Source organism: Mustela putorius, unplaced genomic scaffold (assembly GCF_011764305.1).
Source record: "Mustela putorius furo isolate JIRA1106 unplaced genomic scaffold, ASM1176430v1.1 tig00000095_pilon_pilon_pilon, whole genome shotgun sequence".
NCBI lineage: Eukaryota > Metazoa > Chordata > Mammalia > Carnivora > Mustelidae > Mustela > Mustela putorius.
This window is the reverse complement of record NW_025421280.1, coordinates 36,363,184-36,507,002: the sequence shown is the minus strand read 5'-3', so window position 1 is coordinate 36,507,002 and position 143,819 is coordinate 36,363,184. Positions and strand designations below refer to the sequence as shown.

The following is a 143,819-nucleotide window of genomic DNA, read 5'->3' as shown; positions in this document are numbered from 1 at the left end:
CCTGCTGGGTTGTAGGGAAGGGACTGTTCCCCTTATACTGACTGTGGAGTTAATATTGGTTCACAACCCTTTTGGGAGGTTCTTGGGCATCTTCTGAAACCGGCCCCATTACTTCAGGGTAGAGAGACTGAAGGAGGAGATTGGCCAGTCCACGTTGGGAGGTGGCAGTTTCAATAAGCAAAGGGAACTTACATAGGGGGTTTGTCTTGCAACAGCAAGACAAATGGACCCCCACATCCATCCACCAAATCTTGTAAGTCTACATATAGAGAGAGGGGCCTTAACAGGGTCAGTCATGCATACACCACATCACTATCCAAGGAGATGTCCTTAGAGCAGCCTCTGAAAGCAGGAAAGGTAAGGAGAACCCACTTTCCAAGGATGGGGAGGGGGGCCAGGAGCCTCTGAGTGTCCAGCTCATAGGTCAGTTGGCGGTCATGTCTTTTTGATGAACTTCCTCGGCACTTGGGTTGGCAGACCTGGGAAATAGGAACACTCTCTGAGTCTAACAGTTTCATCAGAACAACCAGAATGACTCATACAAGAAAGATAAGGTGGAGTTTTCACTGCTAGGGCAATCAAGCTCTTTGCTTAAAAAGCAGAACTTCAGGGCACCTGGGTGGCTCAGTGGGTTAAAGCCTCTAATTTGGCTCAGGTCATGATTCCAGGGTCCTGGGATTGAGCCCCACATTGGGCTCTCTGCTCAGCAAGGAGCCTGTTTCCCCTCTCTCTGCCTGCCTCTCTGCCTATTTGTGACCTCTCTCCTCTCTCTCTCTGTCAAATAAATAAAAAGTATCTTGAAAAGAAAAAAAAAAGCAGAACTTCGCTTTCAAAATAATCAGGCAGTCACCCTGGCTAAAATTCATGAGTATCACCAAAAAGGCAGGATTTCTGTATTGATGGGGCTGGTGGTGATGGTGGTGATGCATATGATGTTTTTCTCAAAAGGTGAATACTCTCACAGCTTCTATTCTCCAATATCATTTTATATTCCCTGAAAGGAGAATATAAGTCGCTATGTAAGTAACCCATATTTACTCTAGGAAAAGTTAGAAAATGCCCAGGAGCAAAATTGAAAACTACCTAGAAATGACCACTCTTCACATCCTGGTCTATATTTCCCCACACCTTTTCTCTCCAGTATTTATGAGTAGTAAACATTTATTTTGTGTTGGTCTTTTTATTTTTTAAAAATTATTTATTCATTTATTTGACAGACAGAGATCACAAGTAGGCAGAGAGGCAGGCAGAGAGAGAGAGGGGAAAGCAGGCTCCCTGCCGAGCAGAGAGTCCGATGCGGGGCTCGATCCCAAGACCCTGAGATCTTGACCTGAGCCACCCATGAGTCCCTGTGTTGGTCTTTTTAAATTGGCCTCCAGCCACAGCAGCTTAAACCTGATATAACTGTTGAGCAGCTTCCGAACAAGAGACCATTTTCTTAAGTTTGCGAGCATTTGTCAGCGTTGTAAAATTGATTAAAACCCTTAATGAAATGTATCCACATATTGTTAGGAAAGAGGGAACTGAATCTATTTAAATGAATAAAACATTCTGCCTGGTATGAGTGGGGTATATGGTATATGGTAGGTGATGATGATAAATTTACCTCTATTTAACATGCTGCCCTTCGTTATAGTCAAGACAATAAGTTCTGTGTTGTAAATCAAGTACTAGCCCTGGAAGAAACAGGTGGGTGGCCAGGAGTATTCAGAAGGATTTAAGGAAGATTCCTGAAATGTTAATTCCTTCCTTTTATTTTTCTTAGGCCTTTCCTGCTTGGTCCTTGTTGTGAGGACATACAATGGTATGTTGGCACTTGAAACCAAAAACAAGCTCTTTTTATTACTTTTTATTGTTATCTTAGTCACCATACAGTACATCATTAGTTTTTGATGCAGTGTTCCAAGATTCATTGCTTAATACCCAGTGCTCCATGCAATACGTGCCCTCCTTAAATCGGTATATTTGGATGGGAATGCCCAGTGCATCAGGGCACAGTCCTTCAGGATGTGGTCTTTCCCCATGGCCTCAACAACAAATGCAAAATCAACCGTCATTTCTAAAAGCTCTGCGACTCTTGGTTAATTAGGATGGGCTACATTGATTGCGATTTTGTAGGTCCAGAGTGGCCAATACTGACACTTTTGTGCAGTTCCATTGATATTATTCCACAATTTCTATACTGTGTTCATATGAAAGACTATGCCCAGATTCATACAAGGATGGAATGAGAAGACAGTTTTCCATTTTGCCTGACATTTTCTTTTTTTTTTTTTTTAATTTTTAAAAATCAATATTATTGGGGCGCCTGGGTGGCTCAGTGGGTTGAGCTGCTGCCTTCGGCTCGGGTCATGATTTCAGGGTCCTGGGATCGAGTCCCGCATCGGGCTCTCTGCTCGGCAGGGAGCCTGCTTCCCTCTCTCTCTCTGCCTGCCTCTCTGCCTACTTGTGATCTCTCTCAGTCAAATAAATAAAATCTTTTAAAAAAAATCAATATTATAGTGGCGCCTGGGTGGCTCAGTGGGTTAAGCCGCTGCCTTCGGCTGAGGTCATGATCTCAGAGTCCTGGGATCGAGTCCCGCATCGGGCTCTCTGCTCAGCGGGGAGCCTGCTTCCCTCTCTCTCTCTCTGCCTGCCTCTCCATCTACTTGTGATTTCTCTCTGTCAAATAAATAAATAAAATCTTTAAAAAAAATCAATATTATTAAATAGATACAACAGCCATAATTTTTTTAATATAATTTTTTATTTTTTATAAACATATATTTTTATCCCCAGGGGTACAGGTCTGTGAATCGCCAGGTTTACACACTTCACAGCACTCACCAAAACACATACCCTCCCCAATGTCCATAATACCACCCCCTTCTCCCAAACCCCCTCCCCCCAACAACCCTCAGTTTGTTTTGTGAGATTAAGAGTCACTTATGGTTTGTCTCCCTCCCAATCCCATCTTCTTTCATTTATTCTTCTCGTACCCACTTAAGCCCCTATGTTGCATCACCACTTCCTCATATCAGGGAGATCATATGATAGTTGTCTTTCTCCACTTGACTTATTTCGCTAAGCATGATTTTATCCGTGTCAAAAGATTGCCAGTTAGATATGAACAGAAACATACACATAATAATGATCTTCCTATGATGTAATTGAAATACAGTAAACATTTTAATAACATTTACACAATCTCTTAGGAGTCCAGAATACCCCTTTTGATCATTTGATAATCTTAGCACTTTAATATTGTAATTACAGCATGTCAGTACTCTATTTAAATTGTAACTATCAAAGCTCAGAGGAAACTGATCCTTGTGTATCTGTAATTTCCTACAATATAATTTTAAAGCTTAAGCTATTTTTCTGTTATCATTTCAGTCATAGAAGCATACTTGGAAGTCTAGAGACTTGTAGTTTTCATGCTTCAAAGGCTATTAAAAAAATTTTTTATGTTCAGTTTGCCAGCATATCATTAGTTTTTGATGTAGCATTTAATGATTCATTAGTTGCATGTAACACCCAGTGCGCATCACAACACATGCCCTCCATATACCCATCACCTGGTTACCCCATCCCTCCCCTTCTGTAACCCTCAGTTTGTTTCTGAGTCCAGAGTCTCTCATGGTTTGTCTCCCTCTCTGATTTCCTCCCAGTTTTCCCTCCTTCCCCTATGGTCTTCTGAGTTATCGTTCATATTCCACATATGAGTGAAACCATATGATAATTGTCTTTCTCTGCTTGGCTTATTTCATTTAGCATAATCCCCTCCAGTTTCATCCATGTTGATGCAAATGATAGGTATTCATCCTTTCTGATGGCTGAGTAATATTTCTTTGTATATATGAACCACATCTTCTTTACCCATTCATCTGTTGAAGGACACCTCAGCTCCTTCCACAGTTTGGCTGTTGTGGACATTGCTTCTGTAAACATTGGGCTTCCTTCTTTTCACTACATCTGTATCTTTGGAGTAAATACCTAGTAGTGCAATAGCTGGGTTACAGGATAGCTCTATTTTTAACTTCTTGAGGAACATCCCTGCTGTTTTCCAGAGTGGCTGCACCAACTTGCATTCCCACTAACAGTGTAAGATGTTTTCCCTTTTTCCACAACTTCTCCAGCAATTGTTGTTTCCTGTTTTGTTAAAGTTTTTTAATATTTTATTTTTTATGAACATATAATATATTATTAGCCCCAGGGGTACAGGTTTGTGAATCGCCAGGTTTACACATTTCACAGCACTCACCATATCATGCATCCTCCCCAATGTCCATAACCCCACCACCCTCTCCCTACCTGCCCCCCGCCACCCTCAGTTTGTTTTGTGACATAAAGAATCTCTTATGGTTTGTATCCCTCCCGATCCCATCTTGTTTCATTTATTCCTTTCCTACACCCTAAGAACCCCACATTGCCTCTCAACTTCCTCATATCAGGGAGATCATATGATTATTGTCTTTCTCTGATAGACTTATTTCGCTAAGCATAATACCCTCTAGTTCCATCCATGTTGTCACAAATGGCAAGGTTTGTTTTGTTAATTTTTGCCATTTTGACTGGTGTGTGGTGGTATCTCATTGTGGTTTTGATTTCTTTTTCCATGATTTCTAGTGATGTTGAACATTTTTTCATGTGTCCATTAGCCATTTGTATGTCTTCTTTGGAGAAATGTCTGTTCATGTCTTCTACCCAGTTTTTGACTGGATTCTCTGTTTTTTTTTTTTAAGGGTGTTGAGTTTGAGTTCTTTATAGATCTTGGATACCAGCACTTTATCTGTAATGTCATTTGCAAATATCTTCTCCCATTCTGTGGGTTGCCTCTTAGTTTTGTTGACTGTTCCTTTGCTCTATAGAAGTTTTTATCATGATGAAGTCTCAAAAGTTCCTTTTCCTGGTATTTGGAGACAAGGGGTTTTTTTGTTTTGTTTTGTTTTTAAAGAATTTATTTATTTGACAGAGAAAGATCACAAGTAGGCAGAGAGGCAGGCAGAGAGAGAGAGAGAGGAGGAAGCAGGCTCTGCCGAGCAGAGAGCCCGATGTGGGACTCGATCCCAGGACTCTGAGATCATAACCTGAGCCGAAGGCAATGGCTTAACCCACCGAGCCACCCAGGTGCCCTGGAGACATGTTTTGAAAGAATACATAAACAGAGGACCTACATACATTTGTATACTCCGTGTATGATATATGGTATAATAATTTCATATATGCACTGTATATATGTATAGATAGATGTATAGACAAACACATAATTTTTTTTCTAAACTACTTGAGAAGAAGCTACATACACCATAATCCTGCACTCCTTAATACTTCAGTATGCATATTCTAAGACCATGGGCATGCTCTCAAATAATCACAGACCAATTAACAAAATCGATGCAACTGTCCCATTAGTTATGGGGCAGGTACTTAGCCTAATCTTTCGCTACATTGTTCCATTCTCACTTTAAAGATGAGGACAAGGAGGCTTGGAGATATTTCAGAAATCAACTGAGGTCCCAGCTATGTCAATGGTACAGCCATAAGGGCACTTCATTCCCCCATAGTGCAAAGGTTAATGGGAAGGGACAAACAATTTCAATGTATTAATGTCATCACCTTAGTTTGAGCTGCAAACACTTATTGGTAGGGGCCAAAACAGGAGAATGTGGAATTTGGACAGAATAATGTCTCCTAATTAAACATGGCACAACAGTTTTCTTTAGTTGCCTTTTTATTTTGGACATTTAAATCTATAGAACTATTGTAATGATAGTAAAAATGATCACCCTATACTTTTCACCTGGATTCATCAACTGCTAACATACAGCTACATTTCCTTCTGGTTTCCTAGCTACCTCTCTAAACACTAAGTATCTATTAGCAAAAATAATTTTATATATATATTTTTTTTTCACTGATTATATATAAATATGTATATATATATATAATCAGTGAAAATTAATTAAAAGGAAACCTCACTAACATGGAGTCTGGAGGTTCAACAGGAGTTCTGCCCTGCCACTTGCGGTCAATTACAAACCCAACAAGAAGAGACCGACCTTGTGAGCCAATACGAGTCCACTCAGCCAGTAGGAGGAAGAAAGTCTCCTCTAACCTGCTCTCCTCCTTCACCTCCCCCCAGCAGACTAACCAATGAGAGGTAGTCACAGCCCAGCCAATGAAAGACAGCCACAGCTCAACCAATGGGAGACAGTCACAGCTCAGCCAATGAGAAGCCACTGTACTTCAAACTCCCTGTTTAGTCCAGTGGACTTTTTGCGTAGAATAGCCCTGCCCAACTTCCTCTTTCCTCTCTCAAACAGAAGTCTCCTTTGTTTGGTGGGCAGGGGATTTGCCTTTGCCCTGTGGGCTGCCTTGTGTTTCCCACTTCGCAATTCTCTTCCATCCCAAATAAACCCATTTTTCCCAAGAAAAAACTGGCTCTTTTACTTTTCAGGTTAACATACCTATATACAATATAGATATATCTTCAACCTAGTTTTGTGTCACATTGAGATTATGTAATGGTTCATGTACATATCTGTGTGTATTTATTTTTCACTAATCCATTGGAAAATAAATTGCGGATATCTTGCCCCTAAATCCCTTAGCATCTATCTACTAAGAATATGGACATACTCTTACATAACACAGGGTCAATTTAGGAAATTTGTCATTGATACAATTCTATAATTTAAGCCTATTGTCAAAATTTTTTCAGTTGTTCCAGTAATACATTTTTTTTCAAGTTTGGGATTTATTCTTCAATCACATAGGCATTATATTTAGTTACTATGTTTCTTTCATCTCCTCTAGTCTAGGACAATTGCTTTCAGCCTTTCTTCTTCTTTCATGACGTTGACATTTTTGTTGAGGCAAGGTAGTTAGATTACAGCATGTGCACCAGTTGCATTTGTCTGAGATTTCCCCATCATTAGGTCTGGTTATGCGTGTGGGGCAGGGAAATGGCACATATGCTGTTCTGTCTTTCTTTGTGTATGATATTGGAAGTAGCGCATGACAGAGATGTTTTTTTTTTTAATTTTTTATTTTTTATAAACATATATTTTTATCCCCAGGGGTACAGGTCTGTGAATCACCAGGTTTACACACTTCACAGCACTCACCAAAGCACATACCCTCCCCAATGTCCATAACCCCACCCCCCTTCTCCCAACCCCCCTCCCCCCAGCAACCCTCAGTTTGTTTTGTGAGATTAAGAGTTACTTATGGTTTGTCTCCCTCCCAATCCCATCTTGTTTCATTGATTCTTCTCCTACCCACTTAAGCCCCCATGTTGCATCACCACTTCCTCATATCAGGGAGATCATATGATAGTTGTCTTTCTATGCTTGACTTATTTCGCTAAGCATGATACACTCTAGTTCCATCCATGTTGTCGCAAATGGCAAGATTTCATTTCTTTTGATGGCTGCATAGTATTCCATTGTGTATATATACCACATCTTCCTTATCCATTCATCTGTTGATGGACATCTAGGTTCTTTCCATAGTTTGGCTATTGTGGACATTGCTGCTATAAACATTCGGGTGCACGTGCCCCTTCGGATCACTACGTTTGTATCTTTAGGGTAAATACCCAGTAGTGCAATTGCTGGGTCATAGGGCAGTTCTATTTTCAACATTTTGAGGAACCTCCATGCTGTTTTCCAGAGTGGCTGCACCAGCTTGCATTCCCACCAACAGTGTAGGAGGGTTCCCCTTTCTCTGCATCCTCGCCAGCATCTGTCATTTCCTGACTTATTGATTTTAGCTATTCTGACTGGTGTGAGGTGATATCTCATTGTGGTTTTGATTTGTATTTCCCTGATGCCAAGTGATATGGAGCACTTTTTCATGTGTCTGTTGGCCATCTGGATGTCTTCTTTGCAGAAATGTCTGTTCATGTCCTCTGCCCATTTCTTGATTGGATTACTTGTTCTTTGGGTGTTGAGTTTGCTAAGTTCTTTATAGATTTTGGACACTAGTCCTTTATCTGATATGTCGTTTGCAAATATCTTCTCCCATTCTGAATGCGAAAGGAATCCATCAAAATCCTTGAGGAGAACACAGGCAGCAACCTCTTCGACCTCAGCCGCAGCAACATCTTCCTAGGAACATCGCCAAAGGGAAGGGAAGCAAGGGCAAAAATGAACTATTGGGATTTCATCAAGATCAAAAGCTTTTGCACAGCAAAGGAAACAGTTAACAAAATCAAAAGACAACTGACAGGACAGAGATGGTTTTAAGTTGTTCGTCTAATATATCAACAACAGAATTACACTGATTTAACTAGCTTATTACCTAAATCCTGGTGGTGGGCATTAAGGAGGGCACGTATTGCGTGAAGCACTGGTTGTGGTGCATAAACAATGAATCTTGGAACACTGAAAAAATAAGATGAAATTTTTTAAAAACCCAAGAAACTTTTAAAGTGCATCTGGGAAGAGTCCTAGAGGAAAGAATTATTTTTAACTCACGAGTGAGTCAAGTCATTTGTTGACATTTTAAGAGACAGGACTTCAAGTGGGGATTAGATTGATTAAATATTGAATCAAATAGAGAATGCACAGTGCTGCCTTCTGCTCTCTCTCTTTCTCTCTACAGATCCATGTGTAAGCCATCCCTGCCCTGCTAAATCTTACTGTGTCTCCAAGGAACAAAAATACTTCTGTTATTGCATAGATGGATACGCTTCGAACACAGGAGAAAGAAATTTCAAAGACCGGAACGTCGTTTGCAGAGGTGATTCTGGGCTTGTAGAAAGAGTGGTATTACTGCAAGAGTATGCAAATCTTGGAAGGAAAGCTGGCCATAGGATTCTGAGGGGAAAGGCTTCAGTGTCCTGCCTGAAGGTCATGTCCCTTTACTCTGTAGCATCATTCATGTGAGAGTAAGAATTTGAGGTCCAGGTGAAATTGACTTGTGTTCCATCTCAACTCTAACTAAGCAGCTGTGCGACTTTTGGGGCAATTGCTTGAATCCTCCATCTCAAGTGTATAGCCTGTAAAATAGGAATAATCATCCTACCTTCTGCAGATCAGAGAACTTAGGTCAGAGGAATATGTGTTTGTTTAAAGGAGTCAATCCCAAAGTTAATGAAATGCCCGGTTTAAAAAATAAGTCCTCCTATGCATCCAATGTCATGCTGGGCATTTTTCTTATTTAAACCACACTCCAACTCCCCATGACATGGATGTCTCTCTTTCTCTTTTTTTAAGATTTTATTTATTTATTTGACAGAGATCACAAGTAGGCAGAGAGGCAGGCAGAGAGAGAGAGAGGAAGGGAAGCAGGACCCTGGGATCATGATCTGAGCGAAAGCAGAGGCTTTAACCCACTGAGCCACCCAGGCACCCTCTCTTTTAAGATGGAAGTTAGCAAACTTTTTCTGTACAGGGCTGTCTAGTAAATATTTCAGGCTTTGCAGGCCATATGGTCTCTGCTGCAACTATTCAGCCCTGTCTTTGTATGTCTGTAGTCACAGACATAAATGAATGGATGTGGCTGTGTACCAATAAAATTTTATTTACAAAAACAGGCAGTGGGCCAGCCCAGGGCCACAGTTTGCAACCTTGGCCTAAGTAATGAGAATACTTGCTATCCCCCCTATTCCCCAGTACTTATAGTAGGATATAGTCATATTTATTTGAAAAGGAAAATAATTTGTTTTGCTGAGTGTATCTCAATATGTTTTCTAATGGAATAGTTTCTAATAGAAATCTAACAGAAACCACTTATGGGAGTCACATAAGTAATTTTAAATTTTATGGTAGCTACATTTAAAATGTAAAAAGAGGAAATTATTTTTAATAATATACATTTTTCAAATTTTATTTTATTTCTTCAGTGTTCCAAGATTCATTGTTTATGCACCACACCCAGTGCTCCATGCAATGCTGGTCCTCCTTAATACCCACAACCAGGTTCACCCATTCCCCTACTCCCCTCCCTTCCAAAACCCTCAGTTTGTTTCTCAGAGTCCACAGTCTCTCATGGTTCATCTCCGCCTCTGATTTTCCCCAATTTACTTTTCCTTTCCTTCCCCTAATGTCCCTCAAGCTAGTCCCTTTACTCCAGAAGTAAGTGAAACCATATGATAATTGACTTTCTCTACTTGACTTATTTCACTCAGCATAATCTCCTCCAGTCCCATCCATGTTGACAGAAAAGTTGAGGATTCATCCTTTCTGATGGAGGCATATTCCATTGTATATATGGACTATATCTTCTAGTAATATACTTTAACTCAGCATATCAAAAGTATCATTTCAAGCTGTAATAAATATGAAAAGCACTAATGAGACCACTTACATATTTTTTTCATATTGTCTTTGATTTCTGGAATGCATTTTATGCTTACAGTACATTTCAGTTCAGACTAGCCATAGATTCAGGTACCTTGTGGCTCCTGTTTTGGACAATGGACTTCTTGGACCTGACTCTCAGTTGTTGTGACATTTTTTTTCATTTTTTATATTGTTTTTTAATTTTTTCAATTTTTTCAATTTATTTATTTTCAGAAAAACAGTATTCATTATTTTTTCACCACACCCAGTGCTCCATGCAATCCGTGCCCTCTATAATACCCACCACCTGGTACCCCAACCTCCCACACCCCCGCCACTTCAATCCCCTCAGATTGTTTTTCAGAGTCCATAGTCTCTCATGATTCACCTCCCCTTCCAATTTACCCCAACTCCCTTCTCCTCTCTAACTCCCCTTGTCCTCCATGCTATTTGTTATGCTCCGCAAATAAGTGAAACCATATGATAATTGACTCTCTGCTTGACTGATTTCACTCAGCATAATCTCTTCCAGTCCTGTCCATGTTGCTACAAAAGTTGGGTATTCATCCTTTCTGACATTTTTAAAAAATCCAGCTCTTTACATTTTGGAATCCAGAATGAGATGGAAGTAAAACTCTTGATTTACAATCATTTTCTCTCGGGAATTCATAGATATTTCTTCCTTATTTTTAATAGCTAACATTCTCAATTTGAATCTTGTTTTCTTTATAATAACAGTTTTTTCCCTCTTTCTGGTAGCTTGTAAAATTTCCTCTTTTTCCTTGGAGGTAGGACATTTCATTTTGTTTTTAGTATATTTTTATATATTTTTCTTACATAGATACATATATCTAATATTGATATAGAGATTTATTCTCTTCTCCCTTACAAAATCTCTTCTTGGAGTTATCTTTTTCAGTATTCTTTTTTTTTTTTTTTTCAGTGTTCCAAGATTCATTGTTTATGCACCACACCCAGTGCTCCATGCAATCCATGCCCTCCTTAATACTCACCACCAGGCTCAGCATGTTCTAGCTTCTGTTGATCTAAAAGTTGTTCCTTTTCACTGTAGGGAAATAGTTGATTGGATTGCATTTCTTCTTGTCATCTTGACAAAATTCCTTTTGGGTGGGTACTGGCCTTCTTGGATAACTCCTTCCTCTTTACTCTTCCCTCTAAATCCTAGAAGAGTTCCTCAACTTTCTTTTCCTGACTAATTGGCCTTTTGCATATTCATTCTGTTACTGAACATTGTCATTAAAATTTCAGAAACCACAGCTTTAATTTCTCAGGAACTTTTTTGGTGATTGTTCTTTCGTTGTGCCATTTCCATAACAGCTTCTTCTTTCTTTTAGTTGTTACAAGATATTTGTTGAGATGAAGAGCTTTGTCAAAAGCAAAGACAGTTGTTAGATATAGCACATGTATCAACACACAATATACATAAGCAAAATTTAAAAAGCAAAATATGAAAATATCTAAGATTAAAACTCTCTGTAGCTACACAATATTATTTATTTGGTATGATTCCTACTCATCTTTTCAAATCAATACACAAAGTCATAACTTACATAAGTATTACTCAAATTCAGTGTTATAACCTCTTTTTGTGTCTCAGACAAAAGATTGAAATATTCCATGATAACAGACAATTCCTATAATATATTGCTACCCATGACATAATAATAATGAAAAATATATGTAATATACATAATAATATAATATAGTAATAATATCTTCATGTATTTTCTATATAATAATTAATAGTGTTATAATATTAAAATATGAAGTGTTTGATAATAATTAAAAGCCAAATCATTTGCCTTAATTAAAATGTAAAATGAGAACTAGGAAGAGAAAGGCTACATTTTTGTTGTTGTTTTAATACTAAAAAAATAATTTACCTCCAGTCATAGACAGGTATAATCGACATATAGTTCCGTATAAGTTTAAATTGTAGAATAACTTGAAGAAAGCCTATTCTTTTATTATCAAACAAATGAATTCTTGAGACTTTTTGGAGATCCTTTCTGAGGATTTTAACTTCTCTCCTGTTTCCTGTATTAACTGTGTACTTAAGTCCAGATTTTCCTAGAAAACAACCTGAGGCACAACATGTATCCAAGTTTTAAAGGGTTGTGTGTGCAATCTTAGGCCAGCAAGGGTGAGGAAGGAAAGGGACATGAAACAGGGAAGAAAGAAAAACAAATTAAAGATGGTGCATCCCTTTGCTGGGTACTGCCTTGTAAGACAATGCGGATGGCGGTGTGGCCATGCAAGACTTTCCAGAAAGGCCACTTATAACTGTTTCTTGGGACAGGTCAGACTCTTGGCAGGAGGATAAAGGGAGAAAGAGAGAGAGGCCAGCTCCTTCTCATCTTGTCTCTCTCCTTGGTCAAGCTTTGCCTCACCAGACTTTTCCTGACTTCTGGATTGATCTGACTGTCTGGGGAAACCAGATTCTATATCCCACAGCAGATCAGTTCATCTGAGTCCAGGTGGGAGATCCCAGAGCCTCCATGTGTATGATGAGATCAGACCTGGTGCTGGAGCTGCTATGATGCCCACACCAGGGGAACCTCATCTGGGAGAGGTCAAGTCAATCTGTGCTATCAGGAGACAAGGCACCTGAGGTAATCTCAGGAAGCTGTGGGTGGGCAAAGATAATGTTGGTTATAAACTGGGTCAAATATAATTTACTGTCATTGCTTTCTGTCTTGCTTTTCCTTCAAGCTGTAACATTCTAGTAGATAGATAGATAGATAGATAGATAGATAGATAGATATAGATAGGTATAGATATATCTATATCTCACTACATCTTCTTTATCCATTCATCTATCAATGCACATCTGGGCTCTTTCCACAGTTGGCTATTGTGGACATTGCTACTATGAACAATAGGGTGCAGGTGCCCCTTCAGACCACTACATTTGTGACTTTGGGGTAAATACCCAGAAGTGCAATTGATGGGTCATAGAGTAGCTCTATTTTTAACTTCTTGAGGAACCTTCATATTGTTTCCCAGAGTGGCTGTACCAGCCTGCATTCCCACTAACAGTGTAAGAGGTTTCCCTTTTCTCCACATCATTGCCAACATTTGTTGTTTTCTTAACTTGTAATTTTGACTGGTATGAGGTGGTACCTCATTGTGGTTTTATTTGTATTTCCCTGATGGCAAGGGGTATGGAGCATGTTTTCATCTGTCTGTTGACCATTTGTATGTCTCCTTCAGAGAAATGGCTGTTTATGTCTTCTGCCCATTTCTTGACTGGACTATTTGTTTTTTTGGATGTTGAGTTTCTTAAGTTCCTTACAGATCTTAGATACAAATCCTTTATCTGATCTGATGTCATTTGCAAATATCTTTTCCCATTTCATAGGTTGCCTTTTAGTTTTGTTGACTGTTTCTTTGCCATGCAGGACCTTTTATCTTGATGAAGTCCTGAAAGTTCATTTTTCCTTTGGTCCCCTTGCCTTTGGAGACATCTCTAGCAAGAAGTTGTTGTGGTTGAGGTCAAAAACATTGATACCTATGTTCTCCTCCAGGATTTTGATGGATTCTTCTTTTTTAAAAAATTATTTATTTATTGACAGAGAGTTCACAAATAGGTAGAGAGGCAGGCAGAGAGAGATGGGGAAACAGGCTCCCTGCTGAGCAGAGAGGCCAATATGGGCCTCGATCCCAGGACCCTGGGATCATGACCTGAGCAGAAGGCAGAGGCTTAACCCACTGAGCCACCCAGGCACCCCCTCTTTTTTTTAAAGAATCATTTATTTATTTGAGAAATCACAATTAGGTAGAAAGGCAGGCAGAGGGAGATGGATTTTGATGGATTCTTATCTCACATTTAGGTTTTTCATCCATTTTGAGTTTATCTTTGATATATGGTGTAAGAGAATGGATCAGTTTCATTCTGAATGTGGCTGTCCATTTTTCCCAACACCATTTGTTGAAGAGACTGTCCTTTTTCCATTGGATATTCTTTCCTGCTTTGCTAAAGATTTGTTGACCATAGAGTTGAGGGTCCATTTCTGGGGTCTTTATTCTGTGCCATCAATCTGTGTCTGTTTTTGTGTCAGTACCATACTGTATTGATGATTACATCTTTGTAACATAATTTGAAGTCAGGTATGGTGATGCCACCTGCTTTGGTTTTCTTTTTCAACATTCCTCTGGCTATTCAGAGCCCTTTCTGGTTCCACACAAATTTTAGAATTCTTTGTTCCAGCTCTGTGAAAAATGTCAATGGTATTTTGATAGGAATTGCATTGAATATTTATAATATTTTGGGTACCATAGACATTTTAACAATATTTATTCTTCCATTCTATCAGCATGCAATGTCTTCCCATTGCTTTGTGTTTTTTTCAATTTCTTTAATAAGTGTTCCATGGTTTTTAGAGTACAGAACCTTTACCTCTTTGGTTAGGATTATTCCTAGATATCTTATGGTATTCGGTGCAATTGTAAATGGGATTGATTCTCTTTTAAAGATTTTATTTACTCATTTGTCAGAGAGAGAGCATAAGCAGGGGAACAAGAGGCAGAGGGAGAAGAAAACTCCCCACTGAGCAGGGAGCCTGATCCGGGACTCGGTCCCAGGTCTCTGGAATCATGACCTGACATGAAGGCAGAAACTTAACCAACTGAGCCACCCATGCATCCCAATGGGATTGAGTCTTTAATTTCTTTTTCGTCTGTCTCATTGTTAGTGTATAGAAGTGCTACTAATTTCTGTGCATTTATTTTGTATCCTGCCACATTCCTGAATCACTCTGTGAGTTCTAGCAATTTGGGGATGGGGTCTTTCGGGTTTTCCATATAGAGTATCATATCATCTGTGAAGAGTGAGACTTTGAGTTCTTCTTTGCCCATTTGAATGCTTTTTATTTCTTTTTGTTGTCTGATTGCTGAGGCTGGGACTTCTGGTACTATGTTGAACAACAGTGGTGCGAGTGAAAATCCTTGTCATGTTACCCAGCCTTAAGGGAAAGGCTCTCAGTGTTTCCTCACTGAGAATGATATTCACTGTGGGCTTTTCAAAGATGGCTTTTATGACATTGAGTTATGTTTCCTCCATCCCTACACTGTGGAGAGTTTCAATTGAGAAAGGATGCTGTATTCTGTCAAATGCTTTTTCTGCATCAATTGAGAGAATCATATGAATTTTGTCCTTTCTTTTATTAATGAGATGTATCATGTATCATGTTGATTGATTTGCAAATGCTGAACCATGTTTGCATTCCAGTAATAAATCCCACTTAGCCTTGGTGATTCATCCTTTAAATATACTATGGAATCCTATTGGCTAATATCTTGGTGAGTATTTTTGGCATTCATGTTTATCAGGGATATTGGTCTGTAATTCTCCTTTGTCTTTGTCTAGTTTGGGGCTCAGAGTAATGCTGACTTCATAGAAAGAGTTTGGAAGTTTTCCTTCCATTTCTATTTTTTGAAACAGCTTCCAAAGAGTAGGTATTAGTTCTTCTTTAAATCTTTGGTAGACTACATCAAAAACCAATGATTTATTTTTTTAATTTTTTAAATTTATTTTCAGTGTAGCAGTATTCATTGTTTTTGCACCAAACCTAGTGCTCCATGCAATCCATGCCCTCTCCAATACCCAACACCTTGTTACCCCAACCTCCCACCCCCCACCCCTTCAAAACCCTCAGATTGTTTTTCAGAGTCCATAGTCTCCCATGGTTCACCTCCCTTTCCAATTTCTCTCAACTCCCTTCTCCTCTCTAACTCCCCTTGTCCTCCGTGCTATTTGTTATGCTCCATAAATAAGTGAAACCATATGATAATTGACTCTCTCTGCTTGACTGATTTCACTCAGCATAATCTCTTCCAGTCCCATCCATGTTGCTACAAAAGTTGGGTATTCATCCTTTCTGATGGAGGCATAATATTCCATAGTGTATATGGACCACATCTTCCTTATCCATTCGTCCTTTGAAGGGCATCTTGGTTCTTTCCACGGTTTGGCAACCGTGGCCATTGCTGCTATAAACATTGGGGTACAGATGGCCCTTCTTTTCACTACATCTGTATCTTTGGGGTAAATACCCAGGAGTGCAATGGCAGGGTCATAGGGAAGCTCTATTTTTAATTTCTTGAGGAATCTCCACACTGTTCTCCAAAGATGCTGCACCAACTTGCATTCCCACCAACAGTTTAAGAGGGTTCCCCTTTCTCCACATCCCCTCCAACACATGTTGTTTCCTGTCTTGCTAATTTTGGCCTTTCTAACTGGTGTAAGGTGGTATCTCAATGTGGTTTTAATTTGAATCTCCCTGAGGGCTAGTGATGATGAACATTTTTTCATGTGTCTGATAGCCATTTGTATGTCTTCATTGGAGAAGTGTCTGTTCATATCTTCTGCCCATTTTTTGATATGATTGTCTGTTTTGTGTGTGTTGAGTTTGAGGAGTTCTTTATAGATCCTGGATATCAACCTTTTGTCTGTACTGTCATTTGCAAATATCTCCTCCCATTCTGTAGGTTGCCTCTTTGTTTTCATGACTGTTTCCTTTGCTGTGCAGAAGCTTTTGATTTTGATGAAGTCCCAAAAGTTCATTTTCATTTTGTTTCCTTTGCCTTTGGAGACTTATCTTGAAAGAAGTTGCTGTGGCTGATATCGAAGAGGTTACTGCCTATATTCTCCTCTAGGATTCTGATGGATTCCTGTCTCATGTTGAGGTCTTTAATCCATTTTGAGTTTATCTTTGTGTATGGTTTAAGAGAATGGTCGAGTTTCATTCTTCTACATATAGCTGCCCAGTTTTCCCAGCACCATTTATTGAAGAGGCTGTCTTTTTTCCACTGTATATTTTTTCCTGTTTTGTCGAAGATTATTTGCCCATAGAGTTGAGGGTCCATATCTGGGCTCTCTACTCTGTTCTATTGGTCTATGTGTCTGTTTTTATGCCAGTACCATGCTGTCTTGGTGATCACAGCTTTGTAGTAAAGCTTGAAATCAGGTAACATGATGCCCCCAGTTTTATTTTTGTTTTTCAACATTTCCTTAGAGATTTGGGGTGTCTTCTGATTCCATACAAATTTTTGGATGATTTGCTCCAGCTCTTTGAAAAATACCGGTGGAATTTTGATCAGAATGGCATTAAAAGTATAGATTGCTCTAGGCAGTATAGACATCTTAACAATGTTTATTCTTCTGATCCAAGAGCATGGAATGGTCTTCAATCTTTTTGTGTCTTCTTCAATTTCTTTTATGAGTGTTCTGTAGTTCCTTGAGTACAGATCCTTTACCTCTTTGGTTAGGTTTATTCCCAGGTATCTTATGGTTCTTGGTGCTAGAGTAAATGGAATCAATTCTCTAATTTCTCTTTCTGTATTTTCATTGTTAGTGTATAAGAAAGCCACTGATTTCTGTACATTGACTTTGTATCCTGCCACGTTGCTGAATTGTTGTATTTTATGGTGACTAACATAACACAGTAAAAAAATTAAAAATTAAAAAATGTTTGGTAGAATTCTCTTGAGAAGCCATCTGGCCCTGGATTCTTGTTTGTTGGATGATCTTTAATTACTGCTTCAGTTTCTTTGATGGTTATGGTTCTGTTCAGATTTTCTATTTCTTCCTGCTTCAGTTTTTTTTTTTAATGATTGATTGATTGATTGATTGATTGATTTGACAGACATAGATCACAAGTAGGCAGAGAGGAAGGCAGAAAGAGAGAAAGGAAGGGAAGCAGGCTCCCTGCTGAGCAGAGATCCCAGGACCCTAGGATTATGACCTGACTCAAAGACAGAGGCTTTATCCCACTGAGCCACCCAGGTACCCCTGTTTCCGTTTTATAAGTTTCCAGGAATGCATCCATTTCTTTCTGATTGCCTAATTGGGACAGAATTGCTCAGAATTGCTCATAATACATTCTTAAAATTGTTTGTATTTCCTGGTACTGGTCATGATCTCTCCTCTTTCATTCATGATTTTACTAATTTGGGTCCTTTCTCTTGTCTTTTGGATAAGTCTGGCAAGGGGTTTATTCATCTTATTTATTAATTCTTTCAAAGAACAAGCTGCTGGTTTCATTGATCTATTGTTTTGGTTTCTGCTTCATTGATTTCTGTTCTTATCTTTATTATTTCTCCTCTCCTACTTGGTTTAGGCTTTATTTGCTGTTCTTTCTCCAGCTCCTTTAGGTGTAAGGTTAACGTGTATATTTGAAACTTTTCTCCAAAATTTTGAGAACTTTTCAAGAAAGACTTTTACTGCTATGTACTTCCTTCTTATGACTGCATTTGTTATATCCCAAAGGTTTTGAAAAGTTGTCTTTTCATTTTCATTTGTTTCCAAGAATTTTTAAAATTCTTTAATTTTCTGGTTGACCCATTCATTCTTCAGGATGCTATTTAACTTCCAAGTATTTGAGTTTCTTAGAAATTTCCCATTGCTGTTGAGTTCAAGTTTCAAAACTGTGACCTGAAAATATGCAGGTAATAATCCCAATCTTTTGGTAATGGTTGAGACCTAATTTGTGACCCAGTATGTGATCTATTCTGAAGAAAGCTCCATATGTACTTGAGAAGAATTTGTATTCTTTGTTTTAAGATGGAAAACTCTTTATATATCTCTGAAGTCCATCTAGCCAGTGTGTCCTTGAAAGCTCTTATTTCCTTTTTTTTTAATTTTATTTTTTTCAGTGTTCCAAGATTCACTGTTTATGCACCACACCCAGTGCTCCATGCAATATGTGCCCTCCTTAATACCCACCACCAGGCTCACCTATCCCCTCAACCTCCTCCCTTCCAAAACCCCCAGTTTGTTTCTCAGAGTCCACAGTCTCTCATGGTTCATCGCCTCCTCTGGTTTCCCCCAATTCACTTTTTCTTTCCTTCTCCTAATGTCCTCCTTGTTATTCCTTATGCTCCACAAGTAAGTGAAATCATATGATAATTGACTTTCTCTGCTTGACTTATTTCACTCAGCATAATCTCCTCCAGTTCTGTCCATGTTGATAGAAAAGTTGGGTATTCATCCTTTCTGAAGGAGGCATAATATTCCATTGGATATATAAACCATATCTTTTTTATTTATTCTGAAGGGCATCTTGGCTCTTCCCACAGTTTGGTGATTGAAGCCATTGCTGCTATGAACATTGGGGTACAGATGGCCCTTCTTTTCACTACATCTGTATCTTTGGGGTAAATACTCAGTAGTGCAGTTGCAGGGTCATAGGGTAGCTCTATTTTTAATTTCTTAAGGAATCTCCACACTGTTTTCCAAACTGACTGCAGCAACTTGCATTCCCACCAACAGTGTAAGAGTGTTCCCCTTTCTCCACATCATCTCCAACACTTGTTGTTTCTTGTCTTGTTTCCTTTTTTTTAAGATTTTTATTTAATTATTTGACATTGCTGTGAGGGGGGGTTTGAAGTACCCTATTCTTTTTGTACTGATATCAATGTATTTCTTTAATTTGGTTATTAATTGGTTGATATAATTGGCTGCTCCCAATTTAGGGGCATAAATATTTACAATTGTAAATAGGTCTTCTTGTTGTATAGACACATTAACTATGGTATAAAGTCCCTCTTTATCCCTTACTACAGTCTTGGTTTAAAATCTACTTTGATATGAGGATTGCTAACTCAGCTTTCTTTTGAAATCTGTTAGCATTATAAATGGTTTTCCACTTCCTCACTTTCAGTCTGGAGGTGTCTTTAGGTCTAAAATGAGTCCCTTGTAGACAGCATGTGGATGGGTCTTGCTTTTTTTTTTTTTTAAGATTTTATTTATTTATTTGATAGACAGAGAGAGATCACAAGTAGGCAGAGAGGCAGGCAGAGAGAGGGGGGGAAGCAGGCTCCCCGCTGAGCAGAGAGCCCAATGTGGGGCTCGATCCCAGGACCCTGAGATCATGACCTGAGCTGAAGGCAGAGGCTTAAACCACTGAGCCACCCAGGCGCCCCAGTCTTGCTTTTTTTATCCAATCTGATACTCCGTGTCTTTTGATTGGAGCATATAGCCCATTTATTTTCAGAGAGACTACTGAAAGATATGAACATAGTACCATTGTATTACCTATAAGTGCCTGTTTCTGTAAATTGTCTCTGTTTCTTTCTATGTCACTCCTGGGCTATCTCTTTGCTTACAGGATCCCCTTAATATTTCTTACTGGGCTAGCCTAGTAGTCACATATTCATTTAATCTGTCTGTCCTGGAAGCTCTTTATCTCTCCTTCCATTCTGAATGAAAGCCTTTCTGGATAAAGTATTCTTGGCTGAATATTCATCTCATTTAGCACCCTGAATATATTATGCCAGCTCTTTCTGGCCTGCCAGGTTTCTGTGGATAATTCCTTTTTTTTTTTTTTTTTTTTTTTTTTTTTTTTTTGAAGTTATGTTGTTAGTCACATATATATCAATAGTTTTTGATGTAGTGTTTCATGATTCATTCTTTGCATATAAAACTCAGTGCTCAATGCACTACTGTGTATTTACCCAAAGTTAAAGATGTAATAAAAAGAAGGGTCATATGCACCCCAAGGCTCATAGCAGCAATGTCCACAACAGCCAAACTGTGGAAGGAGCTGAGATGCCCTTCAACAGATGAATGGATAAAGATGTATTCCATATATACAATGAAATATTACTCAGCTATCAGAAAGGATGAATACCTAACATTTGCATCAACATGGATGGATCTGGAGGAGATTATGCTAAGTGAAATAAGTCAAACAGAGAAAGACAATTATCTGTGGATAGTTCTGATGTTAAGTCTGACATTCCTCCCTCTAAAAATAAGGAGCCTCTTGTCTTGAGCTACTCTCAGGATTCTCTCTTTTTCTCTAAAATGTGCAAGCTTCACCATTATATGTTGGGGTGTTGAACTATTTTTATTGATTTCAGGAGACATTGTATCTTTCTCTTGGACATGAATGCTTGTTTCCGTCCCCAGATTATGGAAGTTCTCAGTGATGATTTGCTCAAATATACTTTCTGGCCCCTCTATCTCTCCACCCTCAGGCACCCCAATAATTCTGACATTGGCTGGCTTCATGGCCTCATTAATTTCTCAAAGCCTTTCTTCATGGGCTGTTAGCTGTCTTTCTCTCTTTTCCTCAACTTCCTTCCTTTCCATCACCCTGTCTTCTAGATCACTTATTCTCTTCTGCCTCATTCACCCTGGCTGTTTGAGCATCCAATTTAGGCTTCATCTCCAGTATAGCATTTTAAAGTTTGGCATGATTAGATCTCATTTATGATAAGAGATTCTAAGAGATTCTCTGCTGTCTTTTAATGTTTTCACAAGCCCAGCTATTAGCTTTATAATTGCTATCCTGAATCCATCACTGATATCTTACTTATATTCATATCAGTTAGGTCTGTGGCAGAGAACATTGCTTCTGGTTCTTTCTTTTGTTTTGAGTTCCTCCTTCTAGTCATTTTGTACAGAGAAGAATGGGTGAACAAGTGAACAGAATAAAAAAATATCAATCACCAGCCAAGCAAAATACACAGTAGACAAATCCAAAGTGGTCAAAAAACAAAATAGAAAAGCAAACAAAAACAAGAGAAAGCAAAATAAAAAGAGAAAAAAAGGGGGAGGAAGAGATTAGTCTCACAGGGTGAATAAAGAATTGTGATCCACTTGTTCCTGGGTGAATTTTGGTCTTTAAATGTTCAAAGACACTAAATCCCAAAATTGCAAAGAAAGCAAAACTTGTATATATAAAAAATTAAAATTATATAGAGTACAAAAAGGCCAAAAATGAAGTGAATCTCTATAAAATATAGATGTAAAAAATAAAAGTTAAAAAATGAATTAAAAATATAGAGTTGGTAAAATAAGAAACTAGTTGAAATGGGAAAAAAAGAAAAGAAAACAAAACAAAACAAAAAACAGAAAATTTTAGATGTAAAGATAAATGGATTATGAGAAAATCCTCAAGTTCTATATAATATTTTCTCCTAGCACTGGAGTTTTACAATATTGTGGGATCCCTAAGCTAGTTGAGCACCTGTTCCTCTAGTTTGTCTTCTGGGGGAGGGGCCTGCTGTGCTGCTTCTCAGGTGTCTTTTTCTGGGCTGAGTTGTTCCTCCCTTTGCCAGGGGGCTGGTCTCAATGTAAGCTGGTCCTCTGTGTGGGTTTGTTCCCTCAGAGTTTTCCACACCTCTTTAGAGGATCAGAATAAAAATGTTAGAGAGGAGAAGGGAGTTGGGGGAAATTGGAAGGAGAGGTGAACCATGAGAGACTATGGACTCTGAAAAACAATCTGAGGGGTTTGAAGTGGCGGGGGGGGGGGGTGGGAGGTTGGGGGAACCAGGTGGTGGGTATTAGAGAGGGCACAGATTGCATGGAGCACTGGGTGTGGTACAAAAATAATGAATACTGGTATGCTGAAAATAAATAAAAAATAAATTTAAAAAGAAAAAGAATAAAAATAGCCATGCCCCAATCTCTAGCCCCAGAGCTGAAAGATCAAAGTCCACCCCCCAACTTCAGTAAACCCTCCTGGACAAACAGTTTTCACTTTTGTGTGTGTTAAACTCCGTAACTCCTGTGGTAGGTATCCATGGCAGTCTCCTAGGGGGATTCTGAGGGACTTGCATTACTGCCCTTTTTGTACCATGGGGCTGAGAGAGGTTGCAGGCTTATGCATGTACCCATTCCACCACTCCCAGGGGGATGGCTGACTGTCACCCTACTGTCATTTCTGAGGCCGCACCCAAGAGCTGTTGCTTGGTCATGGGCATACCTGTTTAACTCCTCTCAAGGGATGGCAGGCAGTGCACATGTTCCACTCTTTTTAAAGGTGCTCAGGTGGAGAGCAGTCACCCCATTAGCCTGGTTCTTGGTTTATGGCGACCTGAGTTAAGATTCCCCTCCTGGGCTCCCCAGCTATAACCAGTTTCCCCGTTCCAATGCTTGGGCACTCTCCCAGTTCAAGCACCCCGGTTAGTTTTGTGACTCCTGGGATCCCGAGACCACATTTACTCACCTGGAATTCTGCCCATTTCATCCCCTGAGTCCCTTTCAGACAGGGATGTCTTTCACTGGAGCAGATTTCTAAGGGTTCTGATTTTGCCCCCCAAGGCTCTATCACTTTCCAATAATCAGCTTATGGAGGCTCACTCCCCCTTCCGTTTATCTCTGATATCTCCCCTCCGATTTGTGTCTCCATAACTCCTACTTTGCAAAAAAGCAAGGAGAAAAAAGTTTTCTACTTGTAGAGTTCCAGATATATGTCCTTACATCTCAGGCTGAATTCATGGCTATTCAGAATGGTTTGATAGTTATTTAGCTAACTTCAAGGGACCAGATGAAACAGGGTCCCCTACTCTTCCACAACCTTGCCTCCTACCCCTCAGTGATTGTTTTTCTATTTGTAGAGTTGCAGTGATTCTTTTCTTAGATCTCAGATTTCATTCACAGTTGTTCAAAAGGATGTGATAGATAACCAGTTGAATTCAAGGACCAGATGAAACACGGGTCTCCTATTCTTTCCCCATCTTCCCTCTGACTGAAACTTTTATTTTACAAGTCCTGTTAAGGGCTAAGCTACAACCTTCCCAACTACTTAAAAACCAAAGTAGAATTGGAGACCCATTTTTTATTTGGGGAATTATGGGATCCTCCAAGATTATGGAGACAAATCTCTCCTAATTAAAGTAGACATGGCATTGTTTTCTGTGATGAATCTATGATGTTAACCCAACTTACCTATTTTCTGTCCTAGAAATCGACATTGTGAACTGCTCTAATTTCAGTAGTGATGCAACGTTTCAGAACTGTCAGAAGCAGGTAAGGTTCATCACTTCATGGGTTTGCACAAGTGTACAGAAGACCGTCCTCAGAATAGAGTGGGTGATGTAGGGAGGGATAGCTCACCATAGTGTGCAGATGTATTCAATATATATTGTCATGAAACAAGTGACCCCCAAACTTAGTGACTTAAACAACATTTACCGTGTCTCAATTCCTATGAGTCAGGAATCCAGGGAGTGCTTTGCTGGACATGTTGCCATGGGATATCTAACAAGGCTGTTAGATAGGTGTGAGAATGGAGAGTAAGCAGAAACCTCATCGTGCTGACAGGAAAGGAAAACAATGGAGCTGCTTTGGTAAATGGCCTGGCAACTCCTCAAACAGCTAAACATAGATTTATCGTATTCCCAGTAATTCTACTGCTAGGTATATAACCAAGAAAATTGAAAATACATGTCAACACAAAAACTTGTACACCAGTGTTCACAGTGGCATTATTCACAAGAGCCAGAAAGTGGAAATGACTGACATGCCCGTGAACTCCTAAGTAGACAAAAGAAATGTGGTCCATCCATACAAAGAGCTCCTCCTCCACCATAAAAATGAATGAAGCATTGACACATGCTACAACACGGATGGACCTTGAAAACACTATGCTCAGTGAAAGAAGCCAGACAAAAAATGTCACATAGAGCGTGATTCCTTTTATATGAACTGTCCAGATAGGCAAATCCTGAGACACAGAAAGTAGACTAGGGGTTGCCCTGGACTAGGATTGGGGGTGATGGCTCAAGAATGCAGATTTTAGGGGAGAGTGTTGAAAATGCTCTAAACTTTATTGTGGTTGAGGTGATGGTTGTACAAATCTGTGAATATACTAAAAGCCATTGAATTATATACTTTAAATGGATGAGTCGTATGGGTGAATTATATCTCAATGGAATTGTTAAAGAAAAAAATGTTTGTTGAGGGGTGCCTGGGTGGCTCAGTGGGTTAAAGCCTCTGCCTTCAGCTCAGGTCATGATCCCAGGGTCCTGGGATCAAGCCCCACCTGGAGCTCTCTGCTCAGCAGGGAGCCTGCTTCCCCTCCTCTCTCTCTCTGCCTGCCTCTGCCTACTTGTGATTTCTGTCTGTCAAATAAATAAATAAAATCTTTAAGAAAAAAAAAAAAGGTTAGCTGAATTGGCCAGTGTGCATAGTTGGTCTCCCAATATAATTAATCAAAGACTTTTAGTACCTACAGACCATATATTCTGAGCTCCTTTGTTTTTAATTAGGGACCCTGAGGCCCAGAGAGATTTAAGTGACTTTTTCAAGGTCACAAGTCTTGTTGATGCCAAAGCTGTTTTAGCAACCAGTTTTAAAGTATGTTTGGCAAAGCAGAGGATCATAGAGAAAGAGAGGAAAAATAAAACAAGAAGAAATCAGAGAGGCAGACAAACCATAAGAGACTCTCAACCATAGGAAACAAACTGAGGGCTGCTTGAGGGGAGGGGAGGGGAGGATCTGGGGTAACTGGGTGATGTTCACTAAGGAGGGCATGTGATGTAGTGAACACTGGATATTATATAAGACTGAAGAATCACAGACCTCTACCTCTGGGGGAAAAAAAAAACCAGTACATTATTGAATTTCAATACACAATTGAATTTAAATTTTAAAAATTAGGGAAAAAATGATATATGAAATTGGGGCTCATCTATCAAAACTACTAGACAACCAGCCCAAACTGATTAAAGGAAAAATAACAAATCCTTCTTTGCTTCTTTTCTCTTAGTTAAATTTGAGCAGTTCTATGGACAACAGCAGAGAGATCTGCACCGGTTTTGCAAAGCTGTCCCGCAGCTGTGGAGAGAGAAGAACTACTCTGTCCCTACAGGTCTGAGCTTCTTTTCCTTTGGCTCCAGGTGCAGGTGGATGCCTTCTCCACCACCACCTCCCTTTTAAGTAGACTTGTATGGTGTGTATACAATGAATCTTGGGACACTGAAAAAATAAAATAAAATTGAATCAGAAAAAAAAAAAAAACAAGTAAACTTCGTCTTTCAGAGCAGTTTTAGATTCACAGCAATGTTGAGCAGAAATAGACAGTTCCCATATATTCTCGCCCCCTTCATATGCACAGCCTGCCCTGGTATCTGGCACCAGATGGTGCTTTTCTGAACCTACAATGTCATGTCAATGTCACCCCAAGGCCAGAGTTGTTGACATTAGGCTAATGTCATACTTCATGCTGCCCATTCTGTGAGTTTTATCAAATGTATAATGACAGGTGTCCACCATTATAGTATCAAACAGAATAGTTTCGCTGCCCTAAAACTGCTCTAAAAAACTCATCTCTATGAGTTTTTATTAAGGAGGGCATGTGCTGTGATGAGCACTGGGTGTTACATGCAATTAATGAGTTATTGAACACTACATCAAAAACTGATGAGGTAGTATATGTTGGCTAACTGAACATAATAAAAAATGTATTTTAATAACAATTTTATATATCCAAGGAGTACATGATGATATTTTGATATACATATATGTAATGAAATGATTACTACAGTCAAGCTAATTAGCATATCCATTTCCTCACATTTACCTTTGTGTGTGTATGGTGAGCATTCCTGAAAGCTCTTAGCAAATGTACAGTATATTATATAGTATTCTTTTTTAAAAGATTTTATTTATTTATTTTTGGTCAGAGAGAGAGAGAACAAGCAGGGGGAGTGGCAGGCATTGGGAGAAGGAGGCTCCTCACTGAGCAAGGAGCCTGATGCAGGACTCTTAATCCCAGGACACTGGGATCATGATCTGAGCCAAAGGCAGATGTCTAACCAACTGAGCCAACCAGGCATCCCTATTATATAGTATTTTTAACTAAAGCCATCATACTGTACATGAGAGGTTGAGACTCATCCTATATAAATGCAACTTTAGAATCTTTGACCAATGCAGATGGATACTTAACCAAATCAAAACCAAACACTACTATAATACTGGAAAGTATTGAAAGACATACTAAGGAGCTGAGTCTACTGAGACTTAGCTTCTCAGGATATGACACATGTGAAGATTCTCAGGATTGGGCTCAACCAGCATTTGCCAATTCAGGAAATCTCATTTCACACAGTTCCTTTGGAGTCTGTGCATACAAGGTTGTGGGATGTTCCCAGAAAAGATTTAAGGTCCCTTGGACCTCTGTCAATGAGAGTAAATACCTCCTCTTTTGTGCTTCTTGTCAATTTTAATTTTAATTTTGAATTTATCATATGGCAAAATGTTGTGGAAAGGCAATGAAAACCAAAGTCTTCTCCCAACATAGAAAAATGCACCAATAAAGTCTAAGAGAAAGAAAATGGTTTTATTAGGGAGTAAGTATTAAACCAGCATGCTTTTGCTTTTACAGTCCCAGATCCTGGGCTCAGGGCTATTGGTAGATTTATCTGGCCCAAACACAAGCTTGAATTTGTTCAATTAAAGGACGTTGGTCTTGCAAAGCCTCCCATTCATCTAACAAGCCTTGTTTCTAACAGGACATCGGAAACTCTTACCATTTTCTCACAAACCTCACTTCCCAAATAACCCCTGGAAATCAAAAACAGAAAGCAAGGCTAGTGACAACCTACCTGCAGAGTATAGAAGCGGCCGTCCTTGCCACTGCGTCCAGAAATCCAAAGGAAACACAGAAGGAGGAAGGGCCTTTTATGGGTAAGGAATCACAAGGATGGTAAGCACAGCTCCCCTTCCCTGGTGCCAGGCTCTGTTCTACCGAGTTTGTGTTATCACCTCACAAAATCCTCCTAGTAGTGCTGGGGTAAGTGTGATTACCTCTCTCTTATAATAAGGGGGCTGAGCCCCAGAAAATGTGCCCGAGTTCCTGGCATCCTAAATGGTGTAAGAGTCCAGAGTCAGACTCTGCACCCAAGTCTGAGTCCACAGTCTTCTCTCAACCAGTACACAGTCAGTGTGCACTGCCTGGTGTAATTTTGCATTTCATGGATTGGTTTTTTTCCTACATGGACCCACCGTCAAAAGTCTGCAGGTAGCCGATTTCATAAAGTACTGACAGAGGAAATGAATAGGGTGTGGTTTTAATTTTGGATTGGACATACCTCTCTATTTCTTATAAACATTCACAGAATTACAGATCAGCAAGTAGAAGAAAGTATACACTTTAATCCTGTATACCTATAATCCTGCAGATTCAGAGAAACCTACTCTAGGTTAGCGTATTATTTAGTGATTGTGGCATAACAAGCGATCACATCTATAATTCATTGCTTCCATGGGTCAGGAGTCAGGGCATGGCTTAGCTGAAAACTCTGCTGGGGCGGGTCTTCCAAGACTGCAGTGAAGGTGTTGACTAGGGCAGGAGTCTCATCTAAAGGCTTGAACAAGGGAGAATTTATTTCCAAGCTCACACGGTTATTGACAGGATTCAGTTCAGTTCTATTGCTGATTTGGAAACGGTTCTTTCTCTCCTACCTTCCTTCCTGGCCTGTGACTCAGTGCTGGTTTGAAGAGCAAACAGTAATACCTCACATCCACTTGGAGGGCTATTAACAAAAACCAGAAAATAACAAGCATTGATGACGATAGAGAGAAAATGGAGACCTTATGCACAGCTGGTGGGAATGTAAAATGGTACAACTATGTGGAATTTCTTGGTGGTTCCTCAAAAAATTAAACATAGAATTACTATATGAATCAGCAATTCCACGTCTGGGTGTGTACCCCCAAAGAACTGAAAGCAGAAACTCAAAGAGATATTCATATATCCGTGTTCACAGCAGCTTTATTCACAGTAGCTAACAGGTGGATGCAACTCACGTGACCATTCATAGATGACTAGATAAAATGTGGTGTATCCAGACAACATAGTATTATTCAGTCTTAGAGGAAGGACATTCTAACACCCGCTACAACAGGGATGACCCATGAGAACGTTATGCTCAGTGAAATAAGCCAGACACAAAAGAACAGATTCTCTATTATCCCACTCATAGGATGTCCCTAGAGGAGTCCCATCCATGGAGACAAGAAGCAGATGGTCAGAGCCAGGGGTGGGTGAAAGCATGAGGAGTTCGTGTTTAATGGGAACAGAGTTTCAATTTGGGAAGATGAAAAAGTTCTAGAAAGGGATGGTGAGGGTGTGATTGTGCTTAACACCACTGAATTGTATGCCTAACCACGGTTAAAATGGTAAAATTTATGTTATGTGTATTTTATTCCAATAATGATAAAGAAAACAGTGAAGGTGCCTGATTAATTCCTAGTTCACTTTTTGAATTTGGCTAAGTGCCCATAGAGTTTGGCCATCTCTTTTCCACACTAATCAAGAGTTATCAGTTCAGGAGTGTGTGGGCTTTTCTTTTTGGTGTCCAGGGCAGAGGATTATCACATTGGAGCAGATGGGCAAGTGGATGTTGTTGTTGACCAAACATTCTCTGTTTTTTAGCCATCAACACACAAAGGGTTGAGAACTGCAGCCTGAAGACACTCAGTTTGAAGGCAGAAAAGCAGACCATGGATATCCACTGCAGCACCACTGAGAAAGAAATCTTGGGAGGTACTCTATATGGTGGCCCTAGAACTTAGACTATCAGTCCAAGAATTTTCCCAATGGAATTCCGTGTTGCTCCAATAAAACAATTCATAGAAGCCTTTTATTGTTACTTGAGTAAGTTCCATGAATGACACTGATAAAGCCAGAGTCTGGGAAATTCACATTGGATTCTTACAGCCAGAAAAAAGAAAAAGAAAAGAATCCTATTTTGTTTACCTTAGATGTGTTGGAGCAGGATTAGAGTTGAGATTTTTTAATGGCTTCCCCTATCTTTTCCGTGCTTAAATCACCTCCACCCTCTGCAATGCTTTAGGCTGGTTTCCTTGAACAGATGTCTTTCCCTTGCAAATGGACAATGAGTGGCTCCCCATTTCCTGGAGGAAACCAATCAGCCTTTCAGCTCTTTCTCTCTTTTTAAAGTTTCTGAATATTTGTGTTTATTTTTATTCATTTATATTTTTTTTTGCTTTAAGTTTTAAATTTTTAAAGAATTTTTACTTGAGATATAATTGACATATAACATTAGTTTCTGGTGCATGACATACTGATTTCATATTTGTCTAGCTCATTTTAAAAACTGTGCGAACTGTCTAAATTTAATCACCTTTAAGATTTTTCCTTTACTACTTTTCACATGACCTTTCCCTCCTGCAAACTTAACCTGCTAATAGTCTTTTTCTTCCTCTTTCACTTCCTTGCTCTCCCTTTCATCTCTTGCTTTCTTCTCCCCTTCTCTCTTTCCTTTGTTCTTCCCCCCTTTCTTCTTCCATCCCATTTTCTTTCCCTTCCCTTTTCTCCCTTTCTTCCTTCTCTAAATCCACCCATTCATCCACCCATTCATCCATACATCCATACAATCTACCACCATCTTTCCTTTCACCCACTCATCCATTCATCCTTCTATCCACGCAAGCATGCATGCATGCGTCCATCCATCCGTCCATCCATCCCTCCATTCTTCCATCCATCTACTCACTCACTCACCCATCGATTAAACGGCCTGCCTTCTTTCCCCTCTTCCTTGATTCCTTCCATCAATTCATTGATTTGCATTGGAATTTGGGGGGAATATAATAATGACTTCACATTTTCCTAGCTCCAACCTAAAGTTGGTTATTAAATATCTGTAATCTTTTCCTTAACTGTAAAATGCCAAAGAAAACATCCCCTAGCAAAAGTGGTAGTCATGAAGAAATTTCTATTTAAAATTTAAAATCTGTTAAAAAGAAAATGATTATGACTTATGTGAATGACTCAGCACATTGTCCCACAGTAAAGGCTCAATAAATGAGAACTAAAATCATTTTTTCCAATGATCTGTGAAAGTTAAGACAGATTACATCGCCCCCAAATGGCCATCCCTGAAACTAGGTGGGGTTTTCTTTTCATCCCAGGTATTGTCGCATTTATATCTTACGCTTCTATTGGTTCCATCATTGGTGAGAGTTTTGCATCTGAGGAAAATCTAAGGACAAAGGAAAAATTGCATAATTTCTACCTGAACTCCAAGGTAGTGAGTGGTACAGTGGGATCCAGAAAGAACATCTCACTCCCCGTGTCGGTTAATTTCACATTTCAGCATGAAAAGGTATGTGAGAACCAGGTAACTCTATTACATGTGCAGGGATTTCATCATTAAATGGGAATGTTTCCATGCTGATGAATTCACAGGTTGGAAGTCTGTAAAAATGAAATCGAATCTCACCCATCTGAGAGACGTGGTGTTGGAAAGTCCAAAATAAACCAAGGGTGTGATACGGCTTCCTGAGAAACTGGGGTATCCCTGAACTGTACTGAGGAGATAACTTCATAATCAGCCTCTCAACTCTCCCCCAGGACTCTGGACATGTCTGACTTGTCAAACCGGTCCAAATAAAACTGGTCAGGGTTTAAGAAGGCACCAATCCAGACCAGCATGTGAGATGAGTGGTAGTCCTTAGGTGTTTTTGGAGTGCTTCCTAATGGCTGTAAGGAGGCATAATACCAGGCACATTCCAATAGAAAAGTTTTCAAGGTTTTAGAACTTTGCCAAAATTAAAATTGATTTGTTTTCTTCAAAGGGGTTGTTTGCTGTGTAAACAATTACCCCAGAACTTGTCAACTTAAAGTGATATGAATGTATTATCTCACTTTGTTTCTTTAGGTCAGGAATCTGGGTGTAGCTTTGTTGGATGGCTCTAGCTCAAGGTTTCTCAAAAGTTTTCTGTCAAGATGGTGGCTGGGTGTTGTCACCAGCAGACTTCACTGAGGCTAAAGGGTTAGTTTTAAAGGTAGATCCACCCTGTGGCTGGTGACAAGAGGCTTGTTTTTTTTGCCACGTGGGGCTCTCTGAGAGCTGCTTCACTGTTCTCATGGCATGGCAGTTGGCTTCCATGAGTTCTCCAAGAGAGACTACTCCCAAGGAAGTGGAGTTAGACTTGACATTTTGAAGGGAGTGCCAAATAATTGATGGACATTTCTTAAACCAGTACACGGAGAGTTGCTGCTGAACAAACTGGGTTCAAGTCCCCGCTCCCTTCCCACTCACTAGTTAGGCAAATTACCCAGCCTTCTGTGCTGAGCACGGTCCAGATGCTGAGGTTCTGCTACTGGTAATAGTAATGTGCCTTCTTGTTGTGTGGGATAAATGAGTCCACATGTATAAAGCCCTTAAAATAGTGCCTCACATCAACAAATGGTGCTGGGAAAATTGTGTATCTGTGTGCTAAAGAGCAAATGGACTCTTACACCATACATAACATGAACACAAGATGGATCAAAGACATAAATGTAAGACCTAGAACTATCAAACTTCTAGAAGAAAACATAGTTGAAAAGCTTCATTACTTAAATTTGGCAAGAATTTCTCAGCTACGACACCAAAAGAACAAGCAACAAAAGTAGAAATAGACAAACTAAAAACTTCTGTGCATCAAAGGACACAGTCGATGGAATGAAAAGCTAACCCACGGAATGGGAGAAAATACCTGCTAAAGGATTAGTACCCAGAATACATAAAGAATGTCTACAAGTCAACAATAGCAACAAAATACCGCAATTTAAAAGAGAGAGAGAGATAGAGAAAGGATCTGAACACATTTCTCAAAAGATGATATACAAATGTTCAAGAAGCATATGCAAAGATGCTGGAAGTCACTAACTATTAGGTAAATGTAAATCAAAACTGCAATAACATATCACTTCATATCCATTAGTATGGCTACTATAAAAACAAAACAAAATAAGATGAAGAGGGAGAGAAATTGGAATCATTGTGAACTGTTGGTAGGAATATTAAATGGTGCAGCCACTATGGAAGATAGTATGGTTGTTCCTCAAATGCTTGAACCTAGTATTACTGTATGAAATAATATCGACTAGTGTTTAGCTTTTAAAAAAAAAAAATGAGCACTGGGTGTTATATGTAAGTGATAAATCACTAAATTCTATACCTGAAATCAATTTTACCATATACATTAAATAATTAGAATTTAAATAAAAACTTGAAAAATAAAGAAATACAATTTTGATATATGTTACAATAGGGATAAACCTTGAGGACATTTTGTTAAGTGAAATACACCAAACATAGAAAGAAAAATATTGTAATCTTCCATTTTGTATAAGGTCCCCAGTGTATTCAGGTTCATAGAAACAAAAAGTCGAAGAATGTTTGCCAGGAGTTGCAGAGAGAGAAATGGGAGTTATTTTTTTAATGGGCAGTGTTTCCGTTTTACAAAATGAAAAAAAGTTGTGGACAGGACACCTGGGTGGCTCATTTGATTAAGTGTCAGCCTTCTGCTCAGGTCATGATCTCAGGGTTCTGAGATCAAGTCCTACATTGGGCATTGGGCTCCTTGCTCAGTGGGGAGCCTGTTCTCCTTCTGCTTGTGCGCTCTCTTTCTCTCTCTCTCTCTCTCTCTCTCTGACAATTTTTAAAGAAAGTTCTGGAGATGGGTTGCACAAAAATGTGAATTTATTTAACATTATGGTGCTGTCCGCTCAAAAATGGCTAGGGTGAGAAATTTTTATATTATGCAATTTTTACCATAATAAAATCTTTATTTAAAAATCTGACACATAGGGGTGCCTGCGTGGCTCAGTGGGTTAAAGCCTCTGCCTACGGCTCGGGTCATGATCTCAGGGTCCTGGGATCAAGCCCCACATCAGGCTGTCTGCTCAGTAGGGAGCCTGCTTCCTCCTCTCTCTCTCTCTGCCTGCCTCTCTGCCTACTTGTGATCTGTCTGTCAAATAAATAAGTAAAATCTTTTAAAAAAAAAATCTGGCACATTGTAAGAATTCCAAAGCATTAGATACCATTACTTTCTAGGCTCAGCCTTTGTTGATTTTTTTTAAATGCAATTACATGGGAATTTCAGAACACAGGAAGTGGTGAGCACTCAGAATATTTTTTACTGCCTTTTATTCCCTGTCAAAGGAAATATTTAAAACCTCTAAATATCAAATAAGCAATATTCAGACACCATTTCCCCCTTTTCCCAGCTCTTGGCTGAACACAGGATTTTTTTTTTCTTACAAAGAGCCTTAAACCTGGATTAAGGAAAGAAACAGGTTTTTGTCTCCTTCATATAATCAAACTTTGGGCATGATTGAGTGGCCATGTGAAAGCATTCTGACCCATTTATACCTCCCACTGGGGCCCATTATACCTAAGTTGTTCACTTGTAGCAGCTTCAATGAGCAAGTCCTTTTCTGTGTCAAATCACAGAACAGTGAACCAACACTTTTGTGCATGTACTGTATTTTGGGGTATGCCCCAGCGCATGCATCTGGGACAGTAACAGTACCTACACCATAAGCTGCTATGGAGGTTAATCGAGTTATTCCATGCTGAGTCTAGAGATTGGTGCCTACATGTGTAGATATCTGTCAGTGTTGTCTCTGTTGGTGACAAGGACAATTTCAAGGGAGAAAAGAACCACTAGTTAGGAATTCAACAGATATTTTCTCTTCTTCAGGAAATCACATTGCCTTGACATCAAAAATTATCTCCTTTTTCTCTCCTCTCCTCATTTACCTTACAAATGAGAGAGACAGTAGGTAGGATGGTTAAGACTTACAGCTCTGAAGTCAGAACTCCAGGACTGGAATCCCATCTCAATTATCACCAGATTCCAACTGTCAGTTTCCCCATGTGTAAAAAGAATATATGAATACCTACCTTACAAGGATTTTGTAACAAGTAAATGAGATAATAGACACAAAATGCCTAATATATTTTGAAATATGAACAACAATCAGTAAATGTTAGTTATTCTATGACTCGGCTAAGGTAATGTTGTTATTCTCCAGATGAAGAGAGAAAATGAGCAGTCCATCTGTGTCTACTGGCAAGGGTCGTCTTGGTCTAATGAAGGCTGTCAAGTCATTTCTTCAGATGAAAATCAAACCCTTTGCAGCTGCAACCACCTCTCCAGCTTTGCCATCCTTGTGGCAACTGCCAAATTAAAGGTAATCTCTACTTTTGTAAATAAACTTACCTTTCATTGAAGTGGAACATTATCAAGTTCTAGTAAAAAGAAGATTGAATGCATTCTGACATTGAACAGAGAGCAGTTTTAAAGCAAGCCCTCTATTCATGAAAGGCTGTCAACATTTTCAGTGGAAATCACTAGAATGTTCACCTGGAAGTGTTAGCCATTAAGTGCTTCTCACAGTTTCCTGTTCCTAAGAACCATAGGGTGGGGTGTTTATTTATAATGCAGATTCTTGGCTCCATTTCCAAGAGATTTGGATTCTGAAAACGGGGTGTGGGGTCAGGGGCCTGAATTTTACAAGGGGATTCATTCCCTAGACAAATATTCCTCGAGCATCTAGGACCACTAAGTGTGTGGAAGATACCCCATGCTTCTGTGAATGGGGACATAGTAAGTAATGAACCTCAGAATAAATGAATTGTATTGTATGTTACAAACTTCTCTCTCTGATATGGGGAAGTGACAACAGGGACAACTCTGTGCTCCCTCAACACAGAGGGAAAGAATGTCAAACATCTCCTGAATAGCTCTTTACCTTTACATTGATCATACATTGAACTAATATTTGGAACCTATTGGGTTAAAGAAAAGGTACTAGAGTTCCTGGGTGGCTCAGTGGGTTAAGCAACTGCCTTTGGCTCAGGTCATGATCCTGGAGCCCCAGGATTGAGTCCCAAGTTGGGCTCCCTGCTCAGCAGGGAGTCTGCTTCTCCCTCTGACCCTCGCCCCTCTCATGCTCTCTCAATCTCTCTCTCAAATAAATAAATAAAATCTCTTGAAAAAAAGAAAACATAGTAGTAAATTATTTTATGTCTCCTTTTACATTTTTAATGGGGCTACCAGAATATGTAAAATTACCTCATAGGATATATGTTTTTTGAAAAAACCCACTTTATTGAGATTTCCTTGATATGTAAAAATTGTATATATTTAAGGTGAACAATGTGATGTTTTAGTATATGTGTATGCATTATGACAAGATCTTCATGGTCACGATACATAACTTACCCATCACCTCTATATAGGTGTCCTGTCATGTGTGTCTGTGATGAGAAGGTTTAAGATCTACCTTCTTAGCAAATTTCAAGTACACAATACAGCATTGTTATCTGTTGATACCATGCTGTGCATTGGATCCCCAGAACTCAGTGAGCTTTCATAACTGAAGCTTGATGCCACTTGGCCACAACTCCTCATTTTCCCCTACTCCCAGCCTCTGGCAACCGACATTCTACTCTCTGCTTCTGTGAATTAGACTATTTTGGAGTCTGCATATATGTGAGATCATACAATATTGGTTTTCCTGTGTCTGGCTTGCTTCATTTGGCCTGATGTTGTCAGGATTCTTCCACGTTGTCGCAAATAGCAGGATTACCTTCTTTATTAATGCTGAGTAATACTCCACTCTAGTAATGTAATGCATATACCTCAGTGTCTTTACTCATCCATCCATCAATGGGTGAGACATATCTCAACCATATCTCATAGGTTGATTCCATATCTTGGCTATTGTGAATGATGCAACTGTGATATTTCTATGGGCCATTCCAGTTTGGTGGTTTCAGTTTTCCAACAATCCTGTGTGAAAATGCTCTTAATGCCTCTATTAACTTGCCAGGACTGTGATGACAAGTTTCACAGTCTGGGTGGCTTAAACAACAGAAACTTATTTTATTACAGATCTAGAATCTGGAAGTTCAAGTTCAAGATGCTGGCAGGATTGTTTTTTTCCTGAGACATCTCTCCTTGGCTTCCATCACCCTGTGTCTTCACATGGTCCTCCCTCTCTACCTGTCTGTTTCCAAATTTCTTATAAGGGTACCAGTCTTACTGGATCAGGGCCCACCCTAATGACATCATGTAACTCAGTTAACCCTGTCTCCAAATACAGTCAGATTCAGAGGTCCTTGGGATCAGTACTTTTACATATTAATTTGTGGGTGGGGAACACAATTCAGCCTGTAATATTACCTCCATTTTAAATATGGGGACACCAGATCTCAGAGAGCTAAAGTCATTTGTTTGAGGGACAGACCTGGGACACCCATCAGGCACATAACAACATAACTGGAAACTCTAATGGATTTCTTCTTTTGCGGCTCATAGGTGGATCCTGTACTGACCATGATCACATACGTAGGGTTGAGCCTCTCTCTGCTGTGCCTCTTCCTGGCAGCCCTCACCTTCCTCCTGTGCCGAACCATCCAGAACATCAGCACCTCCCTCCACCTGCAACTCTCCATCTGCCTCTTCCTGGCTCACCTGCTCTTCCTCACTGGCATTGAGCGGACAAAGTCCAAGGTAGGAGAATTAGCTGAGACTCACTTTTCTGTGAACATTTCCAGTGGTTTGCCGCTATGCTCTTGAAGCCCAAGGAAGGGTAGCTAGATGTAGGAAAAGGGAAGGAAGGTCCAAAAATTTGGATGGACAGTTCAACTGCCATTGCCAATGGCTGCTCACCTTAGTGCTATCAATAGTGGGTCTCTGGGAATGAATATTAGAAGGGAGCTCCCTGGCTATGAAATGGTAAAAGTCGGGGTGCCTGGGTGGTTCAGTCAGTTGAGTGTTCAACTCTTGGTTTTGGCTCAAGGCATGACCTCAGCGTCATGAAATTGAGACCCGCATCACTCTCACTCCGTGGGGAGTCTGCTTCCCCTCTTCTGCTTCCTCTGTCCCTCTCCCCTTTCTCTCAAATAAATATATAAATCTCTTAAAAAAAAATAAATGGTGAGGGACGCCTGGGTGGCTCAGTTGGTTGAGCCTTCAGCTCAGGTCATGATCCCAGCATCCTGGGATTGAGTCCCACATTGGGCTCTTTGCTCAGTGGGGAGCTTGCTTCTCCCTCTGCCTCTGCCTGCTACTCCGTCCACCTGTGCTCACTCTCTCTCTCTCTCTGACAAATAAATAAATAAAATCTTTTTTAAAAAAATAAATGGTGAAAGTTGCATATCAAAATTAATTTATTTTAACTTGGCAAACCTAAAGCATGAGTAGAGGAAGTGACTTGCCTAATATCGTATAATAGGTTTTATGAGGTTTTAGTTAAGAACCTGACTGTCCTTCACTTAATTCAGGGCACACAGGTCTAGATCTGCACTTTGTAGCAGAACCTCCTATTAAGATAAAAAATATTCTATATATGAACTCTTCAATATGGGAGTGACTGGCCATATGTGGCTATTAAGCACTTGACTTTGGCTAGTGTAACTGAGGAACTGACTCTTCAATTCTGTTTTAATTTTTTTTAAGATTTTATTTATTTATTTGACAGAGAGAGACACAGTGAGAGAGGGAACACAATCTGGGGGAATGGGAGAGAGAGAAGCAGGCTTCCCACCAAGCAGAGAGCCTGACACGGGGCTCAATCCCAGGACCCTCAGATCATGACCTGAGCCAAAAGCAGACACTTAATGACTGAATCACCCCGGCACCCCTTAAATTCTGTTTAATTTTAATGAATTTAAATGCAGATAGTCCCATGAGTGTCTCCTAGCCATAAGGTAGACTGTGCAGATCTGTAGATATCAAGCTTATTCAGCAAAGAAGGACACTGAAGTGTTTATTTTGTGAATATTTGTGAAAATATAGTTCCTCTAAAGCCATTGGGTCACCTTTCAGTACTTTGCTAAATGAAAATGTTGAACATAGGATACTCAGCTCTCTCCGATAGTATTTTATGCATGAGTGAGATGAATCTAAGCCAAAGGTCAAAAAAATTGTTTCCCAGACCTAACCGTCAGCAGTTCCTTTCTGTTGAGTCTGCTTGTGGCTTTTAATTAAAAAAGAGTTGCCAGTATCTGGGTACTTACCTCAAAGAAGAAGCACTGGGTGTTATATGCAAACAATGATTCATGGAACACTACATCAAAAACTAATGAGGTACTGTATGGTGACTAATGTAACAATACAAAATTTTTTTTAAACTTAACAATGTTTTAGGGCGCCTGGGTGGCTCAGTGGGTTAAGCCGCTGCCTTTGGCTCAGGTCATGATCTCAGGGTTCTGGGATCGAGTCCCGCATTGGGCTCTCTGCTCAGCAGGGAGCCTGCTTCCTCCTCTCTCTCTCTGCCTGCCTCTCTGCCTACTTGTGATCTCTGTCTGTCAAATAAATAAATAAAATCTTAAAAAAAAAAAAAAAACAATGGTTTAAAAACTTTTGTATCAACCTGGACAGGACTGGAGGAGATTATGCTGAGTGAAATAAGTCAAGCAGAGAAAGTCAATTATCATATGGTTTCACTTACTTGTGGAACATAAAGAATAACATGGAGGACACTAGGAGAAGGAAAGGAAAAGTGAAGTGGGGGAAATCGGAGGGGGAGATGAACCATGAGAGACTGTGGACTCTGAGAAACAAACTGAGGGTTTTGGAGGGGAGGGAGATGGGGGGTTGGGTAATCCTGGTAGTGGGTATTAAGGAGGGCACATATTGCATGGAGCACTGGGTGTGGTGCATACACAATGAATCTTGGAACACTGAAAAAATAAAATTAAATTTTTAAAAAAAGACACTTCTCTAATGAAGACATACAAATGGCTATCAGACACATGAAAAAATGTTCATCATCACTAGCCATCAGGGAGATTCAAATTAAGACTACATTGAGATATCACCTTACACCAGTTAGAATGGCCAAAATTAGCAAGACAGGAAACAACATGTGTTGGAGGGGATGTGGAGAAAGGGGAACCCTCTTACACTGTTGGTGGGAATGCAAGTTGGTGCAGCCTCTTTGGAGAACAGTGTGGAGATTCCTCAAGAAATTAAAAATAGAGCTCCCTATGACCCTGCCATTGCACTCCTGGGTATTTACCCCAAAGATACAGATGTAGTGAAAAGAAAGGCCATCTGTACCCCCAATGTTTATAGCAGCAATGGCCACGGTCACCAAACTGTGGAAAGAACCAAGATGCCCTTCAACGGATGAATGGATAAGGAAGATGTGGTTCATATACAGTATGGAGTATGATGCCTCCATCAGAAAGGATGAATACCCAACTTTTGTAGCAACATGGACGGGACTGGAAGAGATTATGCTGAGTGAAATAAGTCAAGCAGAGAGAGTCACTTATCATATGGTTTCACTTATTTGTGGAGCATAACAAATAGCATGGAGGACATGGGGAGATAGAGAGGAGAAGGGAGTTGAGGGAAGTTGGAAGGGGAGGTGAACCATGAGAGACTATGGACTCTGAAAAACAATCTGAGGGTTTTGAAGGGGCTGGGGGTGAGAGGTCAGGGTACCAGGTGGTGGGTATTATAGAGGGCACAGATTGCATGGAGCACTGGGTGTGGTGCAAAAATGATGAATACTGTTATGCTGAAAATTAAAAATAAATTTTAAAATGTTTTTTAATTTTTTAAGATAATTAAAGAAAAAGAATTTGAAAATAAGTTCTGAAAGAGACATTTGCCCAACCATGTTCACGGTACCATTGTTCACAATAGCCAAAGGTAAAAACAACCCGTGTGTCTTGACAGACGGCAGGTACAAGAAGTGCTGTATATACATAGGTTGGAATATTATTCAGCCTTAAAAAGGGAAGGACATACTGACACTTGCTACAACCTGAATGGACCTTGGGGACATTGTGCTTAATGAAATAAACCAGTCACAAAAGGACACATCCTATCTGATTCCACTCACAGAGGGTCCCTGAAAGACTTACACATATTCCCAAAGACAGAGGGTCGACGGTGGGAACCTGGGGTGGGGGAGGGTCGGAAGGTCAGTGTTTCAAGGGGACAGATTTCAGTTTTGCAAAATGAAGAGTTCTGGAGATGGATGGTGGGGACGGCTGCACAACAGGGTGAACATACTTAACACTCACAGGCATTGAACTAGACCACGAACCATGCACTCATAAATGGTAAGAGGGTAACTTTTGTGTCATGTACTGTGTATTTTCCCACAGGTTTTTTTTTCTTTTTAACTGCCCACATTTGAAAACTGAGAGATTTTGCTTAACAATCCTGATTTCCAGGTGTGTGTGTGCATATGTTTTAAAGAAAGGAAACACTGGCAATATTAGGCTCACATTCTTTGATTATGGTGATGATGATGATGATGATGATGATGATGATAGTCACCATGCAGTACATCTTTGGTTTGTTTGTTTGTTTGTTTGTTTTTTACATCTTTGGTTTTGATGTGATGTTCCAAGTTCATTGTTTACATATAACAACCAGTGCTCCGTGCAATACGTGCCCTATTACTCAGCCATCAGAAATGATGAATACCCAACTTTTGCATCAACCTGGGCTCACATTCTTGAATGGAAACCATTGCTGGAGCTGAAAACAACTGCTGCTTTTCGGAAGGGTCATGTGGCACAGTTCCAACCACTACCTCTTCCCTAACACTTGCCTGCTTGACAGATACATGCTCCCTGCCTGGCCCTCCACAGCTATTTGAGTTTACCGCCATGAGTCAACCCAGAGAAGTACAGGAACTCAACCCAAGCATCTTGCTCTGCACGACTGTGTTCCATTGACCTTGTATCCCCTTTGCTCCAAGGAATGGTGAACATTGTTCTCTGTGTACCCGTAAAGTTCTCCCAACTTCTGTCTCCCCTCCAGGTGCTGTGCTCCATCATCGCTGGGGTGCTACACTACCTCTACCTGGCTTCCTTCACCTGGATGCTCCTTGAAGGGCTGCAGCTTTTCCTAACTGTCAAGAACCTCAAGGTGGCCAACTACATCAGTGCAGGGAAATTCAAGAGGAGGTTCATATATCCTTTTGGCTACGGGATCCCAGCTGTGATTGTAGCTGTGTCTGCAGGGCTTGAACACACCAGTTATGGAACAGAAACTCAGTAAGCACAGTGTCTTTGTTATGAGGAAGTAACAATACAAATATGAACTCAATGTATTAAACATCTACTACCTGTGCTATTGAAGGCTCTGTGGGCCCCCCAGGAAACAAAGCAGACAATAAGCAAATAGACATGCAATATGATGTTGGGCTGTGATAGCTACCACCACAGAAAGCAAAGTAGAGAAATGAGAATATATGTGAGGTGATATTTGAAATAGTGTGGTCAGAGGGACCCCTAAGAGGTAAACTTCCTATGACATATGTTACTTAATTTTTGAAGTGTCTTACTGTGTTTATTTCCCAGTGCTGTTTGAACAAATTAGCTCAAACTTGGTGGCTTAAAACCACGCAATCTTGTTATCTTAGAGTTCTGTAGGTCAGAAGTCTATCATGGGTCTCACTGAGCTAAAAACAAGATATCAGCATGTACATTCCATCTTGGGCCTGGAGGGGCATTTCCAGCCTTCAGGGACCACCCATATTCCTCAGCTCATGTCCCCCTTCCTCTGTCTTCAGAGCTGGCAACATTGCGCCTCTCTGACCTTTGGATCTCCTTCTGACTCTCTTCTGTCTCTCCTTTCCACTTCTAAGAACACATGTGATTCCATGGGATCCACTCAAGTAATCCAGGGTAATCTATCTCCCCATTCCAAGATACTTACACTCAATTATATCTGCAAAGTCCCTTTTGCTTTGTAAAGTATCAATTCACAAATTCTGGGCCTTGGGACTTGGACACCTTCGGAGTGGAGAGAAGCTCAAGTTATTCTATCACACCTATAAATTTATCTTCTTTCATAATTTGTTCTAACTTGGAAAATTATTTTTAGGACCAAGTGGGCAATTGTGGGTTTAGGGTGGACATAATTTTGGAAAAGAAATAACGTACAAAAAAGTGTCCTTTGAACTAAGCAGTAAACAACATACTTTTGAAATACAACTTGAGGAAAGGGCACCGTCCTTTATGAATGAAAATCAGAGTTGAAATTAAATATTTTTGTTACTAAAAGCCAAATCTCTGTTTATCCTGCTATTGGTCTATTCCAGCAGTTCTTAGGTAGGGTGAGACTCACAAGAGACTTTCAGCAGTGTCTGGAGACCTTTTCTGTTGTCACAACTTGAGGGAGAGAGGTGGCCAGAGATGCTACTGAATGTTTTGTGGTGCACAGGGGGTTGACCCATGTTGACCATGGGCCCCAAATGTCAGTAGTACCAAGACAGAGGAATTCTGGTCTATTCAAAGCCACCGCTCTGGGTCTGTAATTGAATTCTGATAGTGGAAGGATGGGTCAGCATTCACTGGGTCCTCGATGCTTAACTGAATGAGTGGTCTGGGCCACTATACCCAGAATATAAGTTTTCCATGAATGTTAATCATTGTTAATTTTTCTCCATGTTAATGGTTGTTATTGTCATATTATTATTTCGCCCTGACCCAGTTCCTGTGCCCATTTTTCTCCCTATGTTTCAGTTTAGGGAAAGGTTTATTTTTAAGATCTTATTTATTTATTTGACACTGAGAGAGAGAGAAAGAGAGAGAGAACACGGAGGGGGAGCTGCAGGCAGAGGGAGAGGGAGAAGCAGACTCCCCACTGAGCAGAGAGCCCAGGACTAGAGGGCTGAGCAGGACTAGAGCCCAAGACCCTGAGATCATGACCTGAGCTAAAGGCAGCTGCCTAACTGACTGAGCCACCCAGGTGCCCAGGAAAGATGTTTTTTTTTTTTTAATGCACACTAAAAACCTAATGATGTTACTATAGGGTGACTAACGTAACATAATGAAATAAATTTTTTTTCTTAAAATTTTTATTTTTATTATTATTCTTATTATGTTACATTAGTCACCCTACAGTACATCACTAGTTTTTGATGTACTGTTCCAAGATTTATTGTTTACATATAACATCCCAGTGCTCTATGCAATACGTGCCGTCCTTCATAATTTTTTTAACTTTTAAAAACTTTAAAAATTAAAAAAATAAAAATAAATAAATGCATTTGTTTCTTTTTATGAAGATCTGGAAAGTTGTTTGTTCTGTTTTTCAGCTGCTGGCTCAACTTCCATGGAAGATTTATTTGGAGCTTCATGGGACCTGTTTTTGTTATTATTTTGGTAGGTGTATAATTTTTGTTGTCACTTTGGATATAGAAAATACCGTGTTTTGTGATTTGACAAAGGAATCATTGGATAGAGACCTATTTAAATTTTCTTTAGAGTCTTTAGACTTAGAACAGAACATACTAAGAGACTATGTATGGACCCTTCTCTTTGTGGAAAGAGTCACATCTGAGCTGAGATGAAGACATCACATGTTGCCTCAGCGGAATCACTGATAATTTGGCTTTCTAAAAAAATATGTGGTCACTGTCAATCAGCTTTTTAAAAATTATAATAAAATCATTTAACATGAGCTGTATCCTCTTAGTAAAATTTTAGGGGTTCAATGCAGTATTGTCAAACATGGACATGATGGCGTCATACAGCAGAGTTCTAGAGCATAATCAGCTTGCATGACTGGAACATTATACCTCCTGAATCATAATTCCTTATATCCCTTTTCCAGCCCCAGACCCCAACACGACCATCCTACTCTCTGTTTCTATGAGTTTGACTATTTGGACACCTCGTGTAAGTGAAGTAATGCCGTATTAGTCCTTCTGTGACTGGCTTATTTCACCTACCATCATGTCCTAAAGGTTCATCCGTGTGGCCACATAGTGTAAGGTCTTCTTCTTTTTTAGGGCCGAGCAATATTCCACTGTGTCTGTCCATCTATTTACACAATGAGCTATTGCTATCAAATCTACTCTACCCATTCTCTTAATGGATACTTAGGTTGTTTAAGCATCTTGGCTTTTGTGAATAATGTCGCATGGAGTATGGGAGTATGAATATCTCTTCAAGATTTGAACTTCAATTCCTTTTTTATTATCTAAATTCAGTTAGCCAACATACAGTCCATTATTAGTTTCAGATGTAGTGTTCAATGATTCATCATTGCATATAACACCCAGTGCTCATCCCAACACAAACTCAATTCTTTAGGATAGATATCCAGAAGTGGGATTGCTGGATCACAAGTCAGTTATATTTTAAATACTTTGAAGAAGCTCCATACTGTTGTCTACAGCAGCTGTACCAACTTACATTCCCACCAACAGGTGTGCAAGTGTCCCAATTTCCTCACATGTTCACCAACACTAGTTATCTTTTTCATTACAAATAACTTAAAATTCACAAGAACTTGCAAAAATAGTTCAAAGAGTTCCAAGTAGCCTTCACTCAGCTTTACTCAAAGATAATATTTTACATAATCATGGTAAAATACCAAAACCAGGAAAATGACATTGGTACAGTCACATCAACTAGACTACAAGCCTCAATCAGATTTCCTCTCTGAATTAATAGAATGTGTTTTGCAAATACAATTTGACCATCAATCTTGGGTGTTTTTTAATGGTTGTGTAAAACATTTAGTGATCCTAAAATTTTGTTATGAAAAGGTCATGCTAATGGGGGGAGGGGGGAGCAAAGCTTGGAAAAGGTAAGCACCAAAATGGAAATAGTGCTTATCTCTGCCTATGAGTTTCTTCACCAGAATTCCAGGTAAGTTCTGTCTGTTTTTCTGCATTTTCCTAATTTTGGATAATGAACATATATTGCTTCTCTGGTCATAAAAAAACGGAGGCTAGGGGCACCTGGGTGGCTCAGTGGGTTAAGCCTCTGCCTTTGGCTCAGGTTATGATCTCAGGGTTCTGGGATTGAGCCCACATCGGGCTCTCTGCTCAGCAGGGAGCCTGCTTCCTCCTGTCTCTCTCTGCCTGCCTCTCTACCTACTGGTGATCTCTTATCTGTCAAATAAATAAATAAAATCTTTAAAAAAAAATGGAGGCTAATTTTTTAAAAAATCAAGGCATATGCAACTAATGGACTGTTGAGCACAACATCAAAAACTAATGATGGAGGCTGATTCAGGATGAAGCTGAACATCTCTTTCCCAGCTACTGGCTGCCAGAAACTCATTGAAGTGGACGATGAACGCAAACTTCGTATGGCCACAGAAGTTGCTGCGGACGCCCTCGGTGAAGAATGGAAGGGTTATGTGGTCCGAATCAGTGGTGGCAATGACAAACAAGGCTTCCCCATGAAGCAGGGTGTCTTGACCCATGGCCGTGTCTGCCTGCTGCTGAGTAAGGGGCATTCCTGCTACAGACCAGAGAAAGCGCAAATCTGTTCGGGGTTGCATCGTGGATGCCAATCTCAGTGTTCTCAACTTGGTCATTGTAAAGAAAGGGGAGAAGAATATTCCTGGACTCACTGATACTACTGTGCCTCGACGCCTGGGGCCCAAAAGAGCCAGCAGAATCCGCAAACTCTTCAATCTCTCTAAAGAAGATGATGTCCGCCAGTATGTTGTGAGAAAGCCCTTATACAAAGAAGGTAAGAAACCTAGAACCAAAGCGCCCAAGATACAGCGTCTTGTTACTCCACGTGTCCTCCAACACAAACGTGGGCGTATTGCTCTGAAGAAACAGCGCACTAAGAAAAAGAAAGAGGCTGCAGAATCTGCTAAACTTTTGGCCAAGAGAATGAAGGAGGCCAACGAAAAACGCCAGGAACAGATTGCCAAGAGACGGAGGCTGTCCTCTCTGAGAGCTTCTACCTCTAAGTCTGAGTCTAGTCAAAAATGAGATTTTCTAAGAGTGACAAATAAATAAGATCAGACATTTAAAAAAAAAAAAACTAATGATGTACTATATGTTGGCTAACAACATAATCATAGAAAATAATCGAGGCATATATCCAGAGAGTTTCAGAAATCCTGAACATATTTTACAAGTTTCAAGAATGAATTCCTTTTTTAAATCTCATTTTTTTATTTTAATATCAGATATTAGCCTACTTTAAACTCTGCCCTTCATGTCATTTCCACAGATCAATTTTTCCTTCTATCTGACCACCCTATGCATTTTGAAAAACCAGCTTAGCTCCCTCAATAATGAATTATCCAGGATGCACAACACAAGGTAGGTGGGCACAGCGCCAGAAAATGCAAAAGAGGTTTGGGTTTTTTCCCCCTCCAGAATTTTTCACTGTGTAAAGTGGGGGCAGTGATTCTAAAATGAGGGGTAATTTTCTGGAGACATTTTTGGTTGTCGCAAGATGGGGTGGAGGGTGAAGAGGGGAAGGCTGCTACTGGCATCTAGATGTTAGCCACCTGGGATGCCATGACATCCTATGATGCACGGGACAGCCCCCCACATACACATATATACACACAAAGGTGACCTACCCAAATGTCAGTAGTGGTGAAGTTAAGAAACCCTGAATTAAGAGAATAATATCTTTGCAGTTTCCCTTATTTTTATAATTTGGGGGAATGTATATGGTCCAGGCAAAAAGCAAAGTTTATCCAGCACATGAATCTCTAATAGGGTTGTATTTCTACAAGAAGTCCTTTTCAGTACTTAATGTTGTGAATTATAGGTTGTAATTAATATTATTGTATTAACTTGTTTTATGCACGGTGTTATTTAGGTACATAATAAGAACACTAGATCAGGAGGTAGCTGCCATTGAAAAGATAATTTGTTATACTCACAGACCCTGAGAGGAAGGGCATGCTGTGCCACAAGAAGGGGATTTTCTGGGGAAACACCGGAGTTGGCTAGCAGGCGGGGGACAGGGGAAATTGTAGGCAAGTGCCTTTATTGTGGTGTCTGTGGGAAAGAGGTATAGCAGGGTAAACAGGCTTAGGATCGACTAGTTTGAAAAATTCCAGTAAGAGACTCTTTTAAAATTGATTTTATTTAAATTCAATTAGTTAACATATAGTGTAGCATTAATTTTCAATGTAGAGTTGTTATTCATCCATTGCATGACTTAATGTTTACTAAGTGCCCATTATATCAAGTACCTCCTTCATGCCCATCACCCAGTTACCCCATCCCCCCACCCACCTCCCCTCCAGCAACCCTCAGTTTGTTTCCTAGAGTTAAGAATCTCACGGTTTGTCTCCCTCTCTGATGTCATCTTATTCTATTTTTCCCATCCTTCCCCTATGATCCTCTGTTTTGTTTCTTAAATTCCACATATGAGTGAAACCATATGATAATTGTCTTTCTCTGACTGACTTATTTCACTCAGCATAATTCCCTCCAGTTCCATCCACATCCATGTAAATGGTAAGATTTCATCTTTTTTGATGGCTGGGTAATATTCCATTGTGTGTGTGCGTATATATACATATATACCATCTCTTCTTTATCTGTCAATGGACATCTTGGCTCTCTAAATAGTTGAGTTATTGTGGATATTGCTACTATAAACATTGGGGTGCGGGTCCCCCTTCAGATCATGGTGTTTTTTTTTTTTCTTTTGGGTAAATACCTAGTATTGCAATTGCTGGGTTGTAGGGTAGCTGTATTTTTAACTTCTTTTTTTTTAATTAATTTTTTATTTTTTATAAACATATATTTTTATCCCCAGGGGTACAGGTCTGTGAATCACCAGGTTTACACACTTCACAGCACTCACCAAAGCACATACCCTCCCCAATGTCCATAATCCCACCCCCTTCTCCCAAACCCCCTCCCCCCAGCAACCCTCAGTTTGTTTTGTGAGATTAAGAGTCACTTATGGTTTGTCTCCCTCCCAATCCCATCTTGTTTCATTGATTCTTCTCCTACCCACTTAAGCCCCCATGTTGCCTCACCACTTACTCATATCAGGGAGATCATATGATAGTTGTCTTTCTCTGCTTGACTTATTTCGCTAAGCATGATACGCTCTAGTTCCATCCATGTTGTCGCAAATGGCAAGATTTCATTTCTTTTGATGGCTGCATAATATTCCATTGTGTATATATACCACATCTTCTTGATCCATTCATCTGTTGATGGACATCTAGGTTCTTTCCATAGTTTGGCTATTGTGGACATTGCTGCTATAAACATTCGGATGCACGTGCCCCTTTGGATCACTACGTTTGTATCTTAAGGGTAAATACCCAATAGTGCAATTGCTGGGTCATAGGGCAGTTCTATTTTCAACATTTTGAGGAACCTCCATGCTGTTTTCCAGAGTGGCTGCACCAGCTTGCATTCCCACCAACAGTGTAGGAGGGTCCCCCTTTCTCCGCATCCTCGCCAGCATCTGTCATTTCCTGACTTGTTGATTTTAACATTTGCAAATACCAAACCAGCTCTACAGGAAATATTGAAAGGGGTCCTCTAAGCAAAGAGAGAGCCTACAAGTGGTAGATCAGAAAGGAACAGAGACCATATACAGTAATAGTCACCTTACAGGCAATACAATGGCACTAAATTCATATCTCTCAATAGTTACCCTGAATGTTAATGGGCTAAATGTATTTTTAACTTCTTGAGGAACCTCCATACTGCTTCCCATAGTGGCTGTACCAGCTCGCATTCCCACCAACAGTGTAAGAGGGTTCCCCTTTCTCCACATCTTCACCAACATTGCTGTTTCCTGTTTTGTTAATTTTAGCCATTTTGACTGGTATGAGGTGGTATCTCATTGTGGTTTTGGCTTGTATTACCCTGATGCCGAGTAATGTGGAGTAATTTTTCATGTGTCTGTTGGCCATTTGTATGTCATCTTTGGAGAAGTATCTATTCATGTCTTCTGCCCATTTCTTTTCCAGATTCTTTGTTTTTGGGGTGTTGAGATTGATAAGTACTTTATAAATCTTAGATACTAACCCTTTATCTGGTAAGACATTTGCAAATATCTTTTCCCATTCTATAGGTTGTTTTGATTTTGTTGACTATTTCCTTTACTATGCAAAAGCTTTTATCTTGATGTAGTCCCAATAGTTCATTTTTGCTTTTGTTTCCCTTGCCTTTGGAGACATGTCTAGCAAGAACTTGCTGTGGCCAAGATTGAAAAGGTTGCTGCCTATGTTCTCCTCTAAGATTTTGATGGATTCCTGTCTCAAATTTAGGTCTTCCATCCATTTTGAGTCTATTTTTGTGTGTGGTGTAAGGAAATGGTCCAGTTTCATTCTTCTGCACATGGCTGTCCAATTGTCCCAACACCATTTGTTGAACAGACTGTCTTTTTGCCATTGGATGTTCTTTCCTGCTTTGTCAAAGATCAGTTGACCATAGGGTTGAGGGTCCATTTCTGGGTTCTCTATTTTCTTCCATTGATCTATGTGTCTGTTTTTGTGCCAGTACCATACTGTCTTGATGATGACAGATTTGTAGTAAGAGCTTGAAGTCTGGAATTGTGATCCTACCATCTTTGGTTTTCTTTTTCAACATTCCTCTGGCTGTTTGGGTTTTTTTCTTGTTCCCTATAAATTTGAGAGACTCTTGACTATAGGAAAACACACTGAGTGTTGTGGAAGGGAGGTGGTTGTAGGGATAGGGTAACTGGGTGATAGGCACTAAGAAGGGCACTTGATGTAATGAGCACTGGGTGTTGTATGCAACTGATGAATCACTGAACTCTATCTCTGAAACTAATAATACACTCTATGTTAATTAAATTTAAATAAAATTTTTTAAAAAGAAAAGAAAAATGCCAGTGTGTTTCTGGGCATAGGGACTTTCCCCAGTTGTCTAGTACCTGGCCCTGGAGTGATTAAGGCAGATGAATAGTGGCCTGGAATGTGAGAGATCCATAAAGGAGGTGGTTGAGGGTGTGAGCTTTGAGTTGGTTGGTTTGCATTTGAAAAGTATACTCTAAGAATTGGCTAACCCCAGGAAGGGCAGGCCCCGGGGTGGGGGGTGGGGGGGCGCGTGTCCGGCAAGGTTCCAGTTGTCACACCAACAGACTACAGAAAATAAAAAACATAGTTAATACACTTATGGTATATAATTCTAATAAATGTCATTATGTTACTATTATGAATACTGGAACATATGCTATTTCATTATACCAAACAAAAATGTATACTTTTTGTATATTTGTAATGTATTACTTTCTATCAATATTTACATGTGATATTTAACACTTCACAATATATTATACTAGCATTACATACCAGTCAGTCTCTATAACACTCCTGCCAGGGGTAATCATGTTGAACAGGCTGACATTCTAAGTCCTGAAGCCCTGAAGCAAGAGTAAAACCATCGCAGTATGTGAGAGAAACCATTGCCATGAGCCATGGAGCTGAGATGAATAACATCATGCTGTGTATTGGTTTTGGCAGGATGCTGGCATTCAAAGCCATTGCTCAGCTTTTCATTTTGGGCTGTTCTTGGGGCCTTGGTTTCTTTCTGGTGGAAGGAGTACTGGACCCCATCAGGTCGGTAATGGCCTATTCCTTCACCATCATCAATGTCCTACAGGGCGTCTACATCTACCTGGTCTACTGCCTTCTCAATCACAAGGTAAACCAATCTGCCCTCCACATATTCCACTGTCTCTGCGTTTCCCACGTTCTACTGCTACTTTCTGTCTCTTGGACTTCTCCATTGCTTGGGTAGTGGTTGTGTATGTGTGTTTGGGGGGTGGAAGGGTGAGGGAGGTGGGGCTCTTTCTTCCACATCTTAAGTTTTGTCCCAGGGACCACCTTTCCAGGATTTCTGTCTCTTGCTTCCAGTCATTTGAACCTGCATTGAAGTAGCAGAAACTGGGTAGAGCCATACAAGGCCCACAATCAGACGTTAAGAATCTGACAATGAGAAAAAAAAAAATGGAGAAAACACAGTAAATGCTGAGAAATCGTCGTATAGGACTTTACAAAAAATCCCTATGCTACGAAAACAATTCTGGGTTATTACATTTAAATACTGAGTTTGTAATTGTAAACGTGGGCTAATTCTTAGAATGACAAAAGAATCAAATGTTGACTTTGAAGGGGCATGATGTTATGCGTTATGGTGTGGGAGCTATAATAGAATGATTTTTATGTGATGCTCAACTTTTATAAACTGCAATTTCACACAAATAGTTTGGAATTTGTTAATTTTACAAGGACCTCTGAATCTTTTGATGGCTTAATCATTTTCTTGGGTGTGCCTATCTTGTCGTGATTCTTTTTAGAGTTTCACTTTTTTAAATTATCTGGTCCAATTTGCAAGATTTTTGTCTATTGTAAGGGTTGGTAAACTTTTCTTAAAGTATCAGGAAATATTTTTGGCTTTGCAGGCTGTAAGATTTCTGTTGTATCTATTCACCTGTGCTCTGGTACCATGAAAGTGCCCATAGACAGTATGTCAATGAATGGGCAAGGCAAAACTTTATTTACACAAATAAGTAATGGACTACATTGGGCCTGGGGGAGTAGGTTGCTGGCCCCTGGTCTATTGTGTTTTGAAAATTCTCCAACATCACAGTCACTGATTTCATGAGCTTACAGATTTTTAAATTTTTTTATTATGTTATATTAGTAACCATAAAGTACATCATTCGTTTTTTTTAATTTATTTATTTTTTATTTATTTTCAGCATAACAGTATTCATTATTTTTGCACCACACCCAGTGCTCCATGCAATCCGTGCCCTCTCTAATACCCACCATCTGGTTCCACTCCCACTCCCCCGCCACTTCAAACCCCTCAGATTATTTTTCAGAGTCCATAGTCTCTCATGGTTCACCTCCCCTTCCAATTTCCTCCAACTCCCTTCTCCTCTCTAACTCCCCATGTCCTCCATGCTATTTGTCATGCTTCACAAATAAGTGAAATCATATGAAAATTGACTCTCTCTCTTGACTGATTTGACTCAGCATAATCTCTTCCAGTCCCGTCCATGTTGCTACAAAAGTTGGGTATTCATCCTTTCTGATGGAGGCATCATACTCCATAGTGTATATGGACCACATCATTAGTTTTTGATGTAGTGTTCCAAGATTCATTGTTTGCATATAACACCCAGTGCTCCATGCAATACTTGCCCTCCTTAATAACTATCTCTGGGCTAACCCATCCTCCCACCCCCACCCCCTCTAAACCCCTCAGTCCATAGCCTCTCATGGTTTGTCTTCCCCTCCGACTCCCCCCACTTCACTTTTCCCTTCCTTCTCCTCCATGCTATTCCTTATGTTCCACAAATAAGTGAAACCATATGATAATTGTCTTTCTCTGCTTGACTTATTTCATTTTTACAAGATTTTCAATTTCACTTTGCAATCATTGCCATTGGGACTTACTAATTGGCTGTTTTACTGGCTGGTAGAATGATGGGTGTGAAAAAATACAGTAAGTACTACATGTAATGCTATTAAACACGTGATGGATATTAAGGTCACATGTTGTGATGAGCACTGGGTGTTACACGCAACTGATGAGTCATTGAACACTACATCAAGAACTGATGATGGCCTATATGTTGGCTAACTGAACATAGTAAAAAAATAAAAATAAAGGTCACTTTCAGCAAAAAAAAAAAAATTATCTTTAAGTCATCTCTATATTCAGTGTGGGGCTCAAATTTATAACCCTGAGACCAAGAGTCACATGTTCCACAGACTGAGCCAGCCAGGTGCCCCACATGTATGCAATTAATGTTCAATCATTAAATTTATATGGTAGCTAGTTAACAAAATGAAGTAAATTTTTCTCAATCATTTCATTGCAACTTAAATTTAAAATACAATAAAACGTTTAATACAATTGAACCCTTTAGAAACCAGGAAAAATAAGACAGCAGCAAAAGTACACAAATATAGGGGTGCCTGGGTGGCTCAGTGGGTTAAAGCCTCTGCTTTCGGCTCAGGTCATGATCTCAGGTCACGGTCCTGGCATCGAGCCCCACAGGGGGTTCTCCTCTCAGCAGGGAAACTGCTTCCCCCTCTCTCTGCCTGCCTCTCTGCCTACTTGTGATCTCTCTCTCTCTCTGTCAAATAAATAAATAAAATCTTTTTTAAAAAGTACACAAATACAACAGTTATAATACTTACCAAACTTCAATGCATTTTAAAATACCAGCACCAGATGTTTACTTATGTTTCCTAGTACCACTAGATTTGGCCATCACTTTCAAAAGCTACAGGAATACTGCACTATACTTATAATGATCACTTCCTAGGATTGATTACATTAATTTTATAAGACCCCAAAGATAAAGAATACTGTCTCCTACCGGCCAGCTTTACTTTTTTTTAATTTCAGTATAATTAATAGTGTTATATTAGTTTCAGGTGTGCAATATAATGAGTCAACATTTCCATGCGTTACTCAGTGCTCATCATAATAAGTGCACTCTTTTTTTTTTTTAAAGATTTTATTTATTTATTTGACAGAGGTCACAAGTAGGCAAGAGAGGCAGGCAGGGAGAGAGAGGAGGAAGCAGGCTCTCAGCGGAGCAGAGAGCCCAATGCAAGGCTCGATCCCAGGACCCCGAGATCATGACCTGAGCCGAAGGCAGAGGCTTTAACCCACTGAGCCACACAGACGCCCTGATAAGTCCACTCTTAATCCCCCTCACCTATTTCACCTATCCCCTACCCACCTCCCCTCTGGCAACCACCGGTTTGTTCTCTGTAGTTAACCATCTGTTTCTTTGTTTGTCTCTTTTTTCCTTTTTGTTTGTTCATTTGTTTTGTTTCTTGTAGTCCATATATGAGTGAAATCATATGGTATTTGTCTTTCTCTGACTTATTTCACTTAGCATTATAACGTCTAGGTCCATCCATATTGTTGCAAATGGCAAGATTTCATTTTTTATGATTGAGTAATATTCCACATAAAATTCATTTTTTGTGATTTTTTATGGTTGAGTAATATTCCACAGACTCACAGATACACACACACCCCTTCTTCTTTGTCCATTCATCTATCATTGGACACTTGGGCAGCTTCCATATCTCTCCTACCAGTCAACTTTAAAGGATAATCTAATGATGGGTTTTTGATGAGGACAGGACCCAGCATCACCTTCCAAGTTGATTCAAACTCAAACTCTTTTTTTTAATCATTGCATTTTATTTCTTCAGTGTTCCAAGATTCATTGTTTATGCACCACACCCCGTGCTCCATGCAATACATGCCCTCCTTAATACCCACCACCAGGCTCACCTAACCCCCCACCTCCCTCCCCTCCAAAACCCTCAGTTTGTTTCTCAGAGTCCACAGTCTCTCATGGTTCATCTCCCCCTCCGACTTCCCCCAATTCACTCTTCCTTTCCTTCTCTTAATGTCCTCCATGTTGTATTGATCAATGGGACCTTATAAATATATGATTTTTACCTACAATTTTGCTTTCCCCTAAATAACTTAGTCTCCATTTTTTTGTTTGTTCAGCTTCATGTAATCTAATGTCCTGTCATGTTATATTTTTTTAATTTTTACTTTATATATTTTAATTTAAATATAAATATTTTTATATCTTTAAAAATTTTATATTTATCTCTAAAAATTTAAATATAGGGTCACCTGAGTGGCTCAGTTGGTTGGGTGACTACCTTTGGCTCAGATCATGATCCTGGAGTCCTGGCATCGAGTCCTGCATTGGGCTCCCTGCTCAGCGAGGAGTCTGCTTCTCCGTCTGACCTTTTCCCCTCTCATGGTCTCTCTCTCTCTCTCATTCTCTCTCTCTCAAATAAATAAATAAAATCTTTTTTTAAAAATTAAATATAAATGTGTTTATATGTATATATAAGTATACATATAAATATAAAATCTGGTCTGCTCACTTTTTAGAAATATGCAATACCTTCCAGTACATTGTAATGAGCAAGATCATATTATAATTCTATCACACGTTATAGTTACTTGAGTATTCTAGAGGTTTTATATCTAGAGTATTCTAGAGTTTTTATATCTCAGGAGGCAAGGGAAGAATTCTCAGTTGTTCTCTCTAAGACGTCTAATCCATATCCCATAGGTCTTTCTTCTTTTAGAGAACCCCCCTTAGTATTTCCTGCAGGGCCAGCTTAGTGGTTCCATATTCTTTCAGTTTTTGCCAGTCTTAGAAGTTCTTTATCCTCAAAGAGTTCATCATTATTATTATATATTTTTAAATACCATAAAGGGGCGCCTGGGTGGCTCAGTGGGTTAAAGCCTCTGCCTTTGGCTCAGGTCATGACCCCAGGGTCCTGGGATCGAACCCCACCTCGGGCTCTCTGCTCAGCGGGGAGCCTGCTTCCTCCCCCACCCCGCCTATCTCTCTGCCTGCTTGTGATCTCTGTCAAATAAATAAATAAATAATCTTTAAAATAAAATAAAATACCATAAAAATACTTAAAACTTTCATGCCTTTTTTTTTTTTTAAATCTTTCATGCCTTATCAAACTACAATTGTATCTTTTCCCTCTGTATGATCCTTATATGTGTTGCACAGTCACTCCAGGGACAAAACTAACCCCTAGTGACATGCTGGATGAGCGTCAAAGCTAACATTCGGCAATTAGGGACATCTGACTGGGAACCAGACTTGAGTGCTCTGCTTGTTAGGGGGTATTGTGGGGGACTTCTGTCACAAGTGCCCCCATCATAAAGAGACCCCTCGAATTTCTCTTCATTGTTTGCATTGCATGCTCATGAGGTCTCCTTCTGAATAACAGCCATTTAGATACGTTCCTTTTTTAAATTTTTTTTTAATTTTATTTATTTTACAAGTAGGTAGGGGGGCAGGCAAAGAAAGAAAGAGAGAGAGAGAAGGAAGGCTGCCTGCGGAGCAGAGAGCCCGATGCAGGACTCGATCCTAGAACCCTGAGATCATGACCTGAGCTGAAGGCAGCAAACATCCTCAAAAGAGATAGGAACTGCAATGAACATTGGTGTACAAGTATCCACCTAAATCCCTATGTTCAAGTCTTTCAGATGTAGCTAGGGGTGGAATTTCTGGGTCCTCTGGTATTTCTGTCTGCGTGTTAAAGGAACCACAGTGGTTTTCCACAATGGAGCACCATTTTCCATTCCCATCAGCAATGTACAGAGGTTCCAACTTCTCCACATCCTCACCAGCACTAGTTATCATTTAAAAAGCCATATGGCCATCCTAGTAGATATGAAGTGGTATCCCATACAATGGACTACTATCCAGCCATAAAAAGGAATGAAGTTTTGATACATTCTACAGCAAGGATAAGTCTTGAAAACATGATGCTAAATAAAATGAGCCAAAGATAATGAGCAAATTTTGTGTGATTCCACTTACATGAAATATCTACAATAGGTAAATTCACAGGGACAGAATATAGACTAGACGTTACTAATGGCTGGGGAGTGGAGATGGGAAGGTGCTGCTTGATGGCTATCAGGGTGATAAGAAAGTTTTCAAAAATGGATGGCAGTGATGGTTCCACAATGTCATGAATATAATTGACACCACTGAACTGTATACCCAAAAAATGGATACTGTGGCAAATTTATGTTATATATGCTCCATCACAATGAAAATTGTAAAAAAAAAAAAATGTGTTAACGATATAAATGCAATTCATAAAACATTAATGGGAGGGTCTCTATGGCCAATGAGTGAGGTTGCAAGTCACTTGAAAAACTGACAGGGGAAGGGAGGAAGGAATTCATGCCTTCCAGAGCCCATTTTATGGCATTCATGCCTTGTTCATACTCTCTGAAATGAGGTCCATTTCTGTGTGCTTGCACGTTAGGTACGAGAAGAATACAGACGCTGGTTCAAGAAGATGAGGGAAAGGACAGAAACTGGCAACTATGACTTTTTTGGCTCAGTCACCCAGACCAAAACGGTAAGATTTCCTCTTCTCTCATTTCATGCTTCTCCCCATGTCTGACCTTTCTTGATTTCATCATTTGAGATACCTGATCCTTGCTTTTCAAAGAGGGAGCAGTCTTCAAAAATGAGGATCTTCAGCCAAGGGTGGAATCTTTCTGGATTTATTTGTACAAGACTCTACTGGCATATTTCACATTAATTTGAGCAGGGGGCAGGAGGCAGAAGCAGGCTCTCTAATGAGCGAGGAGCCCAATGCAGGGCTCGATCCCAGGACCCTGGGATCATGACCTGAGTTGAAGTCAGTCACTTAACCATCTGAGCCACCCAGGTGCCCCCAGATACAGGAAAGCTTTAATAATTTTACAATGAATATCCTTCTATACACTACCTATAGTCTACAATTAACATTTTCATGCAGTAGCATTATCTCATCTCTGCCCATTTATCCATCCCCAGTCACTACCTTACACTTTCTTATTTTTTATATGATTGCATTTTTTTAAATTTTTTCAATTTATTTATTTTCAGAAAAACAGTATTCATTATTTTTTCACCACACCCAGTGCTCCATACAATCCGTGCCCTCTATAATACCCACCACCTGGTACCCCAACCTCCCACACCCCCGCCACTTCAAACCCCTCAGATTGTTTTTCAGGGTCCATAGTCTCTCATGGTTCACCTCCCCTTCCAATTTACCCCAACTCCCTTCTCCTCTCTAACTCCCCTTGTCCTCCATGATATTTGTTATGCTCCACAAATAAGTGAAACCATATGATAATTGACTCTCTCTGCTTGACTTATTTCACTCAGCATAATCTCTTCCAGTCCCGTCCATGTTGCTACAAAAGTTGGGTATTCGTCCTTTCTGATGGAGGCATCATACTCCATAGTGTATATGGACCACATCTTCCTTATCCATTCATCCGTTGAAGGGCATCTTGGTTCTTTCCATAGTTTGGCGACCGTGGCCATTGCTGCTATAAACATTGGGGTACAGATGGCCCTTCTTTTCACGACATCTGTATCTTTGGGGTAAATATCCAGGAGTGCGATTGCAGGGTCATAGGGAAGTTCTATTTTTAATTTCTTGAGGAATCTCCACACTGTATATGATTGCATTTTTATCATTCAGTCTGTAGCTTTCAGAAACCCAGATCTGTTGCTTTTGTTCTTCGAGGTGAATCATCCATGAACACTTCAATCCACTGGCAATTTTCTTTCGGTCTCTTATAGCCACACACACTGTGCTGAGTCCTGGGGAGTCAAAGGTTCCCCAAAGATTAAAATCTCCAAATGAAATGAGTTAATGCTAGTAAAGCATTTGGAATAATGCTGGAAGATAAGAAGAGCCATGTCAGTATTTGTTAGAGAAAAGCATAAAAGAATAGTGCAATCCCCACAGTGGAGGTCATGGGCATTGAATGTGTGGGTTCCCGTCAGTATTTCCACCCACAGCTTTCTCTCAGAAATCTGGGGACACTCAGATTCTGAAACCCATGGTTTGAAGTTTGTTTCTTTTTTTGTCCCAGAGCCTTCAAAGCTAAGCCAGGCATTTCTTCCTCTTTGCTGCTTCAGACCTTGAAAAAGGTCTGTGGAAACTGAACAAGTAGCTTGATCGAAGGGTGTAAATCAGAGGCTCAGAATTCGTGTATCATAACATAACAATAATCTGAGAATGGTGTGGTTTAGTGGAAAGAGCAAAACATAGGGCAAGCATGATACAGAGAAAGGGAGAAATAGAGTATGCAGAGATTCAGTTAGGAGTAAGAAATGAAGGCATCTCATCAACCACTAGAAGCTGTTGAAGGTGGACCCATTCTAGTTGCAACCCAGCAACCTTCTCTTTATCTGACCATGAGCAGGTGTTTTCAGCTCTGTGGTCCTCAGCTCCTTCTGTCCATTGAGGATGCTAAAGCTGTGTGATCCTTCAACAAATATGCACTGACAACCTGGTCTGTGCCGGTCACTGTCTAAGCACTGAGAGCACAATGGTACAGAACAGAGCTGTTCTCGCCTTCAGAGAATTCAGTGAGCAAAAAGATGGAAACTGACTCATCACCACATGGGCAATGACTCATAGGGTTCTCTTTCTGGCAGATTACTTGAAACCTCCAGTACATCATCTTTTGATGCAATCGTCTATATGGCTCTTTGATTTTAATCCGGAAACTACCTACCCACCTGTTCTTTTACTTATAATTGACACGTCATTAATGCGTTTTCTTCCCCTTCTGTCAATTTCCCAAATGGAGGTGGAGAACACAGTGGACTTCCCTGGGAAAAGCAGCAACATATCTTCATAGCATAACGCAACCCATGCTCCAGACTCATTACCGGCTTTCCTGAGAATGAAAAGGACGATCGGGAATAAAGCAACCTATTAAAAGGTGTTTGGGTTAACTCTTCCAGCATCCCCTGGATATGTGAATGGAAGTCGTGTTTTAACTCTATAGCATGGTTTGGGGAGCTTCCTTCAAAATCTTGACTCCTGTTTTCATACTTGGTAGATACATACCCGGGTTGCTGTGGAAGCAAGCTATTCTATCTCTATCTCTCTCTCTTCCTCTCCCCCTCCCCCCTCTTCCCTCCCTTCCTCCATCTTTCATTTTACATTGGGGCACGGCTACCATCTGTCACCATACAACATTATTAAAATATCAATGACTATATGCCCTGTGCTATACCTTTCATCCCTCTGAATTTCCTAACTGGAAGCCTAGATCTCCCACTCACCCTACCCATTTGCCCATCTCCCCCATACCCTCCCTACTGGCAACCCTCAGTTTGTTCTCTGTACTTATAGGTCTGATTCTGGTTTTTGTTTGTTTATTCATTTTTTTTAAGATTCCACATATAAATGAAATCATGTGGTATATGACTTTATCTGTCTCTCTTATTTCACTTAGCATAATATCCTCAAGTTCCATCCATGTTGTCACAAATGGCAAGATCTCACCCTTTTATGGCTGAATTATATTCCATTGTATATAGAGACCACATCTTCTTTATCCATTCATCTACTGATGGACACTTGGGTTTCTTCCATATATTGGCTATTGTAAATAATGCTGCAATAAACATAGGGGTGCGTATATCTTTTCAAATTAGTGTTTTGGTTTTCTTTGGGTAAATACCCAGTAGCAGAATTACTGAATCATATGGTATTTCTTTTTTCAATTTTTTGAAGGACTTCCATACTGTTTTCCATAGTGGTTGCACCAATTTACATTCCTACTAACAGTGCCCGTTTCTCCGTGTCTTCACCAACACTTGTTATTTCTTGTCTTTTTTATTCTAGCCATTCTAACTGGTGTGAGGCAATATCTCATTATGGTTTTGATTTGCATTTCCCTGTTGATGATTGATGTTGAACCTATTTTCATGTGTCTGTTGACCATCTGTATATCCTCTCTGGAAAAATGTCTATTCAGATTCCATACCCTTTTTTTAATCAGATTGTTTTTTTGGTGTTGAGTTGTGTAAGTTTTTTATATATTTTGGATACTAACCCCTTAATAAATATATCATTTGCAAATATCATCTTCTATTCAATAGGTTTCCTTTTCATTTTGTTGATGATTTTCTTTGCTGTGCATAAGTTTTTGTTCTGATGAAGTCCCGAGAGTTTATTTTTGCTTTGATGTCCCTTGCTTCAAGAGACAGATGTAGTAAGCAGTTGCTACAGCCAGTGTCAGAGAAATTACTGCCTGTGTTCTTGTCTAAGATTTTATGTTTTCAGATCTTACATTCAGGTCTTTAAGCAAAAACACCCGAAGGCAAACAGACCAAGACTAGAATGTCAGCAGCATGAGTAACCCTTGTCTGTGAATCAGGGAACATCTGGGAATGAAGGGTACAGTCCTCTCCCCTGGCTCATACATGGATCACCCTCCCCCACCTCCAACACTCTCCAGTACTGACCCAGTGGGTTTCTCCACCTCCAGCCAATGCTAATCATGCTGCAAATGCAAACTGTTTTCCTTAAAGATACAAACAAATGCACTAAAGAAATGACCATTCCCAGGGTACCATTCCCAGGGCACCTCTGTCAGTTAAGCATCTGCCTTCAGCTCAGGTTGTGATCCTAGGGGTCCTGGGATCCAGCCCTGTGGACTCCCTGCTGGGCAGGGAGTCTGCGTCTGCGTCTCCCTCTCCTGTCCTCCCGCAACCCCCCCCCCGCTTGTGTTCTCGCTCTCTGTCAAATGAATAAATTTTAAAAATCTTAAAAAAAAAAAAAAAGATAGGACCATTCCCTTATCAACTTCAGCTACACTGATTAGTGCTTAATGCCTAGGGAAAAATGAAACTCTTTTCCTCACATGCACAGTCTGGCTCACTGTGTCAGCTTCTCCACACTGCATTGGGAGGTAGTTCCTCCCAGGGCCATCCCAAGATTGAAGGTGGTGCAGAAGCTATGTCTTTAACGAGGAAGGAGTGAGCAAAGGAGAGACTTCCTCTCTCCTATCTCTGGGAAGATAGGAGGCTGCCTATGAGACACTCCCCAGGGTGACCTGAGACTCAGGGGGCAAAGCAAGGGAGTGGGAATCCTTAGACAATATATGTGCTGGTTCGGATAATCTAGAGAACTCAGCATCGGGGCAGTGAGTATCCCAAGAGAGAGAGTATGGCCAGCAACAGCATCATTAGAGTCAAGAGCCCCCTGGGGGGTTTTCTTGGTGCTCTCTTTGCCTCCCTCTTCATGTGCCCCACTCTCATAGCACTTAACTTCCTGATCACTGAGCCTGTTATCCAAAATTCCTCTTCCTTCCAAAAGCTGCCCCAGCCTGTAGCTGTTGCAGACCCGTTCCCCCAGAGGGAGAGCAAGAATCCGGATTTGTCACCTGGCATCACCTGTTGTTAATTGTGATTAACATCAGGTGATTATTTAACTGGTCTCAGCCTGGATGTACATTGGAATCAGTGGGACAGTTAACAACCACTGATAACTGTGTCCAGTCCTAGCCCTTCTCATCTGCTGATGCAGGATACAGCCTGGTCTGCAGGAATTTTACAAATCCCCAGGGATCTACAGAACAGCCAAGGATGAGAAACTACGCCTCTAGCTGCTTGGGGGGCTGTGGTCCTGGACCCTGACTTGTGGGAAACACACCTGGGATGCTTCTAACGCTGTGGGTATTTGGACATGTTCCAGACCAAGTGTATCACAATGGCTGTGGGAGGGGCCAGGAAAACAGAATTTATTTTCTAAGAACTCCACATTTTTTGACAGTAAGGCGAAGGGCTCTTTTTCTCATGTTTTTTCAGGCTTTGGAACACATTAGAATTACCTGGTAATATTGGAAAGGACTAGATCCCAGGCAGGATTATTGGCATCTCTGTACATTCAAACAGTACTTTAAAAGTTACCTAGGTGACTTAAATATGCAGCTAATTGTGCCAGTCACCGCATGAAGGTTGAAGAAACGTGAGTTCGTGGCAATCAGTGAAGAAAGAACTAATTACATTGCTCTCTGCGTCGCCTAGTATGGGGAGCTATTTAAGTGACCTTGGGGATGAAGAGCAAACTAGCATTTACCTGTATAGAAGGCATGAGGAATTCAAGAATGTGGAACAAGGTGATTTGGTTTTAAATTCTTTTTTTTAAGATTTTATTTATTGGGGCACCTGGGTGGCTCAGTGGGTTAAAGCCTCTGCCTTCGGCTTGGGTCATGATCCCAGGGTCCTGGGATCCAGCCCTGCATCACGCGCTCTGCTCGGCAGGGAGCCTGCTTCCTCCTCTCTCTCTCAATCTGCCTGCCTCTCTAACTACTTGTGATTTCTCTCTGTCAAATAAATAAAATTTTTTTAAAAGATTTTATTTATTTATTTGACAGACAGAGATCACAAGCAGGCAGAGAGGCAGGCAGAGAGAGAGGAGGAAGCAGGCTCCTCGCCCAGCAGGGAGCCCAATGCGGGGCTCGATCCCAGGACCCTGAGATCATGACCTGAACTGAAGGCAGAGGCTTTAACCCACTGAGCCACCCAGGTGCCCCTATCTGTAGATTTTTTTAAGTGGTAACACGTACATTGATAACCAACATATAGAACTTCTTTGGTGAATCTTCACCCTCACTACATTTTTCTGGACAGCCGCACATGGATACTGTCTAGAATATTCCTTATTCTTTTGGCCCAGACAGCTTTGTTGAGCCTGGCATCAACATGCACGTCTGGAGGTCCCATCTCTTTCATGGCAAATTTCCAGATCTCTCTGAGTGCTCAAGAGGCACACTTCTCGAAACCCACTCCATTCATGGGCTTGTGAATGTTGGTGGTGTACTCTCGGGTCACTACCTCGCTCATGGCAGAACGGCCCTTCTTCTTACCACCCTTCTTTGTGAGAGCCACTCTGCTGGGCCCGGGTTGGGAAGGAACCCCTTCGTTTTTCAGCTTCACTCCCTGAAATTTAGCCTACATCTGGAAACCAGTCAGGAATAATTTAAATGCATGGGAGGGAAAAACCCAACAGAAATTAACGTAAAAGATGAGCCTGGGTGTTACATGCAACTGAATTCTTGAACACTACATCTGAAACTAATGATGTACTTTATGTTGGCTGATTGAATTTAAATTAAAAAATAAATAATTTACTCCTCCAAAAAATAAATAAAATAAAATTAACTTAAGATAAAATGATTTAATAGAAAATAAAAATAGCAAAGATTCAATGAGGGTAGAACTCAGCTATGTTGATGGAACTTGAATAGATGATGTCCAGACATAGATACTTGCAAAATACAAATGAGGGGTCTTGTCCTGCCCACCCCCATGCCCACCTCTACTATGCGGTCCTCCCAGGTGGTCTCAAACCCAGGCAGCCACTCCTACACTGTGACCTCACTCAGCTCCACCTCCCAGAATGCCAGGTCTGGCAGGTAAGAGCCCTGGATACTGGGTTCCACCTCATGCTCCATAAAGGGCTCTGTGCCTGGATCCTGCTGGACCAGAGTGAGAATGTCCTACCCCAAGACACTGAGAATCTGGAATATGCAGATTAACTCACACTGAAGAGTCAGACCTGTCCCTGTTCTGGGGTGGAATCAGCCTCCACCAAACCTGCTGGCTCTAGGAGGGAGTTTTCCACTGTTAAATCCAGTGCCTATTGTAGGAGGCACGGAGTACAGCTGTCTGAGGCATAGCTGTCCACTTCCACTCACTCTCTAACCTTTTGTTTTTCAGTCTTTGACCCTCTGAAATCAGGCTTCCTTCCCCATCTAAGCTAAAACTATCTGAGGGTTTTGAAGGGGCGGTGGGGGGGGTGGGTATTAAGGAGGGCACGTATTGCATGGAGCACTGGATGTGGTGCATAAACAGTGATTTCTGTTATACTGAAAAGAAATAAATAAAAAAACTACTCTACCAAAAGTTTTAAAAGTCCAGAAAACGCCAGAATCTTCCAGAATCACATTACTTCTTTTCCTTCCTGACCCTAGTGAGACAGTCTCCCCCTCTGACTTCTGTGATGTGACACCGTTATTCTATCAATTATTTGTTCACCATAAATGATTATAATGTTTACTGGATACATTGTTTATAAGTGAAATGAATTGTCTATTGAATAATTTCAATGTGTCCTGTGCTGTGGGATGGACAATTTTCATTCGGGGCGAAGGCAGGGAGCCTGCTAGCAAGGATTCTTTCTTTTTTCCTTTTTTTTTATTTCTTATTTCTTTTTTATTTAAATTCAATTAGCCAGGATATCATACATCATTGGGTTTTGATAGAATGTTCAATGATTCATCAGTTCAGTATAACACCCATTGCTCATCACACCACATGCCCTCCCCTTAATACCCATCACCCAGTTACCTCATCTCCCTACCCTTCTCCTTTTCTACAACCCTCAGTTTTGTTTCCTGGTGTCAAGAGTCTCATGTGGTCCGTCTCCCTCTCTGATTTCTTCGCATTCAGTTTTCCCCCAACCCCTACTGTCCTCTGCATTATTCCTTATGTGCCACATATAAATGAAACCGTATAATCTCTGTTTCTCTGACTTATTCCACATGAAATCCAATCTCTTACCCACAAAACCACCACTCTACTCTTTCACAACCTTGTCTCTCAAGAGTTTAATGAAGTACCATTTTGATGTAACAAAGCACAGTGGTATAGAGCAAGAAACAAGATAGACATCGTGACGGGAAGTGAAACTGGGGGCTGTCTCGCAGTGAAGCGCCCTACTGGATCCTTCCCCCACACAACCTTTTCCAACGTTTCCTCTAGTTGTCAGAACGTTTCTCTTCGCTTCTGGCTCTCTCCACCTCCCTGGCAAGCCTGTCTGCCCTCAAGGCCTTAGCCAGTCTCTCTCTTGATTTTTTCACTTTCCAAGTCTGCCTCCGGATATCTCCAGGTGTTACTTGCTGTCTGCAGATGGGTGGTGGGAGATGGAGACCCACTCCTGGGACCATCCCTGCCCAAAATGGTACCATGCTGGGCCCAGGGCCACTAGGTAGAGACCCTCCATCCGCACTGCCTAGTGCAATGACTTGTGAGGTACTTATGAAGTCCAAAGTACTTAAAAGTTCTCCTTCACTGCTGTGGGCTTGGAGTCCCTGCAGTCTGCTGTATGCAGAGATTTGCTGGGGCTTCTCCAAGGTCCTGTCCCATTGATTATACCTGACCTCATTGCCAGGATGAGAAGTTATGCTTGTGACTGGCCTTTTAAAAATGCAACTGGTCAGCCTTGTAGGAGGTGCAATTCTTTCATGATGTCTTTTCTTGGCCTTGGTTAAATGGACTTGTCTTTTCTTCTCTATGGTCTGGAGCATCATGTTTCTTTTGAGCTTGCTCTTTGAAAAAAAAAGAAGTATGATATGTGAATAAAATGAGAGATGAGGACCACCAGCCACAAAGAACATTCTCCACTCATTTGGATTTTCCACCCTCCTCTCTCCACGGGGAAGTATGGGCATCGCAATCATCTAGGGATTTGCTAAAACGTAGGTTTCTGGACCTTAAGCCAAGTAGGTGTGGGGTGGGGCCAGGAATCTACATTCCCAAGGGTTCCCAGGTGGTGCTGATGCTGCGGGTGCAGGTGCCACACACTGACAATTAGTTCTGGGACACCATCAAGCAGACATAAGTCAAGGACAGAAAGTTTGAGGTCATTACCCAGTGCCAACTCCAGACCCTTTCTCCTCCACCATGTTCCCTAGAGGATGTTTCCCATTTCCCACTCGTGTCAGTGTCAACCACACACATGCTGGTACCCCCTGACCCACCGTTATTTGGGCACAAGGATCATAGATTTCTTTGCATCCCAAGACTTCAGGTTTTCAGTTTACTATGCTTTAAGACACCCTACCTCCTGGCATTCTCAGCTTTCGTGCCTCATCTTCAATGGTTTTATGTCCCTCCCAACCCTGAGATACTCAATTTCTTTGACTTGCACACCGAAATCCCATATTCACTCAACTATCTTCCTGTTCATAAATAAGTAACTCAAAAACACCATAGTCCCATCACACAGTTCCACTTTTTTTTTTTTTTTTTTTTTTTTTTTTTTTTTTTTTTTTTGTACAAATATCTCTATTGTAAACCACTCTTCAAGGCTCTGGTGCAAAACATTCTCCCTGATATTCTTCCTTCTCTTCTCCTCCCTGTTAATGTCAGTTCCTCTGACTTAACACAATGATCGATGCTTCTTAGAAATCAGTCCTGCTTTCACATTTGTTCATCCACACCCCTGTATAGGCCATCCTTCCATTTCCTTGATTTCAAATACCATTAGCCCATAGAACTAGAAATGCCCATAGAATCAGCACAGATCTAACTCCAACCCTGATACCCAGTGCCATCCTCCCACTCACCTCTCTGGTGATAATACTGACGACTCCACTCACAGTGACCAGATCCCAAGTTGAACCAACCAATTCTCCAAATAATTCATTTTTATCAAAGTGTCCCCAAACCCGCTGCTAATACAATGTCCTGTCTAAACCTGAGTGTCATTCCGGCCACCAGCCACCTCACACTCATAATAATGAGTCCTGAATCCATCTAACAAACCCAACACCCAAAAACAAAACAAAAATCCAGTCAAGAAATGGGGAGAACTGATATGAGGAAGTGGTGATGCAACATGGGGGCTTAAGTGGGTACGAGAAGAATAAATGAAACAAGATGGGATTGGGAGGGAGACAAACCATAAGTGACTCTTAATCTCACAAAACAAACTGAGGGTTGCTGGGGGGAGGGGGTTTGGGAGAAGGGGGTGGGATTATGGACATTGGGGAGGGTATGTGCTTTGGTGAGTGCTGTGAAGTGTGTAAACCTGGTGATTCACAGATCTGTACCCCTGGGGATAAAAATATATGTTTATAAAAAATAAAAAAATAAAAAAGAAATGGGGAGAAGACATAAACAGACATTTCTCCAAAAAAGACATACAAATGAACAACAGACACATGAAAAACTGCTCAAAATCACTTGGCATCAGGGAAATAGACATCAAAACCACATGAGATTCCACCTGACACTGGTCAGAATGGCTAAAATTAACAACTCAGGAAACAGATGTTGGTGAGGATATAGAGAAAAGGGAACCCTCTAGCACTGTTGGTGGGAGTGCAAACTGGTGCAGCCACTCTGGAGAATGGTATGGAGATTTCTCAAAAAGTTAAAAATAGAACTACCCTATGACTCAGCAATTGACTACTAGGTATTTATCCAAAGGATATATCACTTTGGATAAATCACTTAGGCAAAGAATATATCACTATCCAAAGGATAATCACTGTTTAGTGATTCGAAGGGGCACATGCACCCCAATGTTTACAGCAGCAATGTCCACAACAGCAAAACTATGGGAAGAGCCCAGGTGTCCATCAACAGATGAATGGATAAAAATGCTATAATGGAATATTACTCAGCCATCAAAAAGAATGAAATCTTACCATTTGTAACAATGTGGATAGAACTAGAGGGCATTATGCTAAGCAAAATAAGCCAGTCAAGAGAAAGATAAATACCATATGCTCCCACTCATATGTGGGATTTAAGAAACAAAACAGATGAACATGTAGGAATGGAAGGAAAAATAAAATAAGAGAAAAACAGAGAGGGAGGCAAGCCAGAAGAGACTCTTAACTCTAGAAAACTGAACCGAGGGTTGCTGGAGGGGAGGTGGGGGTGGGGTAATGGCATGATGGGCATTAAGGAGGGCACTTGATGTAATGAGCACTGGGTGTTACACGCAACTGATGAATCTCTGAATTCTACCCCCGAAACTAATAATATACTATATATTAACTAAATTGAATTTAAATAAAAATTTTAAAAATCAAATAAATAATAAGACTCTCAACTTCTGAATAATTCTTGAGCACATTTCAGTTTCCCCACAAAACACCATTTCTCCAGTGATCTTTCTGATCCAGCCATCAGAATTACATTTTCTGTGTTAATTTTTTTCAATACTCACTAGTACATGTATTATCTCTCTCATATAGTTTTTCTTTTTTTTTAAGATTTTACTTATTTATTGAGAGGAAAACGTGAGAGAGAGACAAACCAGGGGAAGGGAAAGGGAGAAGCAGGCTCCCGGCTGAGCAGGAAGCCCAATTCAGAGCTCAATCCCAGGACCCTTAGATTATGACCTGAGCAGAGGGCAGACGTTCAAATAAGCCACCCAGGTGCCCCTCATATTGCTTTTCTATAAATGGATATTCAGTGAAGAGATGATTAATATGAACCTTAATGTTTTATACCAGTATCCACTTGTTTTGCCTTAGAAGGCACTAAGTTATATTTACTGAAAGAAATTATTCAAACTAAAAAAAAAAAAAAAAAAAAAAAAAAAAAACTTTCTAGATTTTTCAAATAAATTCACTCAACCACTATTATACAGCAAGATCATCTCTATGGTGCCAGACTGCACTAAATGATCACTGACTGCCTAAGATTTTTTTTTTTATCCTTTCTCCCTGGAATTCACTGTAGCATTCCCTTTATCCACAGTTTCAGTTAACCAAGGTCAACTGTGGTCTGAGGTCCAGATGGAATGGTTAGGAGTATACCCTAACCCTACATCACAGTGCCTATGTCATTCACCCGACTCCATCTCATCATGTAGGCATTTTGTTATCTTACATCATCATGAGAAGAAGGGGAGTACAGTAAAATATTTCAAGAGAGACTACATTCACATAAATTATTATAATATATGGTTATACTTAATTCTACTTTATTATTGTTGTTAACTTCTTGCTGTGCCCGATTTCTAAATTAAACTTTATCATAAGTATGTATGTATAGGGAAAAATATATAGGATATACATAGGGTTAACTACTATCCATGGTTTCAGGTATCCACTGAGGGTCTTGGAACATGTCACCATGAGGGATATGGGAGGAGTACCATAGAAGATTCTAATCACAATAAGCTGTTTAAAATGCAAACTTAATCAGTGTGCCTTTCTTTTTAAACCAACCATTTCTATCTTTTTTTTAAGGGAAGCCATAAATCCCATATCATTCCAGTTGTCCTGACATAATTATTTATTTCCTTTTTTAAAATTCTGTTTTATTTTTTCAGAGTTCCAAGATTCATTGTTTATGCACCACTCCCAGTGCTCCATGCAGTACGTACCCCTCCTCAATACCCACCACCAGGCTCACCCATCCCCCCCTCCATCCCTCCAAAACCCTCAGTTTGTTTCTCAGAGTCCACAGTCTCTCCTGGTTCATCTCCCCCTCTGATTTTTCCCAACTCACTTCTCCCCTCCATCTCCCAGTGTCCTCTGTGTTATTCCTTATGCTCCACAAGTAAGTGAAACCGTATGATAATTGACTCTCTCCGCTTGACTTATTTCATTCAGCATAATCTCCTCCAGTCCCATCCGTGTTGATACAAAAGTTGGGTATTCATCCTTACATAAATTTTTTTAAGTTTTATTCATTTATTTCGGGGAGAGAGAGGCAGACTCCCCACTGAATACAAAGGGAGCCCGACATGGGGTTTAACCCTAGGACCCTGGGATCATGACCTGAGCCAAAGGCAGGAGTTTAACCAACTGAGCCACCCAGGTGCCCCTCCTACCATAATTATTAATAATGACCCTTTCAATACTCAAGAGGTCCTAGTTTGGATGGGAAACTACTTGATCCTCCCATTTCTAGAACACCTATTACATGCCAAGTTGTGCACTAAAACCCATGATCCAGAATTTAACTTAACAAATTACTGCCCCTGTTTATTTTAATCTTGGTGAGACAAAAGACTTAATACAAAGAGTAATGAACGTCTAATATCATGCCGGGTATAGTTAATGGCTGTGACAAACAGTAAGGTTGACAGAGAGAGGAAGAAGGAGGAATGGAGGAAGATAGTGAGGAGGGATGACGGAACAAAGAAATTAATTACAATTATTGATGATGAAGAGATTAGAACTGAATTAAAAAAAAAAAAAGACCAAGAACATTGCAAATTAAGGAATTTTCCAGAGAGGGGAATGATTTAAACAGTGCAGGACCACAGGCTACATCCATGTCCTGGTGATATTGTTGGTTGAAACAAAACCACAAAACAAAAATATCTAGCCTATTAGCCCAAAAAACCTTCACATGCAAAATAGTACAATACTATTAAACATCACTTCAAAAAACATGAACACCTAAGAAGCAGCTTTCAGTAAGATCTCTCCTCATTTTTAAATCTCGTGTCTTCTCACTTAAAAGAAGTTTCACATAAGGCTAAGTATACTAAAGGGCCCTGGTTCCATCAGTATGCACTCCACACTCACCCAAGCAGGCTGGTTGGAAGAACGCGTGGATGCAGGTCCTTCCATGGCTGCACTCCTGATGTGAGAGCTGGTGGCTTGCTGGAAAGTGTGAGATTTCTGCTTCTGATTCCCCTTTTATGGAGGAAGGGAGAGGATAACCCAATCAGCCGATAATCCGGCAGAAATACCCTGGCTTATATCAATGGGATTCAAACGTTCCTAAATCTTTATACAAAGACACAAAAATTGGGGCACCTGGCTGGCTTAGGGTTGTGAATTTGAACTCCACATTGGGTTGCCTCTTTGGCTGTAGAGATGACTTAAATAAACAAACTTTTTTAAAAACACAAATATGTGGAGATCTTGACACTGTCAGATAATGTTGTAGATGAAAACGTTGAATACATTTGTAGGTGAGCTATATTGGGTTTTTTTTTAATATAATTTTTTATTTTTTATAAACATATATTTTTATCCCCAGGGGTACAGGTCTGTGAATCACCAGGTTTACACACTTCACAGCACTCACCAAAACACATACCCTCCCCAATGTCCATAATACCACCCCCTTCTCCCAAACCCCCTCCCCCCAGCAACCCTCAGTTTGTTTTGTGAGATTAAGAGTCACTTATGGTTTGTCTCCCTATTGGGTTTTTTTTAAAGATTTTATTTATTATTTATTTGACAGAGAGAAAGAGAGCACAAGCAGGGGGAGTGGCAAGCAAAGGGAGAGGAGAAGCAGGCTCCCCACTGAGCAGGGAACCTGACAGGGGACCCCTGAGATCATAACATGAGCTAAAGACACTTCACAAATGAGCCACCCAGGGGCGCCTGGGTGACTCAGTGGGTTAAGCCGCTGCCTTCGGCTCAGGTCATGTTCTCAGGGTCCTGGGATCGAGCCCCGCATCGGGCTCTCTGCTCAGCAGGGAGCCTGTTTCCTCCTCTCTCTCTCTCTCTCTGCCTGCCTCTCTGCCTACTTGTGATCTCTCTCTGTCAAATAAATGAATAAAATCTTTAAAAAAAAAAAAAAAAAAAAAACAAATGAGCCACCCAGGTGCCCATCTTTTATTATTCTATTGTTCCCTCAATAAACTTATCAGTTGCAGTCATATACAAATCTCCATGTAGTTAATGAGGGGCTCCTGGTGGCTCAGTCCATTAAGCATCTCACTCTTGATTTCAGCTCAGTCTTGATCTTAGGGTGGGGAGTTCAAGCCCCGTCTTGTGCTCCACACTGGGTGTGGAGCCTACTTAATGCGTCCTTTTCTTAACGTAGTCTAATGCAACTACTTTTACCACCTTCCCCAAATGTTAATACATTCAAACACTTCCAACTACATTTATAACTTTTCTGCTTTACTCTTCTCACGCATTTCAATTCTACATGTTATTTTAATCTCTAAGAGAGATTTCTAGAATTGCCTCATAAAAAAAAAAATTCAGGGGTTGGGGGGTAGGGATAGGGTGGCTGGGTTATGGACATGGGGGAGGGTATGTGCTATGGTGAGTGCTGTGAAATGTAGAAGCCTGATGATTCAATGGGGCAAATAATACATTATATGTTAATATAAAAAGCAAAAAAAATTCATTTGTAATTGTAAATTTTCCTTTCCTTCTCTTCATTCCTTCCGGAATTCCTGATTTTTTTTTTTTTTTTTTTTTTTTTTTTTTTTTTTTTTTTTTTTTTTTGCTTAAGCCGAAAAAGGAATTTATTTCATATAGCTAAACAGCCCAGGGATAGAACTCCTCTCAAACCAGCGTGATTCATGGTTCAGTGTTTTCAGGTCATTTTCAGGCCCTGCACTTAATGGGGTAGCTCTATTCTCAGACTTTGAGATGGATCACAGAAACTTGAAAGTCTCTTTTTTTACATTTTTTTAAAATTATGTAATGTTAGTCACCAGACAGGACATCATTAGTTTTTGAGGTAGTGTTCCATGATTCATTGTTTGCATTTAACACCCAGTGCTCCATGCAATACGTGACCTCCTTAATACCCTCACCGGGCTCACCCATTCCCCCACCTCCTCCACTCTAAAACCCTCAGTTTGATTCCCAGAGTCCATAGTTTCTCATGGTTTGTCTCTCCCTCTGATTTTCCACCTTCATTTTTCCCTTCCTTCTCCTAATGTCCTCCATGCTATTCCCTATGTTCCACAAATAAGTGAAGCCATATAATTACCTTTCTCTGCCTGACTTATTTCATTCAGCATAATCTCCACCATTTCCATCCATGTTGATGCAAGTATTGGGTATTCATCCTTTCTGATGGCTGAGTAATATTCCATTGTATATATGAACCACATCTTCTTTATGCCTTCATCTGTTGAAGGGCATCTCAGGTCCTTCCACCATTTGGCTATTGTTGACATTGCTGCTACAAACATTGGGATGCATATGGCCCTTCTTTTCATTACAGCTGTATCTTTGGGTAAATACCCAACAGTATAATTGCAGGGTCATACGGAAGCTCTATTTTTAACTTTTTGATGAGCCTCCACACTGTATTCCAAAGTGGCTGCACCAAACTTGTATTCCCACCAACAGTCTTGCATTCCTGATTTTCAATCTGAGAGTCTATTCCTTTAGTTCTTAGTTCTTTAGTTCTTCAGTTGAAGAACTAGTCTAGTATTTGTTTTCTAAATCAAATCTGCTTACAATGAAATGTTTCATTTAAGTTGTTATTGTGGGCAATATTGTTGTTGGTATAGAATTCTGGGTTTGATATGACATTTCTTCTAACATTTTAAAAATTGCACTCAGTTAATACCAAACTTATTTAATATTTGCTTTAATACCACTAGTTAACCTTTTTCTTATTTATCTGGCCTCTGCATTCTCCAAAATCCGTCACCTTAACTTTGGTTTTTTAGACAATGGTGTATCTCCCTATTGTCTCCTGTGTCCTGACTTTGTTTAGGGGGTGGTGATTTAATTACATCTGTGGGTTGGTGTCTTTCATCAATGTTGAACAGATTGTGTATTTTTACTTCGGACATCATTCTTCCCCATGACCTCACAGCTGTTCTTTTTTATTATTTTTTATTCAAATTAAATGTAATTAACATATACTGCAGTATTCGTTTCAAAGGTAGAATTTAGTGATTCATCAGTTGCACACAACACCCAGCTCTCATTACATCAGGTGTCCTCCTTCATGCCCATCACCCAATTACCCCATCCATCCACCCACCTTCCCTCCAGCAGCCCTCAGTTTGTTTCCTAGAGCTAAGAATCTCTTACAGTGTGCCTCCCTCTCTGTTTTTATCTTATTCTAGTTTTCCTTCTTTTCCCCCATATTCATCTATTTTTTTTCTTAAATTCTGCATATGAGTGAAATCACATGGTAATTGTCTTTCTCTGACTGCCTTATTTCATCTCAGCTCCTCTGTTGATCTCACTTTTCTTTTAACCCTGTCCTGAGTTTACTAGTAGTGTTCACCCTATAGTTTTGTTAGGATATTTGCTCTTGAATTGTCTTCTGGCTTAGGAACTCAGCCCTTTGGAATCAGTCCCTTCTTAAATACTTTAATTTTTATTTTGGTTCTACCACAAATGTAATGCATAACTTTATAAAGATAGCAGAGAAGGACATCTGGGTGGCTCACTTGGTTAAGCATCTGCTTTCAGCTCAGGTCATGATCCCAGGCTCGTGGGAAGGAGCCCCGCATAGGGCTCCTGGCTCAATGGAGAGTTTGCTTCTTCCTCTGCGCCTGGGCCCCACTGTGCTCTCTCTCTCTCTCTCTCTCTCTCAAATAGTAAAATAAAATCTTTTAATAAATAAATAAAAAGATAGCATAGGAGTTTCACAATAAAGAGAAATGTTTTCCTTCTTTTTTTATTAACATCTTAATTTTATTTTATTTTTTTCAGTGTTCCAAGATTCATTGTTCATGCACTACACCCAGTGCTCCATGAAATACATGCCCTCTTTAATACTCACCACCAGGCTCACCCATCCTCCCACTTTCCTCCCTTCCAAAACTCTGTTTGTTTCTCGGAGTCTACAGTCTCTCATGATTCATTTCCTCCTCCAATTTCCCTCAATTCACTTTTCTTTCCTTTTCCTAATGTCCTCCATATTATTCCTTACGCTCCACAAGTAAGTGAAACCATATGATAATTGACTCTCTCTGCCTGACTTATTTCACTCAGCATAATCTCCTCCAGTCCCATCCATGTTGATGCAAAAGTTGGGTATTCAGGGGCGCCTGGGTGGCTCAGTTGGTTGGGCGACTGCCTTCGGTTCAGGTCATGATCCTGGAGTCCCAGGATTGAGTCCTGCATCAGGCTCCCTGTTCAGCAGGGAGTCTGCTTCTCCCGCTGACCTCTCATTCTCTCTCTCTCTCTCTCTCTCTCTAATAGATAAATAAAATCTTTTTTTAAAAAAGTTGGGTCTTCATCCTTTCTGATGGCTGAGTGATATTCCATTGTATATATGGACCACATCTTCTTTATCCATTCATCTGTTGAAGGGCATCTTGGCTCTTTCCACAGTTTGGTGATTGTGGACATTGCTGCTATGACATTGGGGTACAGATGGCCCTTCTTTTCACTACATCTGTATCTTTGGGGTAAATACCCAGTAGTGCAATTGCAGGTTCATAGGGAAGCTCTATTTTTAATTTTTTGAGGAATCTCCACACTGTTTTCCAAAGTGGCTGCACCAACTTGCATTCCCACCAACAGTGTAAGAGGTTCCCCTATCTCCATATCCTCTCCAACACTGTATAAAGAACTCCTGAAACGCAATGACCAAAACGATAATCACGTTGAAAAATGAGCAGAACACATAAACAGACACTTCTTCTTTTAAAGATTTTATTTATTTATTTGACAGAGTAAGACACAGCAAGAGAGAGGGAACACAAGCAGGGGGAGTGGGAGAGGGAGAAGCAGGCTACCCTCTGCGCAGGGAGCACGATATGGGGCTTGATCCCAGGATGCTGGGATCATGACCCAAGCCAAAGGCAGATGCTTAACAACTGAGTCCCCCCCCAGTGCTCCAGATGTTTTCCTTTTGATACAACAACACTCAAATTGATCGGAAAAAAATTATAACTTGAATCAAAATAAGATCATGAGAAGCCACTATTCATTAAAATTCACTAGTTAGGGACTCCTGGGCAGCTCAGTCAGTTAAGCATCTGTCTTGGGCTCAGGTCATGATCTGCAGGTCCTGGAATTGAGCCCCAGAAGTGGACTCCCTGCTCAGTGGGAAGCCTGCTTCTCCCTCTGCCCCTTCCCTTGCTTATTTCCCTCCCCCTCTCTCTCACTCTCAAGTAAATAAATAAAATCTTAAAATAAAATAAAATAAAATTCACCAGTAAGACAGAGGGAGTGGACAATCTGGGTGAGAGAAGAAACTGACATCACACACATCTGGTAAAGTGCATCAAGCCAACTTTTGTAAAGAATTCTGTGAAATAAAAAATAAAACTGGGTGAGCCTGGGTGTGGGTATTAAGGAGGGCACCTATTGCATGGAGCACTGGGTGTGATGCATAAACAATGAATCTTGGAACACTGAAAAAAAGAAAATAAAAATCAATCAATCAATCAATCAATCTAAAAACCCACTAGAAAAGAGGCTCAAAATTCTAAAATAGGGACACCATAAAAAAGCTTAAACAAATACTCAGTTAACATATAAAAAAAAATTAACTTCTTTTGTTTCAGGGAAATGCTAGGAAAAGTCAAAATGAGATACTATAACACAGACATTAGCTGAAATGAAGGGAAAGCAGTCAGATCATTCTTGCATGGCCAGTGAGAATCTAAATGCATAGAACCAGCATCTGGTAGATGTAACACAAACCAGGGAACTCAACCTGGCAACAAGAATTCGCAAAACTGCAAAGATTAAGAATGGATCTCGCAAATGTTATGGGGAACCACATACCATGGGAACAGCACAAGACAGCGAGCTGCCATGGTGATTGACATCTGCTCCGGGACTGCGCAGCAAAGCTCCTGGGTCCTTACAGAGTGACGAATGGGATCCTGGAGCCCAACACCCAGACCCCTTGACTTCCAGGAGCTGTGGCGCCAGCTGGTTGTCAGAATCACTGCAGCAGCCAGGTAGTCTCTCCCAGGGTTGGCTGGGGAGGGTGACTTGACCAGCAACTTCCCCACACCCCCACCCCCACAGTCTCTGCTTTGAGCCTTCCCTGGAGGCCAAGGATTCAGCTTTTCTCCCTCTGACCCAGAGATGGCTGAGTCTCCACATGCACGTGATCACCTCCAGCTGCCCTGGAACAGGTAGTCCCTGCGCAGCTCATGCTCAGCAACTGGATCCTGGTGGTCACCAGTTCTTTGCCCAGGCCTGGTGGCTCCGTCCCTTCAGGCCAATGCACGTGGGGAATCAATATTGGAGAAGTATCCCTTTCAGCCCAGAAAGCAGAGCACATGTGCATCCCTCTTGCAGATGAGGAAGGAGAGGCTTCCCAGAGCCACCAGTCCCAACTCCCTGTGGGCATCCTCAGCCAACCTGTCTGGGGGACTGGTCCCTCTTGCTTCAGTACTTTGGTCCTCAATCCTCTCTCTGTCCCCAAGTGCCGACCCCTCTGTCAAGAATGGCACATGCCATTCAGAAATGGTGGACACCTGCTTCTTCTAGGGCTGGTCTATATGACCCTATGTCACCCACACTTAGGAACCCCACAAACGGAGAGGCTGGGGGCTTTCACCCAAACCTTTGCTCTGCTAACAGATGCCCTTGTGAGACAAAAGAGACAACCTAGAGTTTGGGGGGAAAATATTGCAAATCTCATTTATCACAAAGGACTAATACATAGAATAGAGAAAATCTCCTAATAGCTCTCAGGGGTGGGGAAGGGAGACCCAGAGGGAAAATAGAGGAAAAACTTCAACAGACATTGCATCAGGAAAAGCAGTTGAAAAGCTGAGGGACATCACTCCACCAGAAGGCAATGCAAATGAAATCCACTCTGAGATACAAGAACCCAGCTCTTAGGGTGGCTGCAATGAATGTTGTGACCCTAAAGAGGACTGGGGAAGATACGGCAGTTGGAACTGTGGCCCATTCCTTGTGGGAATGCAAAATGGGACAACCACTCAAGGAAAATGATATGTCATTACTTCTGAAAAAAACAAGACCCAGTTCTATGATACAGCTACAATAAATGTACTTTAGATATAGACATAAACAGGTCAAATTATGAAACAAAGTATGCCATACTAATACTAGTCCAAAGAAAGCTTCAAAAGCTCCATCAACAAAAGAGAAAGTGTATTTAAGAGTGTGATGTATCCACACGGTAGAATGCTACTTGATGAGATAAAGTTTTAAGTACCTACAACAAGAATAAATCTCAAAATAATGCTGGGTAAGAGAAGCTATATAAAAACAGTATAGGGGCGCCTGGGTGGCTCAGAGGGTTAAAGCCTCTGCTTTCGGCTCAGGTCATGATGCCAGGGTCCTGAAATCAAGCCCCACAACAGGCTCTTTGCTCGGCAGGGAGCCTGCTTCCCCACCTTCTCTCTCTACCTGCCTCTCTGCCTACTTGTGATCTCTGTCTTTAAATCTTTAAAAAAAAAAAAAAAAGTATGTACTCTGCAATTCCATTTGTTAAAAAAAAAACTTTAGAAAATGCAAACTAATTTATGGTGACCGAAAGTGGGTCAGTGACTCCTTGGAGAGGATGGGGAATGGAGTGACAAACAAGCAGAAGGAAACTTTTGCATAAGTTTCTGTCTTAAGATTGGTTTTCGTGGGGCACCCGGGTGCCTTCAGCTCAGGTCATGATCAAACCTGCATCGGGCTCTCTGCTCAGCAGGGATCCTGTTGCCCTTCTTCTCTCTCTGCCTGCTTCTCTGCCTACTTGTGATCTCTGTCTGTCAAATAAATAAAATCTTAAAAAAAAAAAAAGATTGGTTTTTGTTGTGCAGACATATACATAAGTCAAAGCTCATCAAATTTTAGACTTCAAATGTGTACATTCATTGAATGTCAATTTTACCTCAATAAAACTGTTAAAAGATTTTTTTTTAAAGTTGAATCTTGCCTCATGGCTGGATATTTATCCAAAAGAAATTAAAATAAGCACCACTCCCCCAAAATATTGAGTGCTTACTAATAAAATAGCCAGACCCTGGCCAATAGTAATCATCTTAATAAAGCTCAAAATTAACAAATATTTTATAAATACTGTTAAATTTTATTATCCCCATCACCATTCAAAGCAGTAACTCATATTTTCAAGAATCTGGTGGTTTTCCAGATATTGTCTGGCCCAACCACCATCCCAGCACACACACACACACACACCCTACAACAGTGAGGAGATCACTGTTTAGGGGTCACACAGCAGTGTGCTTTGGGGGCTGTCTTTGTCCTCCAAGCACCATGGGTTCAAGTCCCAGCTGTACCACTTTCAGGAAGTGTGACCATTTTTAAGTTATTTTCCTTTTTGAGTCTTGTTTATTTCTTATATATGAACATCATGATAGTCCCTACATCTCCAAAGCCATGGTGAGGACAACAAAATAACATTCACTTAGCAGGTAAAACGGTCAACAAGTGCTCATTATTCCTAGTAAATTATCAATTCAACAAGGAGATCTCCACTCCACAAAGCAGGGCCTTCCATACAAGTCTGTGGGAGAAAACCCTGACCCAGCTAATCATGGGATCTGAAGAAGCCGGACAGGTGCTTAGCCTTGAATATAAGGCTTTAATAGTCACACCATAAATTGGTGCTCTGGGGAAATGGAGGGGAGGAAGGACCACTAGGATCACTCCAGAAACCCCCTGTGTGGTCTTTGGCCTGAGCTCAGCTCTGCTGAGCACTTTGGCCAAAGCCATTCGCACCTCCCAGTTCCTCAGACTGTAGATAAGAGGGTTGAGCGTGGGAGTGACCAGACTGTAGAATAGGGACACCACGTTGTTCTGGTGTGGGCTGTGGTAGGCAACTGGCACCATGTACATGAACACAGCTGCGCCATAGACAAGTCCCACTACTGTCATGTGCGAGGAGCAGGTGGTGGAGGCCTTGTTCCAGGCCTCCTCTGAGCGCATGCGCATAACGGCCCCCAAGACGTGGCCGTAGGAGATGGCTATGAGGGAAAGGGGAAGCACAAGGATCAGCACCCCCGAGGTGGACAGCGCCAACTCGTAGGCAGAAGTGTCTTCACAGGAGAGCTTCAACAGGGCTGGCACCTCGCAGAAGAAGTGATCCACGATGCAGTAGGCACAGTAGGGGAAGTGCAGAGTGACGGAGGTCTGGATGGAGGCGTTGAGCACCCCTGCCAGCCAGGAGGAGCCCACCATGAGCAGACACACCTGGCGCCTCATGAGCACAGGATACTGCAAAGGGTGACACACAGCAACATAGCGGTCGTAGGACGTGAAGGCCAACAAGATGCCCTCAGCCACGCCCATCAGGGTCAGGAAGAATATTTGAGCTGCGCAACCCCAAAGGAGATGGAACCTTCTCCCCTGCAGGAAGTGGGATGCCATCTTGGGGATGGTGACCAGGGGGAAGACAATATCAAACAGAGAGAGCTGGCTGAGCAGAAAGTACATGGGCGTGTGGAGCCTGGAGTCCAGGCGGATCAGGAAGAGCAGAATGGTGTTGCCCAGGAGGCCCATGGTAAACGTGGCAGCCACCAAAGAGGAGAGCAGCTGATGTGACCTTGAGTGACTGAAAAGGCGCACCAGAATGAAGTCAGAGGTCACCGATTGATTCACATTCCCCATGTTTTACAGAACATGATTTCACTGCAGGAAGGAGACCAAACGCAAGAAGGAAAGAGACCAATTGCAAGTGAGCTTTGACCCACATGCCAATGGCCATTACTTGGTAGTGGCCGCCTGGAGAAGTATTATGAGGTCACAGCTAGAATCAGCAGTTGGAAATGCCATGGTCCATTAGTGAAATCTGTCACAGGCATTGAATGGGAGAGCAGTAGCTTGCATCCCCAAACGAGACATTTGGCCACATACCACTGAAGAGCTACCCACCAACTCTTGAGGTCCAAACATTGGAGTCCCAGTCAAAGACAGTGACTTAGCTCCAGTAGAATATTTCAGTACCTCTCCTAATGGTCCTGGGTCGAAAGCAGGGATGAGAGTCCAAAAAGGCTGGGAGGTGAACTAGAGCATAATGGAGATGAAGCAATAAATCAAGGAAGAAAACAGAGAAGGGCCTAGGTCCAAGCACCTGGATGAGAATCTCAAGGAAAGAGAAAGCAATTATGAGCCAGCCCTGGGTCATAGTGAGGGTATGAATCTAGGGAGTGTGAGCCATAGAGGGTGGCTATTGGTGACAGCAGATTGGGGATGAAGTGGCCTGTGGTTAGGTGGGGGACAAGAGTCATCACCGAGCTCAGTGATTATTGGTGACTTTGTTCCATTGGGTGAAGAGTAGTGACCTGTGAGCAGCCAGACTCAATTTCAAGTAAGGTACCAAGCCTAGAAGACTATCTCTAATAAATATTGCCTGGGTGAATGAGGGTGTTAAGAAAGATGACCATGGGCCAGAGGGAGTGACACACTTAAATTTGGGAATTCTTGATTCTCTTGGCACCTTCCAAGGTCCCTGGGAAATCCAGTTTACCCTGGAATACCATGCACCATCCACAACTCCAACAGTGGACAATGTAAGACCAAAAATTCCCAACAGCTGGTGGTTAGAGAAGCAAAAAGACTGGCCATTTAAGGGCAAGTGGATTCTACTGAGGGCCCCACTGGAGCTCTTTGTCCTAAGATTGCCGTCCTCACTCAGAAGACCTTCAAGTCTGTTTGATTATCCACATCCTGATTTTCCTATCACATCTTAGCTCCCAACATACCATTCGGCCATGCAGTCAATAAAATTAGTCACAAGCTGGTCTGGGCATAAGACATTCAGAGGTGAATCACCCTAGGCAAGGTCCCTACTCCCTGTATCCCACACTCTCCATCAGGATATTGATGACAAATGAGGAGATACATGGACAAGATCTTTGTGACAGAGGGAGAGTGCAGTGAGGGAAGTGAATAGGATGTCCTGTAGGAAATGGCTGGGGACACCACTGCACATAGTCAGAGAAGCTCTTGGGACTGATGACCCATGTCCTCAGTATCTGAAGAGCTTCTGTGAGAGGGATGCACTAGAATCAACTGCCTCATGCTACTGGGAAGCGAATGCTAGTGAGGCCAGCTGGGTGGTTCACCCTAACAAAGAACTTTCTAACCATGAAAATCAATGAAAAATGAAATGGGCTGCCTCATTGGCGGCATTTTCTAAAGTCAGTCAATGGTGTTAGGAAATAAGAGACTAGTCCTGTGGTTATAGAAGTTAGAGTTTGAGAGGGAAAGCAGAATCGATCAAATCATTTCAGAATAATCTACTCAGAAATAGACACATGCACAAAGCTGAAGGTACCCAAGGGACACAATGAGGTCAGAAAAGGCTTCAGAGAGGAGGAGGCATTGGAGCTGGGTTTTGAAGATCAAGTAGGAGTTTTACAGGCAGCAAGAAGAAGGAAAGTTGTTCCAGGCTGAAGAAATAGAGCACATGTGATTTGTGATTAAGAGAGTGTTCCCCCACACACACACGAAAAAAATAATAAAATAAAAATAAACAAAATTTAAAAAAATAAAATAAGAGAGTATTCCCAGGGGTCAGATTAAAATGAGCTTGGATCCCAGCTCAACTACTTTGTAGCAGCTTGACCTTGTGTAGCTACTTAACTTCAGTTTCTTCATCCATAAAGCGGGTGGCAGAAATATATGTCAAGGCATAGTTGTGAAGATTAAAAAAGATGAATGTTGAGGCACCTGGGTGGTTCAGCCAGATGAGAATCTAGCTCTTGGTTTCAACTCAGGTCATGATCTCAGGGTCCTGGGATGGGGCCTGGCATCAGGCTCAGCACTCAGCACAGGGTCTTCTTGAGATTGTCTCTCTCCCTCTTCCTCTGCCTCTCCTCCCACTTGGGCTCGCTCACTCTCTCAAATAAATAAATATTTTTTTAACATGGACAGGACTGGAAGAGATTATGGTGAGTGAAATAAGTCAAGCAGAAAGAGTCAATTATCAGATGGTTTCACTTATTTGTGGAGCATAACAAATAGCATGGAGGACATGGGGAGATGGAGAGGAGAAGGGAGTTGAGGGAAATGGGAAGGGGAGGTGAACCATGAGAGACTATGGACCCTGAAAAATAATCTGAAGGGTTTGAAGGGGTTGGGGATAGAAGGTTGGGGGAGCCAGGTGGTGGGTATTAAGGAGGGCAGGTATTGCGTGGAGCACTGAGTGTGGTGCAAAAACGATGAATTCTGCTACGCTAAAAAGAAATTTTTTTTAAAAAAGGATGACTGTTAAGAGCTGACATGTAGCAAGTGCTCAGTGAATTGTAAATTATTATATATAATAAATATAATTCATATAATTATATAATTAATTATGCACAATATCTATAAGCTATAGAATTAGGACTAATTCTCTAGATAGGAAAGGCATTAGAGATCGCTGGCTGAGGGGTGCTTAGCACAGTGCCAGGCACATAAAACATTCCTGTCAGTGTTTGTTGCTGTTGTTTTTATTCAACATGGTGGCCCCTTCCACGGCCAAGCCTGACCCTGTCCAGCTCTGTCATCCTCTCTAGTGCTGCTCTGTGATACCCTCATCCGTGCTGTGTAGAAACCCACCTGCTTTTTTTCTAGCCTCTAAGATCCGTCAGCAGAGTCTTTAAAACTCCACTCATCCTCAGCTCCGTTGTCTCACTAATGGGTTTTTCCACTGTAGCATTATTTGAGGACGGATAATTTTTTGTCATGGACAACTGTCTTTCGCATTGTATGAAGCTTAGCAATACCTCCGGCTTCAACCCACTAGATGCCGGCTAACCACCACCCCTCATCAGGGAAACCAAAACCAGCTCCACATGTGGCCAGATGTGCCTAGTGAAGTGGACTCGCCCCCAGCAGAGAACCTCTGGCTTAGAGATAGGACAACTGCAAACTGCATAGGTTTTACTCAATTCATCTACCAGACGTATATTCTTAAATTGGATTGAGCTCAGACCCGGCATTAATCCTGGGAGTATCTTACTATTCCTATGTCTCCATACAGGAAAAAAAAATAATATCTCTTGCAATTTCCTGCCATCTTATAGACAACCAATGCCCCCCAAACACCAATATCCCCATCAGTGAAATAGTTTTGGCCACAGGCTCCTGTCAAGAGCTATTTAAGTGTCCAAATAAACCTGGTCTTCCTCTGTCCACTCACACATCCTCACCATGAAGAAGCTGACACCAGCTGAGTTCTGACTGTGTAGAAGACATCTGACTAAGTGTTACATGCTTAACACTTTAATGTCCAACTCCTGGAGATGGGTGGTGGAGATAGTCACACAACAATGGGAATATACTTAATGCCATGAACAGTACACATAAAAGTAGTAAAAATTGTAAATTTTGTTCTATATATTTTATCACAATAAAAAAAAATCTAGGGGTAGGCATTATTTATCTGTATTTTTTGGATGAGAAGACATAGACAGGTTCAGAGAAGTGTAGTGACTTGTCCAGCACCACCCAGCAAAGAAGTAACAGCCATAATTTGAACAAAATAAGAATCTGATTCCCAAGTCCCTGCTTTTCCCTTGACATTCGACACACACCTCCCCCACAACTGTAATAGACATTTGAGGATTTGTTGCACATGTTCACATACTCAGTCCTATATGCCCCCAAATTCACCTTTCCTTCCAGGGCACCCAGGTGTACGCCCTGTTATACAAACACCGGGGTTTGGGGTCTGGGTTGAACAGAAGCCCCTCTGGCAAGTTTCCAACATGGGATTTTACCACTACCTTTCCCGTTGTCCTCAGTAATGCTAAATTTGGGACCGGGGCGGGGGGTTGCCTTTGCTGTTGCCGAGTGACCAGGGAAAAGACACTGGCATTATTCACTTCCTGTCACCCATACAAATTTCATATTTCTCCACCATGACCAGGCGTGATCTGGGCCCTTGGTTACCTAACTAATCAGAAGACGGTCTGCAGGACACGGTCACTTATATTGTTTCATTAATCCTCATCTCCAATCACACCAGCTCAAGGATCCACAGCAGAGCTTACTTGGGAAATAGTTGCCAAGTGAATATATTCTGTTAAGTAAGGGGAGCGATATTTTGGTTGGAACTAGTGTTATTGGCAAACGGGCTGAGGAAGGGTATGTGACTTAACCTAAACCCGCACAGCTACTGAGAAGATAGGCTAGGATTTGGAAACAACACATCCCCGGATGCTGCCTCTCTCTTGTAGTCAGTGCTCAACTCCTGGGTCCAGGAGGTCAGAACTGAGAACTCCTCTGAGGGGATCACAGCTGTGGATGGCCAGTCCTCAAGAGGGAAGCTGAAGGTGCCTCGATCCCTGCCAGATAGGTTGTTCTGATACCAGCCCCATGACCAACCTCAAGTGCCCAGGCATGGCTGCTTCCAAATGCTTTTAGGGAAGGTCAACATGAGATGACCTTCAATAAGGATGACCTTCTATCTAGAGGCCTGGCCATCGTGGGTTCACAGCAGTGAAGACAGACAAGGAAAGAATAAGCATCCAGTTTAAAACAAGACAACTGCCTGGAGGCTGGCAAATGTCAAAAGAGGTGGACAAGAATTCGTCCTTCCATTCAATACCTGTCCACCTACCTTGTCCACGGGAAACAACACCAGCAGGTCTTCAGATTCATCCTGCCATTACTGTATAATCTCTAAATCATGCCTGGACCCCTAATATCCCCACGAGTTCTTGTCCCCACTCCACAGCGTCTGTGGGTAGAGGGAAGGAGCTTTCTCAACACCCCTCATTCTAGGATCATCCCTAATAAAAACCTCTCTGGATTCCAGCATCAAGGGTTTAACCACTGCTGCCTCTGTCTATGCAGGGATACATGTCATCATCTGGGGATGGGGGCTCCAGGGAGACCTGTTGCACAATAAACCCCTCTGAGTCTCCCTTTCTTCAAGGGAGAAAATTAGTTGCAATGGGAGCCTAGAGCCCCTGGTATTTTGTCTCTGGATCTTGTGGGAAAACATTTACTTGTCTCTCAACGACAGGAAGGGTGAGCAGCACTAATGAAAATAAATGAATGTGACAGATGTCCAAGTCTTTTTGTTTGGATCTAATTAGGAGGAGGAGATGAGGGAATCCATTGCTACACATGGATCCCTTGCTCAAAAAAATAAAATGTCCAGGAGATTTCTTCTGAGTTAAATAATGAATAATGAAGCAGGGATGGTGATAAAACAGGAGGCAGCTTCCCTAAGTTGTGATATTTCTTCCTCTAGACTCCATTCTTTAGGGGCCTCCAAAACTTGGAAGATGCAAAGGTCCAAAGGTAGATGGTCTAGTGCCTGTGAACATGTTATGTGTCACAGCCAGATCAGTCTCACAGTATCACCAGTATCACAGGGGAGAGGGCAGAGGACAGAGAGCCAGGCTACCCTAAGCGGGAATGCCCACTGCAGGAAATCACAGGCAAGCCTCCCAAGGCTGAGTGAATTACCAAGAGCGTTGTTGAAACCAAAGCTGAGTCAGGCAGGTGGCAACCCAGTGAAGCCGGAATGGAAGTAGGAATAGTGACATATGTTAAGGACTTGATATGTAGTGGGCAACTACCACCAAATTCCTTGAGCCACACCACCACACTCTACTCCCAAGCCTATAACAGACATTGATAATTGGTCTCATGGCTTTCTACCTCTGAGCCCGGGTGGAGCTTCTCAACTCCGCTCACCATACAGCTGGACCTTACAAATTGAGTTTGACATTCACCATGACATCTTTTCAAGCAGATTCTAGACCAGGACTCAAAGCAATTGTGACAGTCTGCATGGAGATAAGAAGATTGCACCAGAAAGTTACTCAACACACTGCTTCCTTCATTGAGAAAGTCTTGCTCTGGAAGAAATGTCAGCTGAACTAAAGTTTAGGTGATATTGTTAATTTGTAGTCTGTTTCAAGGTCCTTTTTTCCTCAAGGGCCAATACCAGTTCATGGAGTACACTTGGAGTAACACTGCCATAGGCCATGAGTTCCTTTGCAGCAAGGTTCCTGCTATTATTCATTTCTGTATCACTGGTACCCAAAGCACATGGACACGTGGATGTTTATTGAATAGGAAAGTCTGGAGCAGAGAGGAGTTGGGAAAAAGAAATCAAGATATGGAGTAGTAGAGAGTGGATCTTGAATCCTCAGCATCTCACATGGATGGATGGATGGATGGATGGATGGATGGATGGATGGATGGATGGAACAAGCCATGCTTAAAGTTATTTACAGCTGAGCCAGGTTGTTCTAAAGAACAGAGGAAGGGGGAAAGATGGCAAAGAAATCGTTATCACTCTAGACGTGTGCCTCAAACATTAATCCTTTGCACACCACCTTATTTTTTGCCATCTCCATGTGCCATCTTGTTTTAACAGGTGTCTCCTGTGTAACATTACTTATCCATTCCTGAGAATGAGATGAACATAAAACTGTCACCTGGGACTCTACTTTCCATTATCATAAATGGGAAATGTCATATTTTACATCAACCACAAACTTTCAGTTCCCTGAACTGTAGCTAAAAACCCCTTGTGTTAGGATATTAAATACTTGAAACATTGCTTCCTGTTGACTGCAACATGAACCTATTTGTTTACAGCTGTTTGGTATGAAGTCATGTTTCTCTATCGCTTCCTCTTCCAAGATTTCTTTCACTCCCTCAATTCCCTGAAGACTCACTATAGGACACTGACCTTCGCTTTTGCCAAAATATAGAAAGTGCAGGGGAAGCAAGTTCAGCACAAGCATACAACAGCAGAGAATGACTCACATTGAGGAAGATGTCCTGATAACCTCTCTTAGCATTGGCAATACATGAGATGCACATTCTCCCTGGTTATCAGTTGGCACACTTTCTCTATACGTTGTTTTCTTTGAAATCTTGCATTTCACTTGATGTAAATATAAACTTCCCCTGTGTAACCATAAGCCAGAAAACATTATACTGAGAGATGCATACTTTTTTTAATTTATTTTTTATTTTCAGCATAACAGTATTCATTATTTTTGCACCACACCCAGTGCTCCATGCAATCCGTGCCCTCTATAATACCCACCACCTGGTACCCCAACCTCCCACCCTCCACCCCTTCAAAACCCTCAGATTGTTTTTCAGAGTCCATAGTCTCTCATGGTTCACCTCCCCTTCCAATTTCTCCCAACTCCCTTCTCCTCTCTAACTCCCCATGTCCTCCATGCTATTTGCTATGCTCCACAAATAAGTGAAACCATATGATAATTGACTCTCCCTGCTTGACTGATTTCACTCAGGATAATCTCTTCCAGTCCCGTCCATGTTGCTACAAAAGTTGGGTATTCATCCTTTCTGATGGAGGCATCATACTCCATAGTGTATATGGACCACATCTTCCTTATCCATTCGTCCGTTGAAGGGCATCTTGGTTCTTTCCACAGTTTGGCGACCGTGGCCATTGCTGCTATAAACATTGGGGTACAGATAGCTCTTCTTTTATGAAGTTTGGGCATTAACATTTGCATTCTGCTGGGTAAAGATTAAGCAAGTGGTCTGATAGATATTACACAGAACATTCCTGCATTTTTCTTGAATCAACTCACTTTACATTGTTTTTTGAATTGACTTAATTTCCTCTTTTTTGCTAACAAGCCATCATCACCTTTTGTCTTTGGAGAACAAAAGGCTAAAATTATGGAAATAGCTATAAACTAATAATAAAACAGCAAGTCTTTTCTCGGTTTTTCTGACTTTTTACTCAAAAAATTTTAAACCTACAGAAAAGTGAAAGGAACATCCATATACCCGTCACTGGTTGTTATTCTTCAGTCACATTGCTTTATCTCTTTATATGCACATAAACACACAAACACACACTTCTTTATTGAGACGGAGTTCACAAAAAGTTAACCATTTTGAAGGGTGCAATTTGGTGGAGTTTAGTACATTCACAGTGTCATATATCCATCACCTCGATCTAGTTCTCAAACATTTTTGTCCTCCCAAGGAGACTCCCTGTTCAGGAAGCAGTTGCTCCCATCATCCCAGGCTCTAGCAACCACCAATCTGCTGTCTGTACCCACAAGTTTTACCTATTTCATATAAATAGCATCCTATAATATGTGATTTTTTTGTGTCTGAAATCCTTTACTTAGCATGACATTTTAGAGGTCCATTCATGTTGTAGCATGGTTATGGGCTGAATCCCCTTAAAATTCATATGTTGACATTCTAATGCCCCAACATGACTGTCGTTAGAGATAGGGTCCTTCAAGGAGTAATTAAGTTGAAATGATGTCATTAGGGTTGACTCTAATCCAATATGACTGGGGTCCTTATGCTCAGAGGAGATTAGCCACAACTTCAACAAAATGGTGGACAGGGAAGACCCAGACTTCCTTTCCGGCATGGACACACTGATTCAACAGCAAGGATTGGTTCCCTTTGTGCAAAATTCAGAGACTAGTTGAAGGGCTCCTGCACTACAGTCAAGCGTGAGACCAGCTGCCTCAAAGCCAATAGGAAAGTAGATGGCACTTTCTTCCCATCATGCCTCCCGCATGACAGCAACACACAATCTGGAGGAAGCCCCCAGCTCCTGCTTTGTCCCTGAGAAGGGAAGGAGAGGACTGGACTGTGGTCCTAAGTTCTAAAGTCCTGAGGAGCTGCCTGAGCGACTGTTTTCTGTCTTGCCTGAGTCTGACCACTGATGGAAAAGTGCTTCAGATTGGGAGCCCCTGAGAACAAAGGTGATGATTTGGAAAGCATGCTCTCACTGGCCACAGAGCAAGTGGGGCACAAAGCCCAAACCCTGGTTTCCTCTGGAGAGAAAGAATTAGAGCATTCATCCAACATTCGGGGTAGCTATCCAAAAGACTGGCTTCTGTGAGAGAGTCTTTTTTGGGGAATCAACCAGACCAAAAAAAAAAAAAAAAAGAAAGAAAAGAAAAAGAAAAAACAAAACAAACAAACAAACAAAAAATAAGCACAAGCAATAACAACAAAATAAAACCAAACAAAAACTACCATTAAGGAAGTCCCAAGGAAACAGCTCCGCCAGATCACCCTCAATAGAAAACCAAAGTATCAATGAGACTAACTCATGTCGACAGAGCTTCCAATCGTCTTTTTACCCAATTAACCAAACAACATCTCACACAAGGGACAGAGACCACAACAGTCGTACTGAAAATGAAAGCACTTTGGAGAACGGGCTGAGGGAAGAAGAAATCGAAAAAGAAACTCTTAGTAACATTAGAGCTGTAACTGCCTAGAACTCAGAGGTATAAATAAAAAGACAGTATCTGTGAAGCAAGAAAAAGATTTTCCTTTAAAGAACAAAAAATTACTAGAATTTTTTTAATGATAGGAGAAATGAAAAATAATAGGATTAAAATATAAAATGTAAGAAGACATCACAAAACTACAAAAGGCACACAGAAAAATAGTGGAGAAATGGTAAATAAATCAGAGAATCCATTTCAGATAGCCCAACATCAAAACAATAGGCATTTCAGGGGCACCTGGGTGGCTCAGTGGGTTAAGCCTCTGCCTTTGGCTCAGGTCATGATCTCAGGATCCTGGAATCGAGCCCCACATCAGGCTCTCTGCTCAGTGGGGAGCCTGCTTCCTCCTCTCTCTCTGCCTGCCTCTCTGCCTACTTGTGATCTCTGTCAAATAAGTAAATAAATCTTTTTTTAAAATGGGCATTTCATTTATCATATGGTTTCTCTTGTAGAGCATAAGGAATAACACGGAGGACATGGGGAGAAGGAGAGAAGTGAGTTGGGGGAAATCAGAGGGGGAGATGAATCATGAGAGACTCTGGACTCTGAGAAACAAACTGAAGGTTTTGGAGGGGAGGGGGGTAGGGGATGGGTGAGCCTGGTGGTGGTATTAAGGAGGGCATGGATTGCATAGAGCACTGGATGTGGTACATAAACAATGAATATTGGAACACCGAAAAAATAAAACTAAATTTAAAGAATTGTAAAATGTAATAAATAAATAAAATAGGCATTTCAGAAGTATGGAAATATGGGGCAAGAAAATTTCCCTGAACGAAAGTTGTGAATTTCAAGATTGAAAATTGCTCATCAGAATAAACAAAAAGGAAGTACCCTATATGTTCACAGAGAGAGAAAACAGGTTTCCTACAAAAGTCAAGAATGAGAATGGCCTTGAACTTCTCTCTTTTTTTTAAGTTTTTTGTTGTTTTTGTGGTAAAGGTTTTATTTATTTGAGAGAGAGAGAGAGAGCGTGTGCACACAAGCAGGGGGAGGGGCAGGCAGAGGGAGAGAGTGAAGCAGACTTCCCGCTGAGCAGGGAGCCCAGTGTGGGGCTCAATCCCAGGACTTCAGAATTATAACCTGAGCCGAAGGCAGACACTTAACTGACGGAGCTGCCCAGGTGCCCGCCCCTCTAGGGTGGCCTTGAACTTTTCAACAGGAACACTGTTATGCTAGAATGCAATGCAGTGATCTTTTAAAATGCTCTGGGAAAATTAATTGCAACCTAGAATTCTATAGCTGGTCAAACAACCATGTAAGTATAAGAATAAAATAGCTTTTTTTTTTTTTTAGACCTGAAGAGTTTTTCTTCCAATCTGTCTCCTCTGCACTTACTCAGGGAGCATGTGTGCCACCTAAATAAGCATCAACCTAAAGAGAAGAAAGAGACGATTCAACCTGAGAGAGAATCTCTAGAGTGATGGTGAGGGGAAGATCCTGGCTGACAGCTCGGCCAGAAGCAAGTCAACCTCCAAAAGAGGTTTCTTCGAGATTAAACTGGTAGAACATTTTAGGTGTTTGAAAGTTTTGAGAGGCTATTTACATAAATGTGAAAGTTTAAGATTAAAAAAAAAAAAAAAACCTCCAAAACAGAAAAAGATTGTTTCTTACCAACATTCCTGGCCAAAAGTCACCTGCTGGTACAGCAACACCTGCATAGAAGTCTGTGTGAGGACACCCAGATAGTGGGACTGGCTCCGTCATAACTGGAGAGGCTACCTCACCAAAAACCACACAGTGTCGTGGACTTAACCCACAAAGATGATGTCAAATATCCAGGTGCTTGGTCTGCAGGCTGGGAAAATGGGCCCTGGACCTTCATAGTGCTATGCATCCAGTTTGCACAAGACACAGGTGAAGGACACATCTCCGCTGGTTCCTTCCCTACCTCACTCTGAAGTCCACTGAGCTAGAGACAAACACCCATAGCTCTCCTTATCTCACAGTGACTCCTGATAAACCTTCCTGGAATGACACATTCCTATAATGTGTCATAATTGGGGAGCCCACCAGCTCCTTCTCCATCCAAGCCATGGTGACATAACTAACCATCAGGGGATGGAGGTTCTGGGGGAAGGTATTACATCAAAAGCTTCTTCTGCTTCTCCTTTCTATGGAAGAGAATGGCAGTGGAATCAGGTGCCCCGCATCTCAAATTTGTCCCAGGAGAGCATGAGAAAACAATGAACTTCAGCTCTTAATGGACCACAGGAATGGTGGAGGGAACACTTCATGGTTAACCGAGAGGTGCTGGGCAGGGCCATCCAAACACCACTAAGTATTCCAAGTAGAAGGATGAGCAAAGGACTCTGTTTGAAGATACAGGTTTACTATGATCTGAGCAGGTGAGGCCAACAGGTTAGGAGAGCACTACCATTGAAAAGTCAGCTTGTTACAGCTCCCAAGAGGAGGGATTGCGGGATGCTCTTGGGAGTGCCTCAGAGAGACTGCAGGGTCAAGCAGGAGACAGAAGGAGCGAGGGGGAGATGTGGGCGATGCAGAGCATCCAGGTTTAGGACTGGTTAGTTTGAATAATTTCAGTGGCTCTTGGACACAGGGGCTGTCCCTTGTTGTCTGGGATCAGCAGAGGGAGACGGTGCAAAGTGTGAAAGCCCCACAGAGGAAGAGGTAGGGAGTCTGGGTTCTGGATTCGTTGGTTTGGCCGTGAAAGGTGCATTGAACATGCGTTGAACAGTGAGGTGTGTACTATCTCTAGGAATCAGCTGGCCCTGGTGGGAGGCGGGGTGGGGCAGAGATGTCAAAGCATCAAAAATATAGATAAAAAAGGCGTGATCAATACAACGTTCCTATTTGTTCTCCAGGGTTTATGGCAAGGCTTCTCAGGTAATCAGTGATGCTCGGCACTGAACACACGGTACACTCACCCACGAGCTTTTTAAAAACATGATGCTCAGGCCACACTGCGGGTCAAGTGAGTCAGCATTGCTGGGGAGTCGGACCTCTGAGCTGAAGAATGAACACAGCTGCTGATGTGTCCCTGCAAAAGTGGCATTTCGCCATGTGAAAAACACCCCCAGTTCAACAACATGATCCTCTCTTAGGGAGGGAGGTCCACAGAAGGCTAAGAGTGAGTTTGTTGTTTTCATTGCTTATGTTGGATGGTAAGCACACACAGGCACTTGAGATTGTGTGAATGTGGGTGTGTGTGTGCACGCGCATGCACGTGTGTGTGTGATTCTCTGTGTGTGTGTGTGCATGTACAGTCAACCCCCATTATTCACAGAGTCCATATTTGAGAATTCACCTACTTAAATTTATTTGGAATCACAAACTCAGTACTGCTGGGACTCTCATGGTCATTTCCAGACACGCACAGAGTTGCCTACATGCTCCTTCCCAGCTGAGAGCCAAGAAGACAACACTCTGCCTTCTTGTTGTGTTCTCATACCATAAGCAAGTGTCCTTTTCATGACCTGTTTAGTGCCCCAGGTTTCACAGTTTTGTCCTTTCTGCCTGTGGTTTCACTGTTTAAATTGGCCAGAAGCCTTGTGCCACACTGCTGCCTAGGTTTCCCACACACAAGATGACTTTGGGGTGCCTTGCTGAGAAAATGTGCGAACTAGACAAGCCTCATTCAGGTGTGAGGTGTAGCAACCTAGGTTGTGAGTTCAGTGTTAGTAAGATCAATGATATATATTAACTGTGTCTCTAAACAGAATCACAGAGTTATGTCTTGAATGGTTGAAGAAAATGTTATAACACGTTCAACTTTGTAAACCATACCAACGGCAGTAAAGAAACTCGACCACTGATTACCTGAGCAGTCTTGCCATAAACCCCGGAAGACAAATAGGAGAACTGTATGAGTCATGTCTTTTATTCAGTATTCTTCCAGCTTTATGGAGGTGAAACTGACATGCAACATTGTGTTAGGTCAAGGTGTACAATGGTAGATACTCTGACATACTGCAAATTAATTACCACCAGATGTTTCCCATCTCATAATCACTATTTTTGTGGTGAGAAATTTGGAGATTGACTCTCTTAGCAGCTTTGAACTATATATACAGTATTGTCAACTATAGTCACTTCTGTACATTCAATCACCAGAACTTACTCATTTGATTCTCCAGAACTTACTCATAACTGGAAGTTTGTACCCTTTGACCAACACCTCATTGGTAACCACCGTTCTACTCTCTGTTTCTGCAAATTCAGCTTTGTTAGAGTCCATATATAAGTGAGATCACAGGGTTTGTCTTTCCCTGTCTTACTCATTTAGAATAATGTCCTCAAGTGTCATCTGTGTTGCACAAATGGCGGGAGTGCCTTCTTTCTCATGGCTGGATAACATTTCTATATTTGTACAGTGAGAAGTCTTTCATCTCCCAGATGTCCACAGGGTTCCAGACAATGCTTCTCAAAGTGAAATCGGCCACCCACATGGGAGCTCATTAGGAATCCAGATTCTCTGCAGGGCTCTGGACCTGCTGAATCAGAACCTCTGGGCAAGACTAGAACTCTGTGTTTTAGCAAGCCCTCCTAGAGATTCTTTTTCTTTTTTCAAAGATTTTATTTATTTATTTGATAGAGATCGCAAGTAGGCAGAGAGGCAGGTGGGGGCGGGGGGAGTGGCGGCGGGGAGGCAGGCTCCCTGCTGAGCAGAGAGCCCAATGCGGGGCTCCATCCCAGGACCCTGAGATCATGACCTGAGCCGAAGGCAGAGGCTCAACCCACTGAGCCACCCAGGTGCCCCTGTTTTTCCATCTTAAAGTGACTTCTTCATAGGGATCCAAGTCTGGGGTGCAGCCAGAACACAGGGATTCTTTTTTAAGTTCCTCCCATAAGCCTAAGCTGTAGCCAAGGGTACGAATCCCTGAACAAGTGAGCCAAGGACTTAGCAGTCCAAGAAGCTGGTGGTCTTGGGCGCCCTCCCTTGGCAGGAAGCTGGACAACTCGACGCGGCGACCACAGACGCAGGTGGAAGAAGGCACCGCCCAGGCAGGTTTCAGATATGCCCAGTGCACAGATCTGCAGTCTGGATGATGTGTGCGTGGGGGGAGCCCTTTCAAGAGAAATGCCTAATTCCTAATTTCTAGTTCTAAATCCCTAATTCCACTGCAGAGCTGGGCTTGAGATGTTTCCACTTACTGGTTGCTCACACACACAACAAAGTTCACAGTATCTGCAGTTTTGTATAAATCTTCACAAAGCAAGATGTACCAGCCACTGACCTAAACACTTCTCAGATAACTCGTCCATCCATCTAGCTTCCCCTTGAAGCCAGTACTATTATTACCTCTAGCTAACAGGGAAGCTGAGGCACAGAGAGATTCAATATTTACCTCACTGTAAAAGTGGGAGCAGAGATCTGGGTTCAAAACCTGCTCATGTGTCATCCCAGCTGTGTGACATCGGGCAGATTACTTCACCTCTCTGAGCCTTTATTTCCCCCATCAGAAGAAATGAACATAATACCCTCAAGACCCAGTGAGAATTTACGTGACCCCCAACCCGAATTATCATCAACCATCCCTCTCACTTGCCATGATGATTCTGTAAAAGGGGAAAAGTGTTTATTTTTTTCCTAAATGGCTGTAACCTAAATTCACCAAAATACTCTTCCAGGAGGTCAAGGGTCCATCCTTGAAGATGTGTTGAACGAGGGGGAATAATAGAAAGTGCCTCCCCTTCTGCACGCAGCCGCATCACTAGTGATACCAAAGTCTGGGCTCTGAACAGTATCTATTCAATTCTTTATGTAACAGTCTGTCTGAACTAAACATGTTTTCCTTACATGATGATGCTTCAAACTCTATCAGAACCCCACACTCATTACAATAGCTATAACTAAAAAGAAAAAAAGGGGGCACCTGGGTGGCTCAGACAGTTAAGCATCTGCCTTCTGTTCAGGCTCAGCTCATGATCTCAGGGTCCTGGGATCAAGCCCCATTGTCAGGCTTCCTGCTCAGGGAGAGTCTGCGTCTCTCTCCTCACTCCTGCTCTCTCTCTCTAATAAAAAATAAAATCTTTAAAAATAAATAAATAAAAAGAAAAAAGGGGGAGGCAAAACAAGTGTTAAGAATGCGGAGGAACTAGAAACTTCTATCTTGCTAATGGGAGTGTCAAATGGTGCAACCACTATGGAGAAGAACGTGATGGTCTCTCAAAATATTCCCATATTTTTAAGATTTTTATTTATTTATTTGAGAAAGAGAGATCACAAATAGGCAGAGAGGCAGGCGGGGGGGGGGCAGGCTCCCTGCTGAGCAGAGAGCCCAATGCAGGGCTCGATCCCAGGACTCTGGGATCATGACCTGAGCCGAAGGCAGAGGCACCCATCTCAAAGAAAGATGGTGAGAGCCAGGGGCTGGGGGAGGAGATGGGATTTGGTGTTTCATGGGGACAGAATTCATTTCTTGTACCCACATCATGCAAAAGGGGGTGTATTTGAGAGGAAGGAATTGTCTCAACTAAGGACAGCAAGCTCCACGGCAGATCGGGAGGATTGCCTCAAAATCCACTTCTAGGGGCACCTGAGTGGCTCAGTGGGGTTAAGCCTCTGCCTTCAGCTCAGGTCATGATCCCTGGGTCCTGGGATCGAGCCCCACATCAGGGTTCCTGCTCAGCAGGGAGCCTGCTTCCCTTCCTTTCTCTCTGCCTTCCTCTGTCTCTGCCTGCCTTTCTGCCCTCTGTCAAATAAATAAACAAAATCTTTTTTTAAAAATCCAGTTCTTGAAAGAAGTTGCTGTGGCTGATATCGAAGAGGTCACTGCCTATGTTCTTTCAAGATATGTCTCCAAAGGCAAAGGAAACAAAAGCAAAGATGAACTTTTGGGACTTTATCAAGATCAAAAGCTTCTGCACAGCAAAGGAAACAGTCAACAAAACAAAGAGGCAACCCACGGAATGGGAGAAGATATTTGCAAATGGCAGTACAGACAAAAGGCTGATCCAGGATCTATAAAGAACTCCTCAAACTCAACACACACAAAACAGACAATCATATAAAAAATGGGCAGAAGATATGAACAGACACTTCTCCAATGAAGACATACAAATGGTATCAGACACATGAAAAAATGTTCATCATCACTAGCCCTCAGGGAGATTCAAATTAAAACCACATTGAGATACCACCTTACACCAGTTAGAATGGCCAAAATTAGCAAGACAGGAAACAACATGTGTTGGAGAGGATGTGGAGAAAGGGGAACCCTCTTACACTGTTGGTGGGAATGCAAGTTGGTGCAGCCACTTTGGAGAACAGTGTGGAGATTCCTCAAGAAATTAAAAATAGAGCTTCCCTATGACCCTGCCATTGCACTCCTGGGTATTTACCCCAAGGATACAGATGTCGTGAAAAGAAGGGCCATCTGTACCCCAATGTTTATAGCAGCAATGGCCACGGTCGCCAAACTGTGGAAAGAACCAAGATGCCCTTCAACGGACGAATGGATAAGGAAGATGTGGTCCATATACACTATAGAGTATTATGCCTCCATCAGAAAGGACGAATACCCAACTATTGTAGCAACATGGACGGGACTGGAAGAGATTATGCTGAGTGAAATACGTCAAGCAGAGAGAGTCAATTATCATATGGTTTCACTTATTTGTGGAGCATAGCAAATAGCATGGAGGACATGGGGAGTTAGAGAGGAGAAGGGAGTTGGGGGAAATTGGAAGGGGAGGTGAACCATGAGAGACTATGGACTCTGAAAAACAACCTGAGGTTTTTGAAGGGGTGGGTGGTGGGAGGTTGGGGAACCAGGTGGTGGGCATTAGAGAGGGCATGGGTTGCATGGAGCACTGGGTGTGTGCAAAAACAATGAATACTGTTACATTGAAAAAAATAAATTAATTTAAAAAATCCACTTCTAGTGGTGTTAAGTATCACCTGTTAGTTAAAACAAATAAATTAAATGTGTGCGTGCCCATGTGTGTGTGTGTGTGTGTGTGTGTGTGTGTGTGTCGATAGAAATTGCCAGGATTAGTGCGGAATAGGTCACAGGAATATGGAAGTAAGAAGGCTTCATTTCCCAGTTGTGTCCAGATTTAATCCCGGCCAGAGTTTTTAACCAATTTTGTGTGCAATCTCATACACGTTTTTTGAAATGTTCACTTACTCAGCTATTAATGACAGGCCGTGAACTTCCCCACACCCCTCTTTATTGAGACATAATTGACATTTAACACTGTGTGAGTTTAAGGTGTGCAGTGTGTTGATTTGATGCACCTGTATATTGTAAACCGATTAGCATTGAAAATAGAATTACCAAAAAGAAAAAAAAGAAAATAGAATTACCAGGGGCACCTGGGTGGCTCAGTCTGTTAAACGTCTGCCTTTGGCTCAAGTTATGATCCCCGGGTCCTGGAATCGAGCCCTGAGTTGGGCTCAGCAGGGAGCATGCTTCTCCCTCTGCCCTTCTCCCGGCCCGTTCTCTTTCTCTCAAATAAATAAAATATTTTTTAAAAATAGAGTTATCATATGACCTGGCAATGCCAATTCTGGATATAAACCCAAGAGAATTGAAAGCAGGGACTTGGAGAGGTATTTGCACAACCAAGTTCACAGCACATTATTCACAATAGCTGAAATATGGAAGCAATCCGAGTGTCCCTCAACAGATGAATGGGTAAGCAAAATGTTGTGTATGCATGCAATGGAATATTATTTAGCCTTAAAAAGGTTCTGCCTTGTCCCTTTTATCTTACTGAAAGCTCCTTTTTGGATCCCGCAGAGACCCCTGCCCAACCAAAAGGAAGCAGAAGAAATCCCTACCAGGAAGGCAGACATCCCCCTTCATGGCCATCACCATGTGGTAGAGAGAAGGAAGAGAAATCAGGGAAGGCTTTCAAGAGGAGGTGATGTCTTGCCGAGATCAGAAGAGACAAATGGGGCCGGGAGACCGGTTCCTGGTATCAGGCAGAGCAGGGTCAAAGAACAGTAGAGGGATATCTGTGTCTCTCCTTACCTCACCGCCCACCCCAGACAGCCTTCTGTTTCCTTTAGGAAACCAGAAAAGCCACACCAGCTACGTGACCAGCTTCTGATTAATATTCTAAGGGTTAGTATTTTAAATTGATTTTAAGACTAAATTCTAAGGAGGGCTGTGACTAGCTCTCCCTTACCGTGCTATAAAGAGCTTCCAAGGGAAGCAGCAAGAGAAGGATTCTTGGGTCTTACTGGGCTCTGGGTCAGGGAGCTGGATCAGAGATCTCTCCTCGGGCACCCTCTAGCCTCCTCTTTGGGGGAATCCAGAACAGGTGAGTATTCTGGGAGCTTTCTGGGGCAGGGAGGAGCTCATCCTCATCTCCTCCCTTGCATTGTGAAATCTTCTGAAGGCAGCAGCAGGCAAGGTGATGTCATAGACCACTGACCAGGCCCCTCTCACTGCCTCTGCCTGCCCCTGGTCAGCCTGAGCCTTTTCTCCTCACACCCCTGCACTCCAGAAGGTAGGATCAGCCTCTCCAAGCAGCTGATCAGCTTCCCTGCAGCCATGGAAGCCAATCAGTCCAGCTGCAGGAAGCCCCAGCCCTCCCCAGAGGCCTCCAGGCCTGGCGTGAACCCCAACTCAATCCTGGCGAAGAAGACCCCGCAGCAGGAGCCCCCCAGCATGGTGGGTGACAGGTTGCCCCCAAGGACCGGTGCGGTGGTCATTGACATGGGCACGGGTACCTGTAAGATGGGTTTCGCAGGGCAGGCCCGGCCCACCTACACTGTGACCACCGTCGTGGGCTACCAGCCCAAAAAGCCGGCCACCAATGAGCAGCAGGTGCTGGAGACTTTCATCGGCGAGGCCGCCCGCAGGCGCCCAGAGCTGACCCTGGTGCAGCCCGTGCGTAACGGCATCGTGGTGGACTGGGACGCGGCCGAGCTCATCTGGCGCCACCTGCTGGAGCACGACCTCCGCGTGGCACCCCAGGACCACCCGCTGCTGTTCTCCGACCCGCCCTTCAGCCCCACCACCAACCGCGAGAAGCTGGTGGAGGTGGCCTTCGAGTCGCTCTGCTCCCCTGCCATGTACGTGGCTTCCCAGTCGGTGCTGTCCGCCTATGCGCACGGGAGGATCAGCGCGCTGGTGGTGGACACCGGCCATGGGGTCACCTGCACGGTGCCCGTCTTTCAGGGCTACAACCTGCCCCATGCCACCGAGCGCCTGGACCTGGCAGGCACGCACCTGACCGCCTTTCTGGCAGAGATGCTGCTCAGCTCGGGCTTGACGCTGGGCCAGCAGGACCTGGACACGGTGGAGAACATCAAACACCGCTACTGCTACGTGGCCCCCGACTTCCTCAAGGAGCAGGCCCGGCCGGAGCAGGAGTACCAGCAGACCCTGCAGCTGCCCGACGGGCGAACCGTCACGCTGGGCAAGGAGCTGTTCCAGTGCCCCGAGCTGCTATTCAGCCCCCCCGAGATGCCGGGGCTGGTGCCCGTGGGTATCCCCGCCATGGCCAAACAGAGCCTTCACAAGGTGCCCCTGGAGGTGCGGGCCGACGTGGCCCAGAACGTGCTGCTCTGCGGGGGCTCCTCACTCTTCCAGGGGTTCGAGGGCCGCTTCCGGGCCGAGCTGCTGCGCAGTCAGCCCCCGGAGGCCCACGTGGTGGTGGCGGCGCAGCCCACCAGAAACTTCTCGGTGTGGATCGGGGGCTCCATCCTGGCTTCGCTGCGCGCCTTCCAGTCCTGCTGGGTCCTGCGGGAGCAGTACGAGGAGCAAGGGCCCCACATCGTGTACCGCAAATGCTACTGACTCCAGGCGGCGGAGTTGCGGGTGGGGAGGTGGGGGGGGGGGCAGTAAAGCTTCCCATACGCGGCCAACTCCCTTCTGTCTTACTGCAGGGCCCCAGCCTGGTCCACTCCTGACCCACCCAGACTCTCCTTGGGTTCTGACCTCACTGAGATCCACCTCCCAGACATCCTGGTTCTGTCCTGCCCTAACTCATCTGCCATGATCCAACCCCAGACACACCCAGCTCTGACTCCCAAAACCCACCTTCCTTGTGATCAACTCACAACACACCACCTTGTACTAACCCTATCAAACCCACCTCCCCTGATCCCTCCCCAAAAGCACTCTTAGGCTGGGACCACTTGCCAAGGCTATCCCCAGGACCTCCCTAGTTTCTCATGCCCTAATCTCACCCCAATGATCTATTCCTTTTATACAAATCTCCCCTCAAGTTTCCCCTGGGCTCTAAGCCCAGAATTCAGTCCCTATGTCATGCAAGGACCCCCAACCCATCTCCATGACCTGTTCCTCCCCCAAGGAACCTGTACAAAGTGTTCCAACCTCCATCAATGTCCCAACCCCTAAGACTTCCCCCATTTCTAATCCCCCAAACATACCCCCAAGAGCCACTTGCCAAGATACCCCTAGTTCAAGCACCTCAAATCCACCCTTCAGTGGTTTTCCCTGCCTGGTTATCCAAAGTTCTTCTATACCCTGATATTCTGAGCATCCCCCCAACAAGTGTCAAAACTCCATACCCACCACAAAGACCATGTTCTGACCCTCAAGGGTGTCTCCTACAATGACTCCCTAAAGGATTCTCCAGTGTCCAAAGCCTATTCTCCAAATTCCACCCACCCCCATAACTCTGCCCTCCCTGCATGATTTGTTCTCCCAGATTCATTCCTTCCATCCCACATCCACGGCCCTATCCATACCCCACCCCCCAAAGAACAGCATGTTCTGAATCCCCAGACCCTCAGGACAGCGCCACTGCTCTCGGCTCACCTCCTTGCTCTCTGTCTCCCACATGGCCTGCCTGGCAATGTACCTCCTATTCCCTTTCCTCATCCCTTCAAGACCTCCTAGGAAGGTTCCAGTCCCCAGCATCATCCCATGATCACCCCACTAATGCCCCAGGCCCTCTCCTGTGTCCTGAACCCCCCCCAACTCCCCCCCCCAAAGCCACTCTCCTAGTATGGCCCCATGATGGACACCCAGGACATTCTACTCCAGGTTTTTCAGACTCTCCAGAAACCAGCCCCCCAGGGCGCCATCCCATTAGTTGAGACACCAACAGCCAGCAACATTCTTGAGGAATGCCCAGCCTCCAGTGACCCTGGGGCAGATACCCCAGGGGAGCTCCTCCTGGACATTGGTTCCCTCTTGCCCCCCACACAGGTCCCCAGGGACCAACTGTCCCAGACTGTCCTCCCATGGAGGGTGGACATTCTCCCCACAAGTCATCCCGGGTCCTCTGTCCTTCCTGCAACCTTGTCCTTGGCTACCCCGAGCCCCTGCAGGAGGCAGGACGCTTTGCCTTCATACCGCCCAGCACAGCCTAAAGAATGTCAGGAATCGGGGCGCCTGGGTGGCGCAGTGGGTTAAGCCTCTTCCTTCAGCTCGGGTCATGATCTCAGGGTCCTGGGATCGAGCCTCGCATCAGGCCCCCTGCTCAGCGGGGAGCCTGCTCCCCCTTCTCTCTCTCTCTGTCAAATAAATAAACAAAATATTAAAAAAAAAAAAAAAAAGAATGTCAGGAATCCCAGCCTGCAGCCTGGACCCATCTTCCCAGTTTACCTCTAAAATAAGCACAAGCTGCCAGAGCTCATCCACGTCCACACTGGGTCCTCATCTCCCTCAGTCCAAGGACGCATTCATTCGTACATCCAATCACTCCGTATTTACTGAGCTTCTCTGTCTCTTTCTCCCTGAATCTCTCTGACTCTATTTTTGGTTTTCATTTGCTCCCTTGGATACCTCTTTCTCTCCCTGTCTCTTTCCCCTCTCTCATTCCCTCCCCCCTCAGTCTGACTCACCGGCCAGCACTCTTCTTGTGCAGGAATTTTCAGGAGTGGACGCTCATTTCTTTGTGGAGCACTGAGACCACCCCCCCCCTCTCCACCCCCGCATCTGCCATCAGACAAGGAGGAGGGCCTCCATGAATGAGGGCCCTGGTTAGCCCCACCCACCATGTCCCACAAGGGACTGGGGACTAGGCAGGGGCTCCGGTCCCATTCCTGGCCCATGGGTGGTCCTCAGCTGGGGGGACAGCCCCCTAGTCGCGCCAGGATCTCCAGATCACAAACACTGGATGTTGGGCCTCATGCCTCACCTCCTCACCAGGCAGGCAGCCTTAATCTGTAGCCTACGCAAGAGCCCCCAGGAGGTTACAGGTCATGAGGAGGAACTCCTCGTTCGTCCCACAAGGGGGCACCACCTCCAAGCTCCCGGCACTGCAAATGGCGTCACCTTTGGAACCACAAAGATAGCAGCAAACCGCTCCTCCCCACACCTCAAGAGAGACCCACCCCACACAGCGGTGCAGGGCATTGCCAGCCACACTCATAGAAGGGATGTGGGACAGGCTGGGTCTCTGATGCTACAGGAAGTGAGGAGGATGCAGAACCCCCACCACTTCTGGGCAGCTGGGTGGACTCTCATTGAGATCAGACGGAGCTCCCCCAACTCCCAACCTTCCCTGTTGCAGAAATGTTCTCTAGAGCCCTTGTGACACGTGCCCCTCCCTTTTGCACACTCCCAGGGATAGGAAGCACATTACCTCAAGCCTGCTGTTCGAAATCTCACCTCCTCCCTGGAGTGGGAGGTAAACCTCTGCATTCTCTGCCTGCCACCACCCCCCAGTGGAGGGCTGAGAGCACCAGAGACCCTCATCCTCCCTGTGTCCACACACATCCCTGGAGTCTGCTCTTCCATATGGATCGGGGGCCCCATCCTGGCACAGACTGTGTGCATTCCTGTCCTGGGTCCCATGACAGCCATACAGGCAGCTGGGGCTCTGTATCATGTACCGCAAAAGTAGGGTTTAAGGAGATATGTGTGTACCCAGGTGACATGAGGTGAGCCTGTGATGGTTAATTTTGTGTGTCAGCTTGGCTAGGCAATGGTACCCAGATGTTTGACTAAACACCGTTCTAAATGTTGCTGTGAAAGGTATTTTTAAAAGATTTATTTATTTGAGAGAGAGAATCTCAAGTAGATTCCACACTGAACTTGAAGCCTGATGCAGGGTTCTGTTCCACAACCCTGACATCATGACCTGAACCAGATCAAGAGTAGGTTTCTTAGCTGACTGAACCACTCAGGCACCCCAGTAGAGGTATTTTTTTAGATGAGATTAAGATTTAAATCAATGGACTTTGAGTAAAACATTACCCCCTCATAGTGTGGGTGGGCTTCATCTAATCAGTTGAAGGCCTTAAGAGAACAAAAACTAAGTTCCCCTCAAGAAAGAAGGAATTTTGCCAGCAGACTACCTTCGGGTTCAAACTACAACTCTTCCTGGGTCCCCAACCTTCCAGCCGACTCTACAGATTTTGTGTCAGCCTCCACAATCCCATGGCTCACCCCTTAAAATAAACCTTTCACTATATATGCATCTTCTTGGTTGTGTTTCTCTGGAGAATCCTAAGAGATATGCCAAGCCCCCTTCCTTCCTCAGGACTTTTGTACTTGCTATTCCCTGAACTCAGAGTGCTCCTTCTCACTTCTCAGCTTATCAAAGGTAGCCCCTTTCTCAGCATGACACAGAGCCCAGGATCCATAAAGGGAATGATTAAGGCAGTTGACTTCATGTAAACATCAAAAAAAGAAAAATCTGCAAAGTAAAAATCACCCTAAACAAAGTCAAGACAAACAATAATTTTTTAGAAAAGCAAATAATACATAATTTTTAAATGACAAATGGAGAAAACTACAACTCATAACATTAGGGAGCATGTCCACAATATGTAAAGAGCTCTTGGAAAGAATCAATACGAAAATTACTACAACAGTTAGCAAAGGATATGAACCTTAAGTTCACAGAGAAAGAAAGACAAGGGGTTCTTTGACCCAAGAGAATATACGCAGTCTCATAAGGGAAATGAATATGATAATTATACTGTGATATCATTTTTAACCCATCAGATTGGCAAAGATCAAAAAGCTTCATAACACCCATACTGGCAAGGCTGTGGGGAAACTGGCCTTCTCTTACCTTGATGATGAGGAAGGAAGCTAGCACAACCCCAGCGTAGGACAAGTCTCAGTAACTACTTAAATGACAAGTGCCCACACCTTCTGACCCAGCTATAGCACTACCAAGAATTTCTCCTTCAGATACAATCACTTGTGTGCAAAATGACGTAAATGCCTTTATCCCTCGTGCACTGCAGCACTTAAAGGTGGCAACACGTAGGAAACAGCATTCTGTGTTTCTGATGTTGTGCGACCATCCAGAACAGGTCAAATAAATCACCCTTGAACATAGAGGAATACTGCACAACTGCCAAAAAGGAAGCCCGGCAAGCTGTGGTCACCGACATGAGGGGATTACTAATACGTATTTTGAGAGAAAAGAGGGCCCACGAGGCTATGTTACGACCATTTGTGGAAAAGAAGAAAACAGAAATAAGTGAGTATGTGGAGATTTGCTTGAAAGTACGCAGAACATCTATGAAGATTTCACGAGAAAACGGAGCGGTGGTTGCTTCTAGAAAAGACTTTCTCAACGTCCCATTCTAAGGGGCAATCACTTTCAGAGGTTTTTACCTAACTGTCCCCCATGAAAGGTCAACTGTGTATCTGTATTTCTATGTGTATCTGTATTTCTATGTGTATCTGTGTCTTGCACATGAAAACACATTTTCCCCCACACACCTGCAACTAATTTTCACCCCCTTGGGGACAATGTCACCTCCACTGAGGGTTAATGCTCGTGGGAGGGGAACCTGGACATCAAGACCAGAGGGGGACTTCCCACTGCCCACCTTTTAGAAGTAAGAATTTTGAATCATGCGATTATGTTCTTTTAAATATGAATTTTTTCCTTTAAGTTCCTCTGACATCCACTCAGGCAACACCAGCAACGATCATCTGCTTTGTTTGCTCCTTGTTCATTGATGGCATCACGTGCTGGGACCGTGAGCTCCAGGCCCCACGTGTGTCGTGCACCCAGCATTCAATCGAGTCCCGGAGATGTCTGTTGAATGACTCAATGAATGAGCCAGGATTTCAGCGGAACTTACGGGAATCTTACGGAGGGACCCCTCCCTCTTATTCTCTGGCATCAGAGTCAGACCGACGTCAATTCCACTCATGCTTCCCCCCATGCTATGTGACCACAGACAAGTAACCAGACATTTCTGAGCCTCACTCAACACACCTATAAAGTGAGGGTGAGAGCTGTGCTCACTTCAGGGGGGAGCTTTATAAGGATTAAGCAGGATTCAGTGCTCTAGGGAGTGTGGAAGGTCACCTCTAAAACTGCCGTTGTCTTAGGGCTGTTTCACATTTACTGTAGGCATTAATGTATCATTAGAATGTTCTACAGTGAGAACACCCCCATAAAAACAATTCCTTAAAACCATTTCGAGTAATGCTTCGAATGAACTTAACATGCTCAGGACACAGTAGGGGCCAAATAGATGTCTGCTATTTCAACTAGAGCGTGCCAAAGATAGACCCCAAGTCTGCCAGCCAGCCAGCCAGCTGGCCACTGAGGGCCCGGAGACCCTCTTCCAAGGGTCTGAGCAAAAGCAGGATCCACCCAGTCACTGCCAGGGCCTCACTCCAGATCCAGACCCTCTGTTTTTTGGGGGACCCAGAGGAGAACATATTTGGAGGAGGTGGGGTCAGCCCACCGGGCAAGGCACAGACGGGGTGGGATTAGGGGGAGACAGGCAAGGGACACAGTGCCAAAGGACAACATCAGTGCTTGTTGGTGTTTTAAAATGTGACAGCTTGGTTCATCAGGGGATTGTTTTGCATGAATTTCTATTCTTATTTAATATTGCATCGAGGGGTGCCTGGGTGGCTCAGTCGGTTAAGCATCTGACTCTTGGATTCGACTCAGGTCATGATCTCAAGGTCAAGGGATCGAGCCCCATGGCAGGCACCAAGCTCAGCATGGAGTCTGGTTGAGATTCCCCCATCTCCCTCTGCCCCTCCCCCTGCTTGTGCGCGCTCTCTCTCTCTCTCTCTCTGAAATAAAATAAATAAAATATCTGTTAAAAATTGCACTGATTCCAGGGACTGGTGGAGGGAAGAATGGGGAGTGTCTTAGGGGTATCGTTCATTTTGGGGTGATGGAATGTTCTGGAACAAGATAGTGGCAATGGTTGCACAGCCTTGAGAATGTACTAACTACCACTGATCTCTACATTTCCAAAAGATGAACCTTAGGGTAATGGAGATGATCTCGATGGAAAACACTGCTTTGAACGATGATTTACATTATAAGTCCTAGGGATCTAGCACACAGCACCGTGAATGCAGAGAGCAATACTGCATCATAATCATCATGCTTACTGAGAGACTAGAAAACCACCAAAAAGAAATGATAATTATGGAACCAAAGGGAGATGTTGATTAGAGCTACAAAGGCAATCATATTACAATATATAAATGTATCATATGTGGTATGCCTTAAATTTACACAATGTTACATGTCGGTTAAAATAAGAAGCATAAAATAAAATAAAATATAAAATAAGAAGCATTATGTACTTTGATTACTGAGAATTCAGGTGCCCCCTTACATTTTGCTCAGAGGAATGCCTCCCTTGCCATGCCCTAATCTTAGCCTTGGAGACACCACAGAGATGGTGAGGGGTTGAGACTGCCTGTTTTCTTGTGTGAGGCTGGCCCAGGAAGGAGAGACCGGAAGGTTGGTCTCCTCAAGACCACGGCCACAGAGCCTGCTTCCCACGGAAACCAGGAAATCACCCACACCGCTGCCCCCACCCACCGTGGGGCACCTGCAGCTGCTGGGCCCACCGTCACCCTGGCACAGAAGAATTACAGCCAGTCCTGGGGGAGGGATAGTGTAATTCTCCAATAGACGGGGACGTCTGGCTTGAGCAGAACATTTTCAAACACACTTACCCCTATATCCTCACCCTCAGCTGTCACCTGGGGCATCCTGAAACTTGGCACGTATAGACGGGGCTGCCAGATGTGGGGAAGAAAGGGGAAGGAAGGCTGGGCTGGGCGGCAGGGTTCAAGATAAGGTGTTTGGGGCGCCTGGGTGGCTCAGTGGGTTAAGCCTCTGCCTTCAGCTCAGGTCATGATCTCAGGGTTCTGGGATCGAGCCCCGCATCGGGCTCTCTGCTCGGCGGGGGAGCCTGCTTCCTCCTTCCTCTCTCTCTGCCTGCCTCTCTGCCTACTTGTGATCTCTCTCTGTCAAATAAATAAAATCTTTAAAAAAAAAAAAAAAGATAAGGTGCTTATTGATTCCCCCAAAATGCAACTGATGCCTGGCTAAGTAAGCCCCTGGGCAGTGAGTGGAAAAGATGGAGCTGGCCCGGTTGGTTGACAGCCACCCCAAAGGGAGCTCATCTCACCTCCTGGGCCTTGCTCTGCACCTCTTGTCCCCAGCCCATGCCTCCCACGTAGGCCAGGTTGCTACTTCCTCCTCCCCTCCTTCCTCTACTTTCCCCTTCAAATCTGGTCCCCTACCTCGATCCTCAGGAATCTCTTCTACCAGAAACGAATCTAGCCATGACCCTCTCACGCTCAATATCCTTTGCTGGTTCCCCATAGCCCTGGAGCTAAAGAATTTTCCTAGAGCCCCACTGACAACTGGACCAAAGCCCTATTAAACCCTCGGGGCTCCTCACTACACTCCCCAGTGCATTTCATTCTTGCGTGCCTCGGCCCTTCCCCGCCCACCTCAGGGCCTTTGCATGAACTGCCCCCTCCACCCAGAACATTTTCTTTCCTCCTCTTTCCTTAGTTGATGCCTATACCTGCTTCATATCTCAGCTCTGGGAAACCCTGTGTGACCACCCACTGGGTCAGGCCCACCAGTACCAGGCTTCAGTCCAACCTAACATTTATCAGGCTTATACGTTCTATCTGCATGTGTGACCCAACCCATCTTGGCCTCCTCCAGAAGACTATGATTCCAGGGAATAACTGGAACTGGCATGCAGTAGGTTCTCAACCAACACTTACCTTTTGGTGGTTTCAGAACTTTCTGCCCAGCAGAAGAGACAGACAATAAACGCAAACAGAAACAAGAATTTCAGATTGTGAAAAACACTCTGAAGAAAATGCAACAGGGCAATGGGACTGGTGATCACAGAGGATCTGAGAAGATGAGGGAAGAGCATTCCAGGCAGCGGGAACCGCAAGGGCAAAGGGTGGGAGGCAGGACAAGCTTGGTATGTTTGAAGAACACAGTGAGAAAGTGAAGAGGAGAGGGGAAGAGGGGCGAGCGGGGAGAGGACGGGGCACATGGTGAGGGCCTTATAGGCTCTGACAATATTGAACTTTACCCAAGTTTTATGATCTTAGAAAAAAGAGAAGGTAATTCTCCAGAAAAAAAAAAAGAAAGAAAGAAAGAAAGAAAGAAAAGAAAACAGAGAAGGTTAGGGAATCCCCCCACCCTTTGTGTTCCAGGAAACTGATTACTGCAAGGAACACCCTCCCGTATGACTTTGATTATCAGATTCCCAGAGGCTCCCTGTGATGGGTTTTTTTTTTTTTTAAATATCTCAACTTGGCTGGGCCACAGGCTATCCAGATATGGCCAAATATTATTCTGGTTGTGTCTGTGAGGGTGAGGGTGTTTGGGGACGAGATCAACATTTAAATCAGTAGACTGAGTAAAGCAGATTGCCCTCCTGAAAGTGGGTGGGCCTCATCCAATCAGTTGAGGGTCTGAATAGAACAAAACCATGACACTCCTCAGAATAAGAGAGAGTTCTACCTTCCTGATAGCCTCAGACTGGCTTAATGGCTTTGTTTTAGCCTTTGGACTTGAACTAAGACCCAGCGCCTCCTGGATCTCAAGCCTGCTGATTCACCCAGCAGATCTCAAGTCTTGACAGCCAGTGTAATCACATGAACTAATTCCTTATAATAAAGATATATACCATGTTATAGATATATCTCTAGATAGGCAGACAGATATAACTGTTTGTCTATAGATCTATCTAGATAGTTATCTGTAGCCTGGCATACAGATATTTACCTATATCTACTTAGAGATCTCTAATAGGTAAAATATATATGTGTGTGTATACACACATACACACAGAGACATTAAAGACATATAATGTATAAAGATACATGTAAATTTCTATAGATCTAGATCTATCTCTATAGATCTATAGATGGGCATATTATATAAATATTAAATAGATTACAGATATATAGAGAGATAGACACAAGGAGAGATAGAAGAATGGAACCACAGACAGACACATACATACATACATCATCATGTTACATCCTATTATCCCTGTCTCTCTGGAGAACCCCAGTGCACATTTCCTCGTTTGCCTAGGACAAGGACAGACCGAGACCCTCCAAATTCCTGCTTTGCCTCAGAAGTGATCAGCCAAAGTGCTTGTCCCCTCTGATCCATCACAGGGTTAATGCTTGTTAACCAAACTTCCGTTCAGCCCCTTTCCTTCTCCCCAGAGCCCTGAACTTAGGTGGTCTCTGCCCAAGCCAGCAGACAGCCCCTTCAAAGCCCCAACCCCCTGGGGACACCCTCTGGTCCGCTCTCCCATCAGGCTGGCTTTCCATCCCACCTCCCCACACCTGGCTCTTGCTGGTCTTGCTCACGCCTCTCTATAAAAGAAAACTGCTTTGCGCCTATGTCTTGAGAGGCTTGCAGACCTCGTGGTCTGAGCACTCACTCCTTTTCCTCTCCCTTGTCCTTTGAGTAAAGGCTCTCCTGCCCAAACCCAGATTTGTGTTTCATTGACAGCTGCAGGAAAGGCCTTGGGTTTTCTGTCTAGGAGCCATAGGGAGCCATGGGAGGACTGAGAGCTGGGGCAGGACCCATCAGGGCCACCTGAGGAGGTGTGAGCTAGTGGCCAAGTTGGGACGTCAGCAGATTCAAGCTGCATTTTAGGGGATGAGTGGGCAGAGCATGAGTTAGACGCAGGTCTGTGGAGGTCCCAAAACCTCCAGCACCGTAAATTTGAAGAGTTTGTGGCTGTAACAGCCAAGGAAGGTGGCTCAGCGTGCAGAGGAGTAGAGTAAGCCGGGGACGGAAGGTGCAGAGTGAGGGTTCCCAGGAAGGTTGTTCATCAGGAAGGCTTAGAAACACAGAGCATCAAACTGGGGAAACTGAGGCACAGGGCCATGCAGCGACCCATCAGAGGCCAACCAGCACCCACCCATAGTAGAGCCGGGATTCAAACCCAGGTTCCCTGCCTCCCAGCCCCAAATGGTCCCACGGCTCTCCCTGTTTGCTGTGGAACTGGGATTCGAATGACCCCTGGGTTTGAACAGGGGGACAAAAGTGAGGGCATTCTCCGTGGGGGGACAGAGAAGGTAAACGTGCAGAGGCTGGAGCAGGGAAAGTAAGGTGCAGGAAGTGGATAACAAAAGCAGCTAGCACAGAGCAGGCCCTGCGTACCTGCCAGACGCTGCTCTAACCACTGTCAGGTTTTACCTCCTTCACTCCTGCCCCTGAGGTGAGAACTCTCATCTCCATTCTACGGAAGGGGAAAATGAGCCCAGAGAGGCAAGGAAGCAGTGCAGAGCCCTCTCCCCTCTGTCTGGGGACGCAGGCTGGGAGGGGGGCTGTTCCTAGCCTTTGCTCCCATCACAACCCCCACCCAGGCCCAAGACAGGAAGACAGTGGCCAGGACAGCCCTGCTAGAGGGCGGGGGAGGAGCCAGGCCAAACCACGGACAGGATTTCTCAGAATTTACAGTAGAGGGAAGGGAGGGGAGGCTGGGGGAGCCCCCCAGGACCCACAGCAGCGGGGAGAGAGGGGGCTACGGGGGCTCACACCTGCGGCGTTAGGGGAGGGGGCCTCCCTGTCGCCCCTCCTCCCACATCCCTGAGCTCTCAGCCCACCCCACCCTCTGCCACATATGGGGAGACTTGAAGGGACTCCTGCACACCCAGCCTCTAGCCCAAGTGTGCACACGTGTGCTACCCTCAGGTCCCGAGCGCACACGTGCACCGTCGGGCTGGAGCGTGTGAACGTGAGTCATCCCAGCCGGGCAGGCCCAGGCATTTCACTCTGGTCACCGGGGCACCCCACAAGGCTGGAGCGGCCCGCTTGCCTCCCCCCAGCTCCCCGAGGGCCACGTGTCCAGGCTGGGGTCCGTTGGGGGCCCCTCCTCCTAGAACCCCTCTGCATGCTGCACAGGTCCCTGATCTCTCTCTCTCTCTCTCTCTCTCTCTGCCCTCGCAGATGCCTGGGTGTCCTCCGTCCTGCACCCTCCAGGCATGGCAAGCTCGCTGGTACCATCTTAAATTGAGGTGATAACTCACACCACATAAAATTCACCATTTTACAGTGACCAACTCGGTGGCATCTGGTGCATTCACAGGGTTGTGCGAACACCGCCTAAGATGGTCATGGCCCCAAAGGAAACGCCGTACCAAGCACCTAGCCTCCACCAGCTCTCCACTCCCCGCCCCTCCCAGCCACCAACTGCCCTCTGTCTCTGCAGATTTTCCTATTCCGGATATTTCGTATAAAAGGAATCACACAACGTGTGGCCTTTGGAGACTGGCTCTTCTCACTCCTGTTTTCCAGAAGGCAGTTCAGATATCCGCCCAGGGAGCTTTCCCGGCCACCCCCTCAAGCCCCTGACTGCCCCCGCCTCCTGCTCCCAGCTCACAGCCCTCAGCAGCGTCTGACATACCCGTATGTCTCCTTCATACTCATTCACTCAGAGTTTGTCCAACACCTTCTCAAAAGGGCAGGCGCCGAAGGGCCAGGAATTAGTTTCATTCTCTGGAAAGTCCTGAGTGAATGAATGGATGGATGAATGACCCAAATGACAGTCTTCTTCTTCCTTGTCTCCCCCTGCTCCACAGCATGACCCCAGCTTCCTTATCCAACCCCAATTCAGTTAGAAAGGATTTATCACCCACCCCGTCCCAAATACCAGGGATCCTGCAGTGAACACAATAAGAGAGACTCCCCATCCCCAGGATCCCCAGGCTGCCTTTGTCCTCCAGGCAGGCCATCACACCTGGTGACACAGGATTTTACTGCCACTAGGAGACTCAACTGTTCCTTACTGATTTATTTATTCATTCAACAAATATGCACCTTGAGCACCTGCCTTGTGTAGGGTCAGTGTGAATAACCAGAGAATATTAGAGCAAGTGTTCAGGGAAAGCTTTTCCTGAGAAAGGAACATTTGAGCAAAGACCTGAAGATGGGAGGGGAGAGTTATTCAAAGACACAGGGAAAAGCATTAGAGCAGAGGGAACAGTGAGTGCTAAGATCTGAGGCAGAAAGGACCTCATGGAAGAGAAAGCTAGCTGGGATGCTGGCGCAGTGATAAGCAGTGATGAGGGGTGAAATGGCCCTTTCTCCACCACATGCATGACATTAGGCAAGGTGTGTAACTGCTCCAAGCCTCAGTTTCCTCATACGCTAATGAGGATAATAATAATGAAGGCTTTTGCAGAGACAAATTCAAGGTGGCCAGGAAATGAGCCCACTTGTTCTGGGTGACAGACCCCTGGGATTATGGTCATGGTGGGGCAGGTGCAAACCTCTACCTCCTTCTCACCTCCTGGCCTTGCCCTGCCTTCCTCCCCACTGTCGCCAGTCAGAGCCACCTAATCTCTGATTATCCCCAGATCTTCTGGTTTACCCGAACACACCCCTCCACCTCAGCTACTTTTGGTCGCTTCCTCGCTGACCTCCCCCATCTCAGCGGCCCTTCGCCTTTCCGGTGGCCCCCGCATGCACCCGACTGCCTGTCCTCTCACGTATATCCAAAATGGTGACAATGGAAGGCGGCACGATTCCTCCTCACGCAGCAGCTTTACCTGCCTGCCCCTCAGGTCTCAGAGAGGGTCAGAAACAGGGATGGGATGAACACCTTGGTTCCAAGGGAAGGCGGCCCGTGACTGCCCGTGGGGCGATAAACCGCACTGTGGCCGGTCATCCCCTTTCTCAGACAGTGAGCCAGCTCCCCTGTGCTTATGCGGTGGGCTTATTTATTTTCTCTCAGCCTCACACGCCACAGGATGGAGTGGGGTGGGAGGAGGAACAGTTACAGCAGAAATAGACTCAGAAACTCTGCAGCACCCCCATCTCATCAGAAAAAGCCGCGACCCACAGTATCTGCACGAGCTGCCCCCTCACCTCCCATCCTTACCTCCTCCCTCTCTCCCCCTTGCTCACTCTTGCTTCACCCGCACAGGCTCCTTCTATGTTTCTCGAACTCACAAGGCACAGTCCTGCCCCAGGGCCTTTGCACGGACTGTTCTCGCTCACTTAGGCAGAGCTCTTCCTCCATTACATGCATGGCTCCTTTAAACCTCTGCTCAAATGTCACCTTCTGGGCAAGAGAAGAGACACCTCCCTGTTTCAATTATTATAACCCATCCGCTGCCCCATCGCCTAAGCCCTCCGCCTCTTTTTTCTCCATGGTACTTACCACCAAGGAGTCTACTTTTCTTGTTTATTTGTCTCCCCAGTGAGGCTGCTAGCACCATGGAGGCAGGAACCACATTGCTTTGTTCACTGCTCTTTCCTGTGCCTTGAGCATCACATATGATCAATAAACATTTGCTAAGTGAGTAAATCAATTTTTTTAAAAGATTTTATTTATTTGACAGAGAGAAACCACAAGTAGACGGAGAGGCAGGCAGAGAGAGAGAGAGAGGGAAGCAGGCTCCCTGCTGAGCAGAGAGCCCGATGCGGGACTCGATCCCAGGACCCTGAGATCATGACCTGAGCCGAAGGCAGCGGCTTAAACCACTGAGCCACCCAGGCGCCCAAAAATCAATTTTTTTTTAAGTAGATTCCACACCAAGCGTGGAGACCCACATGAGGCTTGAACTCACAACCCCAAGATCAAGACCTGAGCTGAGATCAACAGTTGGGCACTTAACCGACTGAGCTACCCAGGCACCCCGAGTAAATTAATTTTTAGAATGAATGAATGAACCATTGTTATGGTTGAGCCAGAAATTTGGCCCAAAACCCCTGGTGACCAAAACAAAAACTGAAACAGGATTAGTTACAGTTTCTATGTGGATAAACAATCCGGTTCCTGAGGAAGGCCCTGTGCCAAGCCACAGAGGTACTTCCTCTCACTTAGTCTCCATAAGAAGCCTCTGTGGGGTGAGCATATTTGGAATCCCCACTGACAGATAAGCAGGGGAAGCCTGATGATATGCAAGAGACCACCCAGCTGGGACAGGATGCTGCCCAGCCCCCAAACCCATCTACTCACCCCTGTGCCACCTTCTCCCAAACTGGTCTAAGAATCACCCAGGTGCTGATTATATAATACATTTTCCAAAACCTCTCTCCCGGAAAGTCTGATGCGGGGGGGTTTATAACTAAACAAGCACCTCTAGGTGATTCTGCTGAGCGAGCAAGTTTGAATAATGGCACTTTGTGCAACTTTGCAATAGTTGCTCAAAGTTTGAATATTGGCAAGTTTGAATAATGGCAATTTGTGCACTTTGTGCAAAGAATGAGAGAAAGACAAAAAGGGGCTGGTCTAAATACTTCCATGCGAAAAACAAAACTTGAAAACATGTATAGGAACATTTAAGAGACTATGTCTATGCCCTTGAGACATGGAAGGACTCTTCAACAAGACAAAGCAATGTACGAACCATCCAAAAACATCAATAAATTTGGAGACATCCCATTTCCCAGTTTTGGTTGAAATACAACACATCATTGATAAAATGAAAAAAACAAGTCAGGTGAAAAGCCTGTGATGTTCATAGGTGATCTGTGATCTGGAATATGTGAAGAGCTCTGAGGAATTAGTAAGAAAAAGGTAAATGTCCTGACAGAACAGACAATTCACAGAAGAGGAAATCCAAGAGGCCAACCGATTTTAGCAAAGACATTCAACAGAGGAACGAAAGTTAAACCTTTGTACACCCTCCAAATAGGCAAAAATCAAACTGCCCATCAAAACCAAGTATTGGGGGCACCTGGGAGGCTCAGTGGGTTAAAGTCTCTGCCTTCAGCTCAGGTCATGATCCCAGGGTTCTGGGATCGAGCCCCACATTGGGCTCTCTGCTCGGTGGGGAGCCTGCTTCCTCCTCTCTCTCTGCCCGCCTCTGCCTGCTTGTGATCTCTGTCTGTCAAATACATAAATAAAATCTTAAAAAAAAAAAAAAACAAGTGTTGGCAGAATGAAAACTTCTTTTACAGGCAAGGGATTGTAAATTGGCAATGTCACTCTGCAGAGAATTTTGGCAATACCGAGGTTGAGGACAAGCATCCCTAGGATCCACTGTTCTACTCCTGGGGATATACCATCAGCAAACTATGGCCAACGGGCCACATCTGGGCACACCTGTTTTGGGAAGTAAAGTTTTATTAGAACGCAGCTACACCCACTCATTTACATATTGTCTATGGCTGTTTTCACGCTACAAAGACAGAGCAGAGTAGACACCACAGTGGCTGTCTGACCCACAAACCGAAAAGTATTTACTCTCTGGTCTCATACAGGAAAATTCACCAACCTCCGTTCTGGATCGATGGTTCTCAAACTTTAATGTGCATGTGGGTCTCCTGGGGATTGCATTAAAAGGCAGGTTTTGATTCAGCTGTTCTGGGTGGAAGCTGAGAGTCTGCATTTCCAGCAAGCTCTCAGTTCAAGCTGGGCTGCTGGCCCGTGGGCCATGATTTGAGTAGAAAGGATCCAGGTGACACAGAGGTCAGCCATGATGTGTCTGTGACTCCTTGATAGACAAGACAGAGAAACGTGTCCTTATCATCGTCTTCAGCTCCTTTGAGCTCTGCCTCCAGCAATCAACAAAAAAGCAAGCAGAAACTTTCACTCAATGTGTATTGCACACACTCTACGTGGGTCAGACACGCCTGGAGCAGGAAGGGAATTTCATGCATTCACAGCCAAAAAGATCCCCCTAGCCTTCAAGGATGGGTAAAAGAGGAAACATATGCAGCCGTACAATGTCCTAAAATTTGGCCCCCAAGTCAACCATGAGTACAACAGACATAAAGTGAGGAGCCCGTGAGCACCCCAGGGTGCGATGTGGCACTAAAGTTCTTATGGCAGCAACTCCCTGGAAGACACGTGGAAGGTTGCCAGCTGCCTACTGCCTCTCAGAGGTCAGAGGCCACATCTGTGGTCCCAGAGCTTAGCACAGGAGAGTCATCAACATGACTTGGGGGAATGCTCTGGATGTTCATGCACGTTTCCCCTTACAGACTCTTCAGTCTAGAGCACCATTTCTGTCATCCAGTTTCTGTGTGACACAGGGTAGGAACTGAAAAATATATTTGTTGAAAAAAAATATGTATTTGACGAATGAAGAAATGTTTCATATTCAGTTCCAAAGTTATCATATATAAATAGCATTGACCAAAAAAAAAAAAAAAAAAAAGAGCCAGACCAGGGAAGGGAAGGGAAATAATTCTAAAGAAGGAGAGGATATTTCCCCTGAAGAGAGCTCTACTCAGGCTGGGAACATAAGAGCTTTCTAAAGAGGAAAAAAAGGGAGGGGAGTTAACATTTGTTGAACACTTGCTGTGTATAAAGCGCTATGCACACAATACGTGAGATTTAATCTTCTCAAACTCTCTGGGGGTGTGTGGTGGTCTCTCTTTTGGAGAGGAGGAAACAGAGAAAATCACGATGCCAGCTACCTCCGAGCAGAAGGAGGGAAGCAGGAGGGGGTTCTGAGTGGCCCCCGGTGGCAAGAATAAGAGCAGATGGAAATGTGCGGGAAGCAGGGGTTTCAACTCTAACAAAGGAGTGGTGATGCGTGTTAGAGGAACTCTATCCCTAGAGGTCTCCATCCCTAGAGGCATCCAAGAAGACTGGATGAGGACCCACCAAGAGACTCTGGGGTTCCCTTCTGATGTGGGAAGTCGATGATTTGCTTGAAGCAGATTCACCTCTGGGCTTTTCCAACTGGGACTGGAAGGTTAAAGAGGGCCTGAGTGACCCAAAGATGGCCAGCCCCTGCCCCCGTGTCCATAGGACACAAGTGAGGTTGTCCCAGACACCTCAGACTCCAACTAGGTGGCACTATCAAGAGCAAGCACCAAGCCACCCACATCTCCCAGCAGTGGGCTGCTACACGGCCACCCAACCTCCGTCTGCCCTCTCCCTTAAGCATTTTTAATATCCCTCTGGTCAGAGCCAGAGCTTCCTTAAAGGCCTTTGTGCAAATTAGCCACAGCTGTATGGCACGTTTGTGTTGGAGGTTAGCTCCTATGCACACCGAGTCTCTACCCTCCCAGCTAGGGGCACCGGCTGGGGAGAAACAGACCAGAACCTCTTCCTCCAGGAAGCCCTCCTTCCGCCTCCCCAGGACACTCTTGGGAGACAAGAGTCTCTGAGCCAAAGCCAAAGGCCTGTGCCCAGGGGCAGTGATGGCCAAGACTCCCCTGGTTACAGCTGTGACCAGCAAGATGGGAGGCCCAGCCCGGCCCTTGTGCTTGGCTCCCACTGGAAGACCCAGCGCTCAGAAGGTGTTGGGGGCGGAGGGGATGACCTTGCCCAGTCCCAGTCTGGAACTGGAACCAAGGAGTGAGCAGGTAGAGAGGGGCTGAGCAGTGAAGTGTGGGTTCCCTGCGCTGCCCAGTAGAAGCAGTGCTCCTGGCTGGTACATGTGTGTGTCTGAGATAAACCCAGGGTCACCAAGAACGGTCCAGCCCCTGAGGCTGCCGGTGGGCGGGGGGGGGGGGGGTGCCTGAGGCCCAGTGACCCAGCTGGCCAGGGGCAGCCAGAGCTGAGAGACTACGTCAGCCCAGAGGAGTGCTCCTCCTCACCCAGCTCTCCCGACAGAGTTGGGGGCTTTTTATCCAGAATCTAATAAAAACCGTGATTTTCTTTTTTTTCTAAAAAAGTGGTGCCTGAGTGAGAAACTGTGGAGTGGGGGGGGTCTTTGATGAGCTCGGGGTCTCCAGGGTCCCGGGGAGAGCTTCCCTACAGTGGTCCCTTCTGTCCTCAGAAGGGGCTGAGAGGCCCTTGGGGGCAGCCAGGGAGAGAGAAGAAATGGACTCCCACCCCCACCCTACTCCCGACATGGCTGACCTGTTCCAGTGGTTCCAGACCCCGACCCAAGACACAGAGGAAACCATCTGACCTGGGGGAGACCGACTCCCAAACTAGCCGGGAGAGCCCCAGACACCCGGACACATTGCCTCCTCCTTCGGCAGGACCCTTAGCACGTCTCTCCCCAAACCCCGACTCCTGCCTCCAGCACAGGAACTGCCGAGCCACGAGTGTGTCTTAGGCTGAGCCCAGAGAGAGGGTCCAAAGATCGCGAGTGGGTGGGGGGAGGGGCGGGTAAATTGTGAAAGTAAGTGGGTGAGGGAATGAATGAATGGAAGGACAGGTGAGCACGGGAGTGAGCGAGTCAATGAACGAATGAAGACAGGAAGGACAGACGGCTGGAAGTCAAGGAGGGAGAGAGAGAGAGAGAGAGGGCAGGAGGGAAAAGGGACTACCCCAAACACATATTTCAGGCAGGATGGCAACCAAGCTATGATCCAAGTTGAAAGCCCTTCCCCTCCTCCCAGAGGGACACTGAGCCGTGGACCCCCTCCAAGGCCCTGGCCCAGCCTGGGAGCTGATTCAGGGGCAAGCCATCTTCCCCAGACACACCCATGGTTGGTCCCAACACCCCTTTGCAGGCCTGGCCCTGCTCAGGGGAAGCCCTCAGAGGGGGGCCCGGCCACCCCCCCACCCTGGAGGTCCTCTGCCCAAGGCTTGGGACTTGATGCGCAGTTTGTGGGGCAGGGAGGGCTGAGGAAGGCCCTCAGGATCGCTCCCTGGGACAGGATAGGCCATCCCAGGAGGCAGCTGCATGGGATCGGCCGTGGGGGTGAGCAGCACATCGGAGGGCCCAGGGGCTTGGTAGCCAGAGGCCATGGGTGACCACAGCCCCCAGAAGGGCCTGAGCTCCGGTCTGGTCCCCCCCTGCTCATCCAGGAGATGACAGCTGAACAAGGTAGCTGGGAGAGCAGCCTGCAAGGCCATGTCCATTCTCTTGGGGGTGTGGGGAGCAGGGTCCTGGGGGCACCTGGGGGAAGAGGCCAGACCAGTCCACTTGTGAGCCACCAGGCAGCCCCGGCATCCTGGAACCCCAGTGTCCAAAGCGCATGGCCTCAAAAGGCAGCCATGGGAGCCAGGGAGGGCGGGGAGTGGCTCAGCCCTCGACCCCAGCTCTCCAGTCCAGGGGGGCTCCCACAGCAGCGCCTGCAGGGGCAGGGTCCGGGAACCCGCAATGGAGGGCAGAAGCCCAAAGCGATGCCTGAGCGCCCACAGCTCAGCCCTGAGCAGAGCGTTCTCCTCCAGCAGCGCGGCCAGCCTGCTCTCGAGGGCCGCGTCATTGAGACGCCTCTTCTCCCGGGACCTCTTGGCCGCTTCGTTGTTCTTCCTCCGCTTCTCCCAGTAAACCGTGTCCTTCTTCTCTTCCGGCATGAACTCACGCTGCCGCCGCACGACCGGGCCCCTGCCCCGCAGGGTCTTGCTGCGACCCTGAGATACAACTGGAAGGCCTGAGAGACCCACGTCCATGGCCGCCTGAGGGTCCTAGGGAACAGGAGAGCGGTCTCGGACAGGAGGCAGGAAGCTGACCTGGATGACTGTCCCCCTAATTTATCCTGAGACCCCACGCCACTGCTGGGGGAGGGCACAGTAGAGTGGGAACCCAGGTGGAGGCGGGGATGGAGGCCGAGAGGGAGGTGGTGGAAAGGGAAGCTGGTGGGATGATTTGGTGCCCGAGGGAGCAGCAGTGGAGGCTGCCAGAGATGCCACGTGGCTGGAAAAGGTTTAGGAGCAGACCACAGTCTATGCAGAGCTGGTAGGGCACCCCATTCTCAGGAATATGCAAGCTCCTTCCCCCAGGGTTCTTACCGCTGAGAAAGTCAGCTGACAAGACAAGGGTTCAATTCAGTCTGAGTTCCACGGTAAGATCCTTGAAGATTCAAAGGGAGATAGAAAGAAGGCTAAACCTAGAAAGAAAGAAAGTGTGTCCATGGAGTTAAACTGAGCCAAGTTGGGGTCAGAAAATAAGCCACTATTCATCTGAACTGTGCTGAGGTTATGTCCCAAGATCTCCTTGACATGTGGCCACAATTTTGCACCCGCCCATTCATCCGTCCACCTACCCATGCATCCAGAAGGTGATCTGTTCACCTGTCCACACACTCAACTGTCCATTTGTTCGTCCCTCTACCCACCTATTTAACCAACTCGCCATCCATCCACTCAATGACCCATCCGCCATCTTGTTTGTCCATCCATCCACTCAGTCAAACATCCACCTGTTCCCCCATCCAATTACAGAATCATCTACACATCTACCGTCCACATGCTCATCCACCTAACTGTCCAGTCACTGTAGGTTCATTTTGAAAAATAATATTTTGCCTACAGGTAGCAAATAAAAAGTAGACAAACTGGACTCCATTAAAAAAAAATCTTAAATTTTGTGGATCAAAAGATACTGCCCATAAGGTAAAAAGATAACCCACAGAATGGGAGAAGATATTTGCAAATCATATGTCTGGTAAGGGATTAATATCCCAGAACACACAGAGAACTCCTACAACTCAGCAAAAAAAAAAAAACCACCTCAATTCTAAAATTGTCACAGAGCTGGAATAGGTCCATAAGCAGACAGGATCCTCAACATCACTTATCATTATGGAAATGCAAATCAAAACTACAATGAGATACCACCTCACATCCATTCGGATGATTACCATCAAAACAAGACAGAAAATAGCAGATGTTGGCCAGGAAGTGATAAAATCAGAACCCTCGTGCACTGTTGGTAGAAATGTAAAACAACACAGCCATTGTGGAAAACAGTACGGTGGTTCCCCCCAAAAAAACAAAAATAGAATTACCCTATAATCTAGGAATTCCACACTTGGGTATTGCAGGAATACCCAAGAGAATTGAAAGCAGGATCTCAAGGAAGTATTTGTCCAGCTCTGTTCATAGCAGAATTATCCATGATAGCCAAGAGATGGAAGCAACCCAAGTGTCCATTGACTGATGAATAAATAAGCAAAATACGGTCCATCCATACAATGGACCATGATTCTGCCTTAAAAAGGAAGGCCATTCTGACACCTGCTACAAGGTGGATAGACCTTGAGGACATAGGCTCGGTGAAATAAGCCAGACACAAAAAGACAAATGTTGTAGGGTGACATTCAGAAGAGGTACTTGGAGTAGTCGAGATCATAGAGACAGAAAGGAGAACGGCGGATGCCGGGGGCTGAGGGGAAAGGAAAATGGGGAGCTATGATTCAAGGGGTACAGAGTTTCCAGCTTACAAGTGTATGGGGAATGGATAGTAGTGAGGGTTGCACAACAATGGAAATGCACTTAAAATCCCTGAACTGTATATGCCAGCCAGCCTTTCACAGGTCCATTCATTCATCTCTATATTCATCCATGGGTCCATCCATCCACCCAAACACCAACGATCAGTCCATGAGAACTTGCCATGTACCTAGTTCTGAAGAACCAGAACGTGAAAAGCAGTGGTGGAAAAAAAGAGTCAGAATCACGAGACTCCGAGCTCCTGGGATTGGGAGCTAGAAAAGACGCCTTGGGTCCCAGGGATACCCCAAGAATGGGGGAGCACCTCCTTCTCCTCTCAGCTCAGTTTCTCATACTGGTTTTCTTGAAAATTCTAACCCAGTGTAGGCTCTATCAACCTCCTGAGTTCCCTGAACCTAGGATGTCCTCACCTTTCATGATCCTGATACGAAACAGGTGGAGAGAAAAAAAGAAACCCCAGAGCAATCAGGGGATTCTGCCTGAGGAGCCATGATAGGCTCCAAGAAAGAGTAGACATTGAGAACATGGCACCCTATGACTAACCTTCATGAGGGCATGTACACATGTCTTTGTCTACCACTGTAGACAGTCTACCACTGGTGCCGAGCATTGTACTTATAGACAATAAGTAGTAAATAAACACGGTTGAATGAATGAATGAATGGACAGATGAATAAAAAGAGGACTTTGGGGCCACTGGGTGTCTCAGTGGGTTAAGCCTCTGCCTTCGGCTCAGGTCATGATCTCAGGCTCCTGAGATGGAGCCTTGCATGGGCTCTCTGCTCAGCAGGGAGCCTGCTTCCCCCTCTCTCTCTGCCTGTCTCTCTGCCCACTTGTGATCTCTGTCTGTCAAATAAATAAATAAAATGTTAAAAAAAAGAAAAAGAAAAAGAAAACAGGACTTCGTTCACAGATAGGAAATATTTGACCCTCCTAAAATAAGACAAAATCAGAGAAGGAGACAAACCATAAGAGATTCTTGATCATAGGAAACAAGCTGAGGGTTGCTGGAGGGGAGGTGGGTGGGGGATGGGGTAACTGGGTGATGGGCATTAAGGAAGGTACTTGAGGTAATGTGCACTGGCTGTTACATGCAACTGATGAATCACTAAGCTTACCTCTACCTCTGAAAGAAAGAAAGAGAGAGAGAGAGAGAGAAAGAGAGAAAGAAAGAAGGAAGGAAAGAAGAAAAGGGGAAGGAGGAAGGAAGAAAGGGAGGAAGAAGGAAAAAAAAGAGGGAGGGAGGGGGAGGAAGGAAGGGAATGAATATTCGGCTGTCCGTTTCATTGCCAGTTGAAAACTGTGAAACCTATCACATTTCCCCTTTTGCTCTGGCCACCGAGAAACGTAGCGCTCAGTTTTAAGATAAACTGTAATAGCCTTCTTTGTCTTCTCCAGTGTTATTATTTGAATTTAGTCTTTTGCTCTGTGCTATCAGTGCCTGGGCTTAGTGTCTGTGGCTGCATAAGGTCATTCAGATCACATATAAAAGAGAACTGAGGCATAAACCATCAAAAATCAAAATTCCGGGGCGCCTGGGTGGCTCAGTGGGTTAAGCCTCTGTCTTCAGCTCGGGTCATGATCCCAGGGTCCTGGGATCGAGCCCCACATCGGGTTCTCTGCTCGGCGGGGAGCCTGCTTCCTCCTCTCTCTCCTCTCTCTCTCTGCCTGCTTGTGATCTCTCTTTCAATAAAAAAAAAAAAAAAAAAAAAAAAACCAAAATTCCTCAGAACTCTGACCATGATTCTAAGTCCACATTTCCCAAAGTATGTTGTGAGGAACCCCAGTGCCAAGGGTTCTCTGCCAAAAGAACAAAGAAAAATACGATGCATGTGAGAAATACTGCATATTTTATTCCCTCTGTAAGAACAATTAAAGGCTCTGAGAAGTCCTGCAAAAAAAAAAAAAACCACGTATTTACCCTTGTTTGATTTAAAGGTTCTCAAATTTTTTTACCCACAAAATATTTATTTCACATAATACCTTGGGATGCATGTTTATTCACTCATTCGTACAACAGAGTGCCAGGTCTTACAATGGCTACTAGAGCAATAGAGGAAAATCAAGCAACCCCCTGACTTCACAAAGCCCATAGTCTCTTGGTAAATGTGAGTGAGATGATAATGGAAAATACAGGCTCAGAGAGGGTCTGTTATCTGCCCAAGTCACACAATAATTAAGTGGCAGAACAAGGATTTGAACCCAATCTAATGTGTGGGTCCATTCTGTTTAGAGCTCTGAGGGATTGCTATGTCTGGCAATCCTGGCTGGGCTTGGAGAAAAAGGCCTTGTGGGGTTCTGCAGTCACCTGAGTAGCCAAGAAGTCCTAGTCACTAGAGGGACTCCTGTGCCAGTGCCTGAACCCTCTCTGAGAAATCCTGGTTCCTGGGGGGACTCCAGCACCAAGACCTAAGACCCCCTCTGAAGCCCAACAGGCATCTGGGACCACCTGCCTACCTGCTGGTGCTTGCTGCAGTGGGGGACAGCCCCACACTGGCCCATCTCCCATGGGCTAGAGAAGCATCTGCCATGTATGGACCCTGGTCCACAGGAGCCAGGTGGGGAGCAGCCCTGGGTTCGCACCTGGCTACTACTCACACCTGGGCTTTGTTCGTGGCAGCCAGAGGAACTAACACAACCTTGTTCAGGAGGCCAAGTTCACTGACGCCTTCCAGACGTCTTAGGCCACCACACCTTCTGGCAGGAACGTATCATCCTGCTGACGGAGAAGAAAACCAAGGCTCAGGAGCTTACACAGCTGGCCTGAGGATACTCAGCAATATCACCCACAAGCCTGGCATTCCCTCCCAACCTTTCCTCCCAGCAAGGTGAGGGCCACCACCGACTCCAGCCCCAGAGCCACTACTGACACCCCCGGCATCCTCCTCTCCTGGCCCCATTCATGCGCCCCCCCACCAATTCCCCACCCACATGTGCATGCTTCCTCTCCATGCTCTCCACAGCCCTGGCTGCTGGCCAAGCATTTCCTAGCCCACCTGTCCCCCCACACTCACCTCCTGGTCTCTCCAAACCCACCAACAGCCCAGAGGACTCTTTTCAAAACCCTACTAATCCTCAGCTTGGAAATCTCTGGGGTGTGCTTAAGAAAGTGTCAGCATCTTGAATTCTTAAAAACAGTGCTCCACGTGCACCTGGGTTCACCCCCTTCTCCACCCTGGGGCCAGGGAGTAAGCAGAGGAAGACGATGCATGAAAGTTTTTTGGAATGAACTGATGAATGTATGAGTGAGTATCTGAAGAAATTAATGAGTAAAATGCAAGTGAATGAATGAGTAAGCAGATGAAGTAATGCTCGAGGGTCAGGGGCCCTGAGAGGGGTACAGTAACCCTGATCAAATCCTCTCTACCTGCTAAAGGGCTGGGCCTGGGCCTTCCACTGCCCAGAAAGCTCATCTGAGCCCCAACCAAGACAAAACCTTAGACAGGCTCTCACTCAGAGTGCCTTGTCCCACCCGTCACAGCATCCTCCTGCTGCCCACCTGGCCCTGTCCAGGGGACCCCAGATGGTGTCCTGACCACCGTTCCAACTTCAAGGATGTTGGCAAGAGCCCAGGAGTTGATGTGCATTGTGGAGCACATCCCAGGGCCCTGGGGCCAGCATCCAAAGGCACCATCCTGGCTCAGGGAGAGAGAGTAGAAGAGAAGGGGCCAAATGAGCTAGAAAGGGAGGGGACAAAGCACAGGGGTCCTCTAAGACTAAGCCAAAACCAGCAGATGGCCAAAGAAGGCAGCAAAGGCTGGCGGTCAGGTAGAGGAGGGGAGGGGGGCTCTTGCGCCAAGCCAATCAAGTAGACAGGGGCTAGTCTCACTGTGCAGCTCCCTTCCTGAGTCCCCCCTCCCTGTGGCTTGGCCTGAGCCCCCCCTAACCACGACCCCCCACCTCCACAGGAACCCAAATGGAGATGGGGCAGTAGATAGCTCAGTTGCCTGAATTTATTTAGAGAAGAGGCAGCGAGGGCTGGGCTGGGTCTTCCTGTGGTCGCCGAGGAAGCACTTAATGGAAAGCAGTAAGTCAGGGGCACTCCTATGCAAAAGCCCGCAGCAGCGGCAAATAAGGAAACAGGAAAATGGTCTCCCCCAGAGATGGCCCTGGCCAGTTCCACACCAGCCCCATCAGCCTCCACAGCCTCCCTGACCGATGGCCATCAAAGCTCTACTTGGTTTTCTGGAGTGACGGGGAACTCATTCACTGTAAGTCAAGGCACTGCCGGGCTGCATGAACTCTCACGAATGAGGTTTTCCTGGAATGGAGCTAATACCCACCTTCAGCAGACCTTTCCTTCTTAGAATTCATCCCCTCTGTTCGTGAAAAACTCCTCCCTTTGGCCCCTAAATGCGCTGAGAAGTTGATGGGTTGATGCTCACATCCCCCCAGCCCCTACTCCAGTCTGCTTTCCTCAAAGGAAAGCAGCTATGTCTGTTCAGTACCTACTATGTGCCAGACACAAACAGTGTCCCACTTTGCACTTATCAGCACTCAGAGAACAAAGTTTGGTCATCACCCTCATTTAACAGATGAAAAAACAGAGAGTCTGAGAAGTCAAGAGACTGACCTGAGTCAGCATGGCCAAGAATGCAAGTACAGTGGGCTCTGGAGCTCACAACTTTCTAACACACCAGGTTAAACCTTCCCCGCTTTCCCCACTCCTTCCACCAAAGACACAGTTTTGAGTTCATTTAGTACCTCTGACCAGTGTCCACAGAAGAAAAAAAGGATCCAGAGAACCACACAGCGAACAATGGGACAGGGCTGAGATGAGCACCCAGGCTGCTGGGATGATGCAATGGATGGACCGAGTTAAGACCTTAAGCTTGCTTGAACTGGGTGCAAATCCTCCTTCTTAGTTAAGTGTGTTTGGGCACATCAATTCACCTCTAGGAGCTCCCAGTGCCTCCTCTAAAATGAAAACAATAGTAGTACCTACTTCATTGGTTGTGTAAAGAATAAGTGAGATCCTGAGTGTTAAAAGCCAGTACATAATAATAGTAAACGAGCCACATGGCTACTTTTTATTCGATGGTTGTGGTGGTGGTTTTGTATTAGAGCCCTCTTCCACTAGGGCTTCTGCTGAGGTGCTCCCATCATTATTTATGTTGAAAATACCTGTGAGAACCCTCGGAGACCATTCAACACACTGATCAGTTTACAGATAACAAAAGTGGACTTCCTTCCTTTCAACATGGCGGACCAAGTACACAGTGAGACCTTCCCACTCCTCCTCATGCACTTAGAAATGACAGGAAAATACTAACTTGAATGAGGGAAAAAAGAAGTGCCCTATGACAAGGGTATGCCCACCCATGTAGGTACAGGGCCCCTAATATTTGAGATCAAAAGCACACATTCTTAAGAGACTCTGACCAATGAGAAATAACCCAAAGAGATGAGGAATTCATGAAGTTCCCACAAAGTCTCCAACTGGGAGAATTTACATCAGAGGAAATAGAGATCATTGGCACAATCTGAAAGGAGTTTTGCAATGAATAGATTGAGGGACTCAAAAAGATAAAGGATGGGGGGCACCTGATGGGCTCAGTGTGTTGAACCTCTGCTTTCGGCTCAGGTCATGATCTCAGGGTCCTGGGATCAAGCCCCGCATTGGGCTCTCTGCTCAGCGGGGAGCCTGCTTCCTCCTCTCTCTCTGCCTGTCTCTCTGCCAACTTGTGGTCTCTCTGTCAATTAAATAAATAAAATCTTTTTTTTTAAAAAAAGGATGGAATAATAGCCATAAAACAAGAGGAGTGGTTATGAAACAAAAATAGATTTTTTTTTAAAGAACCAGTCAGAACTCAGATATGAAAAATATAGTTGTTAGAAAACATAAGAAATGAGTTGTCTACCAGAAGGAGAAACCAAGACCAAGAACTGGTAATGGGGATTTTATCGGCAGTGATGGACCCAGAACATGGAGCCCAGATTTTAGAAGACCAGAACTAAAGTCAAACTCAGGAGCTGACCCTTGGGGCCATTTGTGAAAACCCTCTTCAAATGTGTCCTGTGATTCCTCCCTCTCCCCACCTTGTTTGTTTTTTTCCTTTTTCCCCTGTATTTTAATGTCACTGCTGAGCTGGACTACATAGTTTCTCCCTAACAAAGAACAGAGCTTTCCTCCCCTGACTTCAGGTGGGACAATAAGCATGGAGAACTGGCCAGCGTTCTCCTCCAAAATTAGAATTAAACAGAATCTAAATGTTAAGGAAAAAGAGTTGACTGAGTAAAACTGAGAGAAATCGCCAATACTGGCCATGGGATTCTGGACAGATGGCTTAACGTCTCTGAGCCTCAGGTTCCTTGACTATAAAATGGGCTCAAGGGCCCATGTCACATGCAGATGTTCTGAGAATTAAATCGAAAGTTGTACATACAAGATACCTGGCATATCCAGGGGATCTCACAAGAAACATCTCCCTGGAGCTCAGCAACACTTTTTTTTAGCCCATAGAAACCCCACATGAGGACAAAGCTCCAGTCACTTGAGCCACAAACAGAGGAGAGAAACTTAAAACTTTGAAAGGACAAAAAAAAAAGGTGAGAAAAAAAGATGAATCAAAGGAGAGAGGGTAGGCTGACTTACAAATCCCCCACCTACGTGGTCAGAGGGCAGCCCACAAGCTTTCCCTTTGCTCTGTGCTATGAGGGGAACTAAAAATGACCACAAACTCTCCAGTGGGTGTAAGGCTTCTTAATACTCACAGGCAAGAGATGACATTTGTGTGGTCAATGCACATCTGGAAAAAGTGTTCACCCCCTTCCCTGACAAGAGAAATACTCATTTGTTTTCATCTACACAATGAGATACAAATTTTTTTCTGGCTGAAATAGGCAAAGATTTAAAAATAATAAAACCTAATGCTAGCAAGGATGCAGTGAGATGGGTACTTGTGTATCTAGAGGGTAAAGGTGTAAACTGCTTCCTGGAAAAGCAATTAAGCAAAATGAAACAAAGTTAGACTCACACCTTGTTTGAGGAATGACAATAACACACTTCTCTCCCACCCGGATCATTGTTCCAGCCATCTCGTTAATCTGGCCTCAGGAGCCTCCGTGTCCCTCCTCAAACACACCATTCCAGCCTCTTTTGTTTCCTGAAGAGATGTTCTCTCACCTCCACATGCTGTCCCTTCTGTCTTGAAGATTCTTCCTCTTCTCTCACCTTCCCCAACCAAATTTTACGCATTCTTCAGGACTGGGTGTAAATGTTACCTCCTACAGCAAGCCCACCAAACTGACCCCTCTCAGCTAGGCCAGGAGCCTCTTCTGGGCTTCCAGCATCCTGTGGGTTTCCTCCATCAATTCAGTGATCACTCTGTATCTGTGTCCCCTCATCCACAGATCTCCAAAATAGGTACTTGATAAACAACAGGAATGAAATATTTGAAGAAGAGGGTGTGCTCTGTGTGGTCCCAGAAGGTTGAGCCAGGACCACAGATTAGGGGACAGAGAGGCAGGTTGTAGTAAGGGTCTGAAATTTTCTAGAGCTGCTTAGGTGGCTTAGTTGGTTAGGTGTCCAACTCAAGTCATGATCTTGGGGCCATGAGATTAGCTCCACCTCAGTCTCCAGGCTGAGCATGGAACCTGCTTAGGATTCTCTCTCTCTCTCTCTCTCTGCCCCATCGCCCCTACTTGTGAGCTCTTTTGTTCTCTCTCTCTCTCTCTCTCTCTCTCTCAGAATACTAATACTAATGAATTTCCTAGGAATTCCAGCTCACTAACCCAGCAGAAACCACCTCATGAAGTAATAAGCTGCCCATCACAGGAGGTGTGCAAGAAGGTGGTTGGAAACCACTTCTCTTGCTCTGACTTCTCCACTCCTCTCTGTCCAGATTCAGGGGGCCCGGGATGAAGAAGTTGCCCTTCTCCCCAAGCTGTTCTATGTGGCTTTCTTCTGACTCAGAAGACTGCCCAGTGAGGTCTGTGGACCCACAGAGGCTGTTCCCACGGAGCTGGTACAGCCCAGCCCATTCCTCAGAAAGGCCGCAGAGTCCCAAGAGGCTACACTCTCACGGGGCTGGGGGAGCCTGATGGAGGCTTCGGGCCCTCTCACTCTGAGAAAACCCCTGCCTCATAAAAGCCCCAATGAAACCGACCTCTAAAACCGAGAACCCTCTGTGGGAACTCAGATTTCAAGGGGAAAATGCAAGGCACTCTGGGACTGCGGCAGGCCCTGCCCCCTCCCCGGGGCCCATGGAGAGGAAGTCGTTGGTACCTCTGTGCCCAACCCACAAGCCCAGCTAGAGTCCCAGATCCCGGTTCAGACTGATAGGCAGAAAGGGGGTGCGGCAGGCCACAGGTTGTCCACCGTCCCGGCTGTGATAATGACACACTGCATGACCTTAGACAGGGGTCAGATGCTCTCCCATCTTCAAATAGGTACAAGATTGGAGCCTGAGTCGGTAAGGAGCCCAGGTACATGCTTAGTCCCAAAACACAGCAGGTGTTTTGTTCTTGAATTCCCTGAGCTAATGGAAATTGACCTCCTGAAACTGACCAGGAACAAAATTCATCTCCAGGAACCTTAAGTCCTCAGCTCCCGGCCACGAACACCCCTCAGGCTCCACCTCCCCCTCTATCCAGCCCACACCAGGACAACCCCCAAATGAGAAGAGCCTCAGATCCTTGGGAGCCCCGGCAGACTGGGGCCCAACTGCCTGGGGGACATTCGAGGCCCCTTAACCAGCCTGGGGGTAGTGTCACCAGGTAGGAGTAAGGGCATCTGGCACCAACCACCACCCATGCCAAGGAAAACAGTTCAGAGGTGTCCCCTATCCAGCCAAGTCCAGGACCCAGCCAGGCCCTATTCCCACTCAGGCCCTGGGTCTCTCTTCCAGGGACCTGAGTCCCCAAAGCATCTCCTCTCTGCACTCCCAACACTCCAGACACGGTCCAGCTTCTGGCTTTTGCACAGGCTGTTCCCACCCCCTGGAATGCTGTTCCTCCTGATACTCACGTATGATTGGTCCCTCCCTCACCATTTCCAGGTCTCTCCTCCTTGGCAAGGTCTGTCCTGACCCGGAGGCTGAATCCCCACCCACACACACAACCCTCCATTGTCTCTCCTGACCCTGCTTAGTGTTTCATTCAGGACACGTACCACCCCCTTACTTTTTAGAGACTGACTGATTGGTTTGCTGGACGCTGTCTCTGCTACCAGAATGCTAGCCCCTGAGGGCAGGGACAGCCGCTCTCCGTGTCCCCCGTGCCTAGAGCAGTACCTGACACACAGTAGGTGCTTAATAACTATTCGCTGAGTGAACGAATGAAGAAATGTATGTGAACAATGTCAATTCTCACAACTTCCCTGGAAGGCAGGTTCGCCCCCTTTTGCCACAGAGGCTCAGGGAGGTCCCACAGCTGACCACCCAGCTGGCCACAGGTGGGCTTACAACCCGGGCAGCTGGGCCCAGAGTCCGCCCTCTGAAGACCTGAGATACAGCCAGGTCTTAAAGGCACCTGGACAGCAGGACACAGCTCACGGCTCCAGATTCCGCGCCCAGGGAGCCTCGGGCTTCTTTCCGTGAAATAGGCCCAGGGCACTGAGAGAAAGAGCTTCCGGCTGTGGGATCCCTGCCCTCCACCCCAGGGGTGGCTGTCCCTCCTCCGTCCCCCGGAAATGCACTTAAAGAAACATCCCACTTTCCCTGCCCCCACCCCACTCCTGGAATATACCAGGGTTCCTGGAGCAAGGCAGGGCCTGGACCCTGTGATTTCTTTGGGGACCTGAAACCTCCAGTGGCCTCACCCAAACCTCTTCTGGGTTCCCAGCTCTGCCTATGCCAAGCACTTTACAGACATTATCTACCAGAAGGATCTTTTCACCACATAGATTATGCCACGTTCCCGCCCCAAACTCTCAGCAGATCAAGACCATGCTCCTTTGCCCAACTCATGGAGCCCCCCACCCCGCACAGTTCCCACAGGGCTGGTCCCCTCTGTGCTCCGACCACTGGGACCCACCACAGGGCCCTTGTACCTACAGACCTGCTGCTTGGACCACTCTTCCTCCCCTCCCCTGGGTTCCTCATTCTCATCCTCTGATTTCAACTCCTCTGAGAAGCCCTCCAGAACTCCCCAGGTGCCCCTACTCTGCACTTACTGAACATCAGGTGTTTCCACTTCTGAGCATTTATTAACCAAGAAATTTTACATTCACTCATGTAACTCAGTGACTAACATCTCTCTTTCTCCAGTGAGGCCAAGACCTGTGTTTCTCCTCCCCAGTATAGTTCCACGCCAGGGCCTGGCACGTAGTAGATGCTCAATAAATGTTTGAATGAATGATTGTTTTGGATCTCATATCACCTGCAGTCTCCCATTCTACAGGTGAGGAAACTGAGGCTAGCTCCCAACTCCTGTTCTGCACTGCCTGTCCCCAACGTCCCCCAACCAGCCTCCTACCCCACCTTCAGCCCTAGGGCACTGGTTCGGATGTTTGTTAATGTTTGGGGACACACTCAGTTGTCATGGCAAGGGGAGCAGATTACTGGCATCTAGTGGGTAAAGCCCAGGGATGCTGCCCACACATCCAGTGCCTGGGACAAAGGATTACCCAGTGTGCGGGAGAGAAACCCTGCTTTAGGAGAAGTGCCCACATCCTAGCCCGATTGATAAAGACCAGCTAGGCCTGGTCCCAGGGGGCCCTGTAATCAGAATCAGTGGGTGTGGTGACACGAGATCCCATGAGAGATTTCACCTGGATCCAGCTGCCCCTGTTTCAGCTATTTAAAAAAAAAAAAAAAAAAAAAAAAAGACACCATCAAAAGACACTAACCACAAAGCAAAAAGGTGACCAACAGAATGGAAAAAAATATCAGCAAATCATAGATCTCATAAGGGATTGATATCCAGAATATATAAAAAATACCTACAGCTCAGCAATAACGACCAAAAAAATAAACAAACAAACGAACGAACGAACACCTTAATTAAAATTGAGTGAAAAGCTTGAACAGACAATTCTCCAAAGATAATCAGCCAATAAGCCAGTGACAAGAGGTTCAATATCACTCATCACTCGGGAGGACAACTGGCCCTCGGACAGTGCAGGTTTGGACTATACAGGCCCCCTCACACACAGGTTCCTTCATAAACACCATCCAGGACAGTCAGTGCATTTTCTCTTCCTCGTGATTTCCTTAACAACACTGCCTTCTCTCTGGCTGATCTCACTGTCAGAAAACAGCCCATGATCCATGTAAACACACAAAATAGTCTTTCATCGACTGTTCACGTCCTCATGAAGGCTGCCAGTCAACAGCAGGCTGGTCGTAGGTTTTGGAGAGCCAAAGGTGATGTGCAGATTTTTGACTTGCAGGGGTTTGTGCCCCCAGTCCCCGTGTTCAAGAATCAACAGTACAATGAGATACAGCCTCACACACATGAGGACACTACTATCAAAAAAAAAAAAAAAAAGGAAAAACAAAATAAAAGCAAAAACAAAACAAAGCCAGAAAATCAACAATGCTGGCAAGCATGTGGTGAAACTGGAATCTTCACACACCGTTGGCAGAAATATAAAATGGCACAGCCCTTCACGATGGAAAACAGGATGGGGATTCCTCAAAAACTTCAAAATGAAACTACCATATGATCCAGCAGTTCCATTTGTGGGTCTACACAAGTCCCTGAAAGCAGGGACTCAAAGAGGTGTGGGCACACCCATGTTCACAGCAGAATGATTCACAGCAGCTACAGCATGGAAGCAGCCACAGCATCCATCAGGACATGAACAGATCAACACAATGTGCTCCGTCTATACAACAGAACATTCAGCCTAAAAAGGAGGGTCGTTCTGACACCTGCTACGACACAGATGGGCCTTGAGGACCTTTTGCTCAGTGAAATAAGCCAGTCACAAAAAGACAAATGCTGTATAAACCCGCTGATATGAGGTCCCCAATGTGGAGACATGGACAGAAGGTAGATGGTGGACACCAGGGGTTGGGGGGTTGGGGGAACTGGGAGTTAGGATTTAAGGGGGACAGAGATTCAGTTTGGAAAGGTGAGAAAGTTCTGGAGACAGATGCTGGTGACAGTCACACAACATTATGGCTGTATTTAATACCCCTGGGCTGTATACCTAAACATGGTTAGGATGGCAAATTTTATGTTATGTATATTTTACCAAAGTGGAAAAAAGAAAACACTGTGCAAGTGGCCCTGTTTGAAGCATGGGCTGGCATGCCTGCAGAACCCAAGACACGTCCAGGCCGCCAGGGCCCCCGCCTCCCATGGGGTAAAAGCCCAAGTCCTTCCCAAAACTCAAAAGGTCCTACACAACCTGCCCCATTCCCTCCCTGCCCTCCTGCCTTCCTGTCGCCCTGCTCTTCACTCCACTTGGGCCACAAGGGCCTCCTTATTCTTCCTCCAACACACCTGACCCAGTCTTACCCCAGGGCCTTTGCACAGGGTGTGCTCTCCCATTTCAATATCTGCATGGCCGATCCCCTCGGTCAATGCCCATCAGCCTCTATGAAGGACAGAGTTTTTGCAGCCACCCAACCCCTCCACATCAGACTTGAAGTTTGGGGATCAAGGCCTGACATAGACAGTGGGTAGTCTCTGAGACAATGGGGTATCTCCCCTGCTCTTCCCATCTGAGCATGGCCCAGAGGCCCCCAGGCACCTGCTGCCACCAGATGGTGGGCACAAAGCGATTGTTCGATAAACACATGAGTAAAAGTGCATTACGGAGGGACAGAGAAGAGAGACAGAGAAGAAGAGAAAGAGATACAGACAGAAACAGAAAAGGCAGGAAGGGCAGACAGGGAAAGAGAGAGAGAGGCCAGCAGAGGGAGAGAGAGAGAGAGAGAGCAGATTGCCCCTAACCCATGAGCGGCAGCCCCCCCCAACGACAGACCCCAGCGGACAACAGCCAGAGGTCTGTAACCACCACTGTCTGCAGCAAATGCTCACTCCCATCCTCAGGGCCCCTGGGACCTCGCAGCACTTACACTGGATCCCAGCAACCCCCAAATCTTTACCTCCAGTTCACCCCACAATAGTCAGGCCCCACAACACACAGACCTGAGGACAAACACGCAAGGTCTGCGCAGCTGCTGGACCCATCTAACCACCACATCCCGGAACACTGTGGGACCCCCCCTCCCGTGACAAACCCAGCCCTCCCCTACAGACAGACCCCTAGACGACCACACCACAGCAGACCCGCCCAGGTCCCCATGCACCCTATTCTGAGACCTCAGCCTTCCATCCAATGCCCCCCACACACATACCCCAGTGAGTGTAGTCACCCATAACCACTGGCACTATCAAGGCCATTTTGGGGTTCCAGAAAGCCTGAGCTTTTCACCCCTAAGTGCTGACCAGGCAACAGCAGCTGCCCTCAGCCTCCTGATGTAGGGGATGGGGCCAGGTACGGTCGCAACAGCCAAAGAAGGAGCAGAGAGGAGGGCCGAAGCCAGGAGAGAAGGCAGCAGAGCTGGCACAGTGAAGGTGGGCTTTGCAGGCAGTGGGCCGCAGAGAGAAGGCAGTTGCTGGAGGGCCCCCCAAAATAGATGCAGGCATTGGGGGCCGAAGCCAGATGCTCCCACCCACCGCTGTGTGAGACTGACCCTGGCCGCCACCCCGCTACACAGCCCTTCCTGTCCCATCCCCAGGGCCACACCGGGTCTCCCTCAGGGCAGGGGGGTCCGAGGAGACAGAGCCCAAGAGGGGAGAGGACAGGCCCTTCCGAGTCAGACAGAGATCTGTTCTCCCTCGCCCAACCCCGAGCGGAGCTTGGATGAGGCCACAGAGATGTGACAGACAGAGACAAAGAGACACACAGGTAGGGAGACACACAGAGAGAATCCCAAAGAGAACCAGAGACCCTGAGACACGGGGAGAGACACACAGAGAGAGCTGGGGCAGGAAAGCTGGAGGGAGCAGAAAAGACTCAGAGACCGCATGAGAGCTACAAGGACACGGGAGACAGGTGGGGGAGGGGGTGGATGTCTGGGCGAGGGTCCCCGAGGGTCCCCTGGAGCCCTGGCTGTCGGGCAGCCCAGGCGGGCCTCTACCTGCACACGGGGCTCACTTCCCAGATCGCTGTTTCCCCAGTAAGTCCTGCGTGAGCCACGAGCCGCCACACGTCAGCTGCGCGGGGCCTCCAGACGCCTCCGCGGTAGAGGGAGTCACCAGCGCTTCCGTAGAAGCGACACCCCGGCCCCCAGTCTGTAGTTCGTGGCTTTCCCTGCAGAGCTGTCCCCCCACACACACACACACACACCTGATGTCTGCCCGGGGAGCAGGTGCTGTGGGCTGGCTCCAACTCAGGGGGGTCACTGGGGTGCAAACAGCCCCAGCAGGAGGTTTTAAAGGGAGGCGGACCTGCTGGCCTCACCACTGGGGGCCCAGCAAGGCGCGGGGGTGGGGTGGGGGGTCTGGATGGCCAAAGCTGGAACATCTCTTTCCATCCCACTAAAGCCCTTCCGGAAAGATCAGAGGAGCAAAAGGAAGGGTCCCTTTCTCCCCTTCCCGGTGAGGATGCTCTCCTGCTCAGACGCCTTCTGTAGCTCCTCGTTGCCTTTCAGGTTTGCCCTGGACATACCCTCTCTCCCCAGTCTACCCAGCAGAGGAAACAAACCCAGAGCACTTTGGAATGTGCCCACAGGGGAAAGTGAGGCCCAGTCCTTAACTGCAATATGAGTTTTCTGAGTGGACATCAGGAAATGAGGATGGAAGGTATTCCAGGCAGAGGGAACAGCACATGCAAAGGCTTGGAGGTGCTCAGGCGGATCCTGCGAGAGATGGTCATTGCTGCTTGGAGGAGAGCCCTCGCACTTGGTCCCTGGGCGTGAACAGCCTGCAGGGGCAGGATGGGGGGCTGGAGGTGAGGAGGAGCCTGAGGCACGCCTCATGTGCTGTGCCCCCCCCCCGCCCCCACCGGCATCCCACCCCTTCCCCGCGCGGGATTTGAGGAAGATTGACGCGGAGTTGGGATTGAGCAGGCCTTGATTTGGGGACAGCGGCACCTGGTGGTCACGGCGTGGAACTGCGCCCTCCTTCGTGGGTTCATTCTGCGGGCCCATTCCCGGGGTATCTGACACCCAGATGGGGTCATCTTTTAACTCCCCCTTCCCGTAGAATAAACTCACCTTCAGCAAGAATCATGAAGTGAAAAAATTATAATAGCCACAAAATAAATACGGATGGTGAAAATTGGCAAGTAAGTGTAAATTTGGTGAAAATTTAGTGTCCATTAGAAAAATACTTTACATAAAAAGCGGCCAGTAACTAAGTGAATTTTAACAAAACAGCAGACAGTAGTTCGGGAAGCCACTACGTCGTGCCCCTGAAGTACCATTTTACTTTCTTGATTCATTCATTAGCGTTAAAACAAAGAACAATTTTTAAAATGAGTTTTCTACACTTTACTTTAGAATTTTGTCAATTACACCTCAATAAAGCTGAAAAATTAAACAAGTAAAAAAACTAAATTTCCCTTTCTAAGACCTCACTCAAACTCAGCACTACACTTCCTGTACGAAATAATATTTACACTTACTTGCCAATGAAAAATATTGTGTCTCATGGTTTGCAATCCTTTGCTGTTTTAATAAATATGAATAAAATCTCCAAGTGGTCACAGAATAATACAAAATTATTATTATTATTATTATTAATTATTATTATGTGCTGCCTGCGTGATTACTAAGTGCTCTGCACTGTTCTAATCACTTTACAAATAATAACCTTTATTCTTCACCCAAACCTGTGAGGCAGGTACTATCATGACCCCAACTTACAGAGGGGGAAAATGAAACACAGGGGGATCAAGATAATGGCTCAAGGTCACACAACTTTGGAAGGGTTGGACCAAGATACGAGCCTGCAGGGCATGTGTTCTTGAAGTTTGGGCTTTATTGTCCTAGACTGAAGTCAGAAGGAGGGTGGTCAGGGACCACTGCCCCGAGGACATGGGACATGGCCCAGTTAACCAGGAAGAGGAGATGGGGATTTCAGGCAGAGGGAACAGCGCGGGGCGGGGGGGGGGGGGGGCGGGCGGGGTGCAAAGTGGGAGTAAATTCAGTGATTTGGAAGAACAGAGAAGAAGCCTATGGGGCTGGAGCTGAGTGAAGTGGGGACAGCAGGGGCTGCCTCGCGTAGAGCCTCGGGGACCCACTAAGGCTCTGCTCAAGAAAGGAATGACTCTGGTTTCCATTCTCCAGCGGTGAACCCTCTAGCATCACCCGGAATCAGTCAGGGCCCCTTTGGGTATAAGTGACAGGAGCGAGAGGCTGGATCTCACACAGGATGAGGGGTCCAGACATCCTGGCTCTGCCACCCGAGCTATGTGGCCTCGGGAGAATTGTGTTCCCCTTTCTCTGCTTTGGTTTCCTCATCTCTACAACGGGGATAATAATAGGACTTAACTCAGAGGGTTTCTGGGAGAATTAAATAGGTTAGCATGTATCAAGAGGTTAGAATAAAGATGGCTGTAGTAAGGGTCACATAGCATTATCTTCATCTTCATCTTCACAGTAAAGGTGAAAGTCTGATGGCTGCAGGTGAGGTTTGATCCAGGTGCTCACATGCTATCCTCAAGACTCTGGTGTCTCCCCTCAGCTATCCCAGGCTGCCTGGGCTTTATGTCCTGATTTCACACAGCAGTTAAAGCTCCATTCCCAGCCCTGAGGTCCACAACATGGTCACTGCCATTTCTCTCATCCTCAAACCACTGTCTAGGGCCAGATTGAGGGTCTCTTCCGCCTGACACAAAGAAGGGGGAAAAGGCAGGAGGGGGAGGAACCTGAGGCCCCAGAATCCCCAGCAAGTCTCCTAGCCTCTCATTGGCTCTGAAGGGGTTACATGCCCACCCTTGAGCCAATCGCTGTGGCCAGAAGGATGAGGTAGTGGCCGGAGCTGAGGTTGGAGCCAATCACAGTGGAGAATGGGGGCAGCGGGCAGGGGAGGAGGGTGTACGGTCAGAAAAGAAATTCAGGGTCCGAGCTCTACTGCACCTGCCCTGATGGGTTCTGTGCTAGAGTCCTGGAGAGTCTCCCAACTTGACTCAGTTTCCCCACTCTCCTCCTGCCCCCACACTTCACATCAGGTTGATTCCAGAGCAGAGAAGTGGGGGAACCAGCCTCACCCTCCCAGGGAGGGGGGCCACTTTGGGGCATTTATTCCCGATACCCCCCAAGGACCCACCCCCTTTCCCATTTTCCGCCCTCATCCTTCCTGCCCCGGGGGGAACAATGAGGCAACTCACGCAGGACAGAAGCTGAGTTTATTTTGGCATTGAGAACTTTTGTCCGGGGGTTGTAGGGTCTTCCTTCAGTAGCCAGAGGAAGGGGGTTTGTCAGAATAAGGAACATGCCCTCAGCCCCAGAGGGACGAGAAAACACCAGGACGGGACCAGTCTACCCAGTCTGTGTGAGTCTAAGAGGACCCATCTTCTCCGGGTCTTCCTCCACCCACAGCCCCCCTCCCCCAGGCAGAGAGGACAGAAGAGGGGATGCGAAGGTTAGTTTCGTGCCCACTTGGCTAGGCTAAAGTACTGGGCCATCCCAACGCTAATCTAAGAGCTGCTGCGAAGGCATTTTGTAAATGTGGTTCCCATTTTCAGTCCCTTGACTTTAAGCGAAGCAGATTCCCTTCGCTATGTGAGTGGGCCTCGTCCAATCAGTTGAAGGCCTTGGGAACCAAAACTGGTTTCCCTGAGAAGGAGGAACTCTGCCTGGAGACTGCAGCATGAGCTCCTGCGGGAGTTTCCAGCCTGCACTGCACATGTCAGACATGCCAGTCCCCACAATTGCTTCAGCCAATTGCTCAAAATAAATCTTGTTATATATATATATATATATATATATATATATATATGAATATGTACGTATATATGTATACACACACACACATAGGCTATTGGTTCTGCCTCCCTGGAGAGCCCTGGCTGATAGACCATCTCCCTTACCACTGCCATGCTTGGGAGAGAGGAGCAGTTGACCCCAGCCAACCTGAAGGCCCTGGGCGTCAAGGGGAGGCAGAGAAGTTAGAGCTGGGCCATGAAGGTCTCCAGCCCCAGGCAGGCAGAAGCTCAGACACACTTGGCCGCCTGTCCAAGCCCCTTGGGCTCCTTGGTCTCGCTGGCCAAAGAGTACCCCTCCACCATCAGGAAGTCTGAGTGATCCGCCCACCTGTGGAGGGCAAGACAGTCAAGTCAGGCCACAGTTCACACCCCCAGAACCCAACCACAGGCAGGGTGTCAGCAAACACAGCCCTTAGGGGGTATGAGTTACTGGGTGACAAAGGGACTCTTAGGTGTGAAAGCACTGGGCGTTGCTTTGTCAACGTAGCAGAAGTACAGCTGTTGACACAGATGGTGGGGTGTTGGCTGGTGAGGACTAGGGAACAGAACTCACCAGTGTCAGGGCAACACCCACGGTGGGGGGCCAGGGGGGGGCACTGAGCGCTGGACTCAAGCATACACATGGAGGGCTGGGTGCGGGTCTGCCCTGTCCCTTGTCTGGTGGAAGCTCAGCGAGCTTGGCCAGGGGGGAGCTGGGCGATTAAAGAAACAGGCTGTGGATCTCCGTGAACCATGCGGGGTGTTGGAGGCAGACCCCCTGGGTATTGCGGTGTGCCGGGTGTTTTCCGACTGTGGCTGGTTGGCAGATGCTGGACGAGGGGCGTACTGTCCATCAGGGTATCCCTTTGTTGAACCATTTTGGTATTTGGCTGCCAAACCTCAATGGCAGCCGGCACCTGGGACATGAAAGGGAGCATGTCACGTGACTAGGGACAGCGCAGCGGCCTGTTTGGGGGAGCACAGCGCCTGTTGCCTGAGAGAAGTTGGGGTGCTGACAGCAGTTGGGACAATCGCATGTTGGGTTTTGACCAGCCAGAGGTGGGGAGTCTGCAGGCACTGAGTGTTGGGGTGCTTCAGTATTGGCCTGAGTAACGAGGTATTGGCACCGACTGATGGGAAAGTGGGGTCTGAGATGCTAGAACATTCTCCTCTGCTCCGAGTGTTGGCACCATGTGTTGGACAACAGGATGCTGACTTGTCCGAGTACCGCAGGGTCCACACATTGGATGCCAGCTCTTGGGGGCCCGAGACCACAGACGCTGGCACACCAAGGTTCTGGAAGTGCCCGTAGTTTGGGTGTGTGGGTCTTGGCCCAGCGGAGAGCTGCAGAGTTGAACATGGACATAAGAACGGATCGGGCACCAGGCACTGGGGAGAGCAGCCTTGGACCTCCCGCCCCAGGTCGGGGGGTGGATTCAGCAAGCCCCTTTCCCCGATGTGTAGACCCAGCAGCTGCCCATGAATGTGAGGGTTTGGGACCTACACCTTTACCTACCCTTCCCACCCAGCCCTCGCCTGCCGTGTAGGGCATCCAGCCATAAAGGAAACCTCACCTATGGTGACTCAAGAAGTCCAAATGCCACAAAGGCTGGAGAATGGGGGACAGTTCATGCACTCTGGTGCACACCAACGGACCAGCCCATCTCCACCTCTCCAGGGATGGGGGTTGTGGCTAGGATGGGACACAGGTGCACCTGTGTCAGCACCCAGTGCCTGGGAGAGGCCAGAATGACCTTGGCATTGCCTGGATGACAAGCAGGACACTTGGGACTTCTAGGAGAGTAAATTCTAGATGTTTTCACCACAAATGTTATGGTGGTGATCGTGGAAATCATTCTGCAACATACACGTGTCTCCAAGCTTCCCACTGTACACCTTAAACTTACACAACATTAGAGGTCAGTGATTTCAAAGCTGAGGGGATAAAGAATGGGCACAGATTAAATTCAGGAGGGAATGTAAATGCCTAAGAGTTGCTGGTGGGTTAAATAAACTGAACCATCCATCCAAAAAATATTTGTAATAAAAAAATAAATTGGAGGCACCTGAGTACCTCAGTTGGTTGAACCTCCGACTCCTGATTTCAGATCAGGTCATGATCTCAGGGTCATAGGATCGAGACCCACCTTGGCTCTGTACTCAGTGCAGAGTCTGCCCAGAATTTTGTCTCTCTCTCTCTCTCTCTCTCTCTCTCTGCCCCTCCCCCACTCACTCGCTCACACACTCTGCCCCTCTCTCAAAATAAACAAAGAAATAAAAATGTTTTAAAAATAATAATAATAGGGGCGCCTGGGTGGCTCAGTGGGTTAAGCCGCTGCCTTCGGCTCAGGTCATGATCTCAGGGTCCTGGGATCGAGTCCCACATCGGGCTCTCTGCTCAGCAAGGACCCTGCTTCCTCCTCTCTCTCTGCCTGCCTCTCTGCCTGCTTGTCATCTCTCTCTGTCAAATAAATAAATAAAATTTTTTAAAAATTTATTTAAAAAATAAAATAAAAATAATAATAATAGAGCTGAGGGTTGCCGGGAGGAAGGGGGGTAGGGAGAAGGTAGCTGGGTTATGGCCATTGGGGAAGGTATGTGCTATGGTGAGTGCTGTGAAGTGTAAACCTGGCGATTCACAGACCTGTACCCCTGGGACTAATAATACATTATATGTTAATTTAAAAAGTAATTATAATAGAAGCTCCTGGGTGGCTCAGTTGTTAAGCAGCTGAGCCTTCAGCTCAGGTCATGATCCCAGAGTCCTGGGCTCAAGCCCTCCCATCTGGCTCCCTGCTCAGCAGGAAGCCTGCTTCTCCCTCTCCCACTTCCCCTGCTTATGTTCCCTCTCTCACTGTGCCTCTCTCTGTCAAATACATGAATTAAATCTTCAAATAATAATAATAACAATTTCTTACTCCCAGAATCACCTACTTGCCTAGTGTGAAGAACTCCCAGCTAAGCTATTGGGAAGCAGTGCCCAAGTCCCTTTCGGAGAAACGGATGATAAGATTTCTGGGTACGGCTTTCGCGTTCACTCTGATTGACAAAATGGGATCTTATGATCAATTACCAAGGATGCAACTTAAAAATTCGCTGTGATGTAGCCCAGCGCTTAGCAAGAGACTACCAGTTTCAGGTGCTTTCCTGAACTACGATAGTAAGGGATGGACCACGTTCTGATATTGAAACAGTTTTGTGTCGGGGTGAGGATCTTTTCCAACACCTCTAAGTATTTGCGATAGACTTTTTCCCCTTCAATGTGTCCCCTGCTACAGCTGCTACAGGAATGTTTAATGGTCCCAA

At 44.3% G+C, this 143,819-nt stretch overlaps 5 protein-coding genes and 2 pseudogenes across 9 annotated transcripts in view; 3 read left to right on the top strand and 4 right to left on the bottom strand.

Moving 5' to 3' along the window:
• The window catches only part of LOC123393436 (adhesion G protein-coupled receptor E3-like), a 63,312-nt gene extending 2,906 nt beyond the window's left edge, over positions 1 to 60,406 (top strand). The window contains exons 2-16 of one of the 2 annotated variants that reach the window (XM_045085363.1): positions 1,766 to 1,804; positions 8,590 to 8,727; positions 23,987 to 24,051; positions 25,793 to 25,894; positions 27,540 to 27,714; positions 29,465 to 29,575; positions 30,967 to 31,160; positions 34,865 to 35,023; positions 37,156 to 37,350; positions 41,629 to 41,864; positions 43,913 to 43,979; positions 46,803 to 46,894; positions 51,052 to 51,232; positions 57,403 to 57,498; positions 59,741 to 60,405. In XM_045085363.1, the coding sequence (XP_044941298.1) occupies positions 1,766 to 1,804; positions 8,590 to 8,727; positions 23,987 to 24,051; positions 25,793 to 25,894; positions 27,540 to 27,714; positions 29,465 to 29,575; positions 30,967 to 31,160; positions 34,865 to 35,023; positions 37,156 to 37,350; positions 41,629 to 41,864; positions 43,913 to 43,979; positions 46,803 to 46,894; positions 51,052 to 51,232; positions 57,403 to 57,498; positions 59,741 to 59,791 (1,901 nt within the window). In that variant the 3' untranslated portion in view covers positions 59,792 to 60,405. Of the gene's footprint in view, positions 1 to 1,765; positions 1,805 to 8,589; positions 8,728 to 23,986; positions 24,052 to 25,792; positions 25,895 to 27,539; positions 27,715 to 29,464; positions 29,576 to 30,966; positions 31,161 to 34,864; positions 35,024 to 37,155; positions 37,351 to 41,628; positions 41,865 to 43,912; positions 43,980 to 46,802; positions 46,895 to 51,051; positions 51,233 to 57,402; positions 57,499 to 59,740 lie in introns of both variants that reach the window. The other variant, XM_045085366.1, reaches the window with a different exon arrangement.
• LOC101675283 lies at positions 45,829 to 46,596 on the top strand (annotated as a pseudogene).
• A 3,084-nt stretch (positions 60,407 to 63,490) lies between the features above and the next one.
• On the bottom strand, positions 63,491 to 64,402 carry LOC123394382 (annotated as a pseudogene).
• A 1,079-nt stretch (positions 64,403 to 65,481) lies between these two features.
• LOC101675885 (methyl-CpG-binding domain protein 3-like 2B) lies at positions 65,482 to 99,946 on the bottom strand. Of its 3 annotated transcripts, none has more exons than XM_045085348.1 (4): positions 99,628 to 99,946; positions 88,040 to 88,183; positions 71,231 to 71,341; positions 65,484 to 66,277 (listed from the first exon to the last, which is right to left on the bottom strand). In XM_045085348.1, exons 2-4 carry the CDS (start codon positions 88,094 to 88,096, stop codon positions 65,708 to 65,710), a joined length of 738 nt encoding a protein of 245 aa, XP_044941283.1. In that variant the 5' UTR covers positions 88,097 to 88,183; positions 99,628 to 99,946; the 3' UTR covers positions 65,484 to 65,707. The 3 variants fall into 3 exon arrangements, with proteins under 3 accessions (XP_044941287.1, XP_044941283.1, XP_044941284.1); XM_045085349.1 differs by having other exon boundaries at positions 99,683 to 99,946; XM_045085352.1 differs by lacking the exon at positions 71,231 to 71,341 and having other exon boundaries at positions 65,482 to 66,277.
• Positions 79,775 to 80,991, bottom strand: LOC106003672 (olfactory receptor 2Z1). The gene has a single exon (XM_013045223.2). It carries the CDS (start codon positions 80,927 to 80,929, stop codon positions 79,775 to 79,777), a length of 1,155 nt encoding a protein of 384 aa, XP_012900677.2. The 5' UTR covers positions 80,930 to 80,991.
• A 49-nt stretch (positions 99,947 to 99,995) lies between the features above and the next one.
• ACTL9 (actin like 9) lies at positions 99,996 to 101,308 on the top strand. The gene has a single exon (XM_004771628.3). It carries the CDS (start codon positions 99,996 to 99,998, stop codon positions 101,244 to 101,246), a length of 1,251 nt encoding a protein of 416 aa, XP_004771685.1. The 3' UTR covers positions 101,247 to 101,308.
• Positions 101,309 to 116,504: 15,196 nt separating this feature from the next.
• NFILZ (NFIL3 like basic leucine zipper) lies at positions 116,505 to 137,029 on the bottom strand. 2 transcript variants are annotated; one of them, XM_013045449.2, is made up of 3 exons: positions 136,953 to 137,029; positions 121,262 to 121,359; positions 116,505 to 120,937 (listed from the first exon to the last, which is right to left on the bottom strand). In XM_013045449.2, the coding sequence occupies exon 3, from the start codon at positions 120,920 to 120,922 to the stop codon at positions 120,062 to 120,064; it is 861 nt and encodes a 286-aa protein (XP_012900903.1). In that variant the 5' UTR covers positions 120,923 to 120,937; positions 121,262 to 121,359; positions 136,953 to 137,029; the 3' UTR covers positions 116,505 to 120,061. The 2 variants fall into 2 exon arrangements, with proteins under 2 accessions (XP_012900903.1, XP_012900902.1); XM_013045448.2 differs by lacking the exon at positions 136,953 to 137,029 and adding an exon at positions 136,744 to 136,945.
• Positions 137,030 to 143,819: the final 6,790 nt, after the last annotated feature.

Coding starts and splice junctions, on each gene's coding strand:
- LOC101675885 (XM_045085348.1), bottom strand. CDS start 88,096: ATGTGCATCTCATGTATTGCCAATGCTAAGAGAGGTTATCAGGACATC. Junction 71,342..88,039: donor ATCAGGACATCTTCCTCAAT/GTGAGTCATTCT, acceptor CCTCCATAAAAG/GGGAATCAGAAGCAGAAATC. Junction 66,278..71,230: donor CTTCCAACCAGCCTGCTTGG/GTGAGTGTGGAG, acceptor TTTTTTTCAAAG/AGCAAGCTCAAAAGAAACAT.
- ACTL9 (XM_004771628.3), top strand. CDS start 99,996: ATGGAAGCCAATCAGTCCAGCTGCAGGAAGCCCCAGCCCTCCCCAGAG.
- NFILZ (XM_013045449.2), bottom strand. CDS start 120,922: ATGGACGTGGGTCTCTCAGGCCTTCCAGTTGTATCTCAGGGTCGCAGC.
- LOC106003672 (XM_013045223.2), bottom strand. CDS start 80,929: ATGGGGAATGTGAATCAATCGGTGACCTCTGACTTCATTCTGGTGCGC.